Source organism: Mytilus californianus, unplaced genomic scaffold (assembly GCF_021869535.1).
Source record: "Mytilus californianus isolate M0D057914Y unplaced genomic scaffold, xbMytCali1.0.p SCAF_1, whole genome shotgun sequence".
Lineage (NCBI taxonomy): Eukaryota > Metazoa > Mollusca > Bivalvia > Mytilida > Mytilidae > Mytilus > Mytilus californianus.
The window spans coordinates 28,724,650-28,868,828 of NW_026262581.1; the positions used below are offsets into that span (position 1 = coordinate 28,724,650).

The 144,179-nt window shown below is 32.4% G+C and overlaps 1 protein-coding gene across 1 annotated transcript in view; it reads left to right on the forward strand.

Annotated features, from left to right (window-relative positions):
- LOC127701338 (inhibitor of apoptosis protein-like) overlaps positions 1-7,707 on the forward strand; it is a 72,105-nt gene extending 64,398 nt beyond the window's left edge. Inside the window, exons 3-6 of the mRNA XM_052205232.1 lie at positions 3,635-3,822; positions 4,554-4,689; positions 6,207-6,386; positions 7,449-7,707. Coding sequence (XP_052061192.1) covers positions 3,635-3,822; positions 4,554-4,689; positions 6,207-6,386; positions 7,449-7,648 — 704 coding nt within the window. The 3' untranslated portion in view covers positions 7,649-7,707. The remainder of the gene's footprint in view (positions 1-3,634; positions 3,823-4,553; positions 4,690-6,206; positions 6,387-7,448) is intronic.
- Positions 7,708-144,179: the final 136,472 nt, after the last annotated feature.

Genomic DNA, 144,179 nt, shown 5'->3' on the forward strand with positions numbered 1-144,179 from the left:
GTCAACGATCCGGCAAAGATCGTCCTGAGTAAACTATCGTGGTTCGTCCCTCACATCACCCCCTCAGACGAAAATAAGATGCAACTGTACAAAACCATCCAAAGTAAATCCAAGATCCACTGTGGATTTCGCATGAGACAGTGTGATTCCATAGCCGTTCCCCAAGCCTCACAGTTTAACTGGCGTCTAGCTGCCAAGAGTGGTCGCGAAAAACCTAGATATATCATTGTTGCCTTCCAAACCAACAAAAGTGGTGACCAAACCCATAATGCTGCCGTGTTCGAACACTGTCGATTGCGAAATATCCATGTCACCCTCAACGCTGAACGTTATCCAGCAGTCGACTATAATGCAGCTTTCAACGAAAATAGGATCGCCAGAGTGTTCAAAGAGACCTCCGACTTCAGAAAGAAATTCCATAACATGGACAGTCTCCTCAGTAATGGTGGTATTAATCTCTCCGATTACATCGACTTGTACCCCTTGTTTGTGATTGATGTGAGTCATCAGTCTGAGCGTCTCAAAGAATCTACGGTGGATATTCAGATCCGAGCCGAATTCGCCCGTAATGTTCCAGCCAACACCGAGGCGTTTGCACTTGTCATTTCCGACAGAATCCTACAGTTTGAATCCGATGGTCAAAAGATGAACGTTGTGTACTAAAAGTAAATGGATAAAATTCACCTACAACTCCTCTTTGCCAGTCGTCCCGCCGAGGTCTACGCAATCGTGGTGAAAGCTGGAAAACAGCTCAAGGAGCAGTATGACGGTATCGAAGAGTGGAAGCAAACATATGTGACAATGGTCTACCATAAATAAATGGATAACACATTGTTGCAGCAAATTGTTGATAATACCGACCCAAAGCATGGGTTTTCCTTCATCGTCTCTGGAAACGATAGTCAAATCCTTACCCGATTCAACCCCCCACTACAACTCAAGGAATCCAAGGCCTACGAGATGGCATTGATAAACCTGGAAACCTATAACTCCATCCCCAACATTCACGCAGGTAACAATTCCTTCCGCTACTCCCCCGACGATGGTGCCAACTGGTTTCCCATCGCACTAAGCATAGGTTCCTATGACATCGAAGACATCAACAATGAGATCCAGCGGCGGCTACGGCTCAACAAACACAAAACGAAGATCATCATCGATGCCAACCGGGCGACCCTAAGAGCAACGCTGACCCTCGCCAGACACTATCAAGTAGACTTCAACGTTGTCAATAGCATCAACGCCGTCTTGGGATTCGAGCGGCAGATTTACACATTCGATATGATCACAAACGGCTATACGGAAGGGGAACATATTGTAAATATCATCAGCATCAACAGCATTCTGGTGAATAGTGATATCATCCATGGAAGTTATGTGAATGGTACACAGCAGTCTACCATCTACAGCTTCTTTCCCGCAGACGGTCCTGGTATGAAGATCATTCAAACCCCAAAGAATCTAGTATACTTGCCGGTGACCTTGCGAACCATCAATCGCATGCAAACGTATCTCACCGATCAAGATGGTAGGCCCATCGATTTCAGGGGTGAACATCTCACCATCCGCTTTCATCTTCGTGAGGTATAAATAAATGACTTATCACGAACATGGTTTGAGTTTGACAAAAGGTCAAGCTGATAAACTACAACGGGCGGCTAAGAAAGGTTGTCCGGTCTCCATTCGTTTGTCCCACGCAAACCTGCAAGGTGAACACAAGATGTGGCTCACCACCCGCCAGGTTCAAAAGATCGCCAAGCTCCTACAAAAGGGTACTGGTGGTATGGTCCTAGAGTTGAGTGCGACCCAATTGAAGGAAAACATGCAGAAGGTGGGTGGCTTCCTACCCATGTTGGCGGGGCTGGCAATGAGGGCACTCCCCATGTTAGCAAAAACTATTCTACCCGCCTTGGGTGTTGGAGCCTTGAGTGGTCTTGGTGGTGTAGCCGTCAACAAGGCCTCAGGGTCTGGATTGTACCTGAAACGTGGTGGATGCGTTTGCACCGTGAAACCTAGTGGCAACGGTCTCTACCTCAAACCTTCAAACGCCCGGATCACCTATGGTGATGGACTCTCCTTGAAGCGTGGTCAGCAATTCCACGACGGAGCTGGTCTGATCTTAGGTGCTAACAGCCCCTTCAAAAATATTCCCCTCCTCGGTATGCTCCTATAAATAAATGGATGATTTAGATTCTGGATACCGACAGACCAGAGTCGAATGTATGGAAGATCAACTCAACGCGGATATACATAAGTATCAACATACCTTGAAGATCTACAAACGTCTGGACAAAGTTGTATCTGTAGCACTGGGTGTTTGTTCTGTGGGCAGTTTGGTGTTAACCAGCTGCACCATGGGTTCAGTTTTGACCGGTATAGGTATTATAGCCTCCCTTCCCATAGGATCCCTTGCGTGCTTGAGTGCCACTGGCGTGATGGTACTCACACTAATCTCAAGGCGTATCATGAAAAAGAAGAAAAAACACCGCGACACCTTGCAATTGGCACAGTCCACAAAATTTTTGGTTGAACAATGTATTAGTACTGCTTTGGATGATGATGAACAAATTGATGATGCTGAGTTTGGGAAAATCACCACCTGCCTCAAAAACTACTACGATGAAAAAGATAAGCTCCGACAACCTTCCACCACTTTTAGTGAGGACCTTAATGCGCATGCGTCGTAAAAAACGTCACACATCATTCCGTTACACTTCACTCCACACATCGTTTCACGATGTGCTCCATTCCGCTTCACTTCATGATGTGCTCCGTTTCAAGCATAAAAAAAACTTTTCCAATCCGGCAGAAATGTCGGATCGGAAAAAAATTTTGTACCCCACCCGGCCCATTATTTTTTTTTTGGACTTAATTTCTCACAAGGTCGTAAGAGAAGTACTCCTGCTTGGTCTTTTTGCTGACTTTAAAGCCTGTACTTCTCACGAAGGCTCCTACCATGGGTCCTGTCTCTCTGTTCAGTCCACTGCAGGCCCACACCCTATTCGTTTCTCCTTCTCTGTTTTTCAAGGTGAGGATCTTACTCTTTCCAAACTTACCATCTACTTCCACCACTTCCAGGATTTTATAGATCACACCGGTTGAGAGTTCCTTCCATTTCAGGGTTTCCAGGCTCTGATCCTTTACCTTTTCCTCGAAAACATTATCGTTCATAAAATCGTTGTCTACGATTTGTGGACTTCTGAGTTCCTCCATCTTTTGTACGAAAGCCATATTTTGTTTCTACCCTAGGATTATATCCTTCTAAGGTGTTTGGGTTTTGTGCTAAACTGAAAGACATTCTTGTTTTTACCCTTAGACTAATTGAAACGTATTGCGTTTGCATTTTATGTTTGGGGTTGGGGTTCCTATGCTGAATCTGTGCTTAAAATGGCAAGTGCCGCAGAATCGGCCTATTGACACTACTTAGACAATGTTTAATTTGTTCTTAATTAACAGCTAGAATATTTTACATCGGAGCTTCAAATCGTACTGATAAAATTGATGGATCGCTTGCGATGAACCGCGAAAAAGTCGCGAAATTGAAAATTGAAAATGCAATATAATACATATGATAAAAAAATCAAGATTTCAAGTAAGTTAAGAATTTCATATCATTGACAATATTATATTAAAGGTAGTGAAGATCATTGTCGCTGCTTTTTCTGTGGAGGAGGATTAAAAAACTGGGAACCAGGTGATGACCCTTGGGTAGAACATGCTCGCTGGTACCAGAACTGTGCTTTTGTGCGACAAAGTAAAGGCGATAGTTTTATAGAAGATGTTCACACAAACAAATATATTCCGGCTGAAATTGTGGAAAAGGTAAATTAAAAAAAAATGATGTTTATACAAACGCTAATATGTAAATTAAGCAACACTTTTAAAGTCTTAATTAATATGTGTACACACCAAGGGTGACTGGGAAACAGCAATATCGTCAATTGCGGTCTTTTTCCAAGCGGCAGTAACACACTTCCAAACAGGAGCGTCCGTTTGGCTGTGCGGGGAGTATTATTAGGCAGCAACGTTCGGTTAGAATGGGGACGTAAAACCCGATGCCTCATGTAGAAAACCGCTCTCTGCACGTTGTGAACCTTCGCAACAACTTTATGAAAGGTCCGTCGTAGGTACAAAATTTCTGTCACTATCCAATATACCCTTATTTTCCAGTGGTAGTCCAAATTACACGTCCTTCATCCCGGACGACCTCTATCACAGGACCTACCTTCAGTATTTATTGTTAACTATTTGTTCTCGTCCTGAACATCCATGAAGCATTTGCCACTGAACGTAAAGAAAACTACAACCAATATTACTACATTGTATGTCTGCAAATCAAAATTACAGGATGAGGTGCGTTTTAGTTGTACGTGTAACTTTATTTAAACCGTAACAGGTTATGCAAAACACAAACAAATAAAACATGCAGTATATTAATTACAACTATACACGGGGTACAAACAGCACGTTAATCAAGTGTAAGCAAGTCAAGTTAATAATTATGTATTGTGATATTTGACCAATGTGGACCTCATTTATTTGTAAAATTACAGAATAAGCTTCCTAGTTCAGAAAGGCCATTGTGTGATTTTAAGAACATTCCTGCAGTTAGATCTGTAACAGAGTTTGGTTATGATGAAAAGTTAGTCAAAGAAGCCTACGAAACTCTTCAAAAAGCGGGAAAATCAGGTATGTATCACTGGTGACGGAAAATTTAGAGAGGACAGTTACACTAACATGGTCATTTCATATTGTTCCGGTTTTGTTATCATCAGAAAATAGATTAAAATGTAGGAATGAAAAATAAAGAAATATTTGTATTTCCTCACTGCAGATTTCTTCTAAATACTACCTATATGTTCATGACGGCACAAACTCGGCTACTAAGCAAGTGATACTTTCTTATTGATTTGCGGTCTTCTAGCAGAGAATGGATTCAGTTGTCATAATAATCAAATCAATACGAACCAGTTTTGTTATCTAATGTCAATGGTTTCTTTAATACTTTTTTTTTTATTTCACATAATCATTAATTTTTTTTTTTAAACAAGATAATCAAATAATCAAAAATACAGTCCTAAATTATCAAATAATCAAATAATCATGAAATATTTAGTCTGATCATCAAATAATTACTATAAAAACAGCCAAGTAATCACATAATCAAAAACCCCATGAGGAGGCTCAAATATCACTGATAAAACGGGGAAAACGCTTATCTCGTACGCATGTTAAAATGGTCAAAGTTTTAGGATGTTGAGCTTTGTATTATAATAAATTATATTAACCGTCATTTAATTATTTTTAACACGTTATTGCAAAACAACTTAAAAATTATAAATATACAAACGATGTGCCTCTTGAAAAAGTATATAAATAACTTCCTTAAGAGTGTCGTCCTATTTAATTTTCAGTTTTTGGTCGTCAACAAAGGGTTAATGTAGACTAAATACATTTCGCCGTTTCAGAATCTAATACATTATGGGTAAAACTTCTAAAACGTACAAAAATTATTGTGATTAATTAAAAACGTGCTATGGCCACTCCAAATTGATTCATAGTTTTTTTCGAAATTGCTCTCTGCAAAATTTTGAAAACTTAAAAAAGAAAATTCCTCCTTATCCTGAAGACGTTCCGATATATCGCTCCAACTAAATAAAATTAACAAAATGGTATCACTCGCCCACAATTAATAGAATTGCATATTTTTTGAAAAAAACAAATTCTCTCCTCAAAACAGAAGTTGTGTAGGATAAAATTTAAGATATCATTTTCTCTCAACAAATGTCAAGTACCGCTTGCTAAAATGTTAATTTAGGAAAAAAGACACAAATACAAATTTCGCTCGCTCGCTCCTAATTTTGTACATAAAAGTCCAATGAACAAGTATTCAATTTTGAGTGGCCTTAACAATGGGATACGAACATTGAAATTATTCGTTATCCTTTTGACTCTGAAACAGATCACTTTTTATATTTTATTTACAAACATCTTTATCGAAAAAAAACAATTGTATTTATTTCATTTTTATCTTTATCGTTTCTATGCATTGTATGTTAATAAGTTTTTGACCAAAAGCTGCATCCGGGTCCTATGGTGGATCTGTGTCACGTATATTTAGATTAAGAGATGTTAATATTAATTTTATAAAGAATAATGAATATAATTACAGTCTCAACTCAAAGTTTTAACGATCTGTTTTGTAGATATCACGAGTACCGGGCTACTTGAAGCCATTTTCAGTTTAGAGGAAAATTCGAAACATACCCAAGAAAATTCAAGTTATAACCAACACCAAATGGAAAACACACATTCAGCAATAGAACCTGCAAAAAGTATAGCAGAGCAAATTACACACGAAACAACGAGCGATCCAGAGCCAGAATGTATGTATTTTCACTACAAATCGTAGTTACTTTTAGTGGACATATTCCTATGTAAACATAAGAAGATGTGGTAGGATTGCAAATAAGACAACTTTCCATCAGAAACCAATTGACGAAAAATGTTAGCAAGTATAGGTCACCGTACGGCCTTCAACAATGAACAAATCCCATACCGCATAGCAAGCCCCGAGATGACAAATGTAATACAATTCAAACGAGAAAACTAACGTCCTGATTTTTATATAAAAAAAAAACGAAAAACAAATATCCATACATGTAAGTATACTGTATGGATAGTTTTGACCCTTTTCAGTCATTGATGATCGCATGTTTACTAGCTCTAGAATTTGGAGTTTTATTATGTGATGTAGGCTTGTTGTATAATTGTTCTTTACACCTCGTCTACTTAAATTCATATAAATGTTATGTATGAAACCTGCAGTAGAACCAATTTAAAAAGTAGGATACAGTTTTACATTTTTATTGTCCATTTATGACCAAATTGACTCGGGAATAACTATGTGGTTTATCATCAAGTTAGGTCTGAGTTCACGTTAGTATACAAGTTAAAGTTCGAGGTATAGGTATTATTCAAGTGAAACTTTTGAATACATATTCGAATTTGAGCAATAATTTTGAACTTATAGACAAGTTCGAGTACGAGTCAGAGCTTGTGTTCGAGTTGAGGTTCAATCTACAGTTTTATATCGAGTTAAACGTTTAATATTACATGATTTGTATACTAGCAACTCTTAACTCGATCATTATTTCAAATTCGACTATTAACTTGAACTCTCGAACATTAAAACACGACTTGTTTTATACTAACTCGGAGTATTTTCGAATATAAATTCTAACTTCACCTCGAACTTTAATTCAAACTTAAACTCGAACTCAAAACTCGAAATAATAACTGAATGCTTAGCCACTTTCAACTAATCAAAAATACAAAAAAAAATGCTTTGTTTCAAATTTAAAGTATGCATTTCGAGGGGATACTTATGAGTTGCTTCAATAAACTGAATACATAATATTTTACATTAAATTTTGTTTTTTTTTAAGTGTCAGTGAGAAGTCTTGAAGAAGAAAATCAAAACCTGAAAGATCAGCAGACTTGTAAAATATGCTTGGATGAACAAATTGCAATAGTTTTTCTTCCTTGTGGTCATTTAGCTGCTTGTGGTAGCTGTGCGCCTGTGCTAAGAAGATGTCCAATATGTAGAGCATTTATCAAAGGAACAGTAAAAGCAATAATGTGCTGATGTCTTTAGTTTGTATAAAATTGATCAAAATTAATAAAACAAATCAGTTTTATATATAAGCAAGATCACGACGAAAACAAAAGATCAGATCTGCGAGTTCTTCGTGACGCTTACAGAAGACATATGATATAAAAAAGATGATGTGGTATGATTGCCAATGAAACCACTCTTCACAAGAGACCAAATGACACAGAAATTAACAACTATAGGTCACCGTACGGCCTTCAACAATGAGCAGAGCCCTTACCGCATAGTCAGCTATACAAGGCCCTGAAATGACACAAACGAGAAAACTAACGGCCTAATTTATGTACAAAAAAATGAACGAAAAACAAATATGTAACACAACAAACGACAACCACTGGATTACTGGCTCCTGACTTTGGACATCCTAACAATCGTCATCATCGTGGATGTCGTAACTATCGTCATTGTTGCTGCCCGTCATCGTTGCTACCATAAGGAACATCGACAATTGCCCTTTATTGATGAGCATTGATATCTTTCTATAAGTATTTCAATCGCAGTGATCAGTTCGTGTGTTGCTATGTAGAGTTACTTTCCAGTGTGAAAAAAGTAAACACACTGAAAACAAATTTAGGAAGCTATATAAAATGATTGATAAACAGAAAGATTTAAATAACTTATAGAGCAGCAGTCGAGGCAAAACGTAATGTCGATAAGGAAATTTTAACTGCGATAAAGAAAACTATAAGTGCGATAAACAAAAATATTACCGATTCTCTACACTTAAAAGCAGAAACTGAAACAATTTCAAGATTTAAGGAAGGATGCTGATACATAAACATTGAATATGTAATCTTAGTAATATACAAAACTTGAAGAAGCGGACATATTTTCCTATCTAGTTCATTTGAATTTTTACCAGTTACGTGTACTAAACAGGACATTAATACATACACATGTATAGGGCTAATACTTCCTATGCAATTTAACAAAATTGAGATTTCAGTTAGTTTTAGTACTCTAGCGAACACGTTTTCTTGTTTTTTTCTTTTTTAAGTGTTTTTAAAAGACAGTCTGACGTAAGTTGAGGAAATAATGAATTTTAACATATCAATTAGATATAAGAAGATGTGGTATGAGTGAAAGTATATTTTGCTTTTTTTGCGAAATAACAATGTCTGAAGTTACAAAACAGGAAATACGACGTAAAAAAAATGGGCTTTAACTTCCTATTAGTTTCATAGTTATTTTGATAATCTATTCAAGAGCTTATCTATAAGATTACGAAGGCGAGGCGATCAACATAACGGCAAACCCAGTTCTTGATACATTTATTAGTTATGTTATCGTTAACGCAATCAAGGAACAGTATATTAAGAGGAAATTGTCAAAATCGTCTTGACATTCATTTTACACGAGGAAGAACATATTTAAATTTGATACTGATAAGATTTATAAAATACTTTTCTTAATTCTCTAAGGGTAGCGTCAGCACAGTTGTCTTAATGCTCTAGAGTCCTCGCTTCGAGTGTGAAAAGTCATCAGATCAGTTCATGACTGGGTTATACCCAGGGTTTTAATGTCAGTATGAAAATTTGAATTGATGCTTCGTTAGCAATCACGCCTTGAAAAAAACAAGCCTGTCGGACAGAAGTCGAAAAAATGTTTCCAGTGTTGATGACGTGGCTATAGTATATTGCGACCTAGAAATTTGAAGCTTGGAATATATTAGTTTTTAAGTGGAAGTCAGTTTGTATCTCAAAGACTTTTGTTGTAAATCCTAAAGATAGGTTATTCTTATTATGTCGGCTGACTTCTGATAGATTTTGTATCTGATAAAAAAATGTATTTTTAATCATATTTTACAATCCAATAAAAAATTAACAATAAAAAGAATAAAAGTGTAATTGAAATTTCAATCCAGCTTTAAATGTTGATAAAATATGTCCAAACACGTTGTAATTTTATTTTAACAGAATCAATGTTCATATACGGTCATACCGTTAGTTTTAACATCAATTGAATGGTGCTGTTTGCTAAAGTCCGGTGGCAAATATGTCATACATACTCACGACGCGTAAATCCCAAAGATAGGTTATTGTCATTATGTCGGCTGAGACAATGCGCGGGAAATTAGTACAACAACAAGAAAAGAGGGGTGTGTTAGATAGAGTAAAGATATAATGATTTTTTTTCAAACGCCCCAGTTTGAGTTTAAATCATGGAAAACTGTTAATTCTAATAAACAACGGGAACAACGAAAACGTTTTCGTACAAAACATATTAATCAATGCAAACTTCTTTTCAAATATTTATTCTGAATTAAAATGTAAACGTCTTATGCTAACTTTAATGATGACACGTTGAAAGTACAGATCACTGAATGAAAAAGAAGGACACCGACACAATTTATCAAAATATATTGTTTAATTATATAAAGTCCAATGTTCTGGTTGAAACACAATTCGTTGAACTTACGAGTTCTATTGGACTTCTAAAAAGTAGATTTTTGTGTACATAATTTATAGTACATATTGCCCTTTACTCCAAAATATAAAGTAAATACAATTTGAAAGTCAACGACTTTTTTCTAAGGAGCGTTTAAACTTCAACTTAAACTATAATGTATGTTTTGAATTTCAGCTGAAATTTATGCAAATAACCTTTGGCCTTCAATTGGTGTCGAGCGCCCTAAAATTAAATGGAAATAATTTAAGATTCAAACATGATGTGATTTGCATTTATTGATGTTGACACCGTGGACAGCACTAAAAACTCAAATATGTGAATCTTCAAGCGTGTTGCCTGTCTCTCAGCGGATATAAGCAAAAATAGATATAATTTATATTAAAACCAAAACATAACTAGGATAAAAAAAAAAAAATACACAGCAGGTGCACAACTTTTTTTTCATGCCCTGTACAAGAAGCTGCAAGCTTTTTTTTATTTTTGTAAAATCCATTCCAAAGAGTAGTGCCTATACAGTAAGATATAAGAAAATGGCACTGTATTTTTTTTGGTATGGTAAATTCCAAAAATCAATTCAAAAATTTTAAAAGCAGGAAAAATATTTGTCTTGGAAAAGAATCTGTGCACCATGAAAATAAGAAGATGTAATATGATTACCAATGAGACAACTATCCACCAGAGACCGAAGGACATGGATCGATGTAAGCACTAAAGGTACGGCCTTCAACAATGAGCAAACCCATATCGCATACACTATCAATGGATCTTGCATTAAAAAATGTGAAATTTCAAACAAGAAAACCCCTGTCCTGATTTATATGCTGTAACCATAAACGAAAAGCAAATATGACATACAGCAACCACTGGTTTATAGGCTTCCGACATTGGACAGGTACATACGAATATGGAGGACTCAGGTGGAATATGTTTGTGAGAGCTCTTACCTTGGACAGGGCTGTAACAACATCAGTTAGAAATGATTTGACACACTAAATCGTCACAAATTATGGTTTAATTTAATAATGATTTTCAAAGTTTGAGATTGACAAATGTGACGGGGGTGACAACAGTATAAAGATACATAAAAAAGCATAATTGCTACGAGTCTAGTCTGGAATTTTCGAAAGTTAAATGAGTTTCTATTTAATCTTTAAAAGGTAGTCAATATATACTTTGTAAGCAAGAGATGTCATAATTGTAGACATTAGCAATTGACGTACTTATTTGGTTTTCGTTTATGCTAGTTCCATGTAAGTTACAAGGTTATAGTTTTATCACAATTGTAGAGGAAATAAATATTACGCAAGTCCTCACTAAAAGGAAAAAAAGACCATACATAATTAATTCAAGCACACTGAATGATAGTATTTCGGTGCACATTCTATGTCTATCAAATGGTGAACAAATCAGGAATATTATGCGGTATATTGATAATTTATACTGAAAATGGAGGACTTCGGGTGTCTATATATATGGAAATTTTCATTCGTATACGTCATTATATTGCTCACAATGACGTAAACCTCACATCTCCTTTAGTTCATTACCGTCTCCGCGGAGACGGTCTTAAGAGTTGAACGATACACAGTCTGCGGGCTGAATGCTTCTTACTATCTAATTGGAAGGTAATTACTGACTCTATAATAGTGAAGTTCGTTGATTGGTTGGGACAATCATAACCTAGTCAATGTCTGTTAATCCCATAGACTGTCGGATTTGAACTCTTTATTTTAGCAATTAGATTTTGCCTGTTTACCAATCATGCATATCGGTACACAGGTAACACTTATCTATAAATGGCCGAAACTCCTAAAATTTTGTAAACACACACGTGATCATTTCACATGCAATCCAGTCGCTTTACAGTTTATACACGAAAACATAGGATAACACCGCGCATGTTTTTTTCTTTGGTTATAGATAATCAAAAGGCAGCAAAAATATTGAAAACGGAGATATCCAAAACATTTACCGGTATTTTCAATTAATATTAGTTTACAATGGAATCTTTATCTCAGGGGGCGGCGGCACTTCGACCTTTTTATGGTAGGGATGACTAGCTGAGACATCCAATACCCCACCCTTTTCATATATTTTGAATAACAAAAGAATCATACTTTTTTACAATAATTATACCTACATATGTAGCTATCATTGTTACGCTTTTCATGGGAAGATAAATTGAGTTGACAAATGTCTTAAGCATTAACGACAGTAATTTTAATTGCATCTGTAAAAAAATATCGACATCTCATTAGTTTCAGATTCACAATCATCAACCTTCTTATATATTTCACCTAAATTTCTCTACCAGCGGCTCATCTGCTTCCACTCATTATAATAAGTGCCCCCTCCACATACCCCTCTCCCTAGCTCTTCCTATCAAGATAGCAGACGTTGAAGAACAGGAGACAAAAAAAAAGCTACAAAGGGGAATATAAAAAGAATAAAAAAAACTACACACAGACGAGTAAAGCAATTATACATGTATGCTAGCATATTTTAAGCAATGTTTAATATTTATGCATGATTCAAAAAGAGATGTGAAGTACACGTGTATTTAGAAAGCAACCCAATTAAACAAAAAACAAACAATATACTTCTAAAGTTCAACATACGGTCTTTTACAATGGACATGTCATTACATTATTTTAAGTTTTTTATCCTCCCAAGTCTAGCTTTAATATATAGCATAGTTGTGAATACATGTAAAACATATCTTAATAGCAAAATAATCGTAAGGGGTTTCGCGGAACCCTGTGTCTCGCCTCCGATTGCTGCTATCAGTGCAAAAGTGTAATGTTGACTTAAAAAATAATCATTTATCAGTATAAAAAAACATAAAAAAAAAAAAAACTTTATAAACATACATATACTATGATCATAATAAAAAAAGAAATCTATATGTCAACATACGAACAGTCTCCCAAAAAATGTTATATGTCAATCCAGTATGCCAAGCTTTGAAGTGCAAGTATGATAAAGGCTTTATTCGTCACCCAACATTAAATGGTAATTAGTAAATAAATATGAAGACATGCACAAGTAAAACAATAACAAACGATACAGTATCAAACTGCATGCTTAATAAAGTTTTTTTGGCAAAATTTGTTGATTCTATTATGTTGATGGCCTCATAGTGAATCTGAAATAGCATTGCAGAACTTATCACCTTTTTAATAGCAAATGACATTATAATAATATGATAATTTGAAAAAGAATGGCGAAACTACTACACGGAAAGTATCTTTTGAATTTCAAGCGCTTACAATAGGTCTTGTATAACACATTACCCTTTTGAGTATTTTTTTTTCAAAAGTCCAATAAAACCAAATAATATCAAAAGAGAAACATTTAATTGTAAGAATACCCATTATTCAAATATAGAAAAACAGGCGTTTGGCATTCCACATTGCAGTCCAGCTACAATGAATAGACAAGATATTAAAAAAAAGACCATACATGTGTAAAGCTTTGCATTTTAAGGATAATTTTTAAAAGATGTCAGATACCGTTTGAAATAGATCATTTGTGTTCTTATATGTTTAATTTTTAATACGCTTCATTCTTTGCACTTTTCGATGCCTATTATGAATGAAAAATATTCAGGTGGAAGCGGTCATACTTTTCAAAGACAAAGAAATAAGCAAATAACCAAAGAAAAATTAAACGAACAACATATCTGTTTGAAAAATAGAATAATCGATAAAAAGGTACAAACGCAGATGAATAAGACATTACCCCTCCATTTCATGTGTAAATACATTCCCCCAAAAAAGATATTGGTAAATCTAAAAAAATTGTATAAGCCTTTTATAAGTTTTATAATCCACTACAAATTATATACAAGGCTATTCTGAATGAATTAAACTACATAGAATATATTCTACTTTCATCAGCTAAAGACGGCTAGCTTTTTAGATAAGCTATAACTTGTTATACAAATAAAACTAACTTATTATTTATGTTTACAAAGACTTTGTATTACTCGTTGAACATAACAAGGGGTTTATGAGGCAAAAGGATTGTCTATCGATACGGATATCGATTGCTTCTAAATCAAATGCATTACAGAAAAATTGGATTCAGCTTTAGCTTTTAAATATTTAATTTCAACGTTGAATCATGAAACTTTTGTGTGATGAAATTATAATTTTGTCTTATGACTGAGCTTTTTACTAAGTGGAAAAGATTGAAAGTTCAATGATGTATAAGGGTCTGTATAGGGGGGTCTTTGTTTCCGTATCCTTTCTTTTTAAGGCAATTTTTCTCTATTCTTTTATTTTTATGCCCATTATTCTCTATTCATTATATTTTAGCACCTCATTATTCTCTATTCTTTATTTCTTCAGTCTATTTTTCTCTATTCTTTATTTTTTTTGCTCTTTATTCTGTACATTTTGCCTATTATTCTCTATTCTGTAGACCCCATCCAGACCCTCATGTCATGATATTAAGATTTGAGTATATAATATAAAGACATGAAAATATCCCGTAGAAATAAAGCTCGATGATTGTTGTTGGTTGATGTTGGTTGATGTCTGTCATACTTGTTATATGTTTGTTGTTGGTTGCCGCCTTTCATACTTGTTATTCGATTGTTGTTGGTTGCTGTCTGCCAAACTTGTTATTCGTTTTTTGTTGGTTATCGTCTGTCACACTTGTTATTCGATTGTTGTTGGTTGCTGTCTGCCATACTTGTTATTCGTTTGTTGTTCTTGGTTGATGTCTTTCGTTTGTTATTGGTTACCGTCTGTCATATTTGTTATTTGATTGTTGTTGATAGCTGTCTGCCGTACTTGTTATTCGTTTGTTGTCGATTGCCGTCTGTTATATTTGTTATTCGATTGTTGTTGGTTGCTGTCTGTCATATTTGTTATTTTTTTGTTGTTGGGTGTTGTCTGCCATATTTGTTATTCGATTGTTGTTGGTTGCTGTCTGTCAAACTTGTTATTTGTTTGTTGTTGGTTGATGTCTGTCATTTTTTTTCTCGATTGCTGTCTGTCATACTTGTATATTTGTTTGTTGTTTGTTACTTTCTGTCATTCTGTTATTTCATTGTTATTGGTTATCGTCAACCAAACTTGTTATTCGATTGTTGTTTATTGCTGTCTTTCATTCTTATTATTTGTTTGTTGTTGGTTGCTGTCTGCCACACTTGTTATTTGATTAGTGTTGGCTGCTGTCTGTCATTCTTGTTATTTATTTGTTATTAGTTGTCGTCTGCCATACTTGTTATTCGATTCTTGTTTGTTGTTGTCTGTCATTCTTGTTATTTGTTTGTTGTTGGTTGCTGTCTGTCATACTTGTTATTTGTTTGTTGTTGGTTGCTGGCACCATCTTACGGTGTTTATATTTCACAACTCATTCGCTATGCCCGTGTCTGTTGTGACGTTTTTGATTTTAACGAACGTAATCTATGTATTACTGGTAAATTATTAAGCCAGGGATTTCGTTACCACAAATTACTTAAAACCTTTAAATTCTTCCACAGATATAAAGATTTGGTTTTGAAGTTTGGCTGTACCTGTAGAAAACTTATTTCAAACGGGATTGCACATCCTCATTTTTACGGCAATATTGTTTACCGTGCCCGCAAATTTAGAAACGATCAGGATAAACTTATCGATCCTTTAAATAAACTTATTCTAAAAGGTTACCAATTCAACACTGTAATTAGATCATTAAATATTGTTTTTATTGGTACTAATATTGATTTTGTTATCAGTAAATTAAAAGCAAACTAAATATTATTGTTATATACATATACACATTCATGGATCTACAATCTGTCGATACCTGTATCTTGGCATTGCACAAGGTCATGTTTTTCTCTGACTGTTTATGACGTCTTTTACACTAAATCCATTGGATGTTGGATGTGTACGGATTGATAATTTAGTCTTAGATGCATGATTTTAATTTATTAGTTGTTAGTGGCTTTGAACTAGCTGTCAGTAACTGGGAGTACTCTCAGATCTGTACTTAGTGTCTTTGTGTTGTTTGGATGTACAAGTACCCGGCCACGTCCACTTGTATTTGTAGTATTTGTATTTTTATCCATCTGATGAGTTAAGCCTCTTTCAACTGATTTTTATAGTTCTTTCTTATGTTGTACTGTTACACCAATGTCCCAGGTTAGGGGGAGGGTTGGGATCCCGCTAACATGTTTAATCCCGCCACATTCTTTATGTATGTGCCTGTCCCAAGTCAGGAGCCTGTAATTCAGTGGTTGTCGTTTGTTTATGTGTTACATATTTGTTTTTCGTTCATTTTTGTACATAAATTAGGCCGTTAGTTTTCTCGTTTGAATTTTTTACATTGTCATTTCGGGGCCTTTTATAGCTGACTGTGCGGTATGTGCTTTGCTCATTGTTGAAGGCCGTACGGTGACCTATAGTTGTTAATATCTGTGTCATTTGGTCTCTTATAGAGAGTTGTCTCATTGGCAATCATACCACACCTTCTTTTTTGTATATGCCTTACTGATTATTCGATTGTTGTTGATTGCTGTCTGTCAGTTTTGTTATTCAATTGTTGTTGATTGCTGTCTGTCATTCTTGTCATTCGATTGTTGTTGATTGCTGTCTGTCATATTTGTTATTCGATTGTTGTTGATTGCTGTCTGCTATATTTGTTATTTGATTGTTGTTGATTGCTGTCTGTCATTTTTGTTATTCGATTGTTGTTGATTGCTGTCTGCCATATTTGTAATTCGATTGTTGTTGATTGCTGTCTGCCACATTTGTTATTCGATTGTTGCTGATTGCTGTCTGTCATATTTTCTATTCGATATTTGTTGATTACTGTCTGCCATATTTGTAATTCGATTGTTGTGATTGCTGTCTGTCATTCGATTGTTATCCGATTGTTGTTATTTACTATCTGCCATACTTGTTATTTGTTTGTTGTTGGTTGCTGTCTGCCATACTTGTTATTCGATTGTTGTTCATTGCTGTCTGTCATATTTGTTTTTTGTTTGTTGTTAGGTGTTGTCTACCATATTTGTTATTCGATTGTTGTTGGTTGCTGTCTGTCATTCTTGTTATTTGATTGTTGTTGGTTATCGTCAACCAAACTTGTTATTCGATTGTTGTTCATTGCTATCTGTCATTATTATTGTTTGTTTGTTGTTGGCTGCTGTCTGTCATTCTTGCTATTTATTTGTTATTAGTTGTCGTCTGCCATACTTGTTATTCGATTCTTGTTTGTTGTTGTCTGTCATTTATTATTTGTTTGTTGTTGATTGCTGTCTGCTGTCTGTCATACTTGTTATTTGTTTGATGTCAGTTGCTGTCTGCTGTCTGTCTTACTGATTATTCGATTGTTGTTGATTGCTGTCTGCCATATTTGTTATTCAAATAACAAATATGGTAGACAGCAATCAGCAACAATCGAATAACAAATATGGCAAACAGCAATCAACAACGATCGGATAACAAGAATGACAGACAGCAATCAACAACAATCGATTAACAAATATGGCAAACAGCGATCACCAAAAAATGAATAATCAGTAAGGCAGACAGCAGACAGCAACCAACATCAAAGAAATAACAAGTATGACAGACAGCAGACAGCAACCAACAACAAACAAATAACAAGAATGCCAGACAACAACAAACAAGAATCGAATAACAAGTATGGCAGACGACAACTAATAACAAATAAATAACAAGAATGACAGACAGCAGCCAACACTAATCGAATAACAAGTATGGCAGACAGCATCGGTTAGCTCAGGCGTTGTTTACCGAATATAAAAATGCAGGAGATATGGTTTGTCTGCCAATTAGACAACTATCCACCAAAGGTCATAAGATAATGATTAAACAATTACATATCACCATACGGCCTTCAACGATAAGCAAAACATATTCCTAATAAAAAGCTATAAAGAGTCCACGGAGTTACAAAATGTGAAAGATATATATGAATTAAACAGGTAGACACGAACGAATAACAAGTATAGCAAACAGCAATCAACAACAATCGAATGACAAATATGGCAGACAGCAATCAACAACAATCGAATTACAAATATGGCAGACAGCAGTCAACAACAATCGAATAACAATCGAATGACAGACAGCAATCAACAGCAATCGAATATTACAAATATGGTTTCTGTCTGCCAAACTTGTTATTCGATTGTTGTTGATTACTCTCTGCCATATTTGTAATTCGATTGTTGTTTATTGCTGTCTGTTATTCGATTGTTGTTGATTGCTGTCTGTCATTCGATTGTTGTTGATTGCTGTCTGCCATATTTGTAATTCGATTGTTGTTGATTGCTGTCTGCCATATTTGTCATTCGATTGTTGTTGATTGCTGTCTGCCATATTTGTCATTCGATTGTTGCTGATTGCTGTTTGCTGTTTGATATACTTGTTATTCGTTCGTGTCAACCTGTTTAAATCAAATATATATGAATCTTTCACATTTTGTAACTCCGTGGACTCTTTATGGCTTTTTATAAGGAATATGTTTTGCTCATCGCTGAAGGCCGTATGGTGATATGTAATTGTTTAACCATTATCTTATGATCTTTGGTGGATAGTTGTCTAACTGGCAGACAAACCACATCTCCTACATTTTTATATATTCGGTAACCAACGCCTGAGCTAACCGATGATCAGAAGGAGTAAGAACTTTGTGTTGTTGAAGATGAGGATACCTCCAAAAGCTTACCCATCATTAAAAGAGCACAATAAAGAACCGGAACTTGCCAAAAAAGAAATCTTATCCGTTCGTCAAACGTAAAGGGCAGAAAGTTAGAAATGTAACATTATATTTTATAGATGTTGCAATTGGTGCTATGAGTATTTCCAATCTTCCTATTATCCACAATACTGTACAATATTCAATGCAATTCGTATTTGTAATTGTAATAGTGTACACTAGTATTTTTTTTTCAATGTCGTTTTCTCAAATGCACTTGTTTCTGAAAAAAAAAAAACTTTTATAATATACATTTACTGAAAAGAGGTATAGGTATATATTTTACAGAGACAATTGCCTGTGTGTCTGCTGTCTTGACTTGATACGAATTTTAAATATCAACTTTTGATCTAACAGGCATGTGCGAAGAGGTAAATGAAATTCAAACATTTGACTGGCATTACCGCTACTTTCAAGCCGCAACAATTCTATCGACGAAAGGAAATGTTATCCTCCTAGGCGAGGTATCATATATATTTAGGTAATATGATGGATAATACTAACAAAACTGACATGTACTAAGTCAGAAGCCTCTTCTCATATTACATGTATGAATAAACCTATTCTACATTTCCACTGCTATAAAGAATACAATTTCAAATCGTTGTCATAAATATTCAAATTTTTACGAAAACATTTGATCTTGAAACATCGAAATAAAATGTCTACGAAAGAAACAGGACCAGTGTATGTAAACAGACGACAAATTCAAGATTTTTTAACAAAATAAGAAATAATATATAATGTGTACGGTTTTTATAAATTCATGATATAGGTATGGGATGCGGACGGGTTTTCATCGCGCCTACAGCAATCCAGGTGCAAAATTGATACACAAATAGATAAATATTAAGAATAGTTCACGAACAGAGCGTGCAAGAATAATTATTTAAAGTCTTAATTCGGCCGACTCTCTAACAAAATTTATGAAGTCAGAAGGATTGATTACATATGCATCCTAAGTGAGTGAAAGTCTGAGGTAATATATCAATAAATTCCTTAAACATGGTATTTATTGCTAATATAGTCAATTCTATTTTCTCAAATAATTTGTCCTGATCTATATGTAGGATAAAATTTATTCTTTCCTATGACACGTCATCATTAAATACATATATCTTGGACAGTTAAGCCAATCCACGTCACCGGAAAAGCAAAGTTTCTGTTTCGGTCTAAATCTACATCGCATCTATACTACATAGCCAGAAATTAGTGGTACTTTTGCTAATTAATATTCATAATATGTAAATGAGAATTGTACCACGTGATAATAATTTGAACTGGACTGGCTTGATATCATTAAAATCTTTAAAACACGGATATTATAAGTTGCCCGTCACAGAGTCCTTGTTTATAATCACTCTGATATTTCCGTAAAGTTGTCAGGCGGTCAAAATTAAAACAATGAACGCGAATTTTGTGAATTTTTCGTGTGTTCGAGAGTTTATTCTTCTTGAAATAGGGCCATTTTAACTTTACGTGGGAAACTAGAGTTCAACGACTACAAATACAAGGTTTGGACTTGCTTATTCTTTGGACATTCAAGTTTCAAGTTTCATCGCAACCTGTTTTTGTAATGACCTTGTTAGCCAGTTTTCAACACGAAGTTTGCAAATTTGACGTTTCAGCCATTTTAGCCTGTGTTTTATACTGCAATGTTAAAAGCCTCTCGCTTCGATTTTTAAAATAGCTCAGGAACCTTGATTTTTGCAACGAAAGTCATTATGTTTCGTTTAAATGGTGTATATTGTTGTGTATATTTATTTTCTGTCCCAGCAACCTGTCTATCAGTTAAATTCACTACAAAAGTCAAAAAGTCTGAAAAGACCAGTTTTTGTCTGAATTTGCATGAATTTTTACCCGACATTCTTAATTTGTCTGAATAATTTTATAAAAATTCTTGACATAGTATGAATTTGTCTAATAAGGTTCTTGATTTTTCTTGACAAGTGTCTTGACAGTATGAACATTGTCTTAAAATTTCTCGACACTTCCTGTATCATCTGATAAGAGTCTGGATTAGTCTCGACCAATTCTTGACTGTCTTAAATTTGTCTCGATCTGTCTTGACATATTCTTGACATTCTTAATAATGTCTGAATATGTCTCGACATAATCTTGACATTCTAAATAATGTCTGAATATGTCTCGACACATTCTTGACAGTCTTAAATATGTCTTGACACTATCTCAACAGTATAAATTTCGCCTGAAATGAGAACAGACTTATTCTGCACTGTTTATGACATTCTATTGCTGTTATATACTCCTTTTTATTATGGCTAAACTAAACTTTGAAGAATCAAGGATTAATTTGGTATATATAGTAAGATACCCTTTTGGTGCAACTAAGTTGTAATACCCTGAATAATCCCCCATGTAGTTTAATTTTGATTTATTTTTATTAAACATTTAAGTAATTGTTTTCACTTGGAATATAAGTAAAAGGTATTGACAAACAGCATTTAGATTTTTGCCGTTCGCAAAACTGCCAGTCAAATTTGCTTTACTAAAATAGGTGTCTTGTATCTCTTTTGGACCCCACAATTCATCTATGGGTTTGTGTAGCTAAAAAAAGAGGGGGGGGGGGGGGGGGCTTTCGTTTAGGTCAAAGAATGTGTTCCCATCTTGATTCAAAAACCTTATTCATTTTTTAGAACAACCCAAAAACATTTTTTATTCAAATTTGAGTGTTGAATTTTATAATTTTTTATCAAAAATAAATATCAATAAATAATAAAAAAACTCCTTCCTGAAAAGAAAAAAATGTTTAGAGCTATATTATGCATGTCTGTTTGAGAACCATTTCTATAGAAATCATTGATGGGACCCATTATAAATACATTTTTTGTGTTATTCCTGGAGTAGATAATAATTTTCTTTTAATCTTTGGGAATTATTCAATTTGTTTTTATGTTAAAATAATTAACTTCATAATTTTGATGAAGAAAATCCATTTCAATTCAATTTTTTTTTCATCAAAATGATGATTTTCATTTTCATCTATCAACAAACTTTTTAAATTGTAGTGGCATGGTCGGTCAACTGATAAGTTGTATGGCTGATTACAGGTAAAGCAATAACTTCTATTTGACAGTTGTGTGTACTCTGGGGTGTGGAATACCTTAATTTTATGGGGAACATCCTGTCCATGTGTAATACTTAATATATTCCAACAGATGACATTACACAAATTTTTCTTCTGTTAAATGAATGATTTGTATATCATCATAATTTGCTATTTATATAAACCACATTTAGGTATAATAATTATTTACCATATCAACATTGAATATTATGAATGTAGAATGAAATATGTCTACAGTATGATTGGTTTGAATCATTTAATTTATAAGATTTAGGAATCAAAATTTGTAATTATTTAAAAACCCACATTGAAATTGTTTTATATCAACACAACCACATTTGAATTATTTTATACTTTAGATTTCATAGCCATATTTGCATTTGTAAAAATATCTATATACCCAAAGTTTCAATTATTTTACATGCCCAACTTTTATTTTTGTTGTAAAGAAGTGTAACTTGAAACAACAGTATATCATATAAAGAGAAATAAAGATTAAAGTTATATCATGAATATTGGTCATGATTTATAAAACTCAGAACTGTCAAGTAAATTTAAGACACAATTCAAAATGTTCAGAATATGTCAAGCCATACTGAGAAAAAATAAGAATGTCGAGAATATGTCGAGAAATTTCAAGACAGTGTTCAAATGTCAAGAATTTGTCAAGAAATTTTAAGACCATATTCAGAATGTCGAGAATATGTCGAGTAAATTTCATACAAATTTAATATAAATGAGAATTTGTCAAGAAAAATTATGACACAAGTCATACTTTTGGAGAATGTCGAGTAAAAGTTCATGCAAATTAAGACAAAAACTGGTCTTTTCAGACTTTTATACCTTTGTAGTGATTAAAGTTAAAACAGACATTTTTTTTCAAAATTCCCTATCATTTCAATATAATTTCCGTGACCCGTATCCGATTTCTTTAGTATAATATTCAAATAAGCAAAGGGGCGTTGATTTCTGGATATGATTAAATGAGAAGACCTCATTTTGTGTGTCGCTTCTCTTTATTAAACACTAAAATAATCATCATGCCTCTGTGTCCTATAGGTACCATGCATAGTCGCATTTGTTATCCTCGCTTATGATTACTCCGTTTGGGTTGTTTTGGGAGGAAAACGAAAATAAAGGCGTCCGGATATTGTTTCCGTCATCGGACGGACTTTTAAGTCATAGACAAGACTTCCGTTTAGAACTGTTTAAAATTACACATATTTTGCTAATTTTACAAACAACCCTTAATTCCTTACTTGATTACATATAATGTTTTGGGTACCTGAGCTACAGGAACCGTTATCAAACATTCCTTCGGTTCCTGGAAGCGATAAAAATCCTATTTCTTGGGACCTCTGCCCTGGGACCAGTATATAATCATTGTTTATTTGAAAAAAAATTCATGCAAGCCATAGATTTGTTGAAAATTTTCACATGGCCTAGGTCGTTATATTGGAATATTATCCCGAGCGTAAGCAAGTGATAAAATTACCTAATATAAAGACCCAGGCCATGTGAAAATGAAAACAAATTTATGGAATGCATGCATTATTTTGATTCTAATACTAGTATAATAGTAAAGTTTCCCACTGAAAAGTCTGGCGCCATTTCAGTAAAATATGACGTTTTTGTGCACAAATCTCATTGTGACGTCGTCAATTTATAGTGGTAGTGGTTTATTGAGTATTTTATTATGGATCTACATACATGTTTCTGGTACATGAGCTACAGGAACCGTTATCAAACATTCCTTCGATCCCTGGAAGCGATAAAACACAATTTCTTGGGACCCCTGCACCCGTATATAATTATATTTTATTTAAGAAATAATTCATGCAAGCCATAGATTTGCTGAAAATTTTCACATGGCCTGGGTCGTTATATTGGAATTTCATCCCGAGCGTAAGCAAGGGATAAAATTTACTAATATAACGACCCTGCAGGCCATGTGAAAATGAAAACAAATCTATGGAATGATTTGACATCTTATACGTTCGGGTATTTCACATCCAATCTTTTATGGTAATATTCTTTACAAAGCACAAAAATGTCAGTATTCACCTCAAAAGCTAACAAAACCTTTAAACAGACTTATTAAGAAGGGATATAGTTACGATACTGTTGTCAAGTCATTAAAGATTGCATATTTTGGCTTTAATATTGATTCACTTATAGGGTCTTTGCATCGGAATTAACACATTTATTCTAAAACCAGTTGTTGGCATGACACGGGTTATGTTCTTCTCATATATTTTATGACGGTATAATACTAAACCCCCAACAGGAGGGATTGTGCCTGATATTCAAATGATGAAGACATAATCTTTCAATCAATTAAATTGAGGTCTGGAGATGGCATGTCAGTAACTGCTAGTAGTCTGTTGTTATTTATGTATTATTGTCATTTTGTTTATTTTCTTTTGTTTCCTATTCTGACATCGGACTCGGACTTCTCTTAAACTGAGTTTTACTGTGCGTACTGTTGTGCGTTTGTTTTTTCTACATTGGCTAGAGGTATAGGGGGAGGGTTGAGATCTCAAAAAACATGTTTAACCCCGCCGCATTTTTGCGCCTGTCCCAAGTCAGGAGCCTCTGGCCTTTGTTAGTCTTGTATCATTTTTAATTTTAGTTTCCTGTGTATAATTTGGAGTTTAGTATGACGTCCATTATCACTGAACTAGTATACTTATTTGTTTAGGGGCCAGCTGAAGGACGCCTCCGAGTGCGGGAGTTTCTCGCTGCATTGAAGACCCATTGGTGGACTTCAGCTGTTGTCTGCTCTATGGTCGGGTTGTTGTCTCTTTGACCCATTCCCCATTTCCATTCTCAACTTTATGAATTATTTTGATTCTCATATGTTTTAAAGTTTCCCACAGAAAAATGTGACGCCATTTCAGTAAAATATGGCGTTACCCCCCCCCCCCCCTATTCATATTCATATGACATAATATTATAAGCACCCCGTATTAAATTATTTGCTTTCTTAAAAGTCAACACCTTATTAAGTCTGACGCCATTTCCAGATTTCAGTAGAATATGACAGTTTTGTGCACAAATCGCATTGTTTATTGAGTATTTTATTATGGCTCTATTCATAATTCCGATCTAATTTGCAAATATCACATAATAATCTAATTTTATTAGTTGAATCCGAGTGACTAAAATTGAAAAGGATAACATATCGATTATTCTGTCTTCTGTACAACGAAACAAAAAGCATGGTGACAAAGCAACTCGCCTCCTAAAAATTGTGCGTTCATGTTACTACAAATAGTTGACCTATGCAGTGACATTCAGTAGATTTACATGCAATATTTTGAACTGGTGAAAAATTCAAAATGTTTGATTGAACATCAGTTCATGTTTAAGATACTTTTGATACCTTACCTGAAATTCTCCAGTCATCTTTTACAAAAATTCATCCTGCAACAGTTTACATACTTTCAACCACACTCTAAATGCCCGCGATTTAGCGGGTGTGTTCTAGTACTAATAGATTAAACGTCATTAGAGCTAATTTCCTAATGCTTGTAATTTTAAAAAGGTGTGGTTGGCCTTGATTGTGTAAATGTTGCCTAAGCATTGTAATTAAGATTGAGCAAAGTTTAACGTTTATACAAACAAGATCAAACAAAACAAGCAAGCCAAACAAACCTTTAAACTACAAGCGTTAGGAAAATAGCTCTAATGGATGCATTTGAGATAACAAAGCGCATTCACAAAACGATCTTCATTTCACAATTGAATGATAGGAAACGTTTTCATCTTGCACAAACAATTGACGCTTGGATGACTGGATAATTGATATTTATCATGCCATTGTGTTTAAATCTTATACAGTAAAGCAACAGTCGAGTCACCTTAAATATGCTTGAATTTCTTATAAGTCGGTGTTACAAATAAGCCAATACGCAATTGTGAGAATACAAAGAAATATTGAAAACAGTTTATTGTTACATGTTTAAATGGTTCTATACCACGGGGTATTACCGCCGTACAGTTGATTCCGGACGTTAATCGCTACATCGCGAAGCAATGTTGGTAGATATACCGTTCTTATATTTACACCAAAGACTAATTGACTAACTGTTCAGTTAAGTATTCAATGTTTATGAAAACAAAGTTTCCTGCTTCTGGCAGCATTGTATAACATTGATATTACATAAACACCATGTGACTATTTTAAATAGACAGGTCTGTGAATTACTTGTGAACATCGCGAAACAAACACTATGTGTATTTAAAACTTGATTAAACTACAAATAGAGATATACAATGTAGCTGGTTGGTTCTTTCACTAAATGCGACCGTGTATTTTGTGCTATGTTGTTGTACAAATACATAATACGAATGAGAAACCCGTTGTTTTAATTCTATTTGAAGACATTTACTTGAAAAACTGACCACATAATTTTGACACTGTACGATTCATTCTCTTTGTAGTTTGTTTTCTTTCTTTAGTACCTTTCTTTGTACATTCTTGTACTGTTCGTTGTGCAAAAGCCTATCAATACGGTAGAAATATGTATGACACAGCTTGTCAAATGTTCAAAGCTTTTTTAAGCGAGTAATAAAACTTTTCAAAGAAAATTCTCTGTAGAAAAACGTTATATTCATGGATGTTCTGCTCCAGTAAATTTTCGTATCCATGACAAGCTAATAGCAAACTACCTAACAATATTTGAATATTCATGATATGAACGTGGTTATACCCGTGTATATTCAAGTAAGCATCTACGACTAGCTTGCATTTCAAATTGTAAATATCATCAATATTAAAGTCATTTAAAAACTATTTTCAGTTGTTGTATGTCGAATAATCATATAAAACGACAATGAAAATTCATCGCACTTCCAAAAATTCCACATCAGAAATGATTGCACTTACAGTGATAATTCATCGCATCTATAGTTAAAATGAATCGCATTCAGTAATCAATATTATGGATTCTGCTGCTTAAATAACACTTTTTTGGACTTAAATCCTGTCATTATACATTAAAAAGTTATATCCTAATGAAATTCTGTTAAAACATACATTCAAATCTATTATTTTGTATTTTCAAAAAGTAAACAAACGCAGTTTTCCCCATCATCCTTTATTCTACAATAGACATACTCGCATACAACAGTGAAAATGAACTAACTGGATTCGCACTGTATATACACTGAGGACGCCAAATCAAAATGTATGTTTAATTGAATTTTATATCGTCGCTTAAATCTTTATCAATTTCACATGTGCACGTCGTTGGGCCATTCGTGTCCACATATCTCGCAAATTAAGATCAAACTGTTCAGAAAGAATTCACAAGTACATTAATCTTTATCAAAATTTTGTATGTTAAGAGATATCAAACGTGCAGAAATAAGTAAACTATTTTTTGTTTTCGACTGGCAAGTACAATCATTCATGCTATAACTTCGTTTTTTATTCTAAAAAAATATTGATCAGTATCGAAGTTCTAAATCATAGAATTATCCTGCATTTTCATAAAGCGTATTCTACAGGAATTTAGTCCTTGTTTCATGAAGTTTTATAATTTGTTAATGTACTAGGAAATATCACACTTGACAAACACAACTAAAGAATTCGGTTTAAAATTAATTCTTCACTACAAAAACTTTATCAAACGGAAAGTGTTAGTAAAAATATAAAACTACAAATTATTTTTTGTTTGTGTAGATTGAAACGTTATCGTTGTAACATAGTAAGCCATTGTGAAGCAATAACAAAAATAAACAGATCTTTTCTTAATCACAAGACTTTCATTTGATTAATCATTTCGTTATAAAAAGATAGCCTTTGTAAAAAAGAATTAAAAAAATTTAAATGATAAAAAAATGGCTATACGCATCCATGTAATATTACATTACATTTTGAAATTAAAATTAGGTTCATCTAATATTTGTACTTTGTACATAAAGTTTAATGACCTTATAACAATTACAATTTCAATAACTTTTTTGTACATTGACCCTTATTTGTTTTTGTTCACAAAGGTGAAACCAAATTACGTAAATGATGTTTAACATCTAAAGTACATTTAATCTCAATCCTATTATTTATTGGGAAAAGTTCATTCACCCTTTTTCATGTGAGGGGAAATTGTACGTACATCATTACATTATCTGTACGTCATTTTATTGAAAATCCAGACATGATGGTCAGAGAAATATAAATAAACAAGTACAAATAGACAAATTCCTAAATTGCGCAATTGTTTTAGTTGAATAACATGAATAAAAGCGGACTATGCAGTGGCAGATTGATATGGAGTGGCGTGGAAGACGTAATATACGTCAATGAGACAGCAACGAAACGACACCAATAGCCGAAAGACATCATGGCCTTTGGTCAACATACGTGCAGTATTTAACAAAACCACAGTTTTCTTTATAATATGCAAAGCTCTAAATTGCCCCAATAAAAATAAAAATAAACTCTACAAAATGTTGTTTCTAAATTAAACAGAATTAATAACCTCTCTAGTAGATTGACAATATTTTCACGACTTTCGACGTGGTGTGTTACCATAGTCTTTTTTTTTTACTTAAGATCTAAACCACAAGAGAACATGCAATAAAAATCAAAACAGGAAGAGCTCTTAAACGTTAATAAAGATACAGAAGAGAACTAATAAAATCACATGTACAAGCAAAACATTAATATGTAACTTGATATTGAATAGAAGCAAATTAGTATAACTGAATCCTAAACTTATAAAGTAGTTATTCATTGGTGTAATGTGCAACGAGATGTCTTTTTGGTTAATAGCAATGCAACGTATTTCTATTTTTACTTGCATTCAGTGTTATTTTACTTTCCTATTACTTTTTATTTTATCATTGCTAATTTCGGAAAAAAATAAATAAAAAAAAAAGAATACTTAATTTCCTATTTTTAATAGTTTCCCAAGTCCGACCTGTTGTTCTGCTGACTCAATCATAGGTGACAGACTCCTTGTAGAAAAAAAATGGACATGCTAATTGCTGTTCCCATTCCGAGATCTAGCTATAATAAGGAACAATGAAAATATAACATCAAAATTTATATAGATATACTTACAATTTCGAAATATTCGGAATACCTCTTTTGTGAAAATTGTAATACTAACCAGTGTAGTTATGATGAATTTGTTGTTGTGTCTTTTTTATACACATTTTCGTCATTTTATAAGGATATTAATTAACACTGCTCGCAGATTTATGATACATTTTATTATTTCCGCATCATAATGATCCCGTAATGTATATTATAAAAGAGGGACGAAAGATACCAGAGGGCCAGTCAAACTCATAGATCGAAAACAAACTGACAACGCCATGGCCAAAAATAAAAAGACAACAGACAAATAATAGTACAGATGACACAACATAGATAACTAAAGACTAAGCAACACGAACCCCACCAAAAACTGGGGGTGATCTCAGGTGCTCCGGAAGGGTAAGCAGATCCTGCTCCACATGTGGAACCCGTCGTGTTGCGTATGTTATTACAAATCCGGTAAATAGTCTAATTCGGTAGGTCACATTCGTGAAAAGGGAAGGGTATTGTAGTTACGACATAAGGAACATATCCGATATCATCTGTGAAACGGTTATTCCGTAACGGTCAACCACCTCGTTTTGGCGTCCGTAAAATTTACGAAGGGATGATTTTAACTTCACCATTTGGAACTCTTGGTTTACATGTAATAGCTTCAGTTATTTGTAATATAACTGGCGCCCGATTTTACCAAAACGGTGGCTTTTGAACATTATCCCAAAGAAAAAATTATGCACAATTTCAATACTTGCAGTGAAAATATCAAAGTAGATTACAAGGTAGGTAACTACAAATAATACATAGAAGAGAAAAAAAAGATCGAAATATACTAATGTTAATTCCAATACTTTGAAGATTTCATATCTTTTACTTTGAACATTTAAATCCTTTTTCTTTGAACATTTAAAAATTAATTTCTTACAACAAATCTTGCATGTTTAAAATGATAGATTTTGGGCCAATTAAAACATTATCCTGTGGTTGTTTTGCAGTGTAAGGTAGATAACTCTAGTATTCTTACTACACATGCAAACGTAGTATCCATGCTCATGGTACGTGATTGCAAGTAATATATTAATAGTACTCCACTATACCTACCTTTAATCGTGTCAACGGCCTGATTTATGTACAAAACAATAAATGAAAATATAAAGTTGTGCCTCTTTTTGGTTGTGCGGGATGTATAAACACGCAGCCACGTCCGATCAGAATGGAGACGTTAAATACAATGCCTCGTGTAAAGAGAGTGCCACGCTCTCTATACGATAAGAACCCTTGAAACAAATATATAAGGGTCCGTAGAGGCATGTTGTAGGGCTTAAGATAGAAATATACTAATGTTAATTCCAATACTTTGAAGATTTCATATCTTTTACTTTGAACATTTAAATCCTTTTTCTTTGAACATTTAAAAATTAATTTCTTACAACAAATCTTGCATATGTTTAAAATGATAGATTTTGGGCCAATTAAAACATTATCCTGTGGTTGTTTTGCAGTGTAAGGTAAATAACTCTAGTATTCTTACTACACATGCAAACGTAGTATCCATGCTCATGGTACGTGATTGCAAGTAATATATTAATAGTACTCCACTATACCTGCCTTTAATCGTGTCAACGGCCTGATTTATGTACAAAACAATAAATGAAAATATAAAGTTGGGCCTCTTTTTGGTTGTTCGGGATGTATAAACACGCAGCCACGTCCGATCAGAATGGAGACGTTAAATACAATGCCTCGTGTAAAGAGAGTGCCACGCTCTCTATACGATAAGAACCCTTGCAACAAATATATAAGGGTCCGTAGAGGCATGTTGTAGGGCTTAAGTTCAACCCCTATCCGATTTACCCTCATTTTTCAGTGGCCGTGCAAATTTCCCGTCCTTCAACCCGGTCGATCCCGAAGACCTACCTATTATATCTATTGTTAATTTTGTCTCGTTTTAAGCATGCCTAAACTATTTTCCACTGGAAGTTAAGCAACCAACAATCAATCAATCATAAACCGTTAGACATTCTATTGTCTTAACTTCCATGGTGACATTGGCTCATTTATCATGTTGACTGCCAACAATCACTTAATGTTATACGAACGGAGTCTTTAATATTTCGCCAGATTTAAAAAATAAAAAAGAAATAAAAATGAAATATCCATAGTTAATTTATATTGTGTGGGAGCGGACCCTACATGTAGCTATAGTGTATAATAATCAATAAAGCTCAATATCTTGAGGAAGCAGACGTTTGCACGATAAAATGTAAGGGACTATTTGATGGAGGGGGAGAACGATGTTTTGCGGATTGACTATTCATTTTCATCTGTTGCAACGCATGCTTATTTTTTTAATGTTCAAACCCTCCTGTCCCCCCCCCCCCCCCCCCCCCGGAAAAATAGTCATTCCTTAAGAATTTCCCTTTAAAAAATCTGTGGCTTATCATGGATCAGACAGAAAACAGAATCGATATATCCAAAAGAAAAAAGAGACATAAGTTGTGTATCCCCAAATGAAATTTATTGCATAAAATACTTTTGCTTTGCATCATCCACGACTCACTCCATACTTACTGTATGAAATAAATAAAACAAGAAAAAGCTGACAATTTTTTTTTCAATTCAATTTCGAAGTTATCGCGGAATTCTTATGAAGACTAAATGTGCAGCATTTATTGCGGACCTGTTTCTGTATTGTTACGAATCACAATTACATTGTATGTCTAAAATCATCAAAGACCCATCGAAACAACATCTAAATAAATACAAAAAATTACTAACACTTTTAGATATTTGGATTATATTTTGGCTCTCAATAATGAAGACTTAAGTATGTGAAATTTACGATAACAGAGATGATCTTCTACACCCTCGTATGATGTTTATATATATCTCAATTTGTTCGAGTCGCTCATGTATATAACAACATATTTGATTTTAACGAAAACAAATTCTGTATGACTGAAAAATTAGTGCACCAGGGTTTTCAATATCACAAATTTGTCAAAACTTTTACTAAATTTTATCATCGGTACAAGGACATCATTTGTAAATAGAAAATCAACGTTCAAACATCTTATACGTTCAGGTACTTCACATCCCATCTTTTATGGTAACATTCTATACATAGCACAAAAATGTCGTCATCCACCTCAAAAGCTAATTAAAAATACATAGTTACGATACTGTTATCAACATATTAAATATGTTAATTTTTAGAATTGATATTGATTCACTCATAGGGTCTTTGCATCTGAAATAAATACATTTATTCTAAAACCAGTTGTTGGCATGATACGGGTTATGTTCTTCTCGTATATATATATAATGTATGATGGCATGATACTACACCCCTAAAACGGGCGGGATAGTTCTTGATTTTCATATGATGGAGACATGTTTAACCCCAACGCATTTTTGCGCCTGTCCCAAGTCAGAAACCTCTAGCCTTTGTTAGTCTAGTGTATTTTTTTTTTCATTTTGGTTAATTTATATGTTTCGGAGTTTAGTGTGACGTCCACTTCGCTGAACGAGTATACATCATTGTTAAGGGGACAACTGAAGCCCGCATCCGGGTGAGCGATTTTGATCCCTGCGCTGAAGACCCATTGGTGGCCTTAGACTGTTTTCTGCTCTTTTGTCGGGTTGTTGTCTCTTTGACACATTTCCCGTTTCAATTCTCAATTATATTTGTGATTGGAAAAAAATCGGATATCTAGTTTAACCATCTTAATATGTTTACAGACTAAAGTTGGATATGATTATTTTATGAATGTTTATATAAAAAAAAGATGTGGTATGATTGCCGATGAGACAACTCTTCACAAGAGACCAAATGACACAGAAATTAACAACTATAGGTCACCGTACGGCCTTCAACAATGAGCAAAGCCCATACCGCATAGTCAGCTTTAAAAGGCCCCGAAATGACAAATGTAAAACAATTCAAACGAGAAAACTAACGGCCTAAGTAAGTAATGTATAAAAAATGAATGAAAAACAAATATGTAACACAGCAACAAACGACAACCACTGAATTACAGGCTCCTGACTTGGGACAGGCACATACATACAGAATGTGGCGGGGTTAAACATGTTAGCGGGATCCCAACCCACCCCCTAACCTGGGACAGTGGTTTAACAGTACAACATAAGAAAGAACTATAAAAATCAGTTGAAAGAGGCTTAAATCATCAGATGGATTCAAATAGAAATACATCTAACAAAAACAGAGTGGACGTGGCCAGGTACCTGTACAATCCAACAACCAAAAGACACTAAGTACAGATCTGAGAGTACTCGCACTTACTGACAGCTAGTTCAAATCCAATAACAACTAATAAAAGAAATTCATGCATCTAAGACTAAATTATCAATCAGTACACATCCAACATCCAATGGATTTAGTGTAAAGACGTCATAAACAGTCAGAGAAAAACATGACCTTATGCAAAGCCAAGATACAGGTATCGACAGATTGTAGATCCATGAAAGTGCATATGTATATAACAATAATAGTTAGTTTGCTTTAATTTACTGATAACAAAATCAATATTAATACCAATAAAAACAATATTCAAAGATCTAATTACAGTGTTAAATTGGTAACCTTTTAGAATAATTTAAGGATTTTGGTGGGTATGAAACTGCACCAACACTACATGAACGTCAGATTCGTCTGGATACAGAACGCAGGGGAATTGAAGCAAAGAAAGAAGTTGTGAAGAAAGCTACTTGCGACTTGAGCACAAGGATCAATGTATGTATACACGTAAAAATCTGGTTTGATTTTTTACTAGATCTTCAACATTCCTCAATCTCTTCCGAAATGAAATGAGTCTCCACTAAGCATTCATCACAATATAGCATTGTCCAACTCGGGTCCGGTCAAAAAGCACATACCGGAAATTAGTACATATTTATAAAAAAAATAGTTCCTACGCATAGGTGTAAATAACAAGCTATGTAGAGTATATTTTGGTAATTTAGATATAAAAGGAAAAGTGAAGGATTGGTGATCCTTGTATATAACACCTTTTGACTGATAATTTTGAATAATACAAAAATATATGAATGGAATCTAAAAAGGAGGGCATATATTGCATGTTACATGTACATAGATGTTAGCAACTACAGGTCATTGTACGTCCTTCAACAATGAGCAAAACAAATTATTGATAGAAAGCTATGAAAAACCCAGACATTGCAAAATATAAAACAATTCAATCGAGAAAACCAACGGCCTGATTTTTGTACAAAACAACAAGAAAAAAAAATTAAAATTTATCTTTTCTAGGGTGAATATTGATAGACTTGGAAATTTTATATACATATCTCATTCACCTTTTTAAAATTGATCATTCCGTTTTGTATAAAATATTTGTTTATTACAACAAGGATGTGTGTCTCGTATGGAACGCCACAACTGTCTTATGTGGAACTCTGATATTACTTTATGTTGTTTTATTATTACTTGATGATATTTTGTCTTTACTTAATATGGATTTGACATTACGTAATGATGTTTTGATATAACTCAATATGGAATAATCATTACTTAATGATATTTCGATATTACACGATATGGTTTCGTATTGACTTGATATAGTTTTGTCATTACTCAATATGGTTTTGGCATTACTCGATGTGGTTTCAGCATTATTTAATGTGGTTGTGTCATTAGTCAATGTGGTTTTAACATTACTTGATGTGAATGTGACTTAACGTTAAGTAGTTGTTTCATTACATGATGTGGTTTTGTTATTTTGTAATGATGATTTGCCTATTCTTTATATGGTTTTAACATAACGTAATGATGTTTCAAAATTTGACAATTTTACACTACATGATGTGTTTGTTTCATTCTTTGATGTGGTTATCCCATTACTTGATGAGGTGTCCCATTACTTGATGAGGTAAAATCACGTGACCAATTCGGAAAAACCTGTTCTTTATTTAGATAGATTTCCATGTTGTATGTGCCTTAGATGAGTGTGGCCATCCATCGAATTAGAGTTCAAATTAAAGTTCGGGTTACTGTTTGAGTTAAACTTTGATTTAGTCTTCGATTTCGAATTCAAGTCATTATTAGAATAAAAGTTTTAGTTAGCATTGAGTTTTAAGTTGGACTTTGAGTTTGAGTCACATTTAACTGAGGTAGAGTTCTAGTTACAACATTAAATTTGAGTCACTTTTTGGGGTAGAGTTTGAGTAAGATTCGAATCTAAGTCTCATTTAGATTAATTAAGATTTTGAGTTGAAATTCGAGCTATCTTATATGAGTTCGTAATTAAATTTTCTATCGCGGAACAAGGACTTTTGCTCGGGCTTCCGAAAAGAGGGCTCCGGGGTATGCGTACAAAAGATAAACAATGTTACAGTATACAAAACCCAACATAGAAGTTGAAACATAGTTAGATGTGGTGTGATTGACAATGAGACAACTATCCATCAGAGTTTAAATGCAGTGGATGTAAGAAATCATATACAGGCAACCGTACAGCCTTCAACACACCGTATAGTCAGCTACAAAAGGCCACCATGCAACATGTGAAAAAGTTCAAACGAAAAAACAAACGGTCTTATTTAAAAATAAACAATCTACAAAAAAAAAATGACACACATGTATACAACGACAACAATTGAACTTCATGCTCCTGACTTGGGTCAGGTTCATAAAGAAAGTGCACGTGGCGGAGTTTAACATGTATGTGAGCGCTAAATCCTAACCTTACATCTGACTGTTACAGTTGTGTAACAGCACAATACGAGAAAAAAATGTAAACTAGACAAAGTGATGCCCCCGCACTCAACTCATTTAACCGCTTATACACCAAAAATGACAAAAAAAAGTTCAATTATCTCCCAAAAGAGCAAAAGATAATAAAAATAAAAACCCTGACCACATGCACACCTTCAATATATGTACAAACAGACGGTAAAGAGAAACATTCCTAGGATTCAAACTGTAGGAGGAGTTATGCGGAATAACTATATACCCATAATGGGACGGACAGACGGACGGATGAACGGACGGATGGACAGGGGTAAAACAATATGCCCCCAACTTTCAGTTGCGGTGGTATACAAAACAGTTTCATTTGGCTGTTTCAATAGATCGGTATGACTGGGTAATATAAATCCATCGGGGTGATCTCGGATGCTCCAGAAAGGCACCCGTCGTGTTATTCGAGAAAGTACAAACCAAGTGATTTGGTTTTATTTGGTAGTTTACATTCAAGGAAGAGATGACGGTTTTATGGTTATGACCACTGGAACATGTCTGTCGTCACATATGAAACAGATATTCCAAAAAGTTTATTTTTCAATTAGTGCGAGGTAGATCAGGGAATTCAATTAATTACAAACAAAATATTGATATTCGTATAAGTTCAAATGATCATTTATGCTAAAAAAAATCGGAGAATTCTTATTTTATAGTATTGATGCTTTGTCGCTTTGTCCGAGCCCCAACATCAATGTTGCGGCAGTGAGACACAACAAACCTATATTTCGTCGTCGATAGTGGCGTCGGCGTCTCCATCTCCATTTGTTTTTTTATTTCTATTGAGTTTAACCTTTCATTATACATGTTACTAAACATGTATGCCATGTATATTACTTTTAGAATATCATACTGGATTTGTTTACCTCGACTATTGTATCTGTATTTATATTGTATGTTTCTCTGTAAACTTGTATTTAGTTTTTAGAGAATAAAGTATCTATCTATCAATCTATAGGTCGTTAGGTTTCTATTTTTTTACATTTTTCATTTCGGGACCTTTTATAGCTTACTATAGGGTATGGGTTTTGCTCATTGTTGAAAACCATACAGTTTTGTTTTAGTTAAATAAAACCGAATTAAACTGTTTTGACATGATAAATTTGTAAACCTCCATGAAGTGTTTTAAAACTTGTATAGGTGTTATTCCTCAATTTCAAGAAAAAGCATCTACAGAATTTTTTTTTTTTTTTTTTTTTTTACCGATAAATGTATAGATAAATGTACAGCCGATCAACATGACGCTTTTACACTTACAGCAGCAATATCAGGCGAGACACAGGGTTCCGTGGAATATTTTACAAATTTATTACAAAAATACTGCTTCCGTTTGAGAACTTAGGATAAAAACAACAGGACCAAGTGATTTGGGGATATCCCAATTAATTCCGAAATACTGTAAACTTTTTAATACTTTTTTCTTATTATTGTCTGCCGTTCCCCTTTTTCATACCAAATAACTCTGAACAACCACTCGAACTTTAATTTGAACTTAAACTCAATGGATAGCGATACCCATCCAAAGCACATTAAACAAACGATATATTGAAATCCGTTTAAAAATAGAACATATTTTTTTCCGAATTAGTCACGTGGTTTTACCTCATCAAGTAATGGGATAACCACATCAAAGAATGACAGGACCACATCAAATAATGAAACAAACAAATCATGTAGTGTAAAATCGTCAAATTTTGAAACATCATTGCGTAATGTTAAAACCATATAAAGAATAGGCAAATCATCATTACAAAATAACAAAACCACATCATGTAATGAAACAACTACTTAACGTTAAGTCACATTCACATCAAGTAATGTTAAAACCACATTGACTAATGACACAACCACATTAAATAATGGTGAAACCACATCGAGTAATGACAAAACCATATTGAGTAATGACAAAACTATATCAAGTCAATACGAAACCATATCGTGTAATATCGAAATATCATTAAGTAATGACTATTACATATTGAGTTATATCAAAACATCATTACGTAATGTCAAAACCATATTAAGTAAAGACAAAATATCATCAAGTAATAATAAAACAACATAAAGTAATATCAGAGTTCCACATAAGACAGCTGTGGCGTTCCATAGTCTCGCTATACAAATCCTCGATTACAATAATAGAAATGATTGTGTGTGATTGGAAAAATGAAATATCCATTCCCATTTTCATTTCGAAAAGAGGAAAATATTATATGATGAGTAAATTTTCGAAATTTTCTAGATAAAGTTGCATTTTCTATAATGTTTTAGAGTCAGTTATCTTAGCCAAGAAAAGTGTGACGGGACTGTTCGTTGGATGAACCGACGAACGGATGGAATGACGGAAAAAGTGAATGAATATAGCCCCATTCTAGGGGTTATAATATCTATAGAATATATTAGATTAACCTATAAACAAGTCTAAAACGAAAACAACGTTCACACCTATGATTGCGTTGGATAAAAACCGCAATTTTTATACGTGTGCATGCAAAACAAATTTAGTGGTAGAGGGGTTTAAATATAGCACAAAAAACATTTTCAAAAAGACCAAAAAAGTGAAAAAATATATTTTAACAAAACGCATTTGACTAGCGGGTTGAACAACAGATGTTCTTAAACCCTACTGACTGCCATCACTACAAACCAGTAAAAGTCTGAAATGGCCTATATCTGTACTCGACTGTACTGATTTTTAATCGACCAGTCTGAATTGGTCTGAAATTTACTTGATAATACTCGACTGTAGTCTGAACCATACTTAACAGTCTGAACTTGTACTCGACTAGTACTTAACCATTTTATACGCGTCTGAACCATGCTCGACCTAGTCTGAACCATGCTCGACCTAGTCTGAACCATACTCGACCTAGTCTGAACCATACTCAACCTAGTCTGAACCATACTCGACCAAGTATTAACTAACCTAGACCTATTTTTGGTATCTATCTAATGTATTTCATCAGTTTAGGAACTGTTTTAACAACAGCTATTTCCCCTGGCTAGAAATTTAAACAACAATTTGAAATTAATAATGTATTCAATATAGCATTGAAAGCACAATTTCACAATAAACATAATATAACTTCATCACCATATTCATCAACACTTATATACATACATATATGTCACCTTTAAAATAAAAATAAAACAAGCTGATCAAATAATCTCAAAACTGAATTGTGACTAATATTTTCAATGTTATTCAAAATTTTTTGAATGTTTCAGATATATTTTATGGTTACTGGACAATTTTCACCATTAACTTAAGCCTCGTATAGATTTATGGTGTCAGTTGAGTTTAGTTAATAATGCAGTGAACATTTGTTTTATTAAAATATATATAAAATAGCATATAAAGCAACTTAATAAATTTAAAAAATGACACCTTTGTTTTGTTAAACCAAGTATTTAATATAATCATGATAATAAAACTTCCGTAGTAATCCTGTGATAAACTTTTACAAAAGGAAATGTGTTCCAAAGTCACAGTAAAAAATTATTTCAATTAAATTTAAATAATTTTTGTCAAAATTAAAGACATGGCATACAAGAAGCACTTTAATAAGGTTTAATTACCTCAGTACATGTGTGTTTTACAGGTAAAAAGAAAGCCCTATTTTTCTTAAAGTCGTGTATTACTTATCTAGTGAATTCAAAAGGCCTTGCGATTTAAGTTTCACAGGATGTTGCAATTTTGAATGAATGTTATTTAGAATTTAATACTCTCTGACCAGGTGTGATCTTTTTCATGAGTTTTCCCCAAGCAGGAGGTATTACTTTATACTTCACCATTAATCAGAAGAACAATTTTATTAATTTCTTTAATTTTTATCCCTTTTTGATATATATTGTATATAATATATCCCAAATTATAATAATAGATATATTTCTAAAATAAGGATAAACAATTTCAGTGATTTTGTTGGCTGTTGTTACCTCATTAAAAAGATAATTATATAACTATTGTACATTTTTTGTATGTACCAATGAAACCTATGTAGTTTTTATTTAGGGATTTAGGAAAATTAATTTAATAAAAAAAACACATGCCAAACAAGAAGCACCTTAATAAGGTTTAATTACCCTCAGTATAGGTGTGGTTTTTAGGTAAAAGAAAATCTTTTTTTAACAAAACTCTAAAACTTTAAAATTAATATATTAATTAAATTATTATATAAGATAATTTGATTTAACTATCTCTATTCGATAAATCTGAGAATCATGTAAGAATGTAAAAATCTGTTTTTATAATATATCTTTATTTTATTGTGGCTGTTGTCATGTCAGTTAAAAAGAAATTTGTTTTAACAGTGAAAATTTAGAAAAAGTAGAGGTTATTTGGTCAAGTATGGTTCAGACTGGTCGAGTATTGTTCAGATCTTTGGTCGAGTATGGTTTAGACTGAAAAAATAGGTCGAGTACAGGTCGAGAATGGGTTAAGACTGTTTAGACTGGTCGAGTAATAGTTCAGACTATTTTCAATGGCAAAGATAAGGATCAAGTACAAATCAGTACAGTCGAGTATGGTTAAGACTGGGGTCGAGTAATGTCGAGTAAAATTCAGACCAATTTAGACTGGTCGAGTAAAAATCAGTACAGTCGAGTACAGATATAGGCCATTTCAGACTTTTACTGGTTTGTAGTGCATGTCGATTGCGAAATAAACGGATCACCAGATGTAACAAAATGGATCTTAATAATTAATTTAATACCAAACAGAAAACAATAAACTTGCGGAAAAGATGGTATACAGCAAACATAAGGTGCAAAAATGGGTACACCATATACGGATTTCGACAATTAATGTAACCTATATATATAAATAGATATTTTTTTATTTTAAAGTACAACTTGGTACATGTACATGAAATACAGTATATTACAATTTTAAACATAGTTATGTAGTCAATAAACATGTATATCTATACCAATCAGCCTTTAGAGGCTTATGATGCACTGTCATTTATGTACGAAATATTATTTCTATAATATACAAGTGTACTTTGTCATACATATAAATTTACAAGTTTGACCATATATCAGAATCAGTTACAGTACAAATTGTTAATCAAATGAATGAGTGTGAAATTACAGATTAACAATTGTTTAAATATGCATGATTGATTGATTGTTGTTTGACGTCCAGTTGCAAATATTCGATATGTATGGAATGAGTTCATACGATGAATGCATGCAAACTATGACGCCAGTCTTCACCCTGAAACAGAATTTATAAGAATATTAAATAAATGCCAAACATTAAGAATCATTGCAGATTAATATAACCATTAGGATGTAACATTAATACTTATTTTTTTAAATCTTTCCCTTTCAAATATAAAGTTTGATTCAGAACTCAGTAATCCTTCATTTATTAAGTTCCGAATTGTCAGATAGAAGAGTATCAGGGAAAGGCTGTGGATTATTCATAAAATTTGCAGGTGTTTAGCATTGAAACAACAAAAGGATACATTTTTCTAAAACGAAGTTCACAGAAACGTAAGAAAAAAGTAAAATCACAAAAATACTGAACTCCGAGGAAAATTCAAAAAGGAAAGTCCCCAATCAAATGGCAAAATCAAAAGTTCAAACACATCAAGCAAATGGATAACAACTGTCATGTTCCTGACTTGCATTGGTACAGGCATTTTCTTATGTAGAAAATGGTGGATTGAACCTGGTTTTATAGCTAGCTAAACCTCTCACTTGTTAGAAAGTCGCACCAGATTCCATTATATTGACAACGATGCGTGAACAAAACAAACAGACACCATAGGTAAAAATGTCAAAAATAAGGGTACAGCAGTCAACATTGTGTTAACATCTTAATCACTATAAAAACAAACAAATGTAACGAAGAAGCACAAAAAGGCATACATCAAATTTAACATCCTCGTTTTGCTTATATTATACGATTTTATTTATCTAAGTAAAATCCGACCATAAAGGATGGAAGGTTTTAAGTACTGGCGCAAAATTGCGCGTTTGAAATTGCACAGGTAGACATAAAATAATTTTGTCGTTCAAAGTATGACGGGATACATAAATACAGAGTCAAGAAGAGTTTGGAGAAATAAACTGTAAAAGGAAAGACTATTCTGTTAATTGTATTGCCAATTGTAAAATAATTTAAGAGATATCTCTCGTTGTACTGTCTTTCGGTCTAACCACTACACCACAGATTTGTTACGTGAATAAATTTACATGTTTTTGCATAATTAATTTTATAACAAACATGATAAAATTTATATCAATGACTTTGAAATTTGTTACCTATCAAAGACAGTGATAAAAAAGTTATAGTTTTTAAATGCTCTCTGAATAAAACTTTTGGAATATTTTCTTATAATTATGCAAACACACATCTTAAATATTTTAGAATTATTATTGAGGTGATATTTATCTAGTCATTGGATTCGTTTAATACCGCTCACAATCTACTGAAGGAAAAAGAAAAACTTATTTTGAAAATCAATAATTTCATTTTCTTTCAATTGCATGTATAGTGCATTTTTTATCCTGTATATTTTCTTTTATTTTGATACGGTCTTACACTTTAAATATTCAGTTATTATAATAGTTTAATTACAACGAGTTCAATTAAGCGAATGGTCAACATGATATAAACCAAAGACGTCGTCCCAAAATTGCAAAAAGATTCAATAATGTAATTACCAAATACATTTCATGCTTAAAGTATGAAAAAAATGTACGATAAATATCAAATTAACACGTGTAATCGATATTGTTTACTGTCATAATGTACTGTAACACCACTGGCCCAGGTTAGGCGGAGTGTTTGTCGTCCGCAAACATGTTTAATCCCGCCACAATCTATATGTGCCTGTCCAAAGTCAGGAGCCTGTAATTGAGTGGTTGTCGTAAATTGCTGTTTCTCACATTTGTTTTTCATTTATCGTTTTGTTAAGTTTGTTCTCGTGTTATGCCGTTACACCACTGTCAGCGGTTAGTGGAGGGTTGGTGCCTTCAAACATTTCTAACCCTGCCACATTCTTTATGTGCTTGTTCCAAGTCCAGAAGCCTGTAGTTCAGTGGTTGTTGGTTCATGCCTGTCATATTTGTTTTTCGTAAACTGTCTTGTTATAAATTAGTTCATTTGTTTTCTCAATTGAATTGTTTTACATTTTTCATGTCTGGGACTTTTAAAGCCGACTATACGGTATGGGTTATTCTCATTGATAAAGGCCATACGGTTGCGTATAATTGCTTACATCTAATTAATTTGAACTTTGGTGGATAGTTGTTTCATTGGTAATCGTACCACATCTCCTTATTTTTTTTTATTTAACTGAGAAGTGGATTAAAATCATTGTTCTTTCAGTAACATTATGTTTTACTTGTTGATTATTTTTGAAATGCTTTATTTTGTCAATTATGGTTACATTTAAAAATTATATTCCTTATACGCTGTAAGCTCATACGATTTTTATTAACTTTCGTCTTCAAATACTAGTGAAATAGTTTGGAAAAGCCGTCACAATAATATAGTAAGTGGCGGATCCAGGAGGGGGCGGGGATTGGAACCCCTTGTTTTTTGACGATCAATGCTTTTGAATTAGGACATATGGGTGGAATCCCCCTTTTAAAAGTGGCTGGATCTGCCCCTGATATTAGTTCAGTACAAGACCCAATAGATAATCGCCTGATCGTTAAAAAGATACCATTCGACCTCAGGAATCAATGTATCTTTTTCACAAACTAACGCTTATCAATTGTTGTATATCTCAAACAGGTAGCATCATAATAGCGTACTTTGGTGCTGATGATAAGTTAACCCCCTTTTCAGGGCGTTGATATTGTTGTGTTATTCAGTATGAATAAAAAAAGTTTCATTTTATTTTTATTTTAGATATTTTAAAATGTACGTAATACATTTGTCCATTTTGGGTTAATATTTGGTTTTTCCTATCTTAAATAGCTCCATCACTTGATGTTAAAATAACGTGATATACTTACTATTCATTTGTTTCCTGTTTTCCATAGTCTGCATTTGGTAGTTCAATGTCCATATTACGTGGATCGCCAGGATCAGAAGACTTCCATATGAAACGATCATTTCCATTTTGATTTAAATCTCTACTTGCAGTTTGATCATTTCTTTCAATGGGCAGACCAACATTAATATTTATAGTTAAACTGTTGTTGTTTTGTGGTGTCCCAAATGTAGTTTGTGTTGAGCCTATGAAAAGAAAAAAGTTAACTTAAAGCTACTATATAGCATCATTCTGATTGTAATATCTCTGATATTTATTTTTTTTTATTTTTATCATATCTGCTTATATAAAAATCACTTACTTAAGATTCTGAATTAACTATCTTTTATTAATGAATAGGTGATGAAAAGCATGATAAATGTGTGGCGTTAGAGCATATGGAATGTTGTTGCAAAAGACTGTGTTTATAAGTCAATTCTAAAGCGGCATTATGATTTAGACAAAAAATAAAGTATGATTTGCATTTTTTTGTTTCAAACATATATTGAAATAATATTTCGCTGTTAGCATGGGCAGTTTGTTCAATATTGTTAAATTAAGCTCCATCAAATCGATGATATATTATTGTCTTGGAAGATGTTCGCTACTTTGTTTCCAAACAACAAGCTTTTTAAAAGACTATTATAAATTGATAGCATATAAATAAAGGAACTATAAACTGATGTCCAGTAGTTGTCGTTTGTTGGTGTCGTTCATAAGTGTTTCTCGTTTCTCGTTTTTTTATATAGATTAGACCGTTGGTTTTCCCGTTTGAATTGTTTTACACTAGTCATTTTTTGGGGCCCTTTATAGCTTGCTGTTCGGTGTGAGCCAAGGCTCCGTGTTGAAGACCTTACTTTGACCTATAATGATTTACTTTTATAAATTGCGACTTGGATGGAGAGTTGTCTCATAGGCACTCATACCACATCTTCTTATATCTATTAAAGCAGAAAAAAATGAAGGGCCCGTGAGCTTGTTTTCGAGATATAAGCCTTTAAAAATTTGGCGGGAAATGATTCTCTCTAGATTTTTCATACTTTTAACATTGGCACCTTTTTTCTTTAAAAACTATGAAAAAATAACAAGGATTTAATTTATAAGATTTTCAAATATGGCTTTTTAACTATATGTAATGAAATTATGAAAAATAGAAGGAGTTAGCGGGCATAATTTTTAATAGCACTACATGGATAAAACCAAACTGGTAAAAATTTTAAAACAAGAGGAGCGAACATCCTTAATGCCCCTTTGGATTAATTCAATTAATACTGTGATTTGTTATCACTTGTTCATATAACTGATCACGTTTTCAAGTAATTATATGTTCTTGGCTTTCAAATATTTTGGTTTGAGTGTACCTTGTGATGGTAAATCCTACCTTGCGATGGTAAATCCTACCTTGTGATGGTAAATCCTACATGGTGATGGTAAATCCTACCTGGTGATGGTAAATCCTACCTTGTGATGGTAAATCCAGAATCCTGTTAGTGTTACATGGTAGTTATTTACCAATGGCTTTTCCAGGTATCCGGGTTTTATTGCAATAATAAGCTCATTAAATGGTAATGATAAGAATAGAAAAGAAAGGGTATGGGGTATCCATCCATGAGACAAAATCAGTACATGTACATGTACAGCAAAAAAACCAAAAAAACAGAGAACAGAAGCTTAGTAATTAGTAACCAGTTTATGATAAAACAAAAATGTTCTACAAAATCTTGTTTTTGCTATGATCAGTAACGTACTAACATTTGAAGTGGGTCAGTAACACGAAAATCTAAGTTTGTGCGTCATTATTTTAACACTTGCTAATTTTGTGCTCGGGCGTATATTTTTCTTAATAAAATTTGCTATGTTCGCATCATATTTCCAATATTTAATTACTGTTTTCTAACTGATAGTTTAGTCTAAGCACTCATTTTTTAAGATTTGAAATGTGACGAGCAATAGATGTCCTTTCTAAGTTTCGTAGACTGATTGGATGTTTAATTAAAACTCATCAAAGATACCAGGCTGATTACTTTGTATGTCAGACATTTTGTCAACGAATAACTCATCAGTTCGAAACAAAACAGGAGAAAGGCCAAAAGTACAATGCTGAAAAAATAATTTCCGAAAATGTGCCAAAAAAGGTTAAGGCAACTACGTTTTGAGATAGAAAACCCTTAGTGTTTGAATAATTATCTTATAAATAAGAAAATTGTTCCAGAAAATGATATTTCTTGTCCACATAGAAGTCTTTACTACTTATGGAAGAGAATATACGCCACAATCATACATTTCTTAATTAGTAAAATGAAATTTCTGATTTTGTACAGTGTCATTTCTGAATTTGTAAAATGTCTTTCTTAATTTGAACATGTATTTTTTCCATTAGTTACATGAATTTCTACATTTCTTGATTTGTGAAATGTAACTTCTTAATGTGTAAATGCAATTTTTGGATGATTGTGTAAGTGCAATTTCTTAATGTGTAAATGCAATTTCTTTAGGTCAAGAGACAGTAATTGGGCTATGTCATATGTTTTGATAAATTTTTCATACAATTTTGGCTCTATGAACTATTATAACTAAAAATCGAAAAAAAATAATGCATTTATATGTTTATTGTCTGAAATAGTACTGATTGAATTCGTTTGAAATAGACAAACTTTTGTATAGAAAGCACAAACGATAAGCGAAAAACGTTCTTAAATTTGTCTTTAAATCATCAAATCTCCAATTTCAAGTACACAGGTTTTTTTTTAAACTATATGATGTTGGTAGATAAATTTCTGTTTTAATGATGTTAAATAATAATGCGGTCACCGACTTCGCTTTTATGGTAAACTCTATTCAAAGTAGTGTTCTTAGTAGGTGAAAAAATACCACAAAACATCGAAATATATAAAGCGTAGCGTCATAGCGTTGTTGGCCGTAAAACGTCGATTTTTGACGTTTTTCACTACCAACTAGGTAACAGATTGGTTAATACACTAAAAACGAAGTGGGTGACCCTATGATTATTTTCTATCATTAAAATAAAAATTTATGTATCGACAACATATAGTTATTTAAGAAAATTCCATGTACTCGAAACTGGAGATTTGATGATTTAAAGACAAATTTAAAAACATTTTCGCTTATTTTATGTTCTTTCTATACAAATGTTTCCCTTTCTGAAAGAATTCAATCAGTGATATTTCAGACAATAAAAGAGATAAATGCATTGTTTTTTTTTCGATTTACAGTTATATTTCATATCACCAAAGTTATATACAAAATTTTACTAAAATCTGTGACATAGCCCAATTACTGTTTCTCGACCTTAATTTGTTTTTTCGTTCGTTACATGAAATCTACATTTCATAATTTGTGAAATGATATTTCTTCATTTGTTCAAGTAAATTTCTTCATTCTAAATCATAACTATGAAATTATGAATTTCTCAATTTGTAAAATATAATTTCTAGGTTTGTAAAAGACGTATATTTTTTTTTTCAATCGAAATAAAGTTTGTTGAATCAAAACAGCAATGTAGAATTACAAAGTACATATTGTGTCTAACCATCCTACAAAATTTCAACAAAATCCAACAGAAGAGTTGCGTCTGCAAAGTGTTCCTAAAGTTTCAAATGCGTGACAAAAACTTCTAAATCCAATAACTCCTGTAAAATTTTTCGAATCCAGACGGCAGTGTGGAATAATCAAATCCATATTGTGTTTAACTATCCTACAATTTTTCTGTAGAATCAACCTACCGGTCTCTGAGGAGTTGCCTTCATACAGTACCAGAAACAGACAACCAAATAGACGGAAGCAGACAATTATTATTTCCCTCCATCCCATTGCCACAGGAGACAAAACTCTTTTTGTTCCAAAGATTTTTATTAATTAACGGTTAATCTTTTATACGGATTTTCAGCGATTTAGGGTATAAAAATAGTGTTTCAATTACAGTGTACAAGTTTTTAGAAATCACAGAGGCTTATTATCAAATTCCACGTACAATTTATTTTTCAAGATAAAGAAATATCATTTTGTAGAAAACATATGTATTTATTGATCTACAGTAAACAATTTACAGAACCTATATCGGTTATCTATTTTTCGGACTCAAAAGTTGATTGAAATACCACAAGGATATAAGGTTGAATATTTATCTGTGCCTAAGACGTTTAAGGATCCATTCAATTCATTGTCCCCTGCTACACATGGAGCAAGGGACATATAAATGCTGGGCATCTGTCTGTCCGTATGTCCTATCCCCACGGGTAGTAACTTCGTTATATCGAGGAGCGTTTAGTACAGTGATTTTGTCATAGTTTGGTTAAGTTGGTTATGGTTAAGTTAGGTTACTCCCAAGAACAATTGCCTCAGTTCTTTTCAAATGAGCAAATAAAAAGCAGATAAGACATTTGAATCTACATTGTAAGTCAAACGATCTGCATTGAAATTGTTGTTTAAAGGAAATTAACGCAGGATAACCAAAATATCGAAATTGATATGGTTTGGTTAAGCGATTGACATGGTTCAAATAAGTGTGTATAAATTAGTCATGGTTTTGATCAAATTTGTCATGGTTTAGATCCAAATTAATACATTTTGTTTCACCTTAATATTGATAGTTTGTTTGAAGGCGCTTTTGAAAACACGAAGTTAAACAATTTACCAATTGACTAAGAAGAAAAAAAGCCTTTTTAACAAAATTTGGTGGGCGTCATTAGCAAACCGTACATTATACATTTTGACATTTCGTGTGTTTCCTCAGATAGAATTAATATAGCAAATTCTCTTTTTAACTCGGGCATTTGATCAAATAAATTACAAAAACAGAAAACGTTGCTTCTGTTTCACCTAGAATCTTCTTCGTATATCCATGATGAACAGTGTCGGGGATATCGTGAGCGGCGTCACTAGTCAAATGGTAAAAGACGTCTACCTAAAGTTGCAAAACGTAGCAGCTAGGCAAAATAGAATTTGTGTTTCACATTTTTTTCTAGCAAACTATACACATCTGTTGTTTTTATTTTAAACCAGATTATGTCTATGGTAATGTTTAGAAAAGGAGATATGGGGGGTTGAACGCCCATGATACAGTAACCCAACTACAAAACTAACCAAACGATATCGAGGGGGCACCATACAGTCTTCAACCCTCCACATGACAAAATGTTAACATGGACAACTGTTTAAACTTATTTTATTCATAAACTATAAATGAAATTACTACGAAAATTATTTACAATTTTCCAAAATTTAAATATATGAAAGATCGGTTCTTTGTGTCTTTTGGTGTTTATGTTACTTGATTATTTTGCTTTGTATCGATCTGGTGAGTCAAGTCCTTTTCAACTGATTTTTATAGTTTGTTCTTCTTTGTTGTGCTGTTACACCATTGCCCAGGTTAAGACTAGAAGAAGATTAGGAGCCCGTAAACATGTTTAACTCCGTCATATTCTGTAAGTGTCTGTCCCAAGTCCAGAGTTTGTAATGCAGTGGCCGTCGTTTGTTACTGTATATCATATTTGTGTTTCGCCTTTTGTTTTAATCATAAATAAGGCCGTTGGTTTTCTCATTTGAATTGCTTTACATTAAATTTTTCGGAGCCTTTTATGGCTTTCTCATGTATGGATTGTGTTCATTGTTGAAGGACTTACGGCGACCTGTAGTTGCTAACATCTAGGTCATTTGGTCTCGGGTTGATAGTTGTCTCATTGGCAGTCATACTTATTATATATTACTTTCTGCTTTCTTAGGTCCTTTTGTATTCTAAATAAAACTACGTTGCCTTTGAAATGCATTAATAGATTATCCTCGTGCTTTCTTTATACATTCGTGTTCTATAATGATAACATCTTAAATTTGATGTAGACGACTTATTTTCTTCGGGCGATGTACTCATTGGCAGTCATACTTATTATATATTACTTTCTGCTTTCTTAGGTCCTTTTGTATTCTAAATAAAACTACGTTGCCTTTGAAATGCATTAATAGATTATCCTCGTGCTTTCTTTATACATTCGTGTTCTATAATGATAACATCTTAAATTTGATGTAGACGACTTATTTTCTTCGGGCGATGTACTTTCCCCGAGTAGAAGATCAACGTAAATATGTGAATTTTAATTTAGATCTACTTGCATAGGAACAAAACACAACATTGGAAAATGGCGACAACATATATTGCCTCGAAATAGGATAGAATGGTTTAAACGCGAGAAAAGAAGGTGGAATATTTTTTTTTACCAGTATTTCAATTTTGATCGTTACTCTTTCATTATACACGACAGGAATCACAGAACTGAACCATGTCGAACATGAACTAAACCATGACACCGTATTTTCAGTATTCTTGATTTGTGTGCAAATATAGCTATTTTTCGGAATAATAGACGGCAATTTTATAACATAACGAAACATGTGATGTAACAGACAGTAAACAAATAACTTTTGTATTCATTAGAAGCGAATAAGCGGACTATTAAATATTGACATACGCAAGCATTATTCTGTGTCAAATTATGAACTATATGATACATGTACAAATTTTAATGTACTAATATATCAGCTATAGACAAAGATAGTTACCAGCTTGAATGTATGTTCTGAGGTTCCTTTACCAAAAATCCCAATGTTTATATTGTGTTATTGTTTGTTATTGAAAACACTTAACACAATCATGTCCAACTTAACCAAACTATGAAAAAATCACTGTACTAAACGCTCATCGGTATGACGACATTACTACCCGTGATCTCTATTGTAAGCAATCTCTCTTCTTCATTTTTTTTTACAGATTTTGATTATACATATAATGTGTTTTGATAATATCTGGTTTATATAAGTGCAGTTCCTTGATTTTTGGCAGAATAATTGTCCTTTGAACTTTCACGGGCGGGGGACATTACAACACTGATCTTTTTTTGGTTATTTTTCTAAAATATGAGAATCTTTGTTCCTATCAAAATGGCATTCTACGTTTTTGTATGTGTGAAAGGAAGACAACATTGATGATTTCCTATATTTCTTCACTGTACTTCCAGGAAAAATCAACAAGCTGCTTCTTCATTTTTCTTGGAATTACAGTACATATACGTGTTTCTGCTTTTGGTATAACAAAAAGAATGACTAAAAAATTTGATTTGCTATTATTGAATTTTCGGACCTATAAAGCAACCTGAATCACATTGATGCCACATTAACATTAAAAAGTAGAATCTAGAAGGCACATAACAATTAAATTCTCATAAGTGTGTTTTCAAAAATATAAAAATCTATTTCAAATATTAAATTTTTATTTATACTATATAACTCTAAATTCAATAAGTCAACTACCACATACCATTTTTAATTGCAACATTATTATTTCATATGTGAAGACAAATCTACTTTAGTCCTGGGGAAGGATAGGCTAGAGGGACCCATTGGCTTGGGTCGGATAGGCTGGGGATGGATCGGGACCAGAACTGCATGATATCGTCTATAGTAGTAATTGTTCTACAAAGAACGATGTTTTTGTTACAGCATGAATATAAAAAAGAAGTTGAAGTTCATTTGATGAAAGGGAGTCCCTCATTTAATAGAAACAGTGCATATATATATTGCTAAACTGTCTAGATATGGACAGAACGTTAGGACAATTAATTACATTAATTTTTTGAATTTTACAAGTCATGGCGATTAGATTGTCTACATTTTTTATGCCATATCTTTAATTAATCCAACAGAACTGTACAATATCATATTATTATAATATTGAATATAATATATATGTGTATCACCTTCACTGGTTACCCAATGAATGGATCTGTCGTAGAGATGTCACTTGTTTAGACGTACTTAAAAAAATTATTTCTGTGACTGTATCTTACGATCCTTTACGATAGATATTTAGCTAATCTGCAATCAATTCCATCTTCATGCCTAATATATTATGTACTGTGTTAAAACTCTAGATTCTACTGACGAGGAAAGGTAACACTAGGCCACAGAAAGCTGAATTATCAGTTCAGTCTAGGTGGCCGAGTGGTCTAGAGCGCTGGACACAGTGCAGGCGGTGATGTTTCGATATCCCATTAGCATGAGTTCGAATCCCGGCGAGGGAAGAACAAAAATTTGCTTCCGCAAATTTGCAGATTTAACATTGTTGTGCTGATATATAGAGTAATTATGTATATAAAATTAAGATCCATTTTGTTACATCTGGTGATCCGCAGATAAGTTAAATTATCTATCGTAATGGATCGTAAGATGCAGTCACAGAAATAATTATTTGATAAGTACTTCTAAACAAGTGATATATATATACATCAGTTGTTCGACCTGTTAGTCAAATGCGTTTTGTTAGAATACACTTTTTTTTTGGTCTTTTGGAAACTGTTGTTTGTGCTGTATTTAGACCCCTCTACAACAAAAATTGTTTTACATGCACACGTATAAAAATTGCGGTTTTTATCCAACGCAATCATAGGTTTGAACGTTGTGTTCAATTTAGACCTAAATTGAGATAAATTATACACTGTAAAAATTGTGTTTAGGGCCTAAACTTTTTCTAAGCACATTTCATGTAAACGAATTGGTTATATGTTTAGGGGCTAAACATGTTTACTATCTAAACATGTTTAGGAAAGTGCTTACATTCGAAACCTGTTTGTCCTTGAAGTGTTAAGTCTGCTGACATGTTTAAGTTAAATGTGTTTAGAATTATATATATTCATATAGTTTTAATAAATTCTTGCTCTGTATAGCTTTTGCTGTAAAAGCACTGGTGGACACTGAATTCTCCTGTTCAGGTTGTACGTGAAGTTCATTTTTTTTCGCTGAAACATAAGATTTTGTTTTGCTTTGGTGTATTTGTTTTACAGAAATATGAATTATCAGCCCTTAAAGGTTTTTATTTTAAACATTTGTGTAGGTTCTTCTATTTCTTTGAAAATTGCTTGATATGCATTATTCCCGCGTATTTACGTGTACATGTATGATACAATATTCCTTTCATCACATTACATCACAGCAAGTCAACATGTATATGCAATAAATGTAGAAATTCATGTTTAATAATCCTACTTGAAAAGGTTCAAACAAACAAGAGAAGCAAATTTGATTTCTTTACATTTTATTCACCAAGTTTAAAAAAAAATACATCTGATTCATGTAGATTATTTGAATATAAACTGCGTACATATATCTTTGCTAGCATAGTTAAACTGTTTGATTCATTAGAATTGTTATTTTCCATAGTAATGTCTTCTACTTTTCGTTTACACACATTTACATAATAGGCATTCATATGAAATTCTTTTTCGTCCTATACAATGTAATGTTAAAAAGTTCTAGAATTTGATGCTGCTTAGGATAGGATAACTCCATACATAATAGTAAAAGATGAGTCTCAAAATGATGTTATCTATGTCCAGGCTTAAATCCACCTTCAGTCCTTCCACAATACCGTGGTAGTTGTTAATCAATATGTTTTAGTTTCCACTATAACCATTCTGGTGACTTCTGTCTTATCAATATCAGGTTTCTAAACTGAAAAAGAATATACACCAATTAAATACATTTTGTTTCATACCATAACCATTCAATGTATAAAACTTAATTGTGTGTGCAAATAAATATTGTATAGTATTTCCTGCAAATTGACACTTTTTAAGTAATCATAGTTTAAGTTCAGGACATTTCCCCACACAGTTATTGTAAAATAATGAAATTGTTTAGCCTACATGTATCTACATACCGTCCCTTCTTTCTGCCAGAAAGCAGCTTTCATAGGCTGTGATCATCATTTGAAGCTAAACATTGTCTTAATTTATCAAGGGCGAAAAAGATCATGAAAACAGCTTCCTATTGCAAACGACATAACACGTTAAAAATATGCCCTACATGTATCTAAAAAAAATTGAAATAACTCACCTTGCATTTTGCTGTATTGATTTGGCTATTGTGTTGTAATTCACTGGTTCACACCAGCTAGATCCAAACAATCCATAATTTCTCTATCTGTGAGATCATCTGTCATATCTGTATTCTAAAAATCATTTACAGAAATATTATAACTCAACTAATTAATTAAATAAAAGAAAGAGAATGTTCATAGCGGTATAACATGTTACTTTTATTATTCTTCCCTTAGTTTATTTATTTTGTATTTACATTGTATCATAGGTCAAATATTTTTGTTCAGTGTATGTTCACTGGTGTTAATATGTCCTTTGATTGAGTTAACCTATTTCAGTTGATATTTTATAGTGTGTCTTTCTATGTTGTGATGTTACACTATTGTTTCAAAAAAGGGTGAAGGTTTGGTATCATTCAAACGTTTAAACCCGCTGCAATTGTTTGCACCTGTCCTAAGTCAGGAATCTGATGTTCAGTAGTTGTCGTTTGTTGATGTGGTTCATAAGTGTTTCTCGTCGCTCGTTTTTTATATAGATTAGATCGTTGGTTTTCCCGTTTGAATGGTTTTACACTAGTTATTTGTGGGACCCTTTATAGCTTGCTGTTCGGTGTGAGCCAAGGCTCCGTGTTGAAGACCGTACTTTGACCTATAATGGTTAATTTAATAGATTTGGACTTGGATGGATAGTTGTCTCATTGGCACTCATACCACATATTCTTATATCTGTCACCTAAGTTTAAATAAAACGAAAACTATTACTTTCATTATCCATTTTAAGTTATTGGACAGAGTCGGGCAAGGATCCACCTTTGATGTTTGTAAAAAGGGGGCGGGGGTCTACTCCATTTTGAAAATCACGTGATAAGGCCAGTCATATATTTTTTTTTTTTAACCTTTTTTTTATATATTTTTTTAGCACATGTTTTACTACAGTATTTTCAATCTATACACAAAATCTAAAGTACAACAGTTTTTTGTTTCTGTTTTTAACATTTTGGAAAGAAATCCTTTAAAAAGGGGGAAGGTTTAGTGTAAAATTCCTTATCACGTAAACAATTTTTTAAGCCTTAAATTAAGGTAACAGTTATATTTTGATGATATATACTTACAATTGAAGTCATTCACATATATATATATATTCCTGGTACAGTTGCGTTTTAAATCTGCTCTCTTGTCCGTTCATAATTCCTTCTTCTTTTGTTGTGCATTTGCAGGCGGGAAACATGTGGCGTTCGTAATCACGTGGTATCTTTTCTAGTCGCAAAGGTCATGACACGTTTAGGCTCTAAGCATGTTGGGCATCACATGGGGATTTTATGGAATTATATGTGCATAGCATGTAAACATTTTCCTAAACATGTTTAGACTTAAACATGTTTAGGAAATTTTTAGGCTCTAAACACAATTTTTACAGTGTATGACCTTCCAAAAACTTTTCGATCCCTTACATCACTGAAGAGACATTAATTGTCGAAATGCGGATATGGTGTACAAATTTTAGCACCTCATGTTTGTGGTTTACCATCTTTGCCGCAAGTTTATTGTTTTCTATTTGGTATTAAATTAATATAAAGATCCACTTTGTTACATCTCGTGATCAATTTATTTGGCAATCGTCAATGGCAGTCAGCAGCGTTTAAGAACATCAGTTGTTCGACCTGTTAGTCAAATGCGTTTTGTTAAAATATTCTTTTTCACTTTTTTTTGGTCTTTTGGAAACTGTTGTTTTTGCTGTATTTAGACTCCTCTACAACGAAATTTGTTTTACATGCACACGTATAAAAATTGCGTTTTTTTATCCAACGCAATCATAGTTTTGAACGTTGTTTTCAATTTAGACTTGTTTTTTATATATATATTGCGTTGGATGAATATATATATATATATATATATAAACAAGTCTAAATTGAAAACAACGTTCAAACCTATGATTGCGTTGGATAAAAACCGCAATTTTTATACGTGTGCATGCAAAACAAATTTCTGGGTAAAGGGGTCTAAATGCAGCACAGACAACATTTTCCAAAAGACCAAAAAAAGTGACAAGATATATTTTAACAAAACGCATTTGACTAGCAGGTCGAACAACGGATGTTCTTAAACCCTGCTGACTGCCATTGGCGATTGCCAAATGAAATGATCATCAGATGTAACAAAATGGATCTTAAATATTAATTTGATATCAAACAGAAAACAAACTTGCGGAATATATATATATATATTTATATGATGGATCCATGGTTTCAGGTGGTAACGATAATAGCTCACTGGTACCTACACTCTTCAATCTCACAGAAAAAGGTTCTACCAACATGCAGTATCTGAAATTTGCCAGCTTTGCAAAACCCAGACAGGGGATGCCACTTTATTCTTTATTGCACGCTCAAAGAATCTAGAATTACTGGCCACTAATATTAGCATTCAAACAGCAGCTGAGATATTCAACGATGACAAACTACTCATGCACTGTTTTCTGGATAGTTCAATGTTCACAATGAAAGTTAGGAAAAATTGACAAAGAAAGTGACATTATTCAGAACATATAAGAGATAAGTAGACATTTCCTGATTGAATTGCTCAATCTTAGGGCAGTGAACTTGAATAAACTATTATAATGTATAACCCATATCCCCTGTGAAGCCCAAATAACAATTGTAATATATTGTTATTGTCTTAATTTCAACACAAATTACCATTTTTATATTTGTTTTCTTCACAAATTATACGAGCCCATATCCCCTGTTTAGGTAACCAATCAAATTGAAGGATTAACCGGGATTTTTTCACTCCAGTATAGTATATTGTATACACAAACATATTATGGTCATTTCAAATTTTAAAACAAATGATGTATATATTCTACTACATAATACCTACTGGTCATATTGGTGGTTGACATATTTCCTGTAGTTGACATCTGTAGCAAAATCTATTTTTGACTGCTAAAAATACAGAAAGAAGTCCAAAATAAAGGTGAAAAATCGGTATAAAAAAAGCCATGTGCATGGAAGAATAATAATTAAAATTAAAAACCAATTGTTAAGAGAACAATTGAAGGTCTTTCCACAAAAAAAACATGTATTTTAATATGAAAATAGTAAAATTCGTTTTAAAATGTCATTTCCAGCTTCAAATGATAGCTCCTTGTACGCTGATTCCAAAAATATATGGTTTCTATACCATATTTTTTAAATAAGGGAGATAATTTGTTACTTCCGGTTTGAAAAATGTTACTTCCGGTATTATTCAAACGTTTAATTGACACTGATACCAAAAATATCTGGTTCTAAAAACTTTTACATCAATTAAGTACAAAAAAGCTACTTCCGGTTTACACAAGGTCACTTCCGGTTGGCTTTTCTAAGGTTAAATGGCTTGAAACCAAATGCAAAAAGTCCCATGGATTTATCATGTATACATATGAGGTAAAAGCAAAGGTCAAAATCTAGAACGTCAATTAACCTATGACCTTGAGCTCAATTTCAAGGTCATCAACCAAGGACCTAAAATCAAAAGACCCTAGGACTTAATTATATTAGGTTCATGAGTTATATCACCATATGCATATTTTTAAATAAAAGAGGGGAGAAAACTCTAATTTGATGTAAGCGTACCCTCTAAACCGATATGTATGTGTTACGACATGTCGCAACTAACAATTAAGTAAAAATATGTTGTCGATATCTTATATCGTGTTTGAAAAGAGGTGAAAATAAGCCAAAATCCAAATTTAAAAATTACCTTGACCTTTGATCTTGACCCTATTTTCTTTTTTCTGGACCAAAGACAAAAATCAAAAGACCCTAGGTCCCTATCACCAATGGTTTACCAATTATAATTACATTTTACTTATTTTAAATACAGAAGGGGAAATAACTCTCATATGGGGTTTCTGGACCGCTTCGGTCAAAATTATTCTTCAGATCCTGAGGATATAATGAACAAATTGGAGACATAAATTTGTCATAATCTTTTACGGTTGCGAAGGAGATGCGTACACAAGAAAAACAGTGTTTGAGGAGATAACTCTTACAATAAAAAGTATTCGGCTAAACAGGGTCAGTTTCAAAATCGCAATAACTGTTCGATATCATACACAAAAAATCTAAGCGACATCTTGGGAAACAAAAAAGCACCGTCAGAAAAAAGTGGCGGAAGAAGAAAAAAAAATAATAATCAGAAGAAAACCAATAGGTCTTTCAACAGAAAAGTGGAAAGACCTAAATATATGAAACTAACGAGATATGCAATAGAACTACATCTTTTATATCATGGTACATAAAGACTAACCTTATTTTTAGTCTTTCTTCTAACTCGTATCGTCCGACTGTTTGAATAAATTGCCATGATGTTGGATAGTGATATTATTGTTACTAAACTCATAAAACACTAAATAAAGACAAGTTTGGTAAAACACATAAATTATACATTTTCTTTAAAATCGGAGCCACTTAGTGCATGATTGATATGTTCTTTTATTGAAAAACGTTGTGTTGGCCTCGAAATGTCTTTTTTTACAAGGTGTGTGCTGTCAGATTGTAGTATGCTGTTGATGATGGATTGATTGTATGATGATTTAACGCCACTTATAGCACTATTGGCTATTTTGTGGATTCCGGAGTGCATGGAGAGAACCACCGGCAATCCTAGTCAATTGGAGTCTAACGCACCTGTCCCGTGCCAGGCTCGAACTCAGAACCTCAGTGTTGACATTCTAGTGGTACAGTAATTAAATTACTTAAACCACATGGCCAACAAGGTCCCATGTGTATGTTGTTGAGACATTTGTCTGTTGTTAAAGACCGTTATGTCGACCTCGATGTTTTTGTTGATATTAATTAGAGCTTTTGCTCAAGGGTTTGTTGTGTGTTGAAAAGACACTTGTCCGTTTTTGAAGACCGTAATGTTGATCTCGAAATGTCTTTAGTTGTTATTTGTGCTGTTGGGTTTATGTTGTAGAGACACATGTTTATTGTTGAAGACTCTCGGGATGTTTTTGATAGTTGCGCAGCAACCAACAGAAAGTCCTATACATAATTGTAGCAAAAAATTGATCGCCATAATTTATTCATAACGAAATTAACAATAAATCTCTATATAAAAATAAGGAGATGTGGTATGAATGCCAATGAGACAACTATCCACCAAAGTTCAAATGAAGTGGATGTAAGCAATGCTTCTTTATGAAATAGATTTTTTTTACCTAAAATTGAGAATGGAAACGGGGAATGTGTCAAAGGGACAACAACTCGACCAAAGATCATAAAACAGTCCAAGGCCTTCAATTGGTCTTCAACACAGCAAGAAAATCCCGCACCCGTAGGCGGGCTTCAGCCGGCCCCTTAACAAAAATGTGTACTAGTTCAGAGAAAATTGACGTCACACTAAACGCCTGTTCCTGACTTAGGACAGGCGCAAAAATGCGGCGGGTTTATCACGTTTTGCTGAATCTCGACCCTCTCCCTATATAGAATAAAAAACACACAGCAATACGAACAGTGAAACTCGGTTAACAAGAAGTCTGAGTCCGATGTAAGAATAGGTAACAGAAGAAACTAAGCAAAATAACAATGATCAACATAAATTAACATAAATTAACATTGGACTACTATCAGTTACTGACATGTTAGCTCCAGACCCCAATTAAACTGATTGAAAGTATATCGTCATCATATGAAAAAAAAGCACAATTCCTCCCGTTAAGGGTTTAGTATCACACCATCATAAAATATATGAGAAGAACATAAGCCGTATCATGTCAACAATTGATTTTAGAATAAATGTTTTTATTTCCGATGCATAGACCCTATGAGTGAACCAATATTAGTTCCAAAAAATGCCATCTTTAATGAGCTGACAACAGCATCGTAACTATATCCCTTCCGCAAAAGTCTGTTTAAAGTTGTGATAGTTGCGCAACAAACAACAGAAAGTCCTACATTGTACACATGAATGTAGCAAAAATGATCATCATAACGTAATAAAAATCTCTATGCTTCTATATAAAGTATTGTTCATTATCTTAATTTAAAATAGACGAATTTCAAAGTAAGGAGGCGAATTGTATCTTTAAAATATTACTTCCTTACCCTCCGTAGAAATTGTTTCATGTTAAATATATTACTTATAATTTTTGTACGTACCCGAGGAAGGTTTACTTATTCCAAACCGATGTTTTGTTGGGATAAATTAAACCAATTCTTTAAACTACTGATTGTCTGAATACAATATTTTTGTGTAAAATTATTATGCTCACACTATTTATCTGACACCTTCATCGGCATGCAGTCTGTGATAGATATTGCGGCTGCACTAACATGCATATACATCCTTGACTAATTGTTCAAACTCTAATAATAAAGTCTAAAGTATAATATTTCTATTACAAACCAATCAAATATTAAGTTACCCTTCTCTGTGTAAGAGTATTATGTACACATTCCACATGAAATGATAGTCGGTGACGCGATATAAATCGAGAATTGTCAGAATATGCAACTAATATGATATTTCATTAGAAATTAAATACCTTGATTTACAAGGTTGATTCGTGTGCAATGATTTAAATATTTGAAAGGTTTATTTAGTATTAGTGAGTTTTTGTTTTGTTTTTCTCTGTTTTTAATCAACCTAATCAAATCCTTTAGATCTATCTACAGCGCAATCAATGATCAAGAAAATATATATTTTTTTACGCTCCAAACAAATTGAACCTATTTATTCGTTTTATTGTTCATTCAATATGTTCTGCTTAATTTAATGTCATGATTATTTACCTTGTTATGAACAAACTAGACTCTTCCAACCTCCAAAAAAGAATATGGGTAAAAATAATATAAGGTGTCGTATTGATTAGGGAAATGCCGAAATGACTATCAATGAGTCTCCTCATGGGGTTTTTGATTATGTGATTACTTGGCCGTTTTAATAGTGATTATTTGATTACCAGACCAAATATTTCATGATTATTTGATTATTTGATAATCTAGGACTGTATTTATGATTATTTGATTATCTTGTTTAAAAAAATAATTAATTATTACTGTGGATTCACTTTTTTTCGTTTGATACCAATTTTCGTGGGTTTCGTGGATATACGTGAATCACGAGTTTAAATGTTCAACGAATTACAAATTTTCTATAGGGTTTGTATGCACAGATTGGCAAAACCACGAAATCAAATATCCACGAAAATACAAGTTTTCCTCAATCCACGAAAATTGATACCCACGGAAATAAATGAATCCACAGTATGTGATTATATTGGCAAAACATTTGTGATTATGTGATTACTTGGACACCCCCATGACGGGCTTCATCAATAGGTGCCGATTTTATAAATTTTACAAATAAAACCGTTAAAAATTTTACATCACCACGTGGCCCATACCAGGATTGCTCTATCTGTACGTTCACAAGATTCCATGCGATTTATGGCATTTTGCCGTATTCTATGTATTCATGAATACGCAATATTCAATTTGCTGTTTGTTGATATACTGTATGTTGTTCTCAATTCTTATACTTGCTAATTGTGACTAGTAATTAATATAAATCTAGAGCTTTAGTTTTACCGATACTGATATATATGGGGAAGACTGTGAGGATGTCACAGAGGAAATCGGGGAGTGCATATGCTAGTAGACGCAAATGTATAACGGTCGACAAGACGACGACACAGCATGAGACAGCCACCCAGACAACACAAGAAAGACCTAGGGGGCCAAGGAGGAAAAATGACGCTATACAAGAAGATGACACGGGGATTTATCATAGGGTTCAGTCGAAACACGAACTTCAGGAGGACCGACTTCATTAGCAGAACAATTCGTTCCGGAACTTCGACAGGAGATTATGCAAGCCGTTGACATCGCGAGGGGTGCAGGATCATCAGACTTTGCCTTTTTCTTTTCAAATGCTACTGGGCTAGGGGTTACGCCTATTAAAGGCACCACTGACGAGCTTGGTTTGACAGTATCACAGCAGATTAAAGACAATTCCACAGGGAAGAGGTTGATATGGGTTCATTACTTGATCAGGAAAAATCAAGAACTAATTTCCATCCTTTGTCTATTGCGAATTCCAAATGGTCAATTGATTCTGAAAGCAAAATCTGTAAAAAATATAGTTGACATTAATATGTGGAGTAAATCATCTCTTATATTCACAGGCATTTATTCTTTTGCTTACCCACAGAATACTCAAGGTTTATCAAAATATTTTTTACTATTAAATTGGGTGCTAGTATATAGATGCCATGGTATGGGTTGGAGAAATTATAACCAACAGTTTAGGCTAGAAGAGGTCAATCTCCAAATAGTTCATGGGGCATCGATGATAAATAAATCTGGCTGTTGTACATGCAACACTCCTCAAATGATAACCAATTTATATACAGAGTATGTACATAAAAAAATGTTATGAATACATTAACAAAGAGAAATGCATACATCCATATTGTAGGTATGCACATAAATGCATAAAATGTAGCAGACATCATCAACTTAAGATTATCTCCAATTGGACTTATTTACAAAATGAAGCCACTGTCTCGTGGTTGGCGGCTTATGCAGCATCTGTCCCATTCACTCGACAAGAGTGTTAATAGTTTTATTGATAGAAAAAAATCCTATGTCAAGTATATGTGATTTGATAAAGTACTAGAAACTATAAGCAAACTAGGGAAAAAATGCGGGAATACCCAAAAATGGACGTATTTTCGGCCTTTAGTTTACTAATTCTCTATCCCGACGAGTTTGACTTATTTGTGTTTAAATTTAAGGGCAGTTTCTACTTTGATAAATGTCTACAAATGGTCCTTTTTACTATGTACAAAATTCGCTGATTATTTTTTAATGGGCTCTGCGATTCAAATCTCAAAAGGATTCAATTGAACACTACCTTGATGATATGTAATGGCCGGTTAAGCCGGCAAAGAGGACTGTAAATTGATGATGACAAGTTTTCGCAAAGTTTGTGAGAAACAAGGTGTCCTACTATTAGATGAAAAAACCGTTGAGCCTATATAAATTCTAGTTTTTCTTGGCCTTGAAATAAATGCAATTGAGTTGGTGATCAGAATTCAAGGGAACATACTAGAACAAACAAGGCAGAAAATAATGTTTCATTTTATTTAAAAGAAAGTCACTTTACGAGATCTACAGTCATTCGTCGGTTTGTTTATGGTTTGTAGTAGAGCTATTCCGTCAGTCAGGGCATTCAATGGACGTTTCTGTGACGCAATGTGTGGTTTTCAAAAGCTGTAGCATTATATTAGAGTCTTAAAGAAGATATTCGTTTGTGGTTAACTTTTTTAGACAATTTTATTTGCACATGTAAATTTAGAAAACATTTGGATTACAAATTGGCAGCTAAACCTGATAGTGCTGGCAATTCTAAACAGGGATGTGGTTTTATTTTTCTCGCCACTGGACATTTTTACAGTATTTAAGATGCCATTTCTCGTAAACAAGGAACAATAATCAGAGATTTGTAGCCGGATGCGGACACCCACCCACAAAACATACAAGGAGATTTCAACCGTCTAATTTCATAAATGAAATTGGACGCCTTATAGATGCATCAATTTCAGAGAATACAACAGAAGCATATCGAATAGGGTTGGCCTCTTTTGAGTATTTTCGTTTTCGAACACAAAATAGTTTTTTACACAAATGTGTTGATGTTTGCAATTGTACCAATGGGCATTTCATTTGCGCCAAAACAGTATATCATTTGCACCAAAAAAAAATTTTTTCCATTTGCGCCAATAATAAAGGTAAATAGTGTAAATAATAGTAATAAATTGATGCTATTCAATTTAATTATTATTTACCTGTATTAGTATCTTCCATTCGCAAGCATTAAACACAAGAGGCTGTGAATTATGAGAATACCTTAAAGTTTTAATAATCATGTTAAACATTAGATGTATCGTAAAGGTTTTGAATGCATCATGCAACTTGTTTCATATGTTTAAACATTCAATCTTCAAGGACCTGACTCATAACGCTGGATAATCAACATGTGTTGCCATAAATAATACGGTTTTATTTCCTCTGTGTGTAACAGATTGAATTCCGTCCATCTTCAATCTAAATAAAATATATATAGATCTCTGATTTCGCTATACTTATATTACGAGCACGCGAATTGTGATAGAGCTAGATTTGAGGTCATCTTGTCACTTCAGAAGGTGTACATTTGCACAATTTTATACCCAAACGACCTTTTGTTATACGGATATATAAAAAATTAAAACGAACTCACTTACATACTCAAAGGTTCTCAACAAAATTTCTTATAATCCCGTCCCCTTTTCCCGAATGTGACCTACCGAATAAGACATATTACCGTTTTTGTATTAAAATGAGCAGCACGACGGGTGCCACATGTGGAGCAGGAACTGCTTACTCTTCCGGAACACCTCAGATCTACCCCAGTTTTTGATGTGGTTCGTGTTGCTCAGTCTTTAGTTTTCTATGTTGTGTTTTGTGTACTGTTGTTTGTCTGTTGGTCTTTTTCTTTTTTAGCAATGGCTTTGTCAGTTTATTTTTGACTTATGAGTTTGAATGTCCCTCTGGTATCTGTCGCCTTTCTTTTATACTAATCCCGTATTTGGAATACAACTTACTTTTAAACTTTATCGTCTTTTTTGTTACCTGAAAAAATGGCGTCCTTGTGGCGCAAATGAAATATTGTAAATCGTTCAACAATTGGCGCAAATGCAATGCACCCAGATGTTATGTTTTTTCAAGAACAGACATTTGAAAATTAAAAAGACAAAGCATGTACATCTAAAGAAAAAGATGTGTTTGAGCTTTTGATTTTGCTATTTAATAGAGGACTTTCCTTTTTGAATTTTCTTTGGAGTTCGGTATTTTTGTTATTTTACTTTTTATCAGTTGACCAATTTAAATTCCTTTTCAGTTTGATGTGTCAGTGTATAGTACTGCTTATGAAAGGGATACTGTTTCAGCAGAACTTAAAAGGGCAATTGAATGAAAGAAAGAGCTTATCATCGAGCATACATTTTTTCAATGATTTGCCAGATTCTTTTGAGAACATAAATCATTTAAGTAGAGAGGCCTATATTTCATGGATTCATTTTTCTTAAGAGTTACCTCAAATTATAGTACGAAGACTCTTGGTATCTAGATTATTGCTTCTATTGTCCTACATTAGAAAAGAGTCATCGTCTCGGTAGCTTGCTTATGACTCCTATAGTCCTATATTAATACATGTATATGTCGTTGGGTTGCTGTCTAACTTGAAATTTTCCAGACGTCTTCGTTTTATTTTTTGGCAAACCAAACTAGACGAAGATAAGGCAACCTCTGCATGCATTACTATTGTGCCAAAACATTTGATTTATTAAACAGTGATGTGTAGGTACTATTTGCTCTAATCATGGTATATTCTGTCAAAAGTGGAAATTTTCTCTCAGCATCTATAAGGAGCCTCGAGGAAGAAAACAGGAATTTAAAAGATCAACAAACCTGTAAGATTTGTCTAGACGAACCTGTGGCTATTGTTTTTCTCCCATGTGGTCACATGGCTGCATGCATTAACTGTGCTCGAGCTTTAAGAAGATGTCCAATCTGTAAAGCTTTTATTAAAGGAACTGTTAAAGCTATAATGTGCTGAAATGTTTTTGATTGTAAAATATGTACGAATTAAGAACTGTTGGGAGTAATGTTAAATTCTAATTTTCATATTGAAGTGTAACGAATAGTTTACAAACGAAGGCGGAATGACGGTAAAGCTAAAAACCATATGGTAAAATAAGGAAGAACTGGTAAGCATTGAAACCGATATCAAATGTAAATTCAAATTATCATAGGATCTTAGTATTATGATAAGCAAGCTGTTTTATCTTATTTATATTATTTGTTATTTCATTATTCATAACATTTTGCTTTCTTTATAACTGTTGCATTATGTATATTTAATTTGCATAATTGTATTTTCATTATTTCAATGTACATTTATGTTGTATAAAATGAAAACGTAAAGTGTCCTCTTCCACAATTTTGTGACAACATACATGTATAAACTGCATGAGGCAACTTATTTTCTGAAATGAATAGGGCATATAATTTTCTAACCGTTAATGTATTTAAATTGAGATTTATCAGTGTGATGTTTTTATATATAAATTTTAAGAACACTGTTACAATAAGGTTTTGATGTTATAAAATGTTATTTTTTCGGAATAAAATCATTTGCTCTTATGTCCGTGTTAAGAAATTTAGCAAATGCAACAACAAATATTAAATGCAAATATTCACCTACATCGTCATTTAGTGTATATCTATAAGTTAATATTCAAATATAAACAAACGAACGCAATCTTAACAATAAAACAATCAAACCTAATAACCAGTATACAGTATAAGAAAAACAGACCAAAACACAAAAACTTAACTATAACCACTGAACCATGAAAATGAGGTCAAGGTCAGATGACACCTGCCAGTCGGACATGTACACCTTACAGTCCTTCCATACACCGAATATACTAGACCTATTGCTTATAGTATCTGAGATATGGACTTGACCACCAAAACTTAACCTTGTTCACTGATCCATGAAATGAGGTCGAGGTCAAGTGAAAACTGTCTGACGGGCATGAGGACCTTGCAAGGTACGCACATACCAAATATAGTTGAACTATTGCATATAGTATTAGAAAAAAAGACCAAAACTCAAAAACTTAACTTTGACCACTGAACCATGAAAATGAGGTCAAGGTTAGATGACACCTGCCCGCTAGACATGTACATCTTACAATCATTCCATACACCAAATATAGTAGACCTATGGCATACAGTATAGGAAAAACAGACCAAAACACAAAAACTTAACTATAACCACTGAACCATGAAAATGAGGTCAAGGTCAGATGACACCTGCCAGTTGGACATGTACACCTTACAGTCCTTCCATACACCGAATATACTAGACCTATTGCTTATAGTATCTGAGATATGGACTTGACCACCAAAACTTAACCTTGTTCACTGATCCATGAAATGAGGTCGAGGTCAAGTGAAAACTGTCTGACGGGCATGAGGACTTTGCAAGGTACGCACATACCAAATAGAGTTATTCTATTACTTATAATAAGAGAGAATCTAACATTACAAAAAATCGTAACTTTTTTTTCAAGTAGTCACTGAACCATGAAAATGAGGTCAAGGACATTGGACATGTGACTGACGGAAACTTCGTAACATGAGGCATCCATATACAAAGTATGAAGCATCCAGACCTTCCACCTTCTAAAATATAAAGCTTTTAAGAAGTTAGCTAACGCCGCCGCCGCCGCCGCCGGATCACTATCCCTATGTCGAGCTTTCTGCGACAAAAGTCGCAGGCTCGACAAAAATGACCATAACATTCACAAAATCATATTTGATCATATGTCATGTATGTAGAAAAAAACAATACTTGCAATACGGTGACCTATAGTTGTTAATTTCTGTGTCATTTGATCTCTTGCAGAGAGTTGTCTCATTGGCAATCATACCTCATCTCCTTTTTTTATTGATTGCATTAAATAAACTTTTTTCAAATTAAAAAACCAGGATACAAATCCAATGAGTGTACATTGGCAATCCTATCAGACGGTGCCTCATGTGCAGAGTCTGATGAGACTTTGGCATTGATGAAAACTAAAACCTAAGTCCTGTGACATGACTAGATTCAGTTGTTCTCGACTCATATTTTTGTAAAGTATTGCAAAAGATATGTTAAAATCAAATTCTGTTCTATTGTTTTAATTCAATCAACTTAAAATGCAAAAAAGGTTATTATTAAGATTTTTTTGGGACAAGTTACAATTTCATTCGGACAAGTAAGTTTTGGTATGTACTTGTCCTACTGGACAAGTTGAAAAAAAAGTTATTGTAGAGGCCTGTCCCTAAGTCATCATGATCAGAAACCAGATATAAAAATCTAAAAAATGTAAGGATGTGTCCGAGGACACAATGCCTCCGCTCAAGCTTTGCAATCTTCCAAGTTATAAAAGGGCATAACTTTCAAACGGTAAACGACTCTCTGCCCAAATTCAAACTTTGTCTGCGTGTTTTGGTTCGAAGCATAGTTTTTTTTCAAAAAAATTTAGATAAGCCAAATGAGTTTGAGTGCGGAAACGAGAGAAAAATTGGACCTTCCAAGTGTTAAAGGGGCATAACTCTAAAACGGCAAATTACTCACTGTTTATATAAGAAATCTGTCAGTGTACTGTTTTGGTTCAAAGCATTGTGTATAAATTTCATAAAATTTGGACCCGCCAAAATAAAGTGCAGGAATGAAAAAAAATGCAATTTTCCAAGTTATAAAGGGGCATAACTCTAGAATGGTAAATTAGTCACTACCAATATCCTCCCTGTCTGCATGTTGTGATTTTTAGCATTGTGTATGAGTTTCATAACAAACTTAAGTTAGATTGCGGAAATGAAAAAAAGAGTAACACTTAATGGCCCATTCGCCTTGCAGCAGGGGCATAAACACGGAAAAGGGTGGTAAATGGTTATTTTGATGCAACGCATTAAGCTATTTTCATTTCACTACTTCTGTGAAAAAAACTGATTATGTACCATGCTTTGTGAAATTGTTAAAAAAAAACCAACGTGCAAGTAAATTTTATTTTTAGTTCATCATGAAATGACAATAATATTTCAATTTCTTCCATGCACATGATGATGTCATCACACACACACCCTTTTGCGACCCTCATTGATGCAAACTACATGCTACCATCAACCAAAAGCTAATATAAACATGGTTTTCCTTAGGATAAAATTTGTGTGCTTGATAAAGAACAGTTGAAAATAAAATCAAATATGAACTATAGCAAACCAAGGACCACGTAGTTATAAGCTGACTTGGAATATTCACTTCAAATGAATACTGCATTGCTGGGAGGTCAACTATTTGTTGGCACGGTGCCACCCAACCCTCTCCTATAATAACCTGGGACAGTAATATAATACAGCTTTATGAGCATGATGAGAGCAAACTTCAAAGCTTTACAACAGAATGTTAATTTCTTAATCAAAACTGTGCTTAAACCCCAACTAATTTACTTTAGTACAAAATGTAGCTTAATTTGAACAAAAGCATTGTTTTTTTTGTAACTGATGCCCTACTCGCACTATCTTTTTTTATGTTCAGTGGACCGTGAAATTGGGGTCAAAAACTCTAATTTGGCATTAAAATTAGAAATATCATATCATAGGGAACATGTGTACTAAGTTTCAAGTTGATTGGACTTCCACTTCATCAAAAACTACCTTGACCAAAAACTTTAACCCAACACGTGACAGACAGACGGACGAACAGATGCGCAGACCAGAAAACATAATGCCCCTCTACTATTGTACATTTTTGTACATGTACATGATGTAGGTGGGGAATAAAAATTTGCACAGCATGTTTTTTTTTTTTATAACTCAAACAGGTCATTCTTATATTTCAAAACATGAAAATTCAGCCACCTCTTGCAAAGGCTATTTTTTTTAAGAACTAGCTACAGTACTTCCAGAACTAACAATAAGAAATAACTACATGTATTGTTACTTCCAGGACTAATTGCCAAATTGTGTTTCTGGACAAGGAGCTGATTCAGGGGCAGATCCAGCCATTTTCAAAAGGGGGGTCCAGGGGCAGATCCAGCCATTTTCAAAAGGGAGGTTCCCAACCCAGGGTAAAGGGGGGTCCAAATATACATTCCGATACAAATGAATTGCTTGTCCAAAAAGGGGGTGGTGGCACCCCTGGATCAGCCACTGGGGTCCAACCCAGGAGAAACCGCAGGGAGAGAGGGGGTTTAAAATATGTCCCCATTCAAATAACTTGATCGTAAAACCAAGGCCAGGGGTTCCGACAGCCCGTTCTTCCCATTTTTACACTGCACAGACATTGTGTCAATAATTATAGTCCTATCAATATAAATCCCTAATTATGTGTATTTCATATAATCAGTATTATTATAATTTTGTTTATTACTATACATAAAAATGCTTCTATCTGACTGTCTGCAGCAAAATATCTACATCCAACATGTACATGATTTTGACCAATCCCACCAATCTATATAATCATTTAATTAGTTATACTAAAGCAAAGCTTTTCTCTTGTCAACTGGTAATTATTTTAAATCAGTTTAACAACAAAACCACATACAATTTTAATCAGGGTATAGCAATATCTCGGGTCGCCGAGTGCTACCACGTGTCCAAATCAAAACAATAACAAGTATAATTTACATCGCTTCATTTTCAGTTTCATTTCACAAAGTTCGTTTTACGTGTTTAAATCAAATCGCGTACAAGGCATCAAGAGTTGTCTCCCTAATATTTATCTTTTAACAAGGTAAAAAAAAAATTACTTATTCTAGTTATTTTTTCCAGACCCCACCTGCTTTCCAAGTAAAAGCGTCGACACTGCTCCTACGTGCGTCGACGTATAAATTACAGAAATAGACATATGAAATGTTAATAAAACCTGGAAAAATATAAACAACATCAATAAAATTGCATAAAATAAGAGAATTTCTGTCAAAAAATGGACGAAAACGCATTTAAACAACAACAAAAACTCACATTTTTTCGATTTGCTTCTATGTTGATGAATCCTAGTGATCTTAAAAACGCGGGAAATGACGAGTGAATCACGCGAGACTAGGAACTGGTAAAAAAACGCGGTAAATTCGAATGGGAATTAGAAAGAGCTTGATCTTTTAGTAAAATACAGATTTGACAAAAATAACGCGAATACGTCATAAAAATTGTTACTTGTTTAAGTAATGCCCCTGACTGATAACTACATAACACACACAAAACGCAAAAAGGCCACCCAACAACTACAAAACATTTACAGAACAATACACGTAAGGTAAAACGACTAAGTTCTTACGGCCACATCACTTGTTCTTCCAGTTGTCGAATACTCTTCCTCCGTTTTGGACCCACACAACAAACTTCATATCAATCAGGTTGAGCAGATTCAAAGAAAAGGTAGTTGAATACATATGTTATGATTATAAAGTCATAACACATGATGCAGTTTCCAACATGACAATTACCTACAATGCGCTAACTTATCAAAAAAGGTACAAAAGCAAAACTAACTAACTATTTAATATGGGTAAACGGACCAAACATAAATTTCGACAAACTTCAACCAATAAAAAATGAAAACAACATGTGTCAGAAGGGCTTATTCTGGATTTACCTCCATCAGGAACGCTCAAAGCTGAATATTTGAAAGCCAAGAATGTATAAGAACCAAAACAGTTGAAGACCTATATGACCAAAAAGGAATTAGAAATAACAGTCAAATCCATCTGAGGTCAACTTTGCCTGAAAGAGTTGAAACCTTTATTTCTTAATTATTTATAGATTTACAAACTGACAATTTCAGAAAGGTTTGTTTCAAATCATGTCAGTATCGAAGTATTGATTACTGAGTTGATGATACCCTGGGGACTGAAAACAACACTTTATATATTTCAAGCTTCCGAAGCGCTATTCTAATAAACATTGTAATACATATTCGTTTTTTACATGTAGCACACAGATTCACGTGCAAGAAGAAGAATGCAGTATGTGCCTACAATCATGCTTTGGAGACAAAGACAGTATTTTCGACCAATCAGATATCTAAAATTCATATTACATAGCTTGCGTTTCCTATTATCATTTTCGTGAAAGAGGCAGATCTTGAACGTGGAGGTTATAATTGTAAAGTTAAAGTCATACCTTCGTAAGTTCTATGGACGAACGTTATGAAATAGATGTCTCATAGATGATTATAGAGATATGTTTTTATTGTAACAACCAAAATCCAATGTTATTTTCTTCGATTTTCGCGCAATACAATGCGAGTAGTCACCGAGTGTACTTGCAATGAGCATCACAATGGATGCCACTTGTGAATAATGAACTGCTCACCATCCCGGAACACCTGAGTTCACCCCGTGTATTTTTTACCTTAGTGCAGCCCAGTCTTCAGATTTCTGTATAGTGTTTTAATTTGTAGACCTTTTTATTCTTGTGCAAGGTATTGTGTTTTTTTTATCAATATTTGTCCTACTCTTTTTCTAACAGATAATTTTAGATCCGATGAAAATTGAAATATATGCCGATTTAACATAGGTGTAAATCTTAGATCAATAAAATGATTTTGTGGTTGGAGTATTTTTTAAAGACATAATAGAAGTCAAAACATGAAGAATTCTTTATTACGAATGTTGTCGTTACATCAGATCTTGTTATATCATGCGGTACACGTCACCGAAATTGTACATAACTTTATGAACATTAACAAACTGACTTTAAAATAGATTTTGCCACAATCATATTTATCATTATGGTCTTTTGTTAAAGACGCACGCATATACGTATACATATCAGCCGACAGACATGCGTTGCTTTAGGTATTAAAAAGGGTATACTTTTCGTTATCATTGGAGTCGAGTGATAAATCTGTTTCAAAATATACAAAAATACGGATATCAAATTCGGCCAAAATGTTGAGCTCGAGGCCCCGAGATTATATAACTGAAAATAAGACTGGTTTATATCAAATATGTCGGCTATATTGTGTATGTAAATGTGTAATGGCAAATATTACAAAACAGTAAAATTAATTTTAGAATATCACGAATAAAATATAAAAGTATATAGCGAGATTAACCCCATTTCTTCAAGGTTTACTCTGGTAATTTTTCCCCATTTTAATATTAATATCAATGCTTACTAACTTCGTAACTTTGTCTTTTTTTCAATCTTTCTGTTTTCATCTAACCTTTATAATACTGAACATGGCATATACATAGTCTGTTATTCTGTTGGTGTTCTATCCAGAATTTACAGTAAAAAGTGAAATGAAATTGATAAAACTACTTTTAATTAATACTAGTACATTATAAATTGTATTCAATGAGCCTGTTTTTCTTTGTAGTATCAATAAAAAGTCTAAAAGAGGAAAATAGGAAGTATAGACCAACGAACATGCAAAATATGTCTAGATGAACCAGTGTTTATCGTTTCTTCCCATATGGTCACAAGCAGCGTGTTCAAACTGTGCTCCTGCGCTAAGACGTTGTCCGATTGATAGATATTTCATTAATGGAACTGTTACTTTGCACCTGTAGAACATATATTCTTGAAGCTCTTAAACAAACAGAAGATTTATTTCTTATGTTTAGAAGCATCAACAAACTTTTTATGTTGTAAATAAAAAAAAATGAGCAATTATTTAAAATACAAAATTAAAGGATAAAAAACGATTAAAAACAATTATGATATTTTGTTTTATAATAGTTAAATTTAATCGCTTAAAGTCGATTTGAGTAATGCTATTTTCACATCTTGCATGAACTTATTTTTCTCTGTGAATGCTTAAATAAGGAGATGTTGATTAGCTTATTATCTATTTTGGTTCTGCCAAAATGATTAACTTTGCAATTCTCACGAAAAAGATAAAAACAAACATTTACACGACAATTAACTTGTGCAATTTTAGAAGACATCAAAGTTTTATTCTTAATTTTGTAAACACTAGAATTACAATGATTTTTAAATAGATGCATGACCGACTTTACTTGTAAACAAAGTTAAATTTAAACATCTGCAATGTGCATTTTAATCAACAAAGTTGACCTTCATCTTGTTCAAAGAGGATTTTGATCTGTTTATTCATTTTGACGCGTTTATTTAAAGGTAAGTACACGTTATCAATATGTAAACAGAGTTTTGTTTTGTTTAATTGAAAACAATTAGGCTCAATTAATGCAAGCGCAAGAGAGTCTTGTGTGGTATGCATATATATACATACATGTACATCTAAGAAGTAAAGAATAAGATCTACTCGACATGTATTAACCAATGTTCATTCAATTACACCCTGATGAGAAAATAAAGAGATAGAAAAAGACAATCTTACAGAGATAAATAAAGATAAAGCTTTGCATGGACTACAGCCAATCCTTATATTGACTGTAAATACGATACATTTCAAGTTACTAAACTAAAACATTATTTCCGGTAGTGTTATAAGTATATTCGTTGTACGTATTTACGTCACCAGAAAATGGAAAACAGGAAAATTATATCTAAATAAATGTATGATACAGATTAAAGTATGGACTACACGTGTTTCTGAAATATTCTTTATGTGGGTTAACATCGTAGCAGCTAGTATAGCAGCTATGTTCTAGACCTCTTTATGTATAGATATTGATATATTATATAGCTAGCCTAAAATCGACGACATCAGAAGTATTAACCTATCTCATGCTATTTTGGATTCTCTATATAGCATGGATGTGTTGGGCTATCTATTACTATTTAGCGGCTGGGCAAGCAATACGTTCAGTAGTCAAAACGTAGCGGCTGCGATATTCAACGCTCGAGTTCAGAGGTTTTGGAAGACAACAAATACATGTATTGCATAGAAAGGGCTTTGAGCAGCAATGTACAAAAACAATCTGTGGTAAACTCTTTCTGAGGGAGTTACAATCTTGTATTTAATACAAATTAATAATTACATACTAGTAATTATGAAATATCAGCAGGCCTGTGGAACATGTCTACATGAACTAATAGTCATGTTATTTCTACCACGTGGTAATTTAGCTGCTTGCACGAATGGTGCCCATGCTTGTAGAAAATGTTCAATTTGTAGAAGAGAAATCATAAAAGGAACTGTTAAAGCTATTATGTGATAACTACATGTAATGCCTGTGACATTAAACATTTTTAATTGATAATATTAAGTGAGAACTTAATGTGATAATGTGTCATTATTAACTGAGTACGCAGTCCTTTTCTTATAATCCAAAATGCATTTTTCGCTGCAGCCTTTTTTTCATTTAAATGTGTTGCAGTGACGTGTGCATTTTACTGCTATATTATCTTAAGTAAACTTATGCAATTAAGTATAAATGTTAAATGTGCCAATGATTGAATATGTATTTTTTTCAGAGATTACTCAGTTATGTTCTTTTGATTAAGAGTCACTTTACATATTATAATCCGTTTGACTTCTATATATTTACATAAAACATTCTTGAAAATTATTTTTTTCAAAACCAATAGTTTTTTTTTAAGGTATGTTAATATATGACATAATTATACGAACTCTGACTATTAATTTCATAAATTTTGATCTATAATTAAAAATGTTACTCATTAGGTCTCTATGTTGATTTTACTTTTTGAGGTATGAAATACTTGATGGAGTAAGTATAGATATACTAACAGCCTTCCAATTAAAACCAAAAACAGCATACATGTGCTTTGAATGTCTGTTTCATTGTATCATGTGACCTTACTCATTTTAATATCAAAATGACATTAAGTGACCAGCAAACAAAACTGGCTTTCAGTTAATTTTTATGTCATGTGATTGATTAAATGTCTTTACATATAACAGATGATAGTATTCTTCATTGTCCAATTTCTAGTAGAAAATGTTTCATATATCATAAACAAGTAAAATAGTACATTATAGGGAAATGGGATAAAAATGAATATTTTATATTTTAATACCTTCATAAGTTATGCTATCAAAATAAAAAAGTTATTTTCAGCCATAAAGGTCTTTATTCTTTTATTTTCAAAATTTGTATTTTGTTACTTTCAAAATTTTGTTGTCACACTTTGCTGGTTAGAATGTGTGCATTTTGCAAAGATGGAAATTTTCTATAAGTTAATTCTGTAGGTAATACTTGATAAAAATTTCAGGGCTCTTTGTTTTGTTGTGAAGGTCACCATGCTAAATGCATCAACAGCTTGCTTAAAGTCTAATAGATTATAGAAATATTTTAAAATCAAACAAAGGCAAAAGATATTTCAAACATTCTTTTTTTAGGAAACAAAAACACCAAAAATATTTGGCAATTATAACTTAATTTCCAAAATCATCTATGAATGGTTATTAACTCATAAACTGATTCAAAACCAATAATCAAAAGAGATGAGTATTTTTAAAGGTGTCCTTCAATAATTAAATATTTAAAGTCATATGGTACAATAAAACAAACATTTAAAGCAGATGTATGCTGTTTTTGTTTTGATTGGATGTCAGGCTATTACCCGATTTATACTTACCCTATACATGCTATAAGGTATTTAACACTTCAAAAAATAAAATTAACATAGAGACCTAAGGGGTAACTTTTTTGAATTATTATGAAATTAATAGTCAGAGCTCGTATATATCATATATTAATATACATCAAGAAATAAATATTATAGTGTTCTCCTACATGTATACATTAATTATTGAGGTCCACTGAAAAAAGTCGTTCGTCAAAGCTTAAAGTTAAACTGGAGGAATATGATGAATAACAAGATATAAGGACCTAGAACACGGATACTGGTTTTTGATCATATAATTTAATCATTGTATTAAGTTCCTCATTACGTATATAAGGTTAGTCCATTTCTTCCCGAAAATATACTCTGTAAAATAAAGTAAAAAAATTGAAAATCAATATATATGCAATTTGAAGGACCACGATTTGCTACATTTGCTAAATTTCCATATATATGTATGCAACAAGATTGTTTTCATTTGACATGAAATGCTCATACCGGTATTTGTGGTGCAACACAAAGCAATTGTAGACGTCATGACTAATCATTTGATATCCGCACTGTATATACCAACCTGTCCTTTTATAGTTGGTATGGTTAAAATACAATGTGAAGGAGTTTATAACTACCGGTGAATATATAGATGTTCTAGATAAAAGAGGAGAAATAATCATAAGTTATTCCTCACTACGTATATTAAGCTTTTTAGTACCGTATGTTCTGTAAATCATCATAGTCTTCCAGTTTTACTTAAAGCCTTGACGTACGACTCTTTACGCGTTTTCAGTGTTTTTAATGTACAGGAAATTCCTAAAAAAAAAAAAACGAATCAAGAAAACTGCTAAAATCAAGTTACTTAACTAGTTGTTTGTATTGGAAAATAGTTTGCTGCTTGACTTGAAAGATACCCTATGATTAATTTAAAAAGACCAATGATACAGTATCAACATATCATTACTTTGTTCAAACATTTCCAAAAAACTTGTTTGTCTTTCAGCAATTCTATATTTTGAAAAGTATCGTTTGCATCCAAGTTAATTAGTATATTCCATATCTGTAGTAAGCAATTAGGCATTTCTCCCTTCTTCGTGTATTCCAGCAAATAACAATTATTCTAGAGCCTTTTTCCTTAAAGCGTTCGATTCCTCTGTCAAGCTCGAATTCGCCCTATTGACCATCAAGTAAACAATTTGAGATAACAACAATTACCTTTTTGCTTCTATCTATATCATCCACAATACTATTGCTTATAGATGGACCTGATAGAAAATCTCTGTGACGCAATACAAGCTTGGAATTACCCATACCTTCCAAAAATAAACATGATGGTCCTACGACCCATTTGTAATTGTCGTCATGGTAAGCTACATATGCATCATATTGATAAAGGTGATTGTTTTGTTCATGGTTGATAGGATACAAAATTCCTGAATACAAGCACAGTTATTGCAAATGCATTCTATGCCGATATCCAATAACGTTTAACACAATCATTACACTAAAAGTATAAGGAGAATATTAAACATATTTTCATCGCACATTGGCCTTTTAATTGTTGCAATTTTCTGTAAACGACAAGCGTTGTTTTAACACTTCCATCGATATGAACACAAGAATAGTTACCGTTAATTAACTTTAACTGAAGTAATAAATAACCATTCAACAAATTTTAAGGAATTACATTTACATACAAACGGGTTTCCTTGTAAAAAGATGGTATTTTTTTTTTTACTTTTTGTGATATTTTTCAATATCATTGATTTCTGTTTCTCTCAGGTATGATATTAGATGAAGAAAGCTAAGTTTATGAAATCTATAAACCTCTATTGGCATACGTTTGAAGAAATTTCCGGAGAGGTTTAAAGAATGCAGGCTTTAACTTGATTTTGTAATGTTAAATTTTCAAATGTTTGTTGATAATAATTTCCGGAAAAATCTATCTGCTGTTACCTCTTCAATCCTTTGAGGAATACACCAGTAGTATCATTTTTTAGACCAACACCAAGGGAAGAACTTTGTATTACTAATTTTTCCAGGTTTTAACAAGAATGAATAAATTTATAATTCAAAATATCACATTTTAAAAATTGATACATTAACTAAAGGATGTTTACACTCTGTAGTCCATTCACTGTGTAGTTACAGTCTATAAATGTTGTTCCAGCAAAGTCAATCACTTGTAGACTGTTGGTACCATTAAAAGTTATGCTTTTTGGCGAACTTGTATGGCTTCGTATTTAAGATGCGTTTATAAATTCCAGTGAGATTGGAAGGCTTATTAAATAATCTGCTCCATTTGATGATCGCCTGTTTTGCTTAATTGACATACGACTATCAATTCCATTAAATTATTCGATTGCTTGATTCTTCTTGTAAACTGCTTGGTTATCATAGTTAAGAATCTCTTGATTTTCATCTCCATTACTAAAAGACACATCTAACCTCGTTAAATTTGCAAACACATTTAGAAAGGTGAAAAAGAATATTTGGCGATCATCGAAATGTTTTTTACTGAGATCAAAATTAACAAGACAGTTTTTATATTTCATACTTTGTAGGTCAGACCCATCGATCAATCGTAAGCGGTTGTGCTTTAATATTAAGTGATTTAACGCATATATTACCGATGTATGAAATTAAATCAGCAGTTAACATATTTTACGAACAATGTTTAATATTTGAAGTCAAATCTATTTTATTCATAAGACGATATTTGAAAGCATGTAATGATGTTCTCAGACCATTTGACAATTTTAGATGATTTTTATTCGCAATCAAGAGACTAGATAGAGTTCTCAAAGGTAGAAAAGCATCTAAGTCAATGACATGTAATTTGCACGTCAACATCAGTGTCCTTAAAGGTATGTCATCGATAGCTTGAAACGTACTATTCCGTAAAACTTCAGTACTACAATTTTCAAAAAAGCTGAAGAATTCCATCTTTTTCATAGCGGAAATATCTTCAGAAAACGTTCCATTCGTTGGTCCATCAGTAGAAACTATAACAGGATGGATTTTAGGCTCGTATATCAACACTCTGTTTAGGGTTCTTAATACTTTATTGATATTCAGGAAATATAAAAATACAACCCTGAAATGATAATAACAAATTTATAACAAAGTTATTAATTATCACAGTTACATATGAAGTAATCACATATTTGTATTCATAATAGCTGACGTCATTTAATAAATACAAAGTTAAAATATCATAGCCAGAACGAAAGTAATAATAAGTATATGATCAACATTTGAATATAACTATCAAACATTCTATTAGAATATATCAAGGTACCATAGTATGTCAATAATATGTAAATTAATAGAGATCAATATAAGCCTTACCAATTTGTGGAATCAGGCTATACACAACATCAACAACATTACAGAAGCATTATAACCAATGCTCTAAATCTATCATCAAATATATGTCTGTATTATCAATGGGTCCTACAAACAATGTACAACACAATAAGTATTCAAATACACATTACAGTTCCATATAATCAAATCCTTACAATGTTTTAATAATCAATTATAATAGCAATATAAACTTGGTTGACAAGTAACAAATCACACTAAAATTACTGGCTATGACGTAGTATCAGTATAAAGCAATGTGACGTCAAAGACTAATGACATAAAGGTCAAAGGTCACTCTCATAATCATTCAAAAATCTATCTCCCTACTTACAAACTACGCATTCATATACATCAGACACTGAATTAGCTCTTTTACACACATTTACATAATATAGGGACATAGGGTCATACCTACCAAATAGGGCTTAAAACGTTCCATACAATTCATTCGTCTCACATACACCTCAAAGTAAATAAAGTGCATTCTTACCATAAAAAGTGAATATACTAAATTCCATATGTCCAAAATACTGCAAATGACTATCAATGAAATATCATTCAGTTCCAAACCATATAGATATAGCGTAAACTAGAGTAAATATAAATTCTCCATTTTTCTCAAACAATACCCATTTCAAATCTGGGGGTATGTCCCAATTAACAAATGAGAACACAGATAATTCTGACCACAGAGAAATTCACCTAGTAAGCTTTCTAATTAATGATATATAAATTGCACAGGTAGAAACAGTTACCAATGTGCGGTCAATCACGGCTGATTAATACTAAGTACTCTAATGATTAAATAATACATAGATAAACTGATCATTAAGTAATAATGATAAACTATATAGAGAAGTGATTAAAATAATAAAATCAATGGAAATCGTCTCTACCACATTCTCCCCCTTCTGAGAGAATGTCGTCCATAACATCAAATGTTTCAAAACATCTACATCAACTGTCTTTCCCCGGTCTGAAGGAAAAGACGTCCTCGTCTAAAACAAAACCACTTCACATTCACTATCCTTAATCATCTGAATTCATAATTAACTTCAGCATGGCCTTCGAAACATCATCGCCATATTTGGAGAAAATTCCTGAAGACGCAGCTGATTTGAGATATTCTGCTCGTATTATCCAATCTGTTTTCTGGGCACTCTTTGCCACAAAATCTTTGTACTTAGTAGTTGCTGTCGATGTTTTTATTCTGGTGGATCGTCTCGGTACATTACCGATTGTTTCATCTTCTTCGTCCTCTGTTTCTGATTCCTCTACTGGAGCATCTTGGACAAAATTACTTGCTTCGTCGTTTTCTTCATTTTGATCTTGGATCTGTAATTCATCATCAACATCGTGATCGTCCTCTACTGAATCAGAATCCGGTTCGCTGGTGCGGACTTGATAGTCATCAACGTCACCAGAAACCTCAATTTCATCAGGTACAGTATCAATTTCATCGTCTGATGGCACGATAACATCTGTCTCCTTTTCACTTTCTGGTTCATGCCACATTACCACTAAGGATTCATCCTCACTGTCCGTGACAGTTTCAACGTCTGATATGACCTTGGTTGGAGTTTCCTTTGGTGGTTGTGTACGCCTGGGTCTTGGCTTTGGAACAGGTTTTCTTGGTCCTGGTACTGGCCTAACCTCCTCTTCCAAAATATCTATGCTTCCAATAGGTAACAAGTTATTCCTATGAAGTGTTCTTTTTCTACCTCTTTCATTTTCCTTCCTGACTACAAAAACTGGTATTTCAGTATTTGGTTGTTCTAAAACTACATCAGGATCTTCTTCCCATTTGTCCTCAAGTTTATGGGTTCCCTCAAACGCTAGTATCTTGACTAAAACTCTATCACTTTTATGGAGTATAGCACCTTTCACTCTCTCGTCATATCCTTTCTTCTGTTTAATGTGCGATTTTTCGGCAGATGTTGGTATGACTTCTTCAGCTTTTCTTTTAAATCATGTATATACTTTGTTGCACTTTTCACTTCTTTATCATCTGTAAGTCCAAAACATAAGATCTACTGGCAACTTTGGTTTTCGTCCAAACATCAATTCAAACGGTGGAAATCCTGTGCTGCCGTGTTTTGTGCAGTTGTATGCATGTGTTATCGGAGCTAAATATGATTTCCAATCTCTCTTTTGATCGTTATGGAGTGTTCCCAGCATGTTAATAAGCGTTCTGTTAAATCTTTCAAACTGGCCGTTGCCTTGTGGATGGTAAGGTGTTGTCCTTGATTTTCTAATTCCAGTGATTTCACAGAGTTCCTTTATCAGACGGCTTTCAAAATTACCACCTTGATCAGAATGAATCCGATGAGGCAGACCGTAGTGTACAACAAAGTTTCGAAACAATGCGTCTGCGGTGGTTCTTGCAGTTGTATTCTTAGTAGGGATCGCCTGTACATATCTCGTGAAATGATCTGTTATCACAAGAACATATTGAAATCCTCCTTTAGAAACCTCTAATTTTAAGAAATCCATGCAAACAATTTCCATAGGTTGACTATTTGTTATGCTTTTAAGTGGTGCTCTTTCATTTGTTGGTGTCTTTCTCCATATGCATCTTGGGCATTTTTGTATCCATTGTTCTATGTCTTTCGTCATGCCATACTAAAAGAATCTTTCTTTTATAAGTGATGTAGTTCTGTCTCGTCCTTGATGACCCATGTTGTTATGTAATGTCTTCAGTACGGCTTGTATTTGTGAAGTTGGTAATACTAGCTGATCTTTTTCTTCGTCTTCAATTATGATCCTTCTGTACAGTAGTCCTTTCTTTATTCTAAGCATTCCAAAGTTGGTGTATAATAGGTTGTTGTATGGTGATGGTTCTATATAAACTCATCATAGATACCAGGATTGAAATTTTATATTTACGCAAGACACGCGTTTCGTCTACAAAAGACTCATCAGTGACGCTCGAATCAAAAAATGTTCAAAAGGCCAAATAAAGTACGAAGTTGAAGAGCATTGAGGACCAAAAATTCCTAAAAGTTTTGCCAAATACAGCTAAGGTAATCTATTCCTGATGTAGAAAAGCCTTAGTGTTTCAAAAATTCAAAGTTTTGTTAACAGTTAATTTATAATTATGAACATAACAATGATAACTCAAGTCAACACAGAAGTGCTAACTACTGGGCTGGTGATACCCTCGGGGAATTAAAACTCCACCAGCAGTGGCATCGACCCAGTGGTTGTAAATAAACTCATCATAGATACCAGGATTGAAATTTTATATTTACGCCAGACACTCGTGTTTCTGTGGTTTGATACCTTTACTGACATGTGTCAACCAATATCAAATAATCGGATCTTTCTTTTGAGCTTCTCTAATATCAATTTGTTGTCCATGTAAAACTTCTGGTATATCATCCAATACTTCCGGTGAATGTGTTAATGACTCATCATAGATGCATTGAAGTGTTGACTTGCAGACGGCTTTTACTGAATCTAATGTGATGGTTTCTTGTTGGTTGGTTATTCCAGGCAATCGAGACATTCCATCGGCGTCTGCATTACTCTTACCAGGACGGTATATGATGTCAAAGTTGAACGATGATAATGCAGCTAACCAGCGATGACCTGTGGCGTCGAGTTTTACTGTTGATAAAACGTATGTGAGAGAGTTATTATCCGTCAAAACTGTAAATCTTTGTTGAAGTAAATAGTCCTTGAACTTCTCAGTTACGGCCCACTTCAGCGCTAAAAACTCCTGTTTATGTACGGGATAATTCTTTTCAGCTCTTGTAAGACCTCTTTCCTCCATAGGCTATTACTTTCTTCAGTTCGTGGTGTTCTTGGTACAAAACTGCTCTTAGTCCATTTTGACAGGCATCGGTATGTAATTCAAAAGGCTTGTTGAAGTCTGGAAAGGTAAGTATTGGTGGTGGTGATAAATGTTGTTTCAATTGATGGAATGCTGTTTCTTGTTCTTCATCCCATATCCAAGGTTTATGTTGTTGCTTTTGATCTTTCTTTCCTCTTATTTTTCCTCCTGTTGGTGGCATAAGATCTTTGAGAAATCTCATATAAACTTCCTGTAATAACCCACGAATCCCAGGAATTGACGGACTTCTTCTGATGTTGTTGGTTTTGGCCAATTGACTACTTTTTCTATCTTTTCTGGATCCGGTTCTACTCCATCTGCTGATACAATGTGTCCGATATATTTTACTTTGCGTTGAAAGAAATTGCACTTCTTCGGAGATTTTTTCAATCCTACATCTCGGAGACGTTGGAATACTCTCTCTAATCTGTCCAGATGTTCTTCGAATGTATGAGAGAAAATGATCAAATCGTCCAAGTAGATAAAACAGATTCTTGTATGTAAATCGCCAAGGCATTCCTCATCAAACGTTGATAGGTAACAGGTGAATTGGGAAGTCCAAATGGTAGCCTGTTGAATTCAAAAAATTCCAACGGTCTAACAGTGAATGCTGTACGCTGTTTGTGTTCTTCGGCGATGTCTACTTGGTGGTATCCACTTTTCATATCTAAAACTGTAAAGTAAGTATTCCCTCCTAGTGAATCTAGTATTTCTTAAATGCGCGGAAGAGCGTACGAATCCTTTATTGTCCTGTCATTCAGTTGACGGTAATCTACGCACATACGTAGTTTTCCATCCTTTTTTCTTACAAGTACAACATTAGACGACCAAGGGGAGTGAGAGCGTCTTATGATTCCCGCCGATAATAGTTGTTGAAGATGATTTCTTACTTCTTCAAGCATACATGGTGGAATTCGTCTATGTCTCTGCTTAAATGGTGTATCTTCTGTAAGTTCAAAACGGTTCTAGTTGTGATGTTGGAGATATGCACAGGTATAACATCTTGTCTGTTGTTGTTGTCATAAGTTACCACGCTTGGTACAATATCTAAATCATCTGGTACGATAGAGTTGTGGGTTGCGTGTAGCATGCATACGTCAGATGGGTAAGCAATCATTCTGTACATATATCCTTTAACAATTACTTCACTGTTTGCTGGTATAGTGATAGGCTTGTATTCTGCAGATCTTACTACTGCTAATCTGTTTTGGCGACGTTCTAGTTCTTTTTCTCTTAATGATATTGATCTAAAGGCAAGATAATACGGAGTATGCAAATTTGCATCATGAAGAAAACGTTCTCCATGTGCAGTTTTAATGTCTTTCATCACTGCTGTTAAAATGTTGGTTCCAATGAGTAACGGAACAGTTTTGTGGTATGGACTGTTTGGTACTACTAGAAATAATCCTGTATAGCTTTTGAATCTAGATGATTTAGTGAGTTGTAAATCTGCTTCAACATAACCCATGTACGGTAACGGTTGACCATCTGCGCATTCTATGTTGAGAAAATGGTTGATAGGTTTCAATGACGTATCTGGTAAATTTCTTTCGTAGAATTCCTGACTCATGGTGGACACAGTTGACCCAGTGTCTAATAAGGCCTTGGTGGTAAGTTCATTCAGAATGACTGTAACTTCATTCGCTGATCCGATTAGTTTTGAATCTGGCTTAGCACTATAATCTGAGTTGGTCGTATGTTCCTTAACAAAAGTCTGTTGTAAGTTAAGTGCTCTTACGGTTTTTCGAGAATGGTCTAGTCGAACGGTGCATTCAATTGCATAGTGTCCGAGTTGTTTGCATCTCCAGCAAATAGTTTCTGATCTTGGAGTTCTTCTTTTATTGTGGTATAATGGACGATGTAATATTGTTTCATCTGGTTGTTGGTAAGTATCTCTACGTCTCCATCTAATCTGTTCTTTATTGCTTTCATCACTGGTTTGTCTCATAGCTTGAATCTCAGTTGTTAGTTGATTAATTCTTGCAGTAAGATGTTGTATCTGTTTATTCTCTATGGTTATCTGCTGTTTCGGTTTTATGGGTGACTTCTTTTCTGATATGGTTTCCTTCTTTGGTCCAAGATTGTGTTCCTTCTCTATAATTCGAAATGTTTTCAACAGTAAGTCAAACTCTTTAATGGAATCCATTTTGTATCTTCCAATGATCTTGATGTCAGGTCTGAGTCCTTCAAAGAATTTTGATGTAAGCATACTGTTCGTATCCTCTTGTTTAACTTTCCCTCTGTCTGTTGCTTTTCGTAAAATATCTTCTAAGCGTCATCCCCATGATGCGACATCTTCGTGATCACGTTGTCTTGCAGTATAAAATTGTCCAAGGAGCGCCTCTACCGGAAAAACGGAACCAAAGATACTATCCTTCCTGTCGATAATGTCATCTATCGTTGCATCTACTCCTAATCTCATTGGTATTACTGCAGCATTTCCCTTTAGTGACTTTCTTATTGCCATCTTGATAGTTTCGTGAGTATAACGGTTCTTGACTAAACATCAGACTTCATACCTCCATATATCGTATTTAGCTGCGTTGGTATCATCACCAGTAAATGTCGATATCCTAGGTATATAAGCATCCAATACATCACCATCGTCCTTATATTCTTCTAACCAGGTCTTGAATTCTTCTGGTGAGCTAGCAGATGGTCGTATCTCCATATCGCTGAACGCCTTCACCATATTAGCAATCTCTTCTTTCGTCAAGTAATCTGACATGTTGAACATGTTGAATGTGCTTAACAGTATGATATATAGTACGGCTTCTTATGGTATATAGTAACTACGTGTCTGATCCTAACAAAATATAGCGCAAGTATCCAAAAGACAAAACAAAAATAAAGTAGTAACTACTTGACTAAAAGTAAAAATGGTAATCAAGAATGAAATAAATGTCAAACTAAATCAATGAAAAAAAAATTAGCCTCACTGAACAAAAATAATATGTATATAAGGTAAACAAACGTACCTTCTGAAATGTTCAATCACTGCTGTACCTCTGCAAATTACACACACTCAAATACTCACCAAATGGGCGTAATTTTAAACCTTTCTGAGTACAAACCAAATTAACAAATTGTATAAACAATCAGCAGTAAATAAGTTATGCAATATAACTTAAAGTAATCAATAAGTAAACTGTAATGAAAATAAGATTACTTTATATAAATAGATATAATATCAACTGAAACTATCCAGCTAATTACTAAAACACAAAAATAACAGATCTACCAACACAATTCAATGTCAGCAATGTGAAAATCTCTGCAATTCAGAATCACTACACACCCCAAAGAATCAATAAGGAACTATTTACCTTCGTATTCCAACCTGGCACCTATTGCACTCTATATACTTACTAGTAACTATGAGTAGATAACTCCACTACGAAAAAAAAATTATCTTCGTCACTAAATTATACTGCCTCTATGCTCAACTAATGATCACTTACCGTACACGTTTTTTTTATTGTGTAATCAGCAGCAGCAAAGTTCTGTGGAACTTTACGAGTTTATGTGAACTTGCTAAGGGCTAGGCTTTGTCATGAATCTATAATTTTTTTTATACAAAAATCAACAAAAAAAATATTTCTTTACAATAAAACAATATCAAATGTACAAAATGATTATGAATACAGCAATCAGACACTATCAATACATTTATATACAGCTACAGATGCAAAATACATCTAATTAAACTTCAGATAAATCATTTCACTCCCATCAATCAATCACTTAATTGTTATTGTTTTTTTTATTAACACTTGTCTCAAATGTCAGTTCATACTTCATTCACAACCTTCAATGTAAAACAAATGTTCGTTCTCCTTTACAAAATACTAGTTCAAAAAATGACTAGTTTTCAATTGATAATATATAATTATATCAAATTATCAAACTACTCTATAAGCTCTTTCATTTAACTTCAGATTTTATAAAACTGCGTAAAAATATCAAAGTTCTAAATTATACTACATAATGACCCTTATTCGATTGTCTCAGTAGTATATTATACATTGTACAATGATCAATACAAATCGGTCTATTTAGAAATCAACACACTGTGACAAACTATTCTATATATATAAATCAGTTTATTTATATACAGGTGTTTAAAGTCAATCATGTACAACATAACTGTAGGTGTACTCTATTTACACCAATCACATTCTGTATATCGTAATGTGTGATATAATACAGTTTCAGCTTAGGAAAATGTCATCAAATTTCCTTTTCTTTAATCCACCAGAAACACTAACGTGGGCGCCAATATAACAGAATGGAATTTAGGCTCGTATATCAACACTCTGTTTAGGGTTCTTCATACTTTATTGATATTCAGGAAATATAAAAATACAACCCTGAAATGATAATAACAAATTTATAACAAAGTTATTAATTATCACAGTTACATATGAAGTAATCACATATTTGTATTTATAATAGCTGACGTCATTTAATAAATACAAAGTTAAAATATCATAGCCAGAACGAAATTAATAATAAGTATATGATCAACATTTGAATATAACTATCAAACATTCTATTAGAATATATCAAGTTACCATAGGTTGTCAATAATATGTAAGTTAATAGAGATCAACATAAGCCTTACCAATTTGCGGAATCAGGCTATACACAACATCAACAACATTACAGAAGCATTATAACCAATGCTCTAAATCTATCATCAAATATATGTCTGTATGATCAATGGGTCCTACAAACAATGTACAACACAATAAGTATTCAAATACACATTACAGTTCCATATAATCAAATCATTACAATGTTTTAATAATCAAATATAATAGTAATATAAACTTGGTTGACAAGTATCAAATCACACTAAAATTACTGGCTATGACGTAGTATCAGTATAAAGCAATGTGACGTCAAAGACTCATGACATAAAGGTCAAAGGTCACTCTCAGAATCATTCAAAAATCTATCTCCCTACTTACAAACTACGCATTCATATACATCAGACACTGAATTAGCTCCTTTACACACATTTACATAATATAGGGACATAGGGTCATACCTACCAAATAGGGCTTAAAACGTTCCATACAATTCATTCGTCTCACATACACCTCAAAGTAAATAAAGTGCATTCTTACCTTATAAAGTGAATATACTAAATTCCATATGTCCAAAATACTGCAAATGACTATCAATGAAATATCATTTAGTTCCAAACCATATAGATATAGCGTAAACTAGAGTAAATATAAATTCTCCATTTTTTCTCAAACAATACCCATTTCAAATCTGGGGGTATGTCCCAATTAACCAATGAGAACACGGATAATTCTGACCACAGAGAAATTCACCTAAGCTTTCTAACTAATGATATATAAATTGCACAGGTAGAAACAGTTACCAATGTGCGGTCAAGCACAGCTGATCAATACTAAGTACTATAATGATTAAATAATACATAGATAAACTGATCAATAAGTAATAATGATAAACTATATAGAGAAGTGATTAAAATAATAAAATCAATGGAAATCGTCTTTATTACAAAACAATGTCGTTGAATGAGCAAAGTCCGACCACGAATCATTTGGATACGTTACTAGTAGGTCATGCGAAATATTAACAACTTGAAGTGTTGTAAGATCACCAAATATGTTACTTTGAAATCCTGACATCGAATTATTGATCAAACTAATTGTGCTTAAGTGCGTCAAATGGGCAAAAGCCGAATTGTCTATGATTGATAAATTACAGTTCTGTATTTCTAGGAATCGCAGCTTTGCATATTCAGAAAATACCCCGTCATTCAATCGTTTAATGTCATTACTGCTCAAAAGTAATTTCATGGTGTTTGTTGGACAGCTATCTGGTATGCGATATATATTCCGTGAACTACAATTACACTTTATATCACTCTTGTCAAACGTTATGATTTTCAGTGCTAAATAAATACAACAGTAGTAAACCGCGGTTCAATATTCATAAATCGATTAAACTGAAACAAATCCTGGTCACAAACCAAAATCGAGGGAAACACATCAATTATAAGAGGAAAACAACGGAACAACATAAACACTGAACTGCTACAAAAACAAATGCAAACATACATAGAAACGGACTATTTGATAGCAACTGCCATATTCTTGACTTGGTAAACTAATTCCTCAGCTGAACTTTTTGTTTGTAATGTTGAAGCTAAAAGCGGCATGATAAACATGGCATAGTAGGTTCCAACAACTACTGACAAACCTGCGCACCTTGAAATGAGTAAACATGAAAAGAAAATAGAATTTAGATCGTAATGTTCTTCAGAAAATTCAAACTTTCCTGGATTTTCAGATTCTTTGTAAAGCATGTAGGATAAAAAAAAACCATTAAATTCACTTGATACGATCCACTCAGTTACATAGTTGAATAACCTATTGGTGTGTACCTCTGCTGGCTCTGGCAATCGATAGATGCAGTGCACTACAACTTATTCATGAGGAAAACTTCTCAAACATCCGTCCTGACTTTATTTAATTTGGATTACTTCGAAACAAAGAAACTAAATGTAGATCCGGAAAAGTTTTCAATTCCTTAAACAAAAATTCAATCTAAGTTTGTTTATCTAGGTCCAGTCATGCCTTAAAACTTTTCAAAAGTGTACAGCACTGTCTTTACTCATAGTACACTTTTTGGTGTATAAACGGCGATATTTGTGAAAACCTTTATCTGTATTTTTGTACTCATAATGGCGGGTTGTATATATGTATAAGTTATTGTTTATTAAGATAAGAAAAGTGCTATTGGTGCTTCATTGGTTAGGAGAAGTACACGTAGTAGAAACTAATGTTTTGCAAAAATTATTGAATTAAATGATTGATTGATTATTTTGTGTTAATATCTACTTTCAACACTATTGTGCTATTTTGTGGCGGTCAGTTTTTATCGGTGGAGGAATCCAGAGCGCCAGGAGAGATTTACCGACCGATGGTAGAAAAAACTGACAATCCTAGTCAATTAAGATTGGAGTCGCACCTGCCACTTGCCGCATTCGAACTCACAACCTCAGTGTTGACAGGCTAGGGATACAGTAGTACGACTTCTTAGACCACTTGGCCAACGCGGCCCCTGAATTAAATGAAGGACGCCGTTTAATTATGTGAAGCAAGTTATTTGTTTCTAAACATCCAAACATTCTTTTTTTTAACCAGCATGTCGCAAAACTATAGTGGTATAACATAGATAGTTTGATTGCTATTAGCTTAACATGCAGTTGCAAAATCTGTTGGAATAAAAGAAGGACGTTTCTTAACAATCATACATTCATAAACATGTTTAACCCCGCCGCATTTATGCGCCTGACCCAAGTTAGGAGCCTCTGGCCTTTGTTAGTCTTGTATATTTTTTAAAATTTTGGTTCATTTATATATTTCGGAGTTTAGTGTGACGTCCATTTTCCCTGAACTAGTATACATTTTTGTTTAGGGGTCAGCTGAAGGCCGCCTCCGGGTGTGGGAATTTCTTGCTGTGTTGAAGACCCTTAATTTGGTGGCCTTGTGCTGTTTTTTGCTCTTTGGTCGGGTTGTTGTCTCAATTTTATTTTGATGGTTTTTTTTTAAAATCAGCATGTCGGAAAAATATAGTGGTTCAACACTGATAGTTTGATTGCTATTAGCCTAACATGCAGTTGCAAATATTTCATGCATATTCAGGACCAGTACAAATTTATAATAAATTGAAGAGGTATGTCTGCAAATTGTGTAAACCCTGAAGATCTAGGAATGTAGAGAGACTTCCAGCACGCACCGACTGTCCACAAATTGCACAAAGAAGGTGGCACTCTCCATATATAGGGGACATTGAAATTAACACCCTATTCGAAGCAAACGTTGACACGCATTAATACACCAAGCGCAGGAGAACAGATGATTCTTCAAGATGTAAGAAGATGCCAATAGACAAGAAATTTATAAAAAGCCAAAGGACAAATCCCATTGCAAAATGATATTTTGAACAGGCAAACAAGTTAAAACATATATTGATGAACACAGATAAGACCAAAATTTCAGAGAACTAAAACACTCTGAAGATTAAGCACACACTTTTAACTCATAAGCAACTGCTTTCAAACACTTGATTTTAATTGCGACTAGGTTTGTTCCAGTTCAAATTCGAGATTTGTAAAAGATGTTATTACGGCTTTAAATTTTTCAAAAGTAGTTTATTCCACCACCTTTTTAAAAGATCTAGTGTTACTGATAGTATGCAATGTTTACTGATGTTTACAGTTTCTCTCTATCTATTAAAGTTTGCATGACAATTCCAAAAACCTTAAATTGGTCAAAATTTGCAACTTATGAACAGTGTCAATTTGAGGATTCAACACACAAATTCAGCACGTTATGCTTGCCTAGGTGTCGATCTTATCTTGCTGATCATTTTAATATTCACAGTTTCTGTCACACTAAGATAAATGCAAAAACAAAAAACAACAAAGTTAAGAAAATATTTAAGAAAAAGAAAAAATTTAAGAGCACTAGTAAATTCCATAATGAGTTGGTTGACAATTTCTGTCGATTTCTTATTTGTAGACACTATTTTTCTTAGATAGAAACATTTTGTTATGTTGTTACTTTATTGTAATGTGCTTACGTTATTATTGTATGTGTTTTAATTCTCTGTATGCTATACATTTTTCTATATATATATGTAGTTATCGATAATAATTATATTACGTGCAATCTTTATGACGATGATATCAACTCTGTCACTCGACTTTTAATTTGTACACCGTAGATCGTAATTTATACAAGCGCCTCTGACAGTTCGATTGTCAGGTTTTTTTTACATAGAAACCAACCGAAATGCATACCGATTTTGATACATGGTATTTTTCCAAATCTGTAGCAAACATTGTAAGTAATCCACTATGTAGAAACATTATAAATAATCCCTACGAGTGCAATTACAATACTTTAATTATATTTCCGGAATGAAAGGACCAAAATGTTATCTTACTAAACCTTCTTCTTCATGTTCTTACCAGCAGCTGATGTATTTTAGATATAAATAATTAAATCTAATTGAGCCAATTGGTCAGTTACAAAATTGTAAAACCAATTAAAGTGGCAAGAGGTATGATATTAAGTTCTGCTCTATTTGATTTTTAACTTTCAATTAAAATGTCATTTCAAAATAATCATTTTTGATTCTAAAAGCAACAATTACATATAGCAAGCTATTTACGAATTTTCATTTTTAATGCACGAAAAGGGTAGCTTCGAATGCATTAACTATGTTAGAGAGTAAGGCATGTTTTAATATGTTGAAAATATATATTTTTAATTGTCAAAAATTAAACACCGATCTAAAACACAACTATGCTTCTCTAAACTAAATAATTAATTTGATTTCATTCTTTGGAGAAAGATGCAATATCTTAATCGCTGTTTACCATGTTACCTGCTTTCAAAACCATTCAGACGAAGTGCAGTTTCAAAGGGGTTTTTCAAACCGATTGTACAGGTGACCGTCTATTCCCACCAACAGGAAACAGAAGTCTTGTGACTAATTTTATGCATGCTCAGATCACGGAAAATTCCTTCTGCAAAATGGATGAAAGGCTAACAATACAGTGGCATTATTCTAGAATATTTATTCTATTAGATGCAAACCGGTACTCCGACTTGAAAATTCCAAATAGAACTGTTTTTTTCTTTAAATTCACTAAACGAAGACACTTAGAAATGAAGAAAAACGAGGACCTGGTCTCCCTTACACAATGTTTTATGTACTTGAGACCTATTTATCTGTATATGTTCCGGACAAAATGAGTATTTGATCAGATGACTAAATGCTCGTTTAGTTATAAACGGGCCAAACCATATGCGTAAATAACCCATATAGATATTTTCGAATAAGTTCTAACTGACACCACAGGTCTTTAGGACATGGATTTTTTTTTACCGGTGTTAAGATTAGTTTTATATATTTTGGTTTCTTCATATTTCCCCTTATTTTATTCTTGTTCCTATTTATACGATCTTACAATAACAAAACGAATTACGTGGTGGCCCCCTAATCTTTTTTCCAAACAAGAAGAATTTCTGAATAAATAGTATATAAAATGTATTTAGGTTTGAACTATGCAGATTTTAATATCAATATGATTATCAACGGTATGGATAATACATGATGTATTTTTTGTTTTATTTGTTTGAATAAGGATTTTATGTTTATACAAATGCTTCGTGTTTATGGTATCTATTGTTAGATTATTTCAACCGCAATCCGACTTTTCAGAGTGCCGTGTGTAGGTTGATTTGCAATGCATGTCTGTTTTATTATTTGGTTATCTAATTATAGATACACTTTTCATTCAAAATATCCAAACTTCCGGTTATTTGTATGATCTTAACGTAATAATAGATAATTACACACTATGTATTACAAGGAAGTTTGACAATGTCACCATCTCGAAGTTTATCCTGTTTAAAAAATATTTGAGAACAATTTTATGAATATAAAACTAAGGAGATGGGGTGTTGAGCTTGTTTGAAGATAAAGAAGTGAAATAAACATATAAAAAAGGACAATGTTTCGATTATCTATTTATATCTGATTATAGATATGTAAATTATTTCATTCGCGGCCATATTTATTAGTTGTTGGTATCCTCAAGTACAATGACAACGATTTACGTAAGTACTGTATTGTATAAGCTAATGCTTAGATTACTAAGAGATGATATATGTGTTACTAAAGGGTATTGATAGCTCAGAAATAAAGTTAACAAGAGGCTGTCAGATTAACAGCAAACCTGATTTTACTGTATGAAAATGATGTTTGCAACTCTGACCCACAAACAGGATCAAGTAAAAAGTTAATGAATTTTTGTAGGTTCCTGAAATTATCACTTTTCGCAACTTAAAGGTCTACAACTAAACGAGGATAAAAGCTAAACTCGTGAAAATCGAATTTGACTTTCATTTAGTCACAAGAAACAACATATCTACATTTGATAATATTTCATCAAAGCGTTTTCATATTATTGCACGGACACTGTTTGGCAGACGCCCAACCGCCCGACCGCCTTGCATCATCAAATTAGTAACCGATATTTTCCTTTTGAAATCCGGTTCAAAATTTTTCAGCCATTTCATTTCAATTATATCAGTTACAATCATTGGCCATCATATGGTAATCAGCATACCATGTAGGATCTAGTTTTACCAAAGAACATCAGGGTGACAAAATCATATACTAAAAACTTAATTTTATCCTAATTTTGTCTCGACGTCAATCAATACTTATCATCGGTTTTAACAAAGATAGCGTAATGACTTCTAACATCAAGGAAGGTTATTAACATCCTTGTTTTCAACAGGCATTAGTAACAATTTAGGCAAGAATTATATATATTAAAGTATTTCTTGCTTGTTCAGCACTTTTATAACAACATGATATTGAAAAAAGGTATTCGCTATATACAGCCAGATTGGTTCAGTTTTTAAACATAAAAGTTTAAAAGCATCGTTTATATATTTTGTCTTTGACAATCATTCGATTAGTATTTGGGTCCGTATGCATACAAACCCCCTTGTTGAAAATGGATGAAGTTATTTTGAATTTGAAATGTCAAATTGAACAGTGAAACACGGGCGCCACCAGCTAAAACCATTTTGTTATCTGATTCGACCCAGAAAAAGAATCATTCTTATACAGATAAAACGAGGACTTGCAGTGTGTGTACTTCATGAAACCAAATAGACAATAGGAAAATCTTCAGTATACTATTGCATATTCATGTCTGTCTATTGATATATATTCATATGGGCGACATAACCATTCCGAGACTTCGAAGGGCATCTCGATTCTTAATAACAAGGGGTGTATTCCCAAAATACACACGAAATATTTATACTTTATTAAACTGATATGCATTGCTTTTGGGTTTTATTTAAGTTTTGATATTCTCCGAATGGTACACATTTGTGTACATTATAAATCAAATGGAGGAATTTGAGTCAATTCCGTGGTGATGAATTTTACAGCCTATGATATAACAGATGTATTTATTGCTATGGTCCAACAATGATTTGATAATTTTAATATATTTTTCAGATATTTATTGGATTTTATGAATTGTAACAACAGTAATGGAAATCAATAGCGTATTATATTTCTTCGTATTCATTTGTTATCTTTTTAAAATATATTCGTCCTTAAAGATGTGCGTTAAATATTGGATGTCCAAAATCATGACTAAACGCCATATGAGCAAAGATGGTATAATTCTTTTTTTAAATGTGTACACAAAATTCAAAAAATGCAGATCTCGGTCAGTCTATATCCAAATTTGGCCAACTTTTTGGTTATACTTTCGAAATTTTAACTCTATGAAACATGAGCAGAGAATGATTTTTGAGTTGGCTAGATTAGAAACGTACAAATCATCACCAAAAACGCTTCACGCATGGAGAATAAAATTAGCAAAAGCTGGATTCTTTTACACAGGCAAAGGTCACAAATGTAGGTGTGCTTTTTGTTGATTTTCAAATAATTTGTGGACTGAGGCAGATGATCCAGAAAATATACACATAAGATTGAAACCAGATTGTCCCTTTTTGACCGACAGATGGGGCACAAGCAATATTCCAATGCATGCTGATGAAGTATCGTTATTTCAACGCCGGTCCACACCTTTCTTAATTTGTTAGTATTTCTATATATATTATAAGATTCATATAACTATTTTCATCTATGAAATGGTCTTTTAAAGAATACTAATCAAAGACAAAGAAATAAACAAACCAGCCAAAAAAAGTAAAAAGAAAACAACAAGCAAACACATAAACAAGCATCAAAACAGTCGAGGCAAATAGGAAATTGCATAATATTATGAAATATCCTAATTTAACACATTATTATGAAACTTCATAACATTAGATAATCGGCTAATTTTGTAACTATATTATGGGATTTCGTAATTCATAAAGTTATGGAAATACATAAGATAAGAAAAATTTTATAATTCTAAATATTTTTTTCGGTCGTTTTTTGGGCCCCGTGACTAATTTTGGGAAATTTCTAGAAAAAAAAAGTTATTTTTGAGTGGCGTTTATACCAGGTCATAATGAACAACTGTCAGATTTTCATCGACACGCCTTAAATTCTCCCGACACCACCCTCTTTGTTTGTTGTAAATAATTTAACAAAGGGAGACAACTAGTATCGGTTTAAAATAAAACTTGCGGTTATAGTTCTTTGATAAATCGATCTTTTTATTGCTAATCTAAGGTTGAAGATGTGTTTTTGTTATATTTCTAATCTAATTTGCATGTGATTTACAGCTGCATATTTCATTTTCATTGTTGAAATCTTGAATTATCTAGTTTAAGACGTTTGAAATGAATATACTTGAAATAAATTTTAAAGGTTTATCTAAACAATTGTCTGTTGTCATATGCATGTTGAAACAATAAAATATCAAAACACCAAATAAAATATTATCTATCAAAGTTTATTTAATGCATAACGATGTATTTGTTAACTAAAATAATGACAAATAACAAAATTATTTAACAACTAAAATCATATGTCTGATCTTAATTTTGTAAATAGCGATATTTTCTTTACCGCGTGTAGGAACTTTATATTTCTTTTAATTTTAGAATTATTTTTTAAATACAGTGTTCTTTTGTTGATTTAGGTACTATTAATTGGATCATGGAAGTATTATATTGTCAATAAACTACTTCCATGATCGGATAATTATGATAAGATTAAATCGTAAGATACGGCATTTAAGTGCATAACGATGTATCATGGTTTATTTTCATCACTGCTGTCAAGATATGTAGCGTGTACAACATGTAATAACAATTCATCTTGGTATGATTCAACCACAAAAGTTACTGTTTACAAAAGAAACGATTGTAGAAAATTTATGTTGTAAAAAGGAGTATTTGTTTTAATAACACACATTTGTACATATTTTTAACGAAACAATTGCTATATTAAGCACACGTTTTGATTTAAATGATTCATTAAGTTTTGAATATTTTATAATTAAAAACTTTTTTATTGAATTTAAATTTTATGTTTTTTTATTTAATTTGAAAGTGGTGTTTTGTAAATATCTGCATTTGCATGTCCGTCTGCCTGTTTGTGATTTAGTTAAGAAAGAGAGCATAAAAATCAGACAAACTCATTATAATAAATATACATAAGAATAAAGGAATACTTGTATCACAACTATACACAAATTAAGAAATATTTTTGTATCAGAAAATTATATAGATATAACGTGAAAATTGATATGGAATAGAACAATTTTAATTGAAAGACTACGCTTTCGATAATTTTAATTTACAGGGAAGTGGCAAAGTAGGGAAGAGCAACAAACAAGTTCATACAATTGCGAAACTCTCGAGTCAAGTAGACAAAACGATCTTTCGGCTTCAAAATGATTTACTTTGAAGAAGAAAAAAAAATAGTGCTGTTTTACGAAATCGTTTATCGAATTTCAGTATATGATAAAGTTTCTTTAATTGACAAAAATATGAGGATTTTGAACTTCAATCTAGTAAGGTGATTATTTAAGATGCTTGCGTAGAAAATTATTATAGACTACATTATTATGATAATAAGAAATCGTCATATTATACATTTATTTCAATATGGTAGTTTGTAAAGATCTAACCAATCTTTCACAATGCTCAAACAAGCGCTTACTTTGGAAGTGTTTTTTTTTTCGGCTACATTAACAGGGACCCCAAAGGGTGACTGGGGGATAGAAGTATGGTCACGTAGTCTTCTTTCGACCGGCAGTAAAACGCTTGACAAAGTCCTTTTGGCTGTGCGGGATGTACGTATTTGCAGTCACATCCAGTCAGAATGGGGACGTTAAGTCTGATGCCTCATGTAAAGAGAGTGTAATGCTATCAGTAAGTTAAGAACCCTTAAAACAACTCTTTGAGGGGTCCGTAGGTGGCCTGTTGCAAGGCAAAATTTCTGTCCCTATCTAAAATACTCTCATTTTAAAGTGCCAGTCCAAATTTCCCCGACCTTCATCCTGGATGGCCACTTATACAAGACCTGCCTATTGTATTTATTGTTAACTTGTTCTCGTCCTAAACATGCATTACATATTTTTCACTGGACGTTAAGCAACGAAAAATCAATCAATCAATACTTACCAGTTTATATATACTAGTATATATAAAATTGAGAATGAAAATGGGGAATGTGTCAAAGAGACAACAACCCGACCATAGAACAGACAACAGCAGAAGGTCACCAACAGGTCTTCAATGCAGCGAGAAATTCCTGCACCCGGAGGCGTCCTTCAGCTGGCCCCTAAACAAATATATATGTCGTACTGACTTTTCTGCTGTGTCTGATGACTTTTAGCGCCTGGTGTAAAACAAGAGAAAGTTCTAGTAAATATAGATGTTTATTTCTTGAAATCAGTAATCAAAGTGCTGCAGATTTTACACAATAAAATAGCAAGTCTCACTTGATAATAAATTTAGAATTTCACAACTGAACTAAATTAAGGGACATAACTCTATGCAAATTTTAATCAATTAAATAAAACTTGCCCAAACTCTATTTTATCAAGTGAAACAGCTTTACAAAACTTTACGTACAGGTTAATGCATAATACAATATGTTAAATAAACCGAATCGTTTCAACTTAAATGGATACTTAATTTCAAATGTTTTGCATAATTATTTGTTGCTATGGAAACAATAAACTTTTAAAATTAATAAAATCTTTGTCATACTATCTTAATATTTAATCGCATAAAATCTAATACCAAATACAATTTATTTATGAATAAATTGGTATGTAAAATAACCTTGCATAATGCTTAAACAGTATTTACTCCTTTTGCAAAATATTAAAATAAAGAATATACCCATGTTGCTAAGCAACAAACATGTACTTCTGTCACGAGTTCCGTGTATGTGTGTAATACAATAAATTAACTAAATTCAACTTAGATATAAGTTCTAAAGTCAATTCAAATGTTCAACAATTTTGTAAACAAACTGAAATCCTGCGGACAAGTGTCGCTTTCCAAAACCTAATTTATGAACTAAATATGCAATCTATATACAAAATATAAAAACACAACTTACAGAATAATGAAGTAGAAAATAAGGTTTCATGTCTTTGTTATTTAGCTTTCGATAAAACTCTATAATCATTGCTTTATCAACAAAAGACATTTCTCCCGGCAAATAAAAATTACAAATTATCTCCCCTGGACATTATAACACTTAAAAGTTACTACGGATACAATGTGAAATATTTCCGGACTTTCAATAAACTTTTGAAAATAACTATTATAAAATTAACTAAATATTTCTAAACATAGAATAGATATATATTAAATAAATTCTTGAAACGTTTATCAATTGTTTACATAAACTAAAAGTGACGCGTCCCAAGCGTAACCAACATAAAAATAATTAATCACAATGGAAACGAAATACAATCTATACAAAACTTTTACAATTAGTTTAAGTGAATTTCATAAAATGAATTTTAACTTTAGTTTGCTTTACCCAAAAATATAAAGTAATTAAAACTCTTTAATTTAAATAAAACAAAAATACAAAAAATATAATTCAACTTACCTGGTGTAAAACAAGAGAAAGTTCTAGTAAATATAGATGTTTATTTCTTGAAATCAGTAATCAAAGTGACCGTTGAAAACATAAATTGTTTCCATGCGGGCGTGGTCACATGATCACTGATTTCTTAACTTTCTCCTGTTTTCACCAATCAAAAATTACCTTGTGAAGCTCCCTTGACCACAACCTATTTTCAGTGGTTGGCCAATAATCAAGTCATGGGTGACAGGTGTTATTAACAATTTCACACATGAGTAATTGGAAAAGGTTGTTTAACAAAAGCCTTAATTTACATGTAAGGTACATAATCCAAAGTAAATAATTTAGCGCTTACATGTCTCTTTGTTATCAGTCTTAATTACGTAATCTAAATATTCAAGTTGTATGTCATTCTTCTTTATCAAAAATTAACATTCCAAAAATAATGTAACTTATGTAAGGAGAAATTTTAGAAATAAAATAAAAATTTAAACTTCAAAATACTTTAACTCGAATTGTAAAAATTGAATAATTTTCACTTAAGTTTTGGTCTGTTATATTAAAATTTTGTCTTTGGCAATTCATAATTTTACTATAACAACTCTTCCTCAACCACACTAAGCTTTGTCCCAAAGCTTGAATTTGAAACATCATCTGAACTGATAAAATAAGAATAATAATTATATATATATACATGTACAAAGAATTAAAGTATGATAAACATAATGTAAATTTTCATATAGAGTCAATGTTTATATATCACATTTATGTGAATGTAGTTTTGTGATCTAATGCCCATAAAATACTTAAATTAAATTAAGAATCAAAAACAAAATGTATATGGTCATAATTGCAGATATTCAATAAGACACTTCCAAAATTTCAAAGGGTGTATGTTAATATATTTGTAACGGGGAGGCACTGAGGTATTGCATGTTTGCAAATATGCATTCAATTAGTATTGTCATTTTTGCAATATGAGGAGGGATATTAACACTTCACACTAAAATATGTGTGTTTTAAAATAGTACTGATGCAGTTTTCCAATAATGAAAAATCAAGTAAACCAGGTGCTAGTGCAACAGAAAAGTCAAAGTACCAATAAATTTTCATATTAATAGACATATGTAATAATATAAAATTCAAATATAGAACATGAAAATGAACTTTTCATTTCATTGCATGCTCAATTCTTGCAAGCGCATGATCTGCAATCTCATGATCTGCAATATATGGTATAATGTAATCTAGAAAAATGTTTAACATGTTAAATATATCTGTGTTCAAAATCCTACAAAAAGAAATAAACTAAACATTAATACGCTTTAAACTCCTCCACTTTGGCTCTCGGTAACATTTCACTGAACACTTAACTTCATCATACATAACTATAATATTGGAATGGATTCTAGTTTCTCAGGACACTCAGTTGCTAAAATAAAAAAAAAGTGATGATTAGTCGAATGAGCACGGCCGTACTCTAGCACTACTGACAACAAAACACATATATGCATTCTATTAGGTTTGACTTCACATCATAATTTGCCTATCAAATTTCTGAAATTAGAAAAAAATATGTTAATCAAAGGGTCAAATAATTTAAAAAAATGGTCCACTGCGCAGATTCGAAACTGGAGTTCAATCCAGATTATTTGAATGTAAGTGAGTTATTCGCCATTAAAGCTTTATCTGTGTTATTCCAGTGAAATTTATACAGTAATTTGTTTTCACCTATGGCCTCGTAAAATATTTCCTCTGTTTTCTCCTCCTTCCTTTCTTAGTTTTCCTTGTAAAATATTCTTGTATCAAGCCCTCTCCAATATTCTGCTTTGGTTCCCAAGTCGGTTTGGAACCATCTTTCCATTTTACAAGAAAATATTGTATACCTCTTGTATTCCTGTTATTTAGTAGTTTCTCAACCTTATGAAACGTATCATCAATAACATTGTTTGGTTCATCTCCATTATCACTGTCAGTTTCTGAATCTGAACTCTCATTTTCTGCAATTTGATCATCTTGATCATTATCTGCAGGTGGATTATTTTGTTCTCCAGGAGCATCATCTGGAATATGACGTTCTGGCGCTTGTGGCGGATCACGGTAGTCAGTGGGATCTACATATTGCCTAAGATTGCTCGCATTGACCATAGCTTTAAGTTCCTTTTGGTCACTGCAGCGTCTTAATTTATATGTAAAATTCGGCCCACAGTCAGTTATGTAATAAGGACCATTAAATTTATCAACTAATTTTGGTGAACGACCGACAGGGACTACATGTTCTTTAAGTAAAACTTTATCTCTAAGCCTAAATTCAGGAATTTTGGTATTTTTGTCGTATCGTTCTTTCATTTTTTCTTGTTTAAGCTTAATATTTTCAGCAGCCAAATCTTTGGTAATTTTGAGGTATGAAATTATTTCTTCTAAATGGTGTTTTGCATCTTTTGACAGATTGTCTTTTGGCAAAACAGATGCGTCAAAAGGTAAGTTCATCTCCTTGCCGAACACCATTGAGAAGGGAGAATACTCTGTTGATTGAGTTGATGGAGAATTTCTAAAAGCCATTAAAATACCAGGGAGTTTATTTGGCCAATTGTTCTGGTCCTTATCACTATAAGCTCTGACTGCCTGTATCAGTGTGCTATTGGTCCTTTCCACTAATCCATTTGTCTGTGGATGGTATGAACTTGTATGATGCCTTGTAATATTCAACATTTCACACAAAGCATTCACCAAATTAGATACAAAATTTCGACCAAGATCTGTAACTAGACACTTCATTGCACCATAACGACTAATAATCTCACGAAATAAGACTTTCGCAACCTCTGAAGCTTCTTGAGTTTTCATAGGAAAGGCCTCACTCCATTTTGAAAAAGAATCTACTAAAAGCAACACATAAGAATAACCTTCATTAGTTTTACTGAGTTTCAGAAAATCCATATGCCATCTCTCAAAGGTTGTGTCAACTGGCAGAGGATTAAGAGGTGGTTTCTTACCCTTTGTATCTCTTTTAATTCTCTGACAGCGATCACATGATCGAATGTAGTTTTCAATACTTTGGTGCATTTTAGGCCAAAAGTACTTAAGACTCAAAGCATGATAAACACGTTCAATCCCAAGATGTGCACCACCTACAAAACTGTCATGGTAACTTAAAAGAGCATCCTCTCTTAGAGCTTGAGAGAGACATAATTGTTTGATCCACTTTTCACCATTGTCAACTCTGACTCTCTTCTGAAACCACTTATACAGAACATTATTACAGATGGAGTAATCTTGAGCAGATTTTTGAACTTTTGAACTCTGATCATTGTCTGCAGGAAGAATACCCTGAGTAAGAAATCTGTACATATTTCCAAAATCATGACAATTTTGTTGCAACTTTGCAATAGCAGGAAGATTTGACAATTTTGGTCTGGCAATAACGGGATCTAATGGAGCAACCATAGTGTAATCATCATAAAAGAAATCCACTTGGATACTCTCAGAAGTCTTATCATTGCCACTAGCTTCTGTTCTAGTATTCACTTCAGATACCTTTACAGCTGCGATTTCATTTTCATCATCAGGCTGTTCAGGATATGAGCGTCTACTGAGAGCATCAGCTACTTGATTGTTACAACCCTTTCTATACTTAATCTCAAAGTTGTAATGCTGCAAGTCCATTGCCCATCTTGTAAGTTTACCTGTATTTGCCTTCTGATTCATTAGATATGTCAATGCTTTGTGATCAGTATATATAGTGAATTTGCCAGCAGCAAGATAAGTGTTAAATGTTTTTACACCTTGAACTACTGCATAACACTCTTTTTCAGTTGTATTCCAAACCTGTTCAGTTTTGGATAAACTTTTACCACCAAAAGCAATGACACGTTCTTTTCTCTGACTGTCTAATTGACCTAGAACAAAACCAATAGCTGAATTTGAAGCATCACAAGTCAGCATAAAGGGTTTATTCATGTCAGGGTAAGCCAGGACAGGAGGTGTTAATAAAGCCTGTTTTAAATTGTCAAAAGCTACCTGACATTCCCTATTCCATTTAAAACTTCTTTCTCTTTCCTTCTTTAACAACCCATTTAAAGGAGTGGCAATTTTCGAATATGAATCAACAAAGCGTCGGTAATAATTGCACATTCCCAAAAATGAGCGAACCTGTTTTTGTCTTGTAGGGACAGGAAAAGTACTAATAGCTTTTGTCTTTTCAGGATCAACCTTAATACCTTCTTTTGAAATGATGTGACCTAAGTATTTCACCTCTTTTGCTGCAAACACACATTTGCTTGGTTTCAATGTGAGATTTGCATCACGAAGACGAGTGAAAACTTGTTCTAGATGCGAAAGATGCTCTTCAAAACTCCTACTAAAAACCAAAATATCATCCACATAAACTAATACAAATTGCCAATTTAGACCACGTAAAACATTTGACATGAGCTGTTGAAAACTAATAGGAGCATTTTTAAGACCAAAAGGCATTCTGAGAAATTCAAAGACACCATTGCGAGTAATAAAAGCTGATTTATGTCTGGTTTCCTCGTCCATCTCGACTTGCCAAAATCCACTGTGAAGGTCGAGACAACTCAGAATTTGAGGCTGCACTTCACCAATCGTGTCAAATACGTTTTCGAGACGGGGAATTGGAAATGACGAATTTTTTGTCTGAAGATTCAATTTTCTAAAGTCCACACAAAATCTGTACTGCTGAGGCTGACCCGGTGTAGTTTTCTTTTTCACTAATATAACAGGTGAATGATACTCACTGGTTGATTCTTTGATGATGTTGTTTTTCTTCATTTCTACCAAATGTCTTTCAGTTTCTTTATGCATATGAGGAGACTGATTATAGAATCCCATTTTGACTGGTCTGGAATCCCTAAAAGTTTCAATTCTGTGTTTGTACCTGTTAGTAAAACCTAATTCAGATAAATTAGTAGCAAAAATATCTCTATAGGAAGCAAGAAATGTCTGCATTTTCTGTCTCTGTTCAGAACTTAAATCAGAAGTGCTGAAATCAAAATTAATAGGTTCCTTGACTTCCTTAGTTCGCTGTAAACTAGCAACAGATGGCATGTTATTATCTAAATCATGAATAAAATTTGAATCAATGTCTGATACAGAAGCTAGCACTTTTGTTGCGGGAATGTGTATTTCTTGATTTGTAGGATTATATACTAGTTATATATATATATATATATATATATATAAAGGTTTATTCCTCTCCTCATTGTTATGCAATGATATGTGCATAACACTCGGCATTTTACTTTGCAGTAAGTACACAGGGTGGTTAATTTTAATACATGTACCTTTCTTTATTTACAACAGCGTATTCCCTTAAATCTAACATAAGAAATAGAAAGAAAAAATAATGTTTGCGTTATATCGCACAGGTTTGCCTTATTTCGCAAATGTTTGCGTTAGTTCGCAAAGGTTCGCATTATACGCAATTGTTTGTGTTATTTCGCAAAGGTTTGCATTATAACGCAAACATTAGGAGACATATAAGAAAACAAATGTATGGGACTTTTACGCTTCCGTAAAATAACGACAAAAACGAAGTTAAATCTTAAATGACATTGCCTGTTTATCTATTTTTATTCATGGGTAGATCAAAACATTTTTTTTTAAGACTCATCGTTAAAGGCCATACGGTGACTGTTAGTTCTTATCCTCTACGTATTTTGGTCTATAGTGGACTGTTGTCTCATTGGCAGTCTTACAGCATTTTCGTTTTATAGTTATTATATGAATATCTTTCGACAAAACCGTATTAATATATAATAGATATCTACCCAGTATATAATACTGCTTCCTGCTTGTTTTCATTAGAAATACGAGATTGCAAGTGTCGTCCGTATCATACTTATTTATTATGACATTCTTCTATTGAGTATTTATACCTTGTTATGAATCCAGGAGTTTCGTACATATTGTTTATAATTTATTATAATTACTTACCATACACCACTAGATCGGTATAAACATTGTTTTACCTTTTTAGTTTAATGTTATTTCTATTTCTTTCGAATGTAAAATGGTAGAAAGAAAAACAGTTGATGAAACCCATTTGAATAACGTATACAGGATGTACAATGATATATTAAAATGTCTATAGAAGTTGGATCTTTGAACGTGTAGTTGCATATACATTGTACACAAAGATACTGTTAAATGAAATTAGATATCCTGCATTTATCATGCTTTTCAATTATATATGGTCGAATCGCAGAAAGATCTCTCATTTAAAGTATTGACAACTACAAATCTGCATTGACAATAATATATTGGTGTTCATTAGATACACCCATTTGGACTAACGCCCTCATGGTGTATATAAAACAAACAAGTATAAATTAATGTCTACAGAAATGGAAATAATACATGTACATGTAACTGTGCGTATTGCTTTTTGTTTCTTTATTCTACATTGGCTAGAGGCATAGGGGAAGGGTTGAGATCACACAAAACATGTTTAACCCGGCCGCATTTTTGCGCCTGTCCCAAGTCAGGAGCCTTTGACCTTTGTTAGTCTAGTATGTTTTTTAATTTTAGTTCACTTATATGTTTTGGAGTTTAGTGTGACGTCCATTTTCACTGAACTAGCACACAATTTTAGTTAGGAGCCAGCTGAGGACCACCTCCGGGTGCGGGATTTTCTGCATTGAAGACCTATTGTTGGCCTTCGGCTGTTGTCTGCACTTTGGTCGGGTTGTTGTCTCTTTGACATATTCCCCATTTTCATTCTCATTTTTATATGTAACACATGGTTAGAAGATGTCAGGAATTATGTACAATTGATCCATAATAGCTTAATATTCGATGAAGTTGAAATTAAAATTGCGAAAAAAAAAAGACAGATGTCAAATGATAAGTTGAACAGTCACAATAGTCAGAAAAATAAAAATATAACTATGATGAATATAAACAATAATAAAATATTGATACAAACAATATTTTCTCTTAATTCAAAAACGATAAAATCCATATAACATGTGTTTATATTCTACATTATGAGTAAACAGGACATCTGAAAACATACCATATAGCTTTGATTTATCGAAAAATACAAGATTGTGCATTATGTTTTTTAATACAAACTGGGAACCTGTCTACAATCTAAATTATGCAAGAAAAAAGAAGCATAACAAAAAAGCAGCGTATTTGTTAACGAATGATAATCTTCTGAATATACGACATTCTTCACAATCTATATTATAATCTAATCAGATTTGGGAGACACACTCCTGTAGAAAAACGTTCTGTATGATAAGCTTGCAATTATAGCATAATACTTAGCTACATTATTAGAAACAGATGTTTGCGATGATTATTAAAGGGACATTAGTTACTACTCTTATCGTTATGAAAGTGTTAAAACTTTGCTATTCAAAACTATTTACTTAATTAAAGATTAGAAGGGATATTGAGCAATAATTGGAAAAAACACAGTATATCATCGATATAAAGTATTTGATATAATTATCATTGTTATAATTTATTCATTGTGTACATGTATCGTTAATGAAACAGTGCCCTCGTTAGAAAGGTCGTTGGCAAATATCTAGACGTTTTATACATATTGTGAAAATTGATCTAGAAAAAAAAAAACAAATGTTAAACTCTTTAAATAAATTTATTTTCAACTTGTTATATGACGTTATTGGAATCTTATTTTCACAAAGTCTTTCATTTTTTGACTACTCTGTTTTTCAAGCACACCGGTCTATTCACTTTCGTTTAAACTTTTAATATATTAAAATATTGAAATGTCTAGGTGAATATTATAAATTAACTAAGTGTGATCAGGGGCGTTGTTTATCGAAGCTGTCTTAGGATCTGTCCTAAGATCTATCTTTGAAATAAATTAAGTTTATTTTAAGTACCGACTTACTGTATATCGAAGCTATCTTAGCTAGGATGTGGCCTCACCACTTTTCTAAGTGTTACAGATAAGAAAACTGGGACTTAAACAAAATTTGTTTTTAGAATGCATCGAATTTCACCTGTAGTAATACATTCTAAGATTAAGTGTCCGATTCCCCAAAACGTGTCTATTCTCCCCAAACGTGTTCGTAATATTCAATATTGCACAAACGTGTCCGATAATTGTTATCGCCAAAACGTGTCCACTGTTAAACGCAAGAACGTCTCACGTCTTTTAGCACTAATACATGTATGTCCTTAAATTTTGACTGAAACTGCTTATTGTTCAGTTGCAATTATTTCATGCTCATTTAGAGCGAACATACAAACAGTTCTAGTGTAGTTGAATTAATCGTTTACTATGTAAATTAAGTGTTACTAATAAACTCTGATGATGCCTTTTATATTAATCCCACGGCGGGCCTTCAGCAGACTTTACTACCTGTTATCAACAGTTCTGGTATTTTAAAAACCGTTCAAATCAAAAACTGTTATCAGGTTTTTTAATAAATTTTAGGTTTCGAGCATCACTAACGACACACAAACAAGAGCCGTAACGTCCAGTGCCAAATATTTCATGCATTATTTCAACGACATTATGTTAACAATAAATACTGTAGATAGCGTGATTGGTATGATTGCCAATTAGACAACTCTCTACAACAGACAAATGACACAGAAATTAACTACTATAGATCACCGTACTGCCTTCAACAATGAGCAAAGCCCATATCGCATAGTCAGCTATTAGAGGCCCCGAAATGACAATGTAAAACAATTCAAACGAGAAAACTAACGGCCTGATTTATGTACAAAAAAAAACGAAAAAAACAAATAAGTAACACATAAACAAACGACAACCACTGAATTACAGGCTCCTGACTTGGGACAGGCACAAACATGCATAATGTGGCGGGGTTAAACATGTTAGCGGGATCCCAACCATCCTCCAAACCTTGAACAGTAGTGTAACAGTACAACATTAGAACAAACTATAAAAATCAGTTGAAAAAATCTTAACTCGTCAGATGGATATAAATACAAATACAACTGTACACAGAGTGGACGTGGCAGGGTACTTGTACATCCCAACAACAAAAAGACAATATAAGTACAGATCTGAGAGTACTCGCAGTAACTGACAGCTAGTCCAAAGCCACTAGCAACTAATAAAAAAAATCATGCATCTAAGACTAAATCTATAGGCGGGTTCTTGTCTCTATGACACATTCCCCATTTCCATGCATAATTTTATACAATACTTTCACGAATGTTTAATACAATTTAGTTCAGACTAAAACAATTTACTCTGTAATAACGCGTTAATTTCACATTATGTAAAAATGAAACTATGTTAAAATATAATGTTATACCTAAAAATGTTATTGGCCTTTTTATTGGAATTAAATAACTTACAATCATAACGCTTAGATTCATTACGTATAACTACAACTTTACCACGCTTTTTCTCTTTTAATTTTTTTTTATCGTTTGTACACATTGTTAAGTCTGTCAGGTCCTCACGTTTTTATTTATTTTATTCGAAGGTCTTTTTAGTTTTTTGATAAATTGCTGTGCCAAATACTCTTTTTTTTTTTGCAGTGACTTTTAGATTTTTCATTTATTATGGAATGATGTAGCAATATTAGTTTGAATCAAATCATGTTTTCATACGAATGTCGGTTATTTCAAAGACTGTCCACTATACATCATTTTTATTTTGAAATATTCTATAAACATGCTTAACTATCAAATCTTCTATTTTTACTTGCAGCTTGACTCTTTCAAATCGCACTTTACTTTCGTAACTCGCAACTTGACTTTCTATAAATAAAGTAGAATTTTTTTCAGTTCGATAATGACTTTCTTTAAATTTGTTGCCTAACAATGTAAATTTGTGGTTGTATTTTTTACTTTCAAACTTTACGTCTTTAGGAAATTTAATCAATTTTTAATAAAGTCATCTATATCTGTCATAATTCAATAGAAACCCTTCAAAAGAATACGGGAATTCAAGGCTTTTTACCAGAGATACCGCTATGAATATAGAAAGATGTGAGAACAGAGGGCTATGAAATTAATAAACAATATTTGGTGTGCTAATGATATCGTTAGGTACCAACCTTCATTATTTTTTTACTTGATCTGTACGCAGCAGTAATACTAGGACTGATAGTTGATGGTTTACGTCCAGTGTCAAATATGTCATGCATGTACAGGATGCGATATGTTGATTTTAAAAGAAAGGGCTGTTCCGTTTGAAGGTTAGGAATTGGAGACAGCCACTGCTAGGGTATTGATAAGGACAGATATTTATCTAGCAATATTTCACCTGCATGTCAACCCTCAGGAACATATAGACATAAAGCATCCATCCAAGTTCCGATCGAACGTGGCTGCGTATTTATACATCCCGCACAGTTAAACGGACGTCCATCTCAAGCAAAGGTTACGATACCAGAATATAAGACGTTCAGCAGTTTTATTCAGAAAATAGACTAAAGTGTAAACAAAATCGATTGCTATTCAGGAAATATTAATACGAATTGGAAATTTAAGACACTAGGCAATTTCAAACACGGACTTAATTAAGTCCGATTGAAAATTTAAATGCATCTCAATGTATATGTACATATACGTGCACACATTGACACATTCTCAATATAAAACACTAATACCCTTTCATTGAACAATTATGTCCTGCTAGTTAATCAACTCATAAAATCTATTTTCTTATTTTTATAAATGTACATTGTAGCATACTGTTTGAAAGCGGCAAACATACATTTGTATATATTCAATCGTACGGTCTTGAACTATGAGCAATACCAGTAGAGTGTAGTTTACTTTAAAAAGACACTGGTACAACATAATGTGAAATATGCTTTTCAAAAGAGCAAACCAACGATCAAATATATATTAAAAACTATAAAAAAAAAAAAAGGAATTAACGACCACTGCTAGTTTCGGACAGACATAATAAATATTATAACAGGTTTAATCATATTTTGAACGCTTAATCCTCCCTCATCTAGTGACAGGCGTGTTGTGGCAGTACTCTTGTCATGCTTTAAGTTTAAAATAAATCATATTCTATAAACCGCTATACAGTATGGGTTTTCCTCAATGTTAAAGGCCGTGGTGTTGACTATATATATATATATATATATAGAGAGAGAGAGAGAGAGAGAGAGAGAAGTCTATAAAAAGGACCAACCAGCAAATTTACTATGTACCGGATCGTCTAGAATAGACGATACTGTGCAGATAAGGAAAAAATTATAAGAGTCTAGAGATTTGCACAACGATACTAATTTAAGATGGTATTATACGAAGATGTTGTTATTAAATCGTGTTGACAAATATTTCGGCTTAACAAATATTATATATATATTTTTACAAAACGCATTTGGATAACAGGTCGAACAACAAATGTTCTTAAATCCTGCTGACTGCCATTGGCGATTGCCAAATAAATGGATCACCGATGTAATAAATGGATCTTAATCAAAAATTTAATACTAAACAGAAAACAATAAACTTGCGGAAAAGATAATATACCACAAACAAAAGGTGCAAAGGTTTTTGTACACCATATCCGGATTTCGACAATTAATGTCTCTTCAGTGATGTTAGGAATCGAAACGGTATTTGGAAGGCCATATAATTTACCTCAATTTATGATAGACTCTTGAATTTTGAAAGTGTCAAAATAGGATGAACGGATCATATAAATCCGAAGGCAAATATAATTCAAGCCCAAACGAAAAAATATAAACAAGTCTTAATTGAAAACAACGTTCAAACCTATGATTGCGTTGGATAAAAACGCAATTTTTATACGTGTGCATGCAAAACAAATTTCTTGGTAGAAGGGTCTAAATACAGCACAAACAACATTTTCCGAAAGACCAAATGAGTGAAAAAGTATATTTTAACAAAACGCATTTGACTAGCAGGTCGAACAACTGATGTTCTTAAACCCTGCTGACTGCCATTGGCGATTGCCAAATAAACGGATCACAAAATGTAACAACATAGATCTTATTATTAATTTATTACCAAACAGAAAACAATAAACTTGCGGAAAAGATGGTATACCGCAAACATGAGGTGCAAAAATTTGTACACCATATCCGGATTTCGACAATTAATGTCTCTTTAGTGTATATATATATATACAACTCGTCTAAACATCAGCCCAACAATGTATGTGAAGCCAAGGTGGTCGAGTGGTCTAGCGCGTCGGATACAGTGCAGGCGATTTGGTGTCACAATACTTCAGTAGCATGAGTTCGAATCCCGGCGAGGGAAGAACAAAAAAATTGCGAAAGCAAATTTACAGATCTAACCTAGATGGGCTGATATATACAGAATGTACAGTAACACAGCCATGTATCACCATCACTGCTGGTGATCTGATGAATAAATCTGTTGTAGAGTTGTCACTTGTTCAGACGTACTTATGTATATATAAATATATAATTGCATGCATGTTCTTTGTTTCAAGCTCGTTAGAAGTTGTCTTGAATACATGTAATGTTTAATAAATGAGGTTAACCAATCAAATCACTCACATTGCATTCCGATGACGTTTTCATTTGGTCAACAGGCTATAAATTGCCAAATCGTCTTACTTTTTTTTTCACTTGCGGACAAAAAAAACTGATTTTTTAAGAACATTAATTGACATTTATTTTGCGTCCAACTTATATCTTAAAGAGATGCATAAGCGTTCAATATTTTTAGATGTCAATTTGCCTGTTTTAGATGACTCCATCTTGCGATAGTTAAAATTGTGTAGCTAGACAAATGTCTGAAATTGTTTACCAACATACCTTAGCAAAATACGTATATCGGTAAAAAAAAATGACTTTAGTTCAATGTAATGTATTTCCTTTTAAGGTTTCTTGTATTCATTCAGTCAATTGGAATTTAGAAATATTTGTTCTCCTTTTTGTATAAAAAAAAATGACCTGTTTTGCAGACATAACTGCACCCCCTTCCCCTCCCCCTAAAAAAAAGGAAAGGAGACAACGTACGTCTAGTTCACAAAGATACACAAATGTATGTTCCTCAATATATGAATGATTGTTGGTTGCACAACGTCCAGTGGCAAATATTGCATGCATATTTAGGACGATGTCTTGTCCTTTTTTACTAAGAACAATATTGATAGTACTATTGCTTTTATAAGCAAGTAAAAAAGAAAACAAACCATCGTAGTTTCCTACATATATTAACTGTATAATTAATCTGCAATCTGGTCATTTGTCAATTTTTTTGTCATTGAGTTACTGTCTTGTTGATGCATACGACATTTTTCTTTTTATTCATATTTAAAGTCTGTCCTTGATGACACTTTGTTTTCATAATATTTGCTTTATATAAAAGGACGACCATTTGATTTTCTCTGGGGATATAGGATTAAGAAAATGATATCAAATGGTCGTCCCCTCTCTGTAAGTGTCCAAATTAAAAAGTATGATTTAACAATAAGAGGAAAACACAAGAATAATTTTAAAGATAATATGTTCACAGCAGCTTTGATAATAATAAATTACATGAATGAATTTGTACGAAAGCATTACAAAAATATCTACTTTTTAGACATAATATCAACAAATCATTATATATATATATATATATTTCTCTAATTCTTCGTCAATTTATCCCTTTCTGCACCCATTGTATAAAAAAAATTTAATCAACGTGTGGTTCGTTTGATCTCAGTTCTTCATTGGTTAAAATCCGATTATGACGTCGAATTTTCTTGCTTTCCTCTGAATTTCCTATTGTGACGGCATGAAAAAAGGCGACCATGCCTGATGACGTCACATAGAAAGAACACATCTTTTTGCAGATCATTCGAAAAGAAGGAATAAATTTGCCTGCGTTTTGTTTGAAAATCATTAGAGAAACAGATTCCACCACCAAATCTCGTGTTATGCGATATTTATCCACTCTCGACAGTTAAATTTTAAATATTTAAAACGCTCGGCGAGCCTCGCGTTTTAAATTTGAAAATTTAACTGTCTCGAGTGGATAAATATCGTATCACACTCGATGCAGTGGTAGAATCTATATATATATAACTAGATCTACTCTTACATCGTTAGGTTGATTTTCTAGGCACTTTATATATACATATATAATTATATCCGAAATATCTGAAATTTGTTCATGATTTAAATTTTTTTTTGTGATGTTGTACCCTTTTAGACTTGTTATATATATATATATATATGTATATTATATAGTTTGTTCTACTGAATAAAAATAAAGATCCCGCCAGAATTTTTAGATCAAGGATAGGCTTGGCATTTGATATCTTTGTGGTTAGAAAACCCCATTCATGCAGTTACAACAGTTTTGACATGATTAATTTGATGTAATCAAGATAAACTGCTGACTTCTATATTCCCAGACTATAAGTACACGTGTAACAGTTAAGCGGTATAGTATTGAAAACACACAAATGATATATTTTGCAGTCGCACTTGGTTTATACAACGAATCCTATCTTACAAAAGTCTTGGCTTGATAATTGATGCAAAATAGTTTGAATGATACATCCACTTCGCTTTCTTTCTCTCTTTCTCTCTCTTGAATTTAAAAAAAGATAGATTGCATTTAAAAAGATGAATTTATGGCAGACAAAATTTCGAAAAGGATACCTATAAAATTAACTTTTTAAATAAAATGGTTGAAACTATCGTTTTAAAATTATTCGTTTATTTAATTACTTTTAATATTAATTGGAATTGGGGTTCGCGTGAAGAGGTAATGAGTAGATAGCATTTTTTTTTTAGATGAGGGGGAGGGGGGGGGGGGGAGGGGGTGATGAAAATGATATAACGGTTGCCTATAGCTATAATATATACCTTTTATTTCAAACATTAAGATTTTAGAATAAATACCGTGTAATTATAAATAGTTTTTACAAAAGACAGATGCAATGCCATTCAGTGATATTACAATTTAATTAGATGATCTATAGAAAGATGAGAATATCAGATGACTTAACTAATGTTTGCATGTTTATATTTACATAACAATATCCGGTCGATCAATAGTTTTTAATCAATTTGCGTTTACTTGGAGATTTGAAGGGGGACTTCAATACTTAATTGATAGAGGTGCCGCTGAGGTTCTTTTCATATAATTTATTTAAAAAAATGTTCACCTTTGTCAATAAATGGTAATTTTATGGATAACAAAACAGTCATAACACCAAGAAAGTTACCGTGAGGGCTTTTCATATAATTACAAGTAATGTATCATGTATATTTTCTTATAGTTTTCCCCACCTATACTTATATTTTGAAGCCGGAAAATGTATAACCTATTCCAGCGGCACGTCCTATCACCTTGTATGTAGAAAGTATCCCCCCTTTTTTTCAAGTCAACCGACTGATTTAATGAGGGGGAGTGAAAATAAATATACTGCTGGCCTGGTAAGAACTGTTGATAAATAATCTGACACAAGGTGGGATTAGAATATTTTGCAACACAAAATGCAGGAAACAATAGTGAACAGAAGGTTAAGCTTTTCTCTGACTGTCAACGCAGTCTTTGTACTAAAACCAAGGTGAATGTGTTCTGATTGATATTTAAAGGCATACAATACAGTTTCGATCCCACAATGAATACATTTTACCAAAATTTGCAAGTTATTTTACAATTCAATTATGTAATAAAAAGTATACCTTATTATAGAATTAAATTATACGAAAAGAACCTCAGCGGCATCCCCTGCCACTGAATTAAGTATTTTAGTTACCCCCCCCCCCTCCCTAATCTACGAAGTAAGTTACACACAAATTGATTACAAACTATTGACTGGATATTGTTCTGTAAATATAAACATGCAAAAATTAGTTAGGGAACGACAATTTAACTTTACCGTTGGTCACTAAATAAGCATAACTCATAGAAAAGATCTAAAAAAACCAACATTTTAGTCCACTCAAACATTTTTGTGTGTGTCTTTTAATGCTTTTAGTCTCTATCACATGTTCAGGAGGATACAGCACAGAACATGCAGTATGTGGTTAAATAAAGATAACAAAAATTGAATCCATTCATCTATATGTTAAAATGTTTTAATTTGTGTGTGTATGTGTCTGGTGGGCTATACATATACTTCTTTATATTTTTGTTGTTTTTTCATATTCTTTCTTCTGAATACAAATATATATATATAAGCACACCAGTATTCACTTTTCTTTTGACATATTTACCTCTACCCTTTATGTTTTTGCCTTTTATCCACTTTTTGTGCACCCTATACTCTCTATTTCTGCCCATAGTTCTGTATTTTGTTAACCCCATCAAGCCTCTTTTCTTTTTTGTCACATACAAATATATTTCCTACATTTTAGCTTAATTTTAGACTTGAACAAATGTAATGAAGAAAAATGCACTTTTCAATTTGTTTGGTCGTTATTATTATGAAACACCGAGAATAGTACCTCAACTACATTTTATAACGAAACTGGATTTAAAAACAAACCAAAATGAATGATATGAAAGATTTTGAAGAGCTTCCATGGATATCAAAATTAGAAATATGCTACAATTTAATTACAGTTCCATGTAAACGCCTATTGGTTTGTAGAAATGAATGACTAGTAATAACTATTTCCCAATTGTATAGAGCATGACATATGGTATATACTATTGTTCAGTGTATGTTCACTGGTGTTAATATATCCTTTGATTGAGTTAAGCTATTTCAGTTGATATTTTATAGTGTGTCTTTCTATGTTGTGATGTTACACTATTGTTTCAGAAAAAGGGTGAAGGATTGGTACCATTAAAACGTTTAAACCCGCTGCATTTGTTTGTACCTGTCCTAAGTCAGGAATCTGATGTTCAGTAGTTGTCGTTTGTTGATGTGGTAAATAAGTGTTTCTCGTTTCTCGTTTTTTATATAGATTAGACCGTTGGTTTTCCCGTTTGAATGGTTTTACACTAGTAATTTTTGGGGCCCTTTATAGCTTACTTGTTCGGTGTGAGCCAAGGCTCCGTTTTGAAGACCGTACTTTGACCCCAGATGGTTTACTTTTATAAATGTTGACTTGGATGGAGAGTTGTCACATTGGCACTCATACCACATCTTCTTATATCTATGTATTGAAAACCATTTGCTATAGATGGTTTTCGGCTTGTTAGTTGTTGTATTGTTTGCCTTTTGGGTATTATATTGTTTTCTTATTACATATAATTCATCTTCCTCAAATCTTATTTAAGTCATACTCTGAAATCTACAGATTTTAGACACCAAAGAGCACTTTTGCAACTCTATGATTGATTGATAGATTGTTGGTAATTAACGCCACATTCATCACTATTGGCTCTTTATATTGATGAAGGAGCCGGCGTTCCAGGAGAGTACAACCGACCTTCGGCAAGAAAACTGGCATGCAATTCTATTCAATTAAGATGAGAGTCAAACGCAAATGTTTCATGGGGGTTTGAACTCACAATCTCAAATTGACAGTACAGCCGAGTCCAACCAAAGATTTGAACATTGCTATTTGATGCGTCTTAATTGAGTACGTGTCCTTTAGGAGTAGGAGCAAACACTAGTCGGATCGGAGTCAGAGTAACGTGTTACACATGTAATGTTTACTGTCTTCCAATCGATTTATTTGTGTCCATATTTTTTTAATGAACTACTCTGTTATAGCGGGAAAATGTTCTTACAATTGAAGAGTTCCGTTTTAGAGTGTTTACAAATTGTCTCATGATTGGGAAATTTCAACCTTGTCTTAAAAAAATTGCCTCATTTTACGGATTGGATTTACACCTACAAATATAATGCATTAAATAACTTATATAACAATCACTGACGAGAAAGCGATCCTTCATGGAGACGCTTGATCAAGTGTGCGCTTTATTAAATACGACTCTATCCTAAGGCAAATACTCTATTACCTTCACGGAGACGCTTGATCAACTGTGCGCTTTATTAAATACGACTCTATCCTATGGCAAATACTCTATTACCCTTCACGGAGACGCTTGATCAAGTGTGCGCTTTATTAAATACGGATGGTTGTTATGTACAAGACGCCATAGTTTATTACTTTGAATTTGAAATTTAATCGACAGTAATAACAGAACATTCAGTATAATAAATTAAATAACACATATCTGAGAGGGTGATAGAGCAGATTGTTACCCCTCGAAAAGACATTGTCAACCTTGGCTTCGCCTCAGTTGACAATGTTTTCTCGGGGTAACAATCTGCTCTATCACCCTCTCAGCTATGTGTTATTTATATAATGTCAAGCGATGCCGACCCATGGGTAATAAAGAACGTAAACACGATATGATTACCTACAAATTCATTAAAAGAAGCACATATATGCTGTTCTTTTTTATGAAACAAAAATAATCTGGCCTATTCAGTTGCTAAAAAATATTATGACTTCATCTACAGCAAGTATGACATGTATGATGTTATTTTTTCTTCGCTCGCTAAAAAGATTATCCACACATTGTCAGATTATAGTGTACTAGTACCTCACTTTCAAGATCTATGGACAAACCGACATACATGAGAGGACACACTTGTTAAACCTTAACCGAACACTTAAACAAATATTTACATAGAAGACATTTATGATAAAATATCGAAAGGACAAAATAGAAAAAGAATTTAAAAATCAAATGCTAAGAGTGTGTAATAGTATATATAGGATTGGTTCATTCAAATGTTGAAAAAAAATATTCTTGCTTTGGATTGACTGAAAAAAATATTCTTGCTCGGTTTGCATGATAAAAAAAATCTGGCTTGATATAAGAAAGAAAGTCAAATGGTCCATGTCTAATTGAATGAAAAAAAATCTAATGGTTTTTCATGAGTTAGATCATTATACCAAAACTTCAATCAAAAACTCATTAAAACTATGTATGTAAATAGTAAATAATAATAAGTCAGTGTTTGAAATATTTGTTAGAAATTTCAAACTTTTTGTTAGTAGAAATGAACAGCTGAGACGCCAAGTACCCAACCCTTTTCATAAAAAATATATACCTTATCATACACAATTAACAAAAAAAAAACAGACCTATACAGCTTACTGTTTGGTGTGAGCCAAGGCACCGTGTTAAAGACCGTACGTTGACTAGACTTGCTACATGTCCCTTCCTTATTATTTTTATTTTCAATTTTCTCCTTTAACAATTTTACTACTACAACTAAGAGATTACCATCATACTGACATTTGCAGAGAAAGGTCTGTTTCTAAGGACAATCAGTATACTGACAGTTTTCAGTAAATATATAGATTAGTAAGAAAGAAATAAAAGAAAGGGAATTGTAGCAAGTCTATTTTTTGGCCTATAATGGTTTGTTTTCTTTTACAAATTGTGACTTAGATGGAGAGTTGTCTCATTGGCACTCATACCACATCTTCTTATATCTATAGATATATTTGGATATATTTCATCTTCTGGTACATAACTATGTAGATTTTTTGGGGTTCCGCTCATCGTCAGGTTCTTGTTTAGAAGCAACGCAGTCGTAATACTAGACGTGTTACGAAAAGGTATATACTCGACGCTGAGGTTGGCAAATAAGACTTAAAATGAGGAGACTGTGTCAAAACATTGATTATCGATTAAAACAGGTAAAATTCAATTTGAGTTATGTTAACCGGGTATCCTACACACAAGTCTTGATTCATTAAAAGTTATACAAATTGAGTATAATCAGTTTCTGATATCATTGCTGTGGATAGATCATAGAATGGGCAAGGTGTGAGTATTTGTGTGTGTGTGGGGGGGGGGGGGGGATTTTTTTACTTTATTCATTACGATATCAATCTGTCACTCCACTACTGTACCTCGTTCCGAAAAGCATGAAATATTTGTAACTGGACCAAAACATCCAAACAACATTCAATATAATATAATAAATCTAGGCAAAACCCGCATAAAGCTCTACAGTCTGATTGAATTGTTTGCGGATGTCTCCATAGGCTTCCACCGATTTTGGAAGTTGAAAAAGCATGAAATATTTGTCACTGGACGAAAAAAACAAACAACTTTCAATCAATTTCTGCAAAACCTGTACAAAATTATACAGTCTAGTTGATTTTTTGGCAGATTTCTTCATAGGCTTCCACTGAATTTTTCAGCGTCTAATAGCGTGTTTCAAGTATACCTTACACCCGAACGATAATTGCAAGTTTATTTTTTACATTATATTTTTTCTGCTCTTGTTCTACACGTAGCTCTAAGTTGATGGCGCCAATAGAGGATAACGAACGGAGAACGACATGAGGTATTTCTATTTTACCTAATATGACTAAATTCCAGGGAAATCTTATTTCATACGTGGCAAATAAAAGGCAGTATATTAAACTGTTGAAAATCATCCTGTTGATATAAGAAACTACTCCGTGTGAACATGATATGATTTCTAGTGTCCACAACGGATCGAACCAGTCACATTTTACATGAATATAAGATAAAGGAAATTAATTCCTGTGTAGGTGTTAACAGATTAGTATATATAAAATCATTTCCAATGTCCAATAAGGGCTAATGAGGCACTAGAGATTAGGAGTTTATTGCTCAAAACGGGTTCCCTCTTCTCCTGCTCGACTGCATGTCAGCCCGCCCGCCAGCTAAATTTCGTAATATTGTATCAGTCAGTTTTGCATTCAGTACAACCCGTCCAAAAGTTCTGAACACGGGTAAACACACCTTTAATGAAATGTTCGTCACTATTGAGTTCGAAAAAAAAGAAATAGCAAGTTGCTTTATTTTTTATGGATTAGCGAGGATTTTTTTCTCCTATCCATTAATACTCCTTTTTTCTCGAATTTTAAATCCTTTCTGCAATACCCTCTCCTCCTGTCAGTGTCCCAAAATACAAAATAGGAAGAATAATTATGTTGTAGATTATAATTATATTCTTCACGAAATAATTACTATTGAGTATTTATTCCAAATATAACACCTTGCTTTTCAAATAAATTCGTCATTTCTTTAACACTTTTCTCTATTACCCCTTTTATATCTTTTATTATGAAGAAATTTTAATTTCAAAAGACAATTAAAGATGTTTGATCAGATAAATGAATTAACAGCCCAGACAGTAGCTAACGCTTTCATTGAGTTTAATATTAATGAAAAACGGATAAAAAGTTACTTTGCCGTTCCCTCTTAAAAATTGAAATAAACAATTAATTTCCCCATAGGCGACAATGATAGCCTTTTTCGAGATACAGGCTTTAGAAAGTTGATTTTTTTAACGAAACCTTGCTAGAATTAAAGAAAAGTTATTAGGACAGTACTTTTTGGTCCACAAAATATAGGTTCGCGTTGCTTTTCTTAGCGTAATTTGTACATATCTCCCATGCCTATCAATTTTGCACTTAAAAATACGTGTCTCATCCTAGCGTTTAAAAGACATCTCAGTTCCGTTATGGCTAAGGAAAATAATTTATTTGGCCTTTGGTATAATGCAGAATGCACGAAGTCTCTAATAACAAAAAATAACGGGCGCACATATCAACCAATCATGATTAGCTATACTCTTAATTCTGAATACCAAGTTATGCTCATAAAATGGCTGCGCCCCTAAAATCTAATAGTTTATTGTAACCTATACGGTATTTAATACTTTCTAGAATCATGCAATTCATAGTTCGTTAGATGCACAAATATATATGCCACACAAAAATCATCTTCAAAACGTTCTGGCATTTCTCTCTGAATTTTCACAATTTTTTATCAGAGGTGACCCCAGTCAATAATTTAAAATCTAATGGTTTATTGTAACCTATAGGACGCTAGCTGTCACAAAGGAATTTCTTTAAATAATTGTTATCATATTTCATGTAAACAAACCTTTAATGTGAATTAGGTGCACATATCAAAATGATCGGATTTATTGCATCTATAAATAGCATCAGTGGAAATACCAGATTTCAGTAAATAGAGTTTAATTGGTTTGACAAATAGCTGATGTATTTACGGCAGCCGCATCAAAAATAAATACGGACATATAATTAGTATCAGATACTTATAATATAATCAAGCAAGTGATTATATCAACCTATCGATCGCGATATATTCAATCTGATTTTCTCACCCTTTTCATGAAATAGTGACCAATTTTAGCTCATCACTACCACTCATTACATAGTAAGTGGCCCCGAGATCTTCAGATCTACCTTTTTAAACGCATTTAAGTAACATATATATAATTGTGTGTGTTTTATCAATAGCTAATACTGTGGTATTATCTTTGTGGCGTTATCAACCATGTAATTACGCATGCTATTCTATGCATCGGTTTCCAATGTTTGAATGAGTTTACAAAAAATATTACTTGATATTGACCTTCAAGATAAAACCGTAACCTTGATAAAGGTAGAATGTTGCGAAAGACTGTAATTATTTGGGCATGTACTAAAAGGTTGAGTGGAGTGGAGTGTTGGAGTGGAGTGGAGTGTTGGAGTGCTGGAGTGTTGGGGTGAGTCATGGAGTGAAAACATGGAGTTAGGAAATGGAGTGTAGTTGAGTTGTTGGTTTAATAGTTTTAAAATTAAACCAGTTTAAAAGAAATGTTTTTATAGCTTTAAAAATCATAGAATGAATCTAGATGTTTGGTCTCAACAACGTCCAACTGCATTCGTGTACATTGTTCCAATATTATTCACCTTGGATGTGTCAAAGGTATGATTTAAAGTTATATCTCCAAACATACAGTCTAGGTCGCACACACATTTAAAGATGTCCTGAAATGTGTAAGATGCACCATGAGGGCGTTAGCCCGAGTAGGTGCATCTAATTTACACCCCATAATATTATGATTAATGTTAAATGATAGATTTCTATAATTTAGGAGGTGGTCTTTCAGCAATTTTACCTTAGTTAACAACAATCTGGTGTAAATAATTTTATTTGCAAAGCAAAGTTAAAGTTATAAACTACAAGTATATACAAAACAACAGCATAAACAGAACAGTCCTTTGCAAGAAAAACGACATTTGGATTCTGTATGTTTCATTTGATAAAGATATGAATTTGCTTATTTGTTAAAAGATCTGTGTATCTATGGAGATCAATATATCATTCATTTGAGTTATTTTTAAATCAAGAACCAAAACTTTGTCTGTTTGACATAAATTATATAGCTTTATTCGATGATCAATTAATGATTTTTTATACATTTCCTATTAAATACATTTTGTCGATGTTCAAGTTTATTATTTCCATAAAATTATAAGAATTGGAAGAACAATAATAAACACAATATTGAAGTTTCAGATATCATACATAATTATATGTAGATTATTACAAGAAATATATTTTTGTGAATTAATGTGTATAACTTAGGGGTGTTGCTATTGCATCAATTGAAAGTGTACATAGCCAATTGAATGCAGACGTTTTCATTCACTGATATTAGAAACAATGATGGGTTTTTCATTTCTTCAGATAGTTATTTACCCTTCAAGGTCAAATGATTGATGTATTTTAATTGTTTGTGATGAGACATTAAATAATGATTATGATAAACAAAGTCCAGAAAAAACTGCCATTAGAAGTACACTACAATTCAGAACAGTACAAATAATTACTAGATAGACAACATTATCACACCTCCAACTGAGCTGCCATAAAATGCTACACAAAACATTGTCCAACTTTGATGAATAATCAAATATGACAAATGAAATAATATAAAATCATCGTGTTCTGCAATTAAAAAAAAAATATGAAAAAAAAACAATTAAAAATGATTTTCATTTGAATTCGTTAACAATTTCATTTGATATGAAGTGTGATTGATTTGTGGTTTCGTTCAATATTTAACCAAAATCCGTTATTCCACTCCACTCCACTCCATTTTCTAACTCCATGTTTTCACTCCATGACTTCACTCCAACACTCCAACACTCCAACACTCCAACACTCCACCACTCCATTCCACTCCACTCCACTCAACGTTTTAGTACATGCCAATTATTTGTGGTTCCGCTTTTAACAAACAGGATGTTTGATTATGATAAGGAAGAATTGGAGCTGCATTATGTTGTGTCAAAACTTTAAAGAATCCAGAGTGTAACAAAACTCCACTTAACTTAATAGTCATTTCATCATAAAGTTTTTAACACAATTCCGTCTGTTGAACACGTACGGTTTCTACATTTTCCAATTTTTTTACATAAAACTACATATCACACATACAGACAAAAGTATATTTAATTCTAGGTATCTATTTAAACTTAGGCCTACATATTATTTCTTGTTAATATCTCTTACTCATTTTTTTAGTTCGTAATACACTATGCAATATAAAAAAGAAGATGTGGTATGATTTCAAAAGAGACAACTCTCCACAAGAGACAAAATAACACAAAAAATAACTGCTAAAGGTGACACCGTACGGCCTTCAACAATGAACCCAAACCGCATAGTTAATAAACTTCACTTTCTTATCTGTTTTGGGACCTTATATCAAATTATCACTAACATTGGTTATAAAGATAATTTGTGTTGTTAGTTGATTTACAAAATTCAACTCCGACATTTGGTTTAAGTCTTAATGTTCTTTATCTTACATTATTGAATATATATATATTGAAGTTTTAAGTTTTGTCCACGCTGTGCATAAAAAAGGGGAAACATTAAGGCTGAAAATGCACCAAGTATTTATAATCAATTCATTCATGAGTATTTGTTAAGCAGTGAAACCAGTAGAATTCTATTGGAACATTTTTCAACAATTTGATGTTTGAATAGACAAAATGTGAATATTCGTATTGAATATGAATATATCGTGCATTTTCACCCTTATTTTTCCTATATTTTTTTTACCTATATATATACTTTATCTATCCAACGCAATTATAATTTTGAACGTTGTTTTCAATTTAGATTTGTATAGTAGCATGAGTTCGAATCCCGGCAAGGGAAGAACAAAAAATTTGCGAAAGCAAATTTACAGATCTAACATTGTTGGGCTGATGTTTAGACGAGTTATATATATATAAATACTTAAAATTGAATTCTCCGTCCACACTAGTAGAAAAAGAAATAAAATTAAATTTCAAAATGCTCTTAAAGTCCTTTAATCTTCTACATTTTTTCACCAACCGGTTTCACATCTTTGTAATAATCATGGATGATAATGAATATATATATATATATAGATAGTGAGGCCAACAATGCTGGATCTGTAAATTTTTGTTCTTCCCTGGTCGGGATTAGACTTCATGCTACTGAGATATCGTGGCACCAAATCTCCTTGCACTATGCAATATTTTCTGAATTACAATCAATTCCAACAAATGTTATTGTACGAGAAAAACACAGACAGAAATTTGTTTATGCATATAATGATAATAATAATAATAAAAACACGAGGGTTTTGCCGTTTTACCACTGATAAGATTTACCGATAGCGTCAAAGAATTACACAACAAAAACATGCAATTGTGAATAAAAATGGAAACATAATATGATTGGAACGCGAGATTAAACATTGTAAACTATAACCTATGCAAAGATTTAAGTTATAAAAATCATGATAATTCGATAAAGTCTTATCAATTCATAAATTGGTACAAAAATAAATCATTGTAAAACAGATATGGAATGGATATATGGATTATCAAACTTGATAAGTATTACAAATTTATGTTGTATCCTAATTATACTTATGATAATATTAAGTTATCTTCCTTACAACTTCCTTTAAGACAAAAGTTGTTATCTCCCATGTCTTAATTGTCAGGGTGAGTCTAAGAAAGATAACTCAAATTTGCCACAAGATGTAAGTAGAATTATGCTTTTTCATAATATTATGGTATTTCCTATTTGCCTCGACTGCAAAATCAAAATCAGTAACATACGAAAAACTAAAGTAATAAAATCAATTGCATAGTTAATGACTTCAGTGAACCCATATAACACGCATACACATGATACATAAACCGTTTAAAAAGAATTCTATCTGCAGATTTTGTTTTCAATAGCGGTGCAAAACCTAACATCTTGTGCGCGTTGTGAAGTTTGTTTGTTGCCAATTAAATGACTATCTTTGACCCTAAAGAATTACATATACAGATTAAAAGAAAACATGAAAAGAGTCTAGCGAGAGTTAAAAATGTTTACAATCAAAGGGATTAATTATTCTTCATACTGTTACCTTCAACAATTCGTAAATAAGTTATAAAATTTCTTAAAACCCAAAGTGTTGCTGTGTTGAATAAATTTTGGTAATCCATTATGACAGAATTTCTCTCTATTTGTTTCGTTAATTAATTGTAGCTTCCTCTGGAACCTACCAAAGTCCGGCGGTATTTTCCCATGGCTATGTTTCATGTTCCCAGACAAACGCAAGTGCCTTTGTTGAAGGTAAGCAAGATATACAATACAGCCACTAATTCATCTGAAAATCTTGAAACGATTTGAATGAGCAAAATAATGAACATTGGAAGTTATATCTGCTATACCAATATCGATTCTTTAGAAATTGTAACTAACCGTTTTATTTATCGATATCTAAGATTTTCAAAAAACATAAAATCTATTCTTACAATTTTCCTTTCAAAATTTGAGAATTTATATTTATGTTTTAGATTATTTCAGTTTAAATTGTAATATTTGAAACACTATAAAAATATAAAGCACACTCAGTTATTTTAAGATCGGATTAATTTCCTCTAATAGTTGTCACCGAACCCTCTTTATGAAAGTATCCAAAGTAGTGCACATAGAATGCAGCAATTCGCCTTATGTTATAATCTAATGCATTCAAGGAAATATTGTGAAAGGTGTAAAAAAAAGTTGTTGTTTTCATTTAGGTGTACTAACAATGAAATTACAGACATCCAATATACTCTTAAGACGATGAACATGATATTTTTAGTCTTATGTAACCCTTATGTAAGAGAAAAGAGGGACAAAAGATACCAGAGGGACAGTCAAACTCATAGATCGAAAACAAACTGACATCGCCATGGCCAAAAATAAAAAGACAAACAGACAAATAATAGTACAGATGACACAACATAGAAAACTAAGGACTAATCTTACCTGGCAACACGTTGTTTTTCTCAGTGAATAATGCTAATTTCAGAATATGCATTTAAATAAAGCACTCGATGAAAAACAAATGATATACGATATCTTTAATAAAGGAGAAAACATAGTGTTTTATGATATTACTTACAATAGCTATTAAAGAGACGTTTCGATAAATGTAGGCATCAAATAGTATCAACCATACTCTTTTCCATTGCTCGAAAACTAAACAAAATTAATTAATATAACTGAACGAAATTAATTTATATAACTGTAGAAATACACTATCTGCTATCCAATTATTTTTTTTATTTTATTCGCGTTTATTCAAGGTCAGAATGCGAACTTTTAATATGTTTCACCATTGAATATAAAGTTAAATATTATTTCAGAAACTTTTTATGCAAAATACGAGACATTCGTGTGCCAATAGTGTATGTCATGCATATTTTTAAAACAACCAGATGATTTTTTGTATTTATCTCTAGTAGACTTCTTGAAAATTCTCAAGATATTATATTGGGAGCCTTTAGACTGCAAGGATGTATTAAGCGTTTAAGATAGCATAATTGCTTTAGCCATCGGTTTTACATGTAAAATATACTTTGATAAACTCTTAGTTTAAATTAACAATTTTTGTCAACTCTCAAATGCGGTGTCGATAAATGACAGTATTGTCAGTTTATTAAAGTCCCTTTCAGTAAACAACACCTTCCTAGATATTGATAAATATTTTTGCTTCATGAGGCGTATGGCTTTGAGTGTTACTAATGCGGTTGGTCTAGGAAAGCGCTTAACAAAGAGGCATAGTTAGTATGTTGTACTTCTGCTTAAAAGAATCAAATGCACCTGTGGTTTTTTTTTATGGTTTTACTTTTAAACTAAAAAGACAGTGGTTGTTTTTCAAATAATGAACTTATTAAACCTTGTATACAAACTTAAATTATGTTCTCAGGATTGATGGAAGACGTTAACAGTTTGATGATAGAAATTATGCAATACATGCCACCAAGGGAAAACGATCCGAGCACCAATTTGTCTAGACTTGCGTATGAAGAAAAGTGCCAACGAAGAAATGGACAATCTAATTGTACAAGAACAACCAGTCGAGGTAAATTATTTGCAAAAGCTGAGCAAATCAACATAATGGTTTTCGTTTGTTACAGCTGGGTTTATATAAACAAAATAATTGAAATAAAATTGTTTTACACTTAACATTCTTTAGACATATTAAACTAGTATATGCAATGTTGTGTAATATCAGCCCACGAATATACAAAAATGATGAATTAATCATAATTAAAACATTAACAAAAAGTCTGCATGCTACAAATATAACGGAATATAATAAGATTTCAAATGTTAATCTACAATAATTAATGTGTAACAAGTAGGATTCAATCAATTTGAAAAGATTTCCACTGTTCCGACGTCTATTTTAATGTAACTTTGCGACAAAACATACCTGCTCATTCGCAAAATGATGTCCTGTAATTGAAGTAAAAGAGAGGCGAAGGAAACCAAAGGGACATTCAAACTCATAAGTCGAAAATAAACTGACAACGTCAGGCTAAAAAAGAAAAAAGACAAACAAACAAACAAACAAACAAACTACAGTACACAAAACAATATAGAAATCCAAAGAATGAGCAACACAAACCCCACCTAAAAACTGGGATTGATCTCAGGTGCTCCAGAAGGGTAAGAAAATCAAAAGATAATGATAACATAGCAAATTAATGAATTACTATTCATATTATTCAATCGACAAAAAAAAACCTATATTTATACCGCCTTTATGCATCCAATAGAGCCATAACATGCAGATAACCATCCTCAATTTGCGTTTTGTAACTTGTTAGAACTAATGACTAGAAAAAAAACTTTAAGAGTCATTATCTTTGGGAACATTTTTAACATGTATGGGTTTAACTCATTGTTGAAGGCCGTACGGTAACCCATAGTTGTTAATTTCTGTGCCATTTGGTCTCTTTCTTTTTATATGCTTGAGATGGGACTTCAAGATCTTATTGTTATTCCCCTTGGTAGTCCAAATCGGAGGATGAAACCATGGATTGATAGTTATACCTGGGCATTTGCTATTTTTAAAGTTTTTGTCCTATTACTAACATTTGTTTTTACCTACTATTTGCATTTTTGTTGCAACGACCATTTTTGACATATGAGTTTAAATGTCCCTTTGGTACCTTTCGCCTCTTTCTTATCTACAAATGCTACGACAATATAAACAGACATTGGAATTCAATAATTGAAGCTGGTCTAGATTTAAATTCTTTTAATTCTATATCGGTCCATTAACCAAGCAATGTCGTAAAGTAGAAAAAAAATTGTTTATCATTTGCTAATGTGACAATCTTAAAAACTGTTTCAGTTGTCGTTAGGGGATATTTGACATTGACAAAAAAGATCAGAATGTCAAGTTGTACTGAATAAGTTATCCATCAAAATTAAAAATGATTCGTCATTTGAAAATTTTTCTTTTACTGATGACTGTAAACAGGAACGAAAAGAGATACATTGCACACATCACACTAATAAAGATACTAATTGAGATTTATTAATCATTGATATGATCGTAAATGTGATGTTGACTTCTAAAGCAAGGCAATTTTGTTGGGGAAAGGGTGATGTGGAAAGGAGTTGGTTCGATAAGGCCCTAAAATGGCCCCTAATTCTAGCTGAAATTTGAAATTAGGATTTATTGACCAATGTCACAAGGAATCAAAGGTAATACAAAGACTAGATTGGGAAACGTCTTTTTGTTGAAGATTTATGTTTTTGCGTTCTATTCATGAGGTCACAAATAACACTCATTTTGATTTTCCGCGAAAATTCGATGAAAACGGGTAAATTTACGTTGATTTTTTGGAGAGGAAACATAGAGCGCATGCGTCGACTGCAAAGATATTTAAACCTAATGTTTGTTATGACATTTTACATATCTGACTTGAATATTTTGTTTGTCGACGCCTGCGCTCTATGTTTCCTAGGTCTTAATTTGGTTAAAATCCGGACGATTTTGTCCAATTTCGCAAAAATCTCTATTTTTAACCTATTTGGGATGTGAAAATCAATGCTTAAAAATAAAATTGTGGCAAAAATAGTTCTATATAACTTTCTCACATGTCTTTTTATCAACTTAAAACACATTTTATTCTGAAACATTGAACCTAATAATCGGGGCCAAATTTTGCCTTTTACAGAACTTACTCATTTGAAAATTGCTTGATCCTGATATTTACTGAAAGAAATAATTAGATTCCGGCAGATCAGTGTAAAATAATTAATTGACCTTTCTTTCTGCTCTCATGTTAATTCCGATGAGCAATCCAAATAGCAACCCATACCCTGAAGACCGACCATTCTGCAGAAAATCACAAGCAAACTAATTTTGAACAATAAATTATTAAGTAATTTTCAGTCTGTCACTCAATTTTCACACTTATCTAGTGCGGCAAAATAAGTACTGTTCAGACAATTCGCTTGCAGTCAATTAAGATTTGTTCAGGTAATGTTCAGACTGTTCAGCAGTTGTTGTTTACCTATACATATCAACACCGTACTGAATTGTCCAACAAGCTACTGAGCAGAAATGAATTGACTGTAAGCAAATGGTCTGAACAGTACTGAATCGACCATAATGGAAAAGAATGAAAATGTTCTAATAAATAATCTCATTATTGATACCAGGATTAATTATTGCATGCTTCATTACCTTGTATCGTTTAATTTGCTCCCGACTTCAATATGTAAAAATATAGTCTAGTTACTTACAAGTAAGAATAAATACAACTTTAAAGCAACTGACATATTAAGTAACTTCTTGATAATATAAGTAATAACTTAAATGAGGCCACTAATTAATATTATCATGTACATGTAGCTACATATGTGTATTAGTTACAAAATATTAATATCTGAAATACGAATAAAATTAGCTTATTGGATCATTTAAACATATGTATTTTAATAAAAGTATTGAGTAAGTTGATTTGATATACAGCAGTAAAGTGATGCTACAGTATTTTACCGATGTTCAAATCCCGTAAATCGATTTGGGAACTAAATAAATCAAGGGAACAAACAAAAACTAAGGGAATCGTAGGAACTCAAAAGGAGTGAGACAGGGTCGTTGACAGCATCCCTGATATACATGCATCACCCGCCATGAAAATTCAGTCTCAGTCAAAATGTCACAATATAACATAATCGGTAACATTACAGATCAGACGACTAAATTAAAGACCTACGACCGCAAAAACATTCGTTATTATGTTAAGACACCGACACATTGAATCGGTTAATCAAGTGTCGATTTCAGCCGTTCTTCCTAATAACTCTGTTGGAGCCGTGTTTCTGTAGGTAGCACACTCCTGTCTATGTAGTGTTAACATACACGAACGTAACATATTAACACAATGTAAACGCAATACGATGGAGAAGAATGTATGTTAGTGCTGAGAAACGGAAAGTTGACAATTGTAAATTTTAAATCGTCACGTTTGTCATAGATTTTAGTTTGAAGACGTCCATCAGTGTCGATATGGAAGGAAAAACAGTATGAATTCTTCTTCATATGAGTACTAAAACAAGTAGGCCGGTCAAATTTTGTGAAATATCAATCCAACAAAATCAACAGAGATGTAGTCCGTCATAAAGTATAGAATTTAATAAAAATAGAATAACACATATAAGTGGTTTAAGTTACGAATAAACATGAAAACGGTAACTCTTCTTAATAAAGGAAAGGTCTCACATACAAAGGGAATTAACTGTAATTGCTCCAAGTTTGCTTTCATGCATTTTTTTGTATTGGTTTTCAATCATTTCCTTGAAAAACTTCATATTTGAGTTGCAACTGATATTTTACATACATTTTAATGTATTTTACTTACTCTTAAATGTTATTTATTATAAATATTGTTAAGTTTGTTTTCAATTTAAATGATGACTTTAGTAGGTCAAACACAACATGCACAATACAAACTATATTTTTACTATCAAGGAAAGGAATTATTTCGATTTTTATAAAAATAAAATACTCATCTGTCGTCTCCTCGATTTGTATGCAAAAACAACTTATATTAATTGTAAAATATCAATATTGATTACCAGTTGAATGGTTAGATATGGTTAGCAATGCGTTTAGCAATACATGTATTTGCAAACTATCATTTTCTAACTTACCTGTGTAAGCTAATGACACATTACTACTATTCCTTTCAATCGTACCTAAATGAGTTTCTACAACATTTGGCACCAAAAGTTGCCTCATGTTTAACTTATTAATCGTATATGTGTCCGCCTTTCACATATTGCCTTCCTTAATGAGCTTCATCAACGACCTATTACACAACCTAACGCAAATCAGATTTAGGTCAAGAATCTGAGCAGGTTCTTTTATTTCTATTAGCTGTAGTTGGAAAATCGCTATGTCCTGCCTTCTCTTTTACACATAACCCTAATGTTTTGACAAAAAGTTTGTCTTTTGTTAATTCTATTGAAAAAAAAATACTTCCGTTAAGACGTTGTTTTTTGTTTTTTATTTATTTTCATATTATTATCCAGACTTATGATGTCGCATTCGGAAGCTTATTTTCTTGTCAAATATCCAGGCCACCAGATCAGCAAGACTTTATACATTTAAAAAATGGCCGGGTCATCTGATGCAATCTCAAGAAGATTTGACTTCAGCAGGATTTTTCTACACAGGTAAAATTATGAAAGCAAAACCATGTCTCTGCATTGCAACAACACAGATAAGTGGCAATTAATAAAGGCATAGCATTAACATGAATGTAGTACACATTCTCGAAATAAGTGAAGAAAAGTATGCTATAATCCAAAACCATATTATTGGAGACAGAAAATCGTAACAAAATATTGAAATATATATATACATGAATAACGAAATAAAAATTGACAACAGTTCTTCGAAAGTTTGTATTTTATTATATTTTGACACTTCTCTTAAGGCACTAAATTAGAAAAATTAAAATCTTCATGGGATAATGTATTAAATACTGTAATGTTGAATATTTATTCATTGTTTTATAATTGATGACTGAAAGAAGATCTTGGGTATACGAGAAAGAGATATCAACACAATTCACCACAAAAGAAAACAAACAGACATTTAGAAGTGAACACACGGTTTTAAGTCAAGTGATGGTTCATTGCGTCTGCCAAGAGTACCAAGACTTATTTTTAGGCACCATTATACGTGTCCTTCGTCTAGCCTGTCATCGTGATCATTATTTTTCGTTCGCTGTTAGGTAAAGGCTTAACACAACACCGAAACCGGCAAACATACAATTAGACTCCTCTTACACAATTCTTCTCGTTAACAGTATATTTGTTCGTTGTGGGGTAAAAGCGTAACACAACCCTGAAATCGGTAGCCAACCAATTAGCTCCTCTTACAATACTCTACATATTAACAACTCACGTGGTGATGTTTAACATACAAAACAATAAATACAACTATTAAGGTCAATCAAAAAGACACAACATAATTGATACGACACATGTAAGAAGAATAACTAGTTTAATGCCTTTTATTAGCTCCCCTTTCCCACAGGGCCATGTGAGCTATTGCCATCACTTGCCGTCCGTCGTTCGTCAACAAGCATTAGTAGAAATATAATATAAGGGTTAAATGTATTAATTGTCTTAAATCTTAAAAACTATAATCGATAGAGAAAATCTGGCAGGCATAAATGCTCAGAAAGTCGAGATCTTTTTACTTCCATTTTACACCAAATTAATCAGATGACTCCTTGTATGCCACCATTCCCCGTGTGAAATTGAAAAATCGTCTAAATGAAATAATCCACAATGTTTTTCAACATAAAAATGGTAGCATACGCTATAAATTTATTACTTTGGGATACCAAACGGCATATTTTGTTTATAGTGAACAAAAAGGTAAAACATGCTACACAGAGGAACAAGTGATCAGTATGCTGGAGTTTCTCATTGACAACATATTTGTTGAATTTGGAGGTAGACTTTTTCAACAAATTGTCGGCATTCCTATTGGAAGGATCTGTGGGCCTCTCCTTACCGACCTCTTCTTATTTTCATATGAGTCGGAGCTCCACCAGAACTAGAAATTAAAGAAAACAACAGACACGGCTTCTTCTGCCTCATTTTCTGACTTATACCTCGATTTTGACAAAAGTTCATCGGAAGATACCAAGTCCTTGTTGAAAAAGATTCCGTATCAACTTCACAAATAATACACGATGGTCTTGAAGTATAGATTCTAGGTACTGACGTTGTTTATCATCTTAATTACGTGTTATAGTGTTCTTTTATTTGTCTTTGTAAATTATTACTTTTACTATTTAGTCTATTTTTGGTAATATCTATTTGACGTGACTCGGTACTTATACATCCCGTCATTGTGTTATTGCGATATGGTACATTTTTGTATTCTTGTCTTTCGTTTTTGCTAATGTGCTTTATCTATATGCCTTTTTGTTTTTCTTTGTTGACATATTTGTTTGTTTTATAGTGATTAAGATTATAACAAAATGTTGACTGCTGTACCCCTATTGTTGACATTTTAACTTATTATGTATGTTTTTTTTTTTTCACACATTGTTGTCAATATAATGGAATTTTATGGGACTGTCATACAAGTGAGAGGTTTAGCTAGCTATAAAGCCAGGTTTAATCCACCATTTTCTACATAAGAAAATGCCTGTACCAAGTCAGGAATATGACAGTTGTTATCCATTCGTTTGATGTGTTTGAGCTTTTGATTTTGCCATTTGATTAGGGAATTTCCGTTTTGAATTTTCCTCGCAGCTCGGTATTTTTGTTATTTTACTTTTTCCTTGAATAGTTATTGCCAATAAATGATGTTTTTTAACTTATTTTTAAGTTTTTGCTTATTATCTTGAAAACTATAATTGATAGGTAGAAACTACAAACAACTAAAATAATCAGTAATACAAGATCTCTGAAAATGCAAATAAGATCAAATCCATTGTATGACTCTTTGTAGTAGTTAAATGACGTTTTTGGCTAATTAAAATTTGTTTGCTTATTATTTAAAATAAATTAAATAAGTAAAAACTGTAAACAGCAAAAATCAGCTATACAAGATCTACAAAAAACAAATTGTATGACCGTTACTATATGATGACTCCTTACATGAGTTGTTGTTGGCCTTAGCTGTATTTGCTAAAATCCTTTTGAAATGTTGGGTCCTCAATGCTCTTCAACTCCGTACTTTATTTGGCCTTTTCATTTTTTTGATCTAGCGTCACTGACGATTATTTTGAAGACGAAACGATCGACTTGCGAAAATTGTTCAATCTTGGTATCTATTATGATTTTATTTACAACCACTGGGTCGATACCAGTGATGTTGGAGGTTTCCTCCCCGATGATATTACCAGCCAAGTAGTCAGCACTTCTGTGTTGACATGAATTATCCTCGATATAGTCATAAACATAAATTGACTGTTTAAAAGAATTTGAAATGATCAAAATATTAAGGATTTCCCACCCGAGGAATAGACTGACTACCTTAGCTGTATTTGGCAAAATCCTTTTGAAATTTTGGGTCCTCAATGCTTTTCAACTTCGTACTTTATTTGACCTTTAGACATTTTTTTTTATTCGAGCGTCACTGATGGATCTTTTGAAGACGAAACGGGTTTCTGGTGCGAATCCTGGTATCTATGAGTTTAGTTTTACTAATTTTCTAAAATTAAACTATTATCTTGAAAAATATAATAGATAGTAGATAGACTACTAAAGATAAAAAATAAAGACTTAAAATAAATAGTTTAATGAACATTATTATGCCGAGTCAAAAACTTCACAACATTATGCATGTTATATATAATTGAAAATGTATATGATCTAAATGTAGCATACACAGTCGATCTTATTTCCACTGATATGATAACGGAGCAGGAAATTCACGAACGTGAAAATAAATCTTTGTTTTTACCTTCCCAAAAATTGTTCATATGCGATTTCCTTTCTTTAAAATATAGAAAAATAAATAAGATAAACACTCAAACAAAACTGGAACAGTGATAATCTGTAGGGAATACATTTTATATCGGTTTTACAAAAAGAGCGTCTTGCTTTAAAAGTTTTATAGGAATATTTAGTTTTGTCTCACATCTTTCCTTGCCCATACCCCTTTCAAAACGTATAGCTATCTTTTGTCGCACATATTTCACTGTTAACAACTCATGATCAGTCAAAAGTTTACAATACTGAGGTACTAGAACGATAGGCTTCAATTTTTAATTTCCAATAAAATATTATTTACATGGCAACTAGTTTACAATAGTTCTGACAAAAATAAACAAATACAACGCTCGGTTTCAGGGATTATATTTTTATTTCTGTTGTAAATGTAAAAATTTTCTTTTAAACATAAGACAATTATCATCAAAGCTTTTTTTTATTTAGCAAAATGCTAGTTGTCGACATCATGTACATTGGCCACACTTTTAAAGGAAAATATAAGTACGCTGTCTTTATCTTTATACATATATTCTCCTGTTATTTACAGTGATCATATTCTACCAAATATAAAGAAAGCTATATTAAAATATCACCTTTTTTATTATTAATTGTTTATTAACAGATTTCGTACATTTATATAAAGTACAACAGATATACGAATATTAGGATATAAGAATTAATTCTTCTTACCTTAAACTTAAAAACCTATACGTTGAATAAATGTCGCTTTAATTTTGGTCGATATGTATATAACGTTTGTGTATTGGATTTCCCAAGTTGAACTTTATTTTTAAACTGTGCATTTGTACATGTGTTTACGTTACCTGCAGTATTGATTATAAAGTTGATCTTCCTTACCCTTCATTTTCAAATTATAGATACTAAAGATAAAAACTATAGACTTTAAATAAAATGTTGTTTTGTTAAAAATAATCCAATGAACCATATTATGCCGAGTCAAAAACTACACAACATTATGCATGTTTTATATAATTGAAAATGTATATGATCTAAATGTAGCATACGCAGTTGATCTTATTTCCACTGATATGATAATGGAGCAGGAAATTCACGAACGTGAAGATAAATCTTTGTTTTTACCTCCCCAAAAATTGTTCATATGCGATTTCCTTTCTTTAAAGCAGAGAGAAATAAATAAGATAAACACTTAAACAAAACTGGAAGAGTGATAATCTGTAGGGAGTATATTTTATATCGGTTTTAGAAAAAGAGTGTCTTGCTGTAAAAGTTTTATGGGCATATTAGTTTTGTCTCACATCTTTCCTTGCCCATACCCCTTTCAAAACGAAAAGCAAATTTTTGTCGCACATAAAACCCAGAAAAAAACGAAGGAGTTAACAACTCAGTCAAAAAATTAAAATACTTAGGTTCTACATTGATAGGCTTTGATTTTTAAATTCCAATTTGAAATGATGTACACGGCAGCCAGTCTAAAAAAAGTTCTGACAAAAATAAACAAATATAACGCTTGGTTTTAGGTATTAATATTTTCTATATATTTATATCTTTTGTAAATGTGAAACTTTCTTTCAAATATAAGAAAATTATTATAATTTTTTTTTTTTTTTAGCAAAATGCTAGTTCTAGGTATTATGTCTATTGGCCACACATTTAAAGGAAAATATAAGTACGCTGTCTTAATCGTTATTAATATATTTTCCTGTTATTTACAGTGATCATATTCTTCCCAATATAACGAAAGTTCTATTAAAAAACCACCTTTTTCTTATAATTAATTATTACTTAACACAGTTCATACATGTATATAAAGTGCAACGAAAATACGAATATACGAATATTTGGATATAAGAATATTTTCTTCTGACCTTAAAGTTTAAAAACCTATACGTTGATTAAATGTCGCTTTATTTTTTAACGATACATACGTCATATATGTGTATTGGTTTTAGTCATTTCCCAACTTTATTTTTAAACAGTAAAATTGTACATTGTACATCTGTTATTCATTTGCAAATTACAGCTACTAAACATGCTAAAGATAAAAAACATAGATTAAAACTAAAATGTTCTTTTGTTAAAAAAAATTTAATGAACAATTTGATGCCGAGTCAAAAACTTCACGTCTGGTTTACGTTGTATATAGATATAAGAAGATGTGGTATGAGTGCCGATGAGACAACTCTCCATCGAAGTCATAATTTGTAAATGTAAACCATTAAAGGTCAACGTACGGTCTTCAACACGGAGCCTTGGCTCAAACCGAACAGCAAGCTATAAAGGGCCCCCAAAAAATTAGTAGTGTAAAACAATTCAAACGGGAAAACCAACGGTGTCTTATCTATTTAAAAAAACCGATAAACTTGCATATAAATCCATATACAATGAAACGGTTTTTGAAAAGTGGACCGAACATTTTGACCATCGAAATTTTGCAATAGAAATACTAGTTACGACCACAAGATTTTAAAAGCCAGTGCAAGACTCGCACGAACGTTAGATTTAGTTAGAGGGGCGATATTCTGACGCGTTTTTTAATTATTGGTCACCCATGTTTAGAAAGAAAGGGGAGAAATCCAAACAATTACCGACCAATCACAAACGTTGTTGCAAATTTGACCTTATGACGTCAAAGAATTTTCCATAATGCAATTATTGCATATAAATAAAAAACTACTATACCAATTGAACAAAAAATAGTGCATTCAAATGACATTTTATACCAATTGAATAGAAACTATTGCATTTGAATGAAATTATACTATTTGAATGAAAAACTATACTATTAGAATAAAAAAATTATACCATTTGAATAAAAAATATTGCATTTAAATGAAAAAATATACCATTCAAATAAAAAAATATTGCATTTAAATGAAGAAATATACCAATTAAATAAGAAATATTGCATTTAAATGAAAACTATAAAATTTTTGCAACCAATACCATGCCATATGTTAATTTGTTCTCGTCTGTATATAGACAAAATATTTTGTCAATTGACGTTAGACAAACAAAATATCATTTTATCATTCAATTATATCGTTCATTTACCAATAGAACTATAGATATGGCCATGCAATGAACGTACTGCATTTGGTGAAATTCTGTTCATATGGATATCTATAAAGCCATCTCCCTTACACTGTCGCACAAAATGACGGTTTGGAATCCAGCGGGCATGTTCTATCCAGGGGTCGGCGTTAGGTTCCCAGCTTGTTAAACCACCTCCACAGAAAAAGCTCCAGCAAAGGTTTTCTTTACCTGGTATAAACAAAACTTTTAATCACGGTAGATATAATTTGTTTAAATTTGATTTAAAACACAAGCAAAATTACATCGACAAATTATTTTAAAACAAGAGGCTCATAAGACCTAAATCGCTCACCTGTTAAAAATTGAAATAAAAGGCAAAAATTTAAAATCGTCTTTTCAGGGCAATTATTGCTATAAGGGTTCTGTCATATTGGCATTCATAACGACTTTGTATACCGATCATGTTTGCTGTTAACACTTATTCTGTAATTTGAAAATGAAGTGTAAGGAAGATCAACTGTATAATCAATACTGCAGGTAAGGTAAACACATGTACAAATGCACAGTTTAAAAATTAAGTTGGGAAATGACTAAATCCAATACACATAAATTATATATATATCGACCAAAATTAAAGCGACATTTAATCAACGTATAGATTTTTAAGGTAAGAAGAATTAATTCGTATATCCTAATTCGTATACTATATATTCGTATATTCGTATATCCGTAGTACTTTATATAAATGTATGAAATGAAATCTGTTATTAAGCAATTAATAATAAAAAAGGTGATATTTTAATATAGTTTTCTTTATATTTGGTAGAATATGATCACTGTAAATAACAGGAGAATATATGTATAAAGATGAAGACAGCGTACTTATATTTTCCTTTAAAAGTGTGGCCAATGTACATGATGTCGACAACTACCATTTTGCTAAATAAAAAAAAGCTTTTATGATAATTGTCTTATGTTTAAAAAATTTTTTTTACATTTACAACAGAAATAAAAATATAATCCCTGAAACCGAGCGTTATATTTGTTTATTTTTGTCAGAACTATTGTAAACAAGTTGGCATGTAAATAATTTATTATTGGAAATTAAAAATTAAAGCCTATCGTTCTAGTATCTCAGTATTGTAAACTTTTGACTGATCATGAGTTGTTAACTGTGAAATATGTGCGACAAAAGATAGCTTTTCGTTTTGAAAGGGGTATGGGCAAGATAAGATGTGAGACAAAACTAAATATTCCTATAAAACTTTAAAAGCAAGACACTCTTTTTGTAAAACCGATATAAAATGTATTCCCTACAGACATGACAGATAATCACTGTTCCAGATTTGTTTGAGTGTTTATCTTATTTATTTCTCTCTACTTTAAAGAAAAGAAATCGCATATGAACAATTTTTGGGAAGGTAAAAACATAGATTTATCTTCCCGTTCGTGAATTTACTGCTCCATTATCATATCAGTGGAAATAAGATCGACTGTGTATGCTACATTTAGATCATATACATTTTCAATTATATATAACATGCATAATGTTGTGGGGTTTTTGACTTGGCATAATATTGTTCATTGGACTATTTTTAACAAAACAACATTTTATTTTAAGTCTATATTTTTTATCTTTAGTATCTGTAATTTGAAAATGAAGTGTAAGGAAGATCAACTTTATTATCAATACTGCAGGTAACGTAAACACATGTACAAATGCACAGTTTAAAAATAAAGTTGGGAAATAACTAAATCCAATACATATAAATTATATATATATCGACCAAAATTAAAGCGACATTTAATCAACGTATAGGTTTTTAAGTTTAAGGTAAGAAGAATTAATTCTTATATCCTAATATTCGTATATTCGTATATCTGTTGTACTTTATATTAATGTATGAAATCTGTAAATAAACAATTAATAATAAAAAAGGTGATATTTTAATATAGTTTTCTTTGTATTTGATTCGGCATAATATTGTTCATTGGACTATTTTTAACAAAACAACATTTTATTTTAAGTCTATATTTTTTATCTTTAGTATCTGTAATTTGAAAATGAAGTGTAAGGAAGATCAACTTATCATCAATACTGCAGGCAACGTAAACACATGTACAAATGCACAGTTAAAAAATAAAGTGGGGAAATGACTAAATCTAATACACATAAATTATATATATATCGACCAAAGTGAATTCACATTTAATCACCGTTTAGATTTTTAAGGTAAGAAGAATTAATTCTTATATCCTAATATTCGTATATTCGTAAATCTGTAGTACTTTATATAAATGTACGAAATCTGTTAATAAACAATTAATAATAAAAAAAGATGATATTTTAATATAGCTTTCTTTACATGTATATTTGGTAGAATATGACCACTGTAAATAACAGGAAAATATATGTATAAAGATGAAGACAGCGTACTTATATTTTCCTTTAAAAGTGTGGCCAATGTACATGATGTCGACAACTAGCATTTTGCTAAATAAAAAAAAGCTTTTATGATAATTGTCTTATGTTCAAAAGAATTTTTTTCATTGTTAACAGAAATAAAAATATAATCCCTGAAACCGAGTGTTATATTTGTTTATTTTTGTCAGAACTATTGTAAACTAGTTGCTATGTAAATAATTTTTTATTGGAAATTAAAAATTTAAACCTGTCGTTCTAGTATCTAAGTATTTTAAACTTTTGACTGATCATGAGTTTGGTAACTGTGTTATATGTGCGACAAAAGATAGCTATACGTTTTGAAAGGGGTATGGGCAAGATAAGATGTGAAACAAAACTACATATGCCAATAAAACTTTTAAAGCAAGGTTCCCAGCTTGTTAAACCACCTCCACAGAAAAAGCACCGGCAAAGGTCTTCTTTACCTAGTATAAACAAAACTTTTAATCACGGTAGATATAATTTGTTTAAATTTATTTTAAACACAAGCAAAATTACATCGACAAATTATTTTAAAACAAGAGGCTCATAAGACCTAAATCGCTCACCTGTTAAAAATTGAAATAAAAGGCAAAAATTTAAAATCGTCTTTTCAGGGCAATTATTGCTATAAGGGTTCTGTCATATTGGCATTCATAACGACTTTGTATACCGATCATGTTTGCTGTTAACACTTATTCTGTAATTTGACAATGAAGTGTAAGGAAGATCAACTTTATAATCAATACTGCAGGTAACGTAAACACATGTACAAATGCACAGTTTAAAAATAAATTTGGGAAATTACCAAATCCAATACACATAAATTATATATATATATCGACCAAAATTAAAGCGACATTTAATCAACGTATAGACTTTTAAGGTAAGAAGAATTAATTCGTATATCCTAATTCGTATACTATATATTCGTATATTCGTATATCCGTAGTACTTTATATAAATGTATGAAATGAAATCTGTTATTAAGCAATTAATAATGAAAAAGGTGATATTTTAATATAGTTTTCTATATTTTTGGTAGAATATGATCACTGTAAATAACAGGAGAATATATGTATAAAGATGAAGACAGCGTACTTATATTTTCCTTTAAAAGTGTGGCCAATGTACATGATGTCGACAACTACCATTTTGCTAAATAAAAAAAAGCTTTTATGATAATTGTCTTATGTTTACAAAATTTTTTTTACATTTACAACAGAAATAAAAATATAATCCCTGAAACCGAGCGTTATATTTGTTTATTTTTGTCAGAACTATTGTAAACAAGTTGCCATGTAAATAATTTTTTATTGGAAATTAAAAATTAAAGCCTATCGTTCTAGTATCTCAGTATTGTAAACTTTTGACTGATCATGAGTTGTTAACTGTGAAATATGTGCGACAAAAGATAGCTTTTCGTTTTGAAAGGGGTATGGGCAAGATAAGATGTGAGACAAAACTAAATATTCCTATAAAACTTTAAAAGCAAGACACTCTTTTTGTAAAACCGATATAAAATGTATTCCCTACAGATAATCACTGTTCCAGATTTGTTTGAGTGTTTATCTTATTTATTTCTCTCTATTTTAAAGAAAAGAAATCGCATATGAACAATTTTTGGGAAGGTAAAAACATAGCTTTATCTTCACGTTCGTGAATTTACTGCTCCATTATCATATCAGTGGAAATAAGATCGACTGTGTATGCTACATTTAGATCATATACATTTTCAATTATATATAACATGCATAATGTTGTGAAGTTTTTGACTGGGCATAATATTGTTCATTGGACTATTTTTAACAAAACAACATTTTATTTTAAGTCTATATTTTTTATCTTTAGTATCTGTAATTTGAAAATGAAGTGTAAGGAAGATCAACTTTATTATCAATACTGCAGGTAACGTAAACACATGTACAAATGCACAGTTTAAAAATAAAGTTGGGAAATAACTAAATCCAATACACATAAATTATATATATATCGACCAAAATTAAAGCGACGTTTGATCAACATATAGGTTTTTAAGTTTAGGGTAAGAAGAATTAATTCTTATATCCTAATATTCGTATATTCGTATATCTGTTGTACTTTATATTAATGTATGAAATCTGTTAAAAAACAATTAATAATAAAAAAGGTGATATTTTAATATAGTTTTCCTTGTATTTGATTCGGCATAATATTGTTCATTGGACTATTTTTAACAAAACAACATTTTATTTTAAGTCTATATTTTTTATCTTTAGTATCTGTAATTTGAAAATGAAGTGTAAGGAAGATCAACTTATCATCAATACTGCAGGCAACGTTAACACATGTAAAAATGCACAGTTTAAAAATAAAGTTGGGAAATGACTAAATCCAATACACATAAATTATATATATATCAACCAAAGTGAATTCACATTTAATAAACGTATAGATTTTTAAGGTAAGAAGAATTAATTCTTATATCCTAATATTCGAATATTCGTAAATCCGTAGTACTTTATATAAATGTACGAAATCTGTTAATAAACAATTAATAATAAAAAAAGGTGATATTTTAATATAGCTTTCACTATATTTGGTAGAATATGACCACTGTAAATAACAGGAAAATATATGTATAAAGATGAAGACAGCGTACTTATATTTTCCTTTAAAAGTGTGGCCAATGTACATGATGTCGACAACTAGCATTTTGCTAAATAAAAAAAAGCTTTTATGATATTTGTCTTATGTTTAAAAAAATTTTTTTCATTGACAACAGAAATAAAAATATAATCCCTGAAACCGAGCGTTATATTTGTTTATTTTTGTCAGAACTATTGTAAACTAGTTGCCATGTAAATAATTTTTTATTGGAAATTAAAAATTGAAGCCTGTCGTTCTAGTACCTAAGTATTTTAAACTTTGACTGATCATGAGTTTGGTAACTGTGTTATATGTGCGACAAAAGATAGCTATACCTTTTGAAAGGGGTATGGGCAAGATAAGATGTGAGACAAAACTACATATGCCAATAAAACTTTTAAAGCAAGGTTCCCAGCTTGTTAAACCACCTCCACAGAAAAAACACCTGCAAAGGTCTTCTTTACCTGGTATAAACAAAACTTTTAATCACGGTAGATATAATTTGTTTAAATTTGATTTAAAACAAAAGCAAAATTACATCGACAAATTATTTTAAAACAAGAGGCT